The sequence below is a fragment of the Medicago sativa genome, chromosome 5 (assembly GCF_051527215.1).
Source record: "Medicago sativa cultivar Bolivia chromosome 5, Bolivia_mono, whole genome shotgun sequence".
NCBI lineage: Eukaryota > Viridiplantae > Streptophyta > Magnoliopsida > Fabales > Fabaceae > Medicago > Medicago sativa.
Genome location: NC_140753.1, coordinates 75,773,995 through 75,890,610, shown reverse-complemented (window position 1 = coordinate 75,890,610; position 116,616 = coordinate 75,773,995). Strand labels below are relative to the sequence as shown.

At 32.8% G+C, this 116,616-nt stretch overlaps 8 protein-coding genes, 6 long non-coding RNA genes and 2 pseudogenes across 28 annotated transcripts; 10 read left to right on the top strand and 6 right to left on the bottom strand.

The window, feature by feature from the left end:
• Window positions 1–5,726: 5,726 nt before the first annotated feature.
• Window positions 5,727–12,794, top strand: LOC146925084 (fimbrin-1-like). Of its 5 annotated transcripts, none has more exons than XM_085710059.1 (16): window positions 5,727–5,866; window positions 6,118–6,427; window positions 6,539–6,709; window positions 7,511–7,749; window positions 7,846–8,017; window positions 8,121–8,159; window positions 8,333–8,401; window positions 8,517–8,633; window positions 9,648–9,859; window positions 9,966–10,121; window positions 10,272–10,471; window positions 10,645–10,802; window positions 10,911–11,007; window positions 11,381–11,472; window positions 11,583–11,760; window positions 12,336–12,794. In XM_085710059.1, the coding sequence occupies exons 2-16, from the start codon at window positions 6,341–6,343 to the stop codon at window positions 12,377–12,379; spliced, it is 2,031 nt and encodes a 676-aa protein (XP_085566185.1). In that variant the 5' UTR covers window positions 5,727–5,866; window positions 6,118–6,340; the 3' UTR covers window positions 12,380–12,794. The 5 variants fall into 5 exon arrangements, with proteins under 5 accessions (XP_085566185.1, XP_085566186.1, XP_085566183.1 ...); XM_085710060.1 differs by having other exon boundaries at window positions 5,727–6,007; XM_085710057.1 differs by lacking the exon at window positions 12,336–12,794 and having other exon boundaries at window positions 11,583–12,236.
• Window positions 12,795–16,492: 3,698 nt separating this feature from the next.
• LOC146925083 (uncharacterized) lies at window positions 16,493–24,143 on the top strand. 2 transcript variants are annotated; one of them, XM_085710055.1, is made up of 11 exons: window positions 16,493–16,595; window positions 16,749–17,219; window positions 17,631–17,727; window positions 18,682–18,735; window positions 18,867–18,966; window positions 19,581–19,677; window positions 19,777–19,875; window positions 20,853–21,088; window positions 21,180–21,266; window positions 21,353–23,209; window positions 23,389–24,143. In XM_085710055.1, the coding sequence occupies exons 6-11, from the start codon at window positions 19,597–19,599 to the stop codon at window positions 24,035–24,037; spliced, it is 3,009 nt and encodes a 1,002-aa protein (XP_085566181.1). In that variant the 5' UTR covers window positions 16,493–16,595; window positions 16,749–17,219; window positions 17,631–17,727; window positions 18,682–18,735; window positions 18,867–18,966; window positions 19,581–19,596; the 3' UTR covers window positions 24,038–24,143. The 2 variants fall into 2 exon arrangements, with proteins under 2 accessions (XP_085566181.1, XP_085566180.1); XM_085710054.1 differs by having other exon boundaries at window positions 18,867–18,979.
• A 1,653-nt stretch (window positions 24,144–25,796) lies between these two features.
• On the top strand, window positions 25,797–27,676 carry LOC146925082 (putative long-chain-alcohol O-fatty-acyltransferase 5 pseudogene; annotated as a pseudogene). The gene has a single exon (XR_015010356.1). The product of XR_015010356.1 is annotated as a putative long-chain-alcohol O-fatty-acyltransferase 5 pseudogene (transcript).
• A 310-nt stretch (window positions 27,677–27,986) lies between these two features.
• On the bottom strand, window positions 27,987–40,066 carry LOC146925079 (V-type proton ATPase subunit e2-like). 2 transcript variants are annotated; one of them, XR_015010357.1, is made up of 5 exons: window positions 39,967–40,066; window positions 31,024–31,194; window positions 30,160–30,207; window positions 28,362–28,690; window positions 27,987–28,100 (listed from the first exon to the last, which is right to left on the bottom strand). XR_015010357.1 is itself a non-coding variant. In XM_085710052.1 (4 exons), the coding sequence occupies exons 2-4, from the start codon at window positions 31,119–31,121 to the stop codon at window positions 28,624–28,626; spliced, it is 213 nt and encodes a 70-aa protein (XP_085566178.1). In that variant the 5' UTR covers window positions 31,122–31,194; window positions 39,967–40,066; the 3' UTR covers window positions 28,356–28,623. The 2 variants fall into 2 exon arrangements, 1 of the variants encoding a protein (XP_085566178.1); XM_085710052.1 differs by lacking the exon at window positions 27,987–28,100 and having other exon boundaries at window positions 28,356–28,690.
• Window positions 31,193–34,999, top strand: LOC146925081 (uncharacterized). 2 transcript variants are annotated; one of them, XR_015010360.1, is made up of 6 exons: window positions 31,193–31,856; window positions 31,941–31,999; window positions 32,474–32,567; window positions 32,655–32,746; window positions 33,431–33,459; window positions 33,571–34,999. It is a non-coding gene; the product is annotated as an uncharacterized LOC146925081 (long non-coding RNA). The 2 variants fall into 2 exon arrangements; XR_015010359.1 differs by having other exon boundaries at window positions 31,247–31,856; window positions 31,941–32,567; window positions 33,571–33,702.
• On the top strand, window positions 35,065–39,309 carry LOC146925080 (uncharacterized). The gene is made up of 8 exons (XR_015010358.1): window positions 35,065–35,295; window positions 35,380–35,438; window positions 35,913–36,006; window positions 36,094–36,185; window positions 36,870–36,898; window positions 37,010–37,071; window positions 38,660–38,714; window positions 38,877–39,309. It is a non-coding gene; the product is annotated as an uncharacterized LOC146925080 (long non-coding RNA).
• A 4,347-nt stretch (window positions 40,067–44,413) lies between the features above and the next one.
• LOC146925078 (HVA22-like protein c) lies at window positions 44,414–50,109 on the top strand. 5 transcript variants are annotated; one of them, XM_085710051.1, is made up of 11 exons: window positions 44,414–44,490; window positions 44,601–45,300; window positions 46,121–46,361; window positions 46,504–46,575; window positions 46,677–46,763; window positions 47,013–47,181; window positions 47,255–48,291; window positions 48,698–48,785; window positions 48,906–49,070; window positions 49,427–49,525; window positions 49,862–50,109. In XM_085710051.1, exons 3-6 carry the CDS (start codon window positions 46,149–46,151, stop codon window positions 47,088–47,090), a joined length of 450 nt encoding a protein of 149 aa, XP_085566177.1. In that variant the 5' UTR covers window positions 44,414–44,490; window positions 44,601–45,300; window positions 46,121–46,148; the 3' UTR covers window positions 47,091–47,181; window positions 47,255–48,291; window positions 48,698–48,785; window positions 48,906–49,070; window positions 49,427–49,525; window positions 49,862–50,109. The 5 variants fall into 5 exon arrangements, with proteins under 5 accessions (XP_085566177.1, XP_085566175.1, XP_085566176.1 ...); XM_085710048.1 differs by lacking the exons at window positions 44,414–44,490; window positions 44,601–45,300 and adding an exon at window positions 45,511–45,700 and having other exon boundaries at window positions 47,255–48,008; window positions 48,082–48,291; XM_085710049.1 differs by lacking the exons at window positions 44,414–44,490; window positions 44,601–45,300 and adding an exon at window positions 45,510–45,700 and having other exon boundaries at window positions 47,273–48,291.
• Window positions 50,110–58,324: 8,215 nt separating this feature from the next.
• LOC146925077 (cell division protein FtsZ homolog 1, chloroplastic-like) lies at window positions 58,325–62,744 on the top strand. The gene is made up of 6 exons (XM_085710046.1): window positions 58,325–58,695; window positions 59,622–59,721; window positions 59,834–60,063; window positions 60,184–60,351; window positions 61,583–61,816; window positions 62,274–62,744. The coding sequence occupies exons 1-6, from the start codon at window positions 58,444–58,446 to the stop codon at window positions 62,544–62,546; spliced, it is 1,257 nt and encodes a 418-aa protein (XP_085566172.1). The 5' UTR covers window positions 58,325–58,443; the 3' UTR covers window positions 62,547–62,744.
• A 645-nt stretch (window positions 62,745–63,389) lies between these two features.
• Window positions 63,390–66,292, bottom strand: LOC146925076 (uncharacterized). 2 transcript variants are annotated; one of them, XR_015010355.1, is made up of 3 exons: window positions 66,182–66,292; window positions 65,916–66,061; window positions 63,390–63,668 (listed from the first exon to the last, which is right to left on the bottom strand). It is a non-coding gene; the product is annotated as an uncharacterized LOC146925076 (long non-coding RNA). The 2 variants fall into 2 exon arrangements; XR_015010354.1 differs by having other exon boundaries at window positions 65,916–66,292.
• A 1,810-nt stretch (window positions 66,293–68,102) lies between these two features.
• On the bottom strand, window positions 68,103–71,417 carry LOC146925075 (uncharacterized). Its single transcript, XR_015010353.1, has 2 exons — window positions 71,031–71,417; window positions 68,103–68,278 (listed from the first exon to the last, which is right to left on the bottom strand). It is a non-coding gene; the product is annotated as an uncharacterized LOC146925075 (long non-coding RNA).
• A 1,678-nt stretch (window positions 71,418–73,095) lies between these two features.
• On the bottom strand, window positions 73,096–75,488 carry LOC146925074 (uncharacterized). Its single transcript, XR_015010352.1, has 2 exons — window positions 75,267–75,488; window positions 73,096–73,426 (listed from the first exon to the last, which is right to left on the bottom strand). It is a non-coding gene; the product is annotated as an uncharacterized LOC146925074 (long non-coding RNA).
• A 6,068-nt stretch (window positions 75,489–81,556) lies between these two features.
• LOC146925073 (uncharacterized) lies at window positions 81,557–84,359 on the bottom strand. The gene is made up of 2 exons (XR_015010351.1): window positions 84,123–84,359; window positions 81,557–81,756 (listed from the first exon to the last, which is right to left on the bottom strand). It is a non-coding gene; the product is annotated as an uncharacterized LOC146925073 (long non-coding RNA).
• Window positions 84,360–90,067: 5,708 nt separating this feature from the next.
• Window positions 90,068–92,823, bottom strand: LOC146925072 (uncharacterized). The gene is made up of 3 exons (XM_085711928.1): window positions 91,623–92,823; window positions 91,040–91,521; window positions 90,068–90,884 (listed from the first exon to the last, which is right to left on the bottom strand). Exons 2-3 carry the CDS (start codon window positions 91,237–91,239, stop codon window positions 90,068–90,070), a joined length of 1,017 nt encoding a protein of 338 aa, XP_085568054.1. The 5' UTR covers window positions 91,240–91,521; window positions 91,623–92,823.
• Window positions 92,824–94,938: 2,115 nt separating this feature from the next.
• LOC146925071 (serine/threonine-protein phosphatase PP-X isozyme 2) lies at window positions 94,939–102,234 on the top strand. The gene is made up of 8 exons (XM_085710044.1): window positions 94,939–95,191; window positions 96,823–96,975; window positions 99,508–99,570; window positions 99,687–99,772; window positions 100,720–100,795; window positions 100,883–101,151; window positions 101,236–101,314; window positions 101,662–102,234. The coding sequence occupies exons 1-8, from the start codon at window positions 95,051–95,053 to the stop codon at window positions 101,710–101,712; spliced, it is 918 nt and encodes a 305-aa protein (XP_085566170.1). The 5' UTR covers window positions 94,939–95,050; the 3' UTR covers window positions 101,713–102,234.
• A 1,198-nt stretch (window positions 102,235–103,432) lies between these two features.
• LOC146925070 (putative BPI/LBP family protein At1g04970) lies at window positions 103,433–108,075 on the top strand. Its single transcript, XM_085710043.1, has 6 exons — window positions 103,433–104,036; window positions 104,761–104,900; window positions 105,046–105,397; window positions 106,713–106,961; window positions 107,126–107,251; window positions 107,528–108,075. Exons 1-6 carry the CDS (start codon window positions 103,635–103,637, stop codon window positions 107,729–107,731), a joined length of 1,473 nt encoding a protein of 490 aa, XP_085566169.1. The 5' UTR covers window positions 103,433–103,634; the 3' UTR covers window positions 107,732–108,075.
• Window positions 108,076–110,393: 2,318 nt separating this feature from the next.
• Window positions 110,394–112,552, top strand: LOC146925069 (putative pectinesterase 10; annotated as a pseudogene). The gene is made up of 5 exons (XR_015010350.1): window positions 110,394–110,635; window positions 110,718–110,886; window positions 110,969–111,157; window positions 111,586–111,837; window positions 112,208–112,552. The product of XR_015010350.1 is annotated as a putative pectinesterase 10 (transcript).
• The last annotated feature ends 4,064 nt before the right edge of the window (window positions 112,553–116,616 follow it).

Below are 116,616 nucleotides of genomic sequence, written 5' to 3'. Positions count from 1 at the left end.
TTGAACCACAATGTACAATATTTCTTCTAACTTTTCAATATCTGGGATGTTAACTTACTCCTGTCCAAAAATATTAAGGAGTAAATTAGCAACCTACATCCACTTACTTTTTATAAAATACAACTTTTTTTTTTGTTACAAAACTCTTTATATTACCTTTTTCACTTCCAATTATACCATCTTAAACAAATTTGCCAATAATGCTATATTGTTGGTGTTATTTAAAAATATAAGAATTTATATTATATATTTGCTATATTTTTGAGGTCTTTGAAAAATATAAGTATATTTTATTACAATATGAATGTGCAAATTATATATACTTATAAGTTTAATAAAAATCAAAATAATTTTAATCAAAACCAAAATTTTATAAAACTATTGTTTGTAATTTATATGCTTATGATACGTTCTTGCGAGTTTTTGTTGATTCCATTCTTCCAACTAGAATTGTTGAAAATGGGCCGGGCTAATGGGCCGGCCCATTATCCCATATTTTGGGTTGGGCCTAAAAAACTAGCCCAAAAATGTACTTGGGTTTTTTTGGCCCATTAGCCCAAATTCATTTGACTTTGGTTAAAAAACATTATTTTTTTTTAAAATGATCAACTAATTTAAAATTTATTAATAAAAAAATATTAAATAAATAAACTTAATAAATATGAATGAATTTAGCTTAAAGTTTTAAAATTTTAAAGTTTATAAATTATTAATTTGATTTAATTGAAGGAATAATCTAGAGTTTAACTATAATTCAACGTTAATGTAAAAATTATTTACATTCTTATGTCCATCCAATCATATTTTAGCAAAAAAATAGTGGTGAGTAACTAATACATAATTTTTTTTATTAAATTTAAAAAATAAAACATAAACGGGCCGGGCTGGCCCACGGCCCACATGGGACGGGCTATAGAATTTGCGGTCCAATTATAAATGGACTGGGCCGGGCCGGGCTGACCCATTTATATAGTTGGGCCTCTCAGACCAGGGCGAGCTGGGCCGGGGCAACCCATTTATCACCTCTACTTTCAACAACCTACATTGTAACAAATTCCAACTTCAAAACCTAAAACATTTGAAGGCTTAACTAGGTACAACGGAATCCAAGACCAGTTGTTTGTGTTTTTGCGGGTTAACGTTTCTATATTTGTCAACAAGGATGGAAATCACATATTCGATTGTTCAATAATACATCATATAGTTTTTGTGATAGTTAATTTTGTTGTATCAACTGCTTATATGAATATATAATTTTATACTTTATAAATGTGTCCATTGTTATAGTTTTGAAGTAAATATGATATAAATGCATATATTTTTAGAATTAATGACACTAATTACATTTTTATGCAACAACTGTAGTATGATGATGTTCATTTATACTAAGAAATGAAGTTGTCCACTCAATTAATATTAAGTGTCAATATATAATTATGGTGGACATGCAGGTGTATATGGATAGTTACTAGTTACAAGGGTGGACAGAGAAATGTTGTCCACCAAAAACCACCTGGTCCAACAGACCCGTTGAAATGCGGGTCGGTTCAAACTAATCAAACAGGTTCAGCGGTTTGACTAACTTGATTTTAGATGACTTGATACTATCGGTATTAGACTTAAGATTTTCACCCAACGACATCTATAATTGACCGTACAATTATGTAAGATATATATATATATATATATATATATATATATATATATATATATATATATATATAACATAGCCACTTGTTCAATCCTATCCCACCTTATGTTACTTTTTCTTTGACTATTTCTTTAGTTTTAGGACTTTTAACAGATAACTACTCCATCCGTCCTTATATCTAAGCATCCATTTGATTTTATTTTTGTCCCTAAGTGTAAACCCCTTTTCAAATTACTAGATCCATTTATTATTTTTTCCTAAACATACCCCTAATTAATACTACTATCTTGTCTTGAAATATGAAAAGTTAAATTTAATACACATACAAACAAAGGACAATTTCATAATATTAACACACAAAACAGACACATTAATTACACTGACAATTTTTTTTAAGAAATGCGAAAAAGGCAATGAGTGCCTACATTTAGGGACGGAGAGAGTACATGATAACTAAATGTTTTCGTGAACTTAACTCAGTTGATAAAACAATGCATAATATATACAAAGTCTGGAGTTTAAGCCCTAAACACCACAAAAAAACATGACAACTACATGTTTTTTTTTTTTACTCTTTCTTTCCTCTCTACACCTCACCACTATCAATTCAAATGTCTCTCTTCTTATTCCAGTTTACTTTTTTGTTTTCTCTCCTCATCTTCGTAAGGTAGAATGCATGCTATGTTAATTTATGCTTCGAGTGCAATCATTAGAGCAACTCCATCCGCCTCTTTACACACAACCTCCAAAAATTCATTCTTCATCTCTTCTCTTTCTCCTGTCGCTGAATAATGAAAAATTTGAACTTTTGGGCATAAATTTTTTTTCTGATCTTGAAGCGACCAAACCAATCCGGTCAAACCATCACGTGAATAACCCGTCATCCGATCTAACCGTCTAAGTAAATGGGCATGATTGGATTCCATTTCATCATCCGCAGTTATCACTTGGATTGGGATTTTCGAACATATACCGACCCACTCCGACCGTTGTTTAGGTTTACTAGCTACTCACTCCGGTCACATTTATAAGCAAATATTGCTTTTTCAATGAAACTAAAAAAATCAATATTTGTTTATAAATGTGACTAAAGGAAGTACATCACTTGACAAACAACCCTCTTCAAACCCAGACACTAGATTGCGTTATCTGTTTAATATGAAAATCGCAAAGTTGGTATTCATTTTATTCGATGCTATTCACGTATTATATTAGTCTACTTTAACAGCTACCATCAAAGTTTTGATGTGCTTTGAATATTTTGGCTTCATGGTTGTTCAATTTGTGTTTTGTCGTTGGTTCAGTCCATTTCATTTTCTCGACCCTCTTTTTCTTTTTTACTTTTGCTATTTATAAGAACCTGTAAAGCTGTAATTGTTGGCCTTGACTAAACCGTTTATGAAGATGACAATTCAATTTTAGAAGATGATCGAGATAGTGTCGGATAATTTTGTATTAAGCATTATTTCTGTGTTTCCTTGCTAGCACAAGATTTTTATTGGCATCCTGGATGTGTCGGATATTTGCTACTTCCTCCGTTTTAAAATGAGTGTCGCTTTAACAAAAAAAATTTGTTTCAAAATGAGTGTCGCTTTCAGTTTCCAATGCAATAATAACTTTTTCTTTTCAATTGTACCCTCCAATTAATACTCTGCACACGACTTTCAAAGTATTATTTTTAAAACTAACCAATAGTTAATAAGGATAATTTGGTAAAATAATCATTCTCTTTCTCTTAATCATTGCATTTCTTAATATGTGTGTAAACACCTAAAACGACACTCATTTTGAAACGGAGGGAGTAGTATTCAAGCATGCATTTTCTCGCATTTGCTACTCTCATAGTATTAAGATTGTGCGTAGATATTCCTAAAAAAAAAGATTGTGTGCAGATATGTACAAATGTTCTCATTTTTATGTACAAATGTAATAGTGTTTTTTTAATGTGTAACCAATGAAGGATTTAATTAAACCCTCATGTTAAAAGCAACCTTCTTTTAGTACAATCAATAAGACTGTTTTAATGTCCTCGTGACCTTAGCTCAGTTGGTATGGACAAATGTATAAAAATATGCAAGGTTCGGGGTTCAAACCTCAGCCACCACAAAAAAAAGGCCGTTTTAATAATAAAAAAAAATTTACTATTGAAATCAACTCTACCAATTATTGAAATCAACTCTACCAATTATTTTTAGGGTTAATTATGTTTTTGGTCCCTACAAAATTGCGACCTTGTAAGTTTAGTCCTTACTTAATTTTAATAGCATTTTTAATCCCTACAAAAAAATTTTGCACTCAATCTTAGTCCTTATTCAATCCAAATTTGTTTAATTTATGCTTAAACTCTTAAGTTTTTCCACAATTTTTTACAGGCGTGTTAAGAACGTTATTAAAAGGTCCTCCGAAAAAAATATCGCAAAAATTTGATTTCTACGTCCATATTTTTGTTACTTATATCTTAAACTTTTGTCGTTTTAAAAAATTCATATTTAATTTATTTCATGTTAAAAAATTATAGATTTTAGTAAATGAACCTGTCATAGTGTTCTAAACTTGTATAAAAAGAATCGTTAAAAAATTTAAGAGTTTAAGGATAATTAAACAAAATTTATTTTAGCAGGGACTAAAATTATAAGTAAATTTTTTTTTGTAGGGATTAAAAAAGCTATTAAAATTAAGTAAGGACTAAACTTAGAATGTCGCAATTTTATAGGGACCAAAAACATATTTAACCCTTATTTTTACACAAACTCAAATGTGACATTTAATCTGAAACGGAAAAAGTATTAACCTTGTTGAATAAAATATGGAACACATGATTTGATGAGATATAAATAATGAGTCATGCTAATTATTACCCTAACGAGATTAGCTAGATTGGATACATAACTCAAGTAGGCATGGCAATGGGGCGGGGTGGGGACGGGTTTTACATTCCTCATCCCCATACCCGATTCTCATATACTTACCCGCTATCCTACCCATACCCAACGGGGATGAGAAATTGAACCCCATCCCCGTCCCCTACGGGTTCGGGTATCCCCGCCCCATCCCCGCATTGAATAATATTTTTTTAATAAAAAATATAATTTTTTTTGCAACCCTAGTGAAATATTGTAATGCATTATCCAACAATATGTTCACTTTAACATTTTTTAGACCGGTTGATTTAGTTGCTCCTTTAAATATCAATGGTAGCTTTTATAACACGACAATTATCAAACAAAATAACATGGCATATCAACATAAAATAGTTTTCTGCATTTGGGACGGGTTTGGGTATGGGTTCGGGGTGGGTACCTATATACCCGTTACCCGTCCCATACCCGTGTTTTGAAATCGGGGAAAACCCAAACCCATACCCAAACTCAGTCAAAACGGGGAAAACCCGTCAAATTGAATTTGGTTCGGGCGGGTAACCACGGGTATGGGTTTTGTTGCCATGCCTAAACTCAAGTCCTAATTTTTATTAGGGTTAATTAAGTAAATAATCCATATATATATATATATTCATAATTTCATTTTTAATTTCTACAAAATAAAATCACACTTTTTAGTGTTTATAAATGTTTCATTAGCAATTTTAGTCACCGTAAAAAATTTCCATCAACATTTTTTATCCTTTAAAATGCTAAACAAAAATGTGATCGAGACTGAAAAAGTGTATTTCAAAGGATATTTTTATACTTTTCAACACAATCAACATTTCTTTCTTTTCTATTCCTCTTTGGTTCCAAATCAAATCTGAGGCCTAGCTGTTGCAAGGTCCAGGATGTATTTTTGTGAGATGACAATCATTCAATTCAAGTCACAACTCAACATTTCAACCTTTTATAACACAAATCAAACGTAATAAGATTAGAGAAATCTTATAAAATAAAATAAAAAGATAATAAGAGAAATAAAAGTCGGTTGTAGAAGAAAAGAACAAAATTGTTATACACCAAAGAGAATGACGTGTGTGAACCATAAAGCTAGCTAAGTTATTCAACATGTCACGCGCGCAACGACAACAACAACAACGTGGGAAACAACAAAAAAACAAGAAATCTCTATGCTTCTTCTCTTCTCTCTCACGTTGCCACCCCATCAAGAAATCTCTCTCTCTCTCTCTCTCTCTCTCTCTCTCTCTCTCTCTCCATGTTCCTTCATTCAATGTACTTACCACAAACGGTTGAGTCTTAAACAACTCTTTTCTGATTTTTAAGTATCTCGGTATGTTCTCATTTATTACTACTTTAATTCACTCGTGTCTTAGTTCTTACACCAAGATTTCAAATGCATCACACCCTTTTCTTATCAATGAATTTTTGTTCATTTTTGGATCATGATGGTCTTTTGATATAATAATAACATGTAACAAACTCTATGTTTCTTTTTTTTTTTTTTTTGTTAAATATGAAATTTTGTTATTTACATATTCTTTGTTCTATTTTTAGCTTATGTTTTTGTTTGTGCTTTGTCAGGATAACGTTGGACAGATTGATCACTTACACGACCTAAAACCACTTCTAGATTTGGTCCTTTATGTTTCTGGCATTAGTTTGTTGAGTACTTCACATTACCACATTGTTGTTATTCCTTTTTCTGCAAATACTTTTAAGATTTTTCCTTTTGAAGAGATACTTTTGATACCTGCATTTGGATCTCTTTCTCTCTATCTTTTTAATGCATTGGTGATTTACCAAGATGTCAAAATTTGAGGGTGTTATTGTATCTGATCAATTGCTTCAAAGCCAGTTTACACAGGTTGAACTTCGCAGCCTTAAATCAAAAGTAAGTTCTTTTCTTCTTTCCTTATACGAAGGACAATTTTGGTCCAATTTCATATATTTTATCGTATGTGTTTTTTTTTTACCTATGTTGCTTTTCTTTGTGGTGGTGTAGTTTATCTCTTTCAAAAATCAGAATGGTAAAGTTACATATGGAGATTTACCATCTTTAATGATGAAGCTAAAGGCATTCATAGATATGTACAGTGAAGATGAGATTAGGGGGATCTTGAATGAATCACGCAATGATTTTACAACTAATGTTGATTTTGAAGCTTTCTTAATGGTAAGTAAGTTTTATGGTTTTCATTTTTATTTTTCAATATTATTAATAGAAACGTGCTTTGTTAAAACAAAAAACCCGCCTCTAACTTAAACAGATATGCAAGCATACACAAGAACATAAACGATTGATCTTAGTTCGGTTAATTGTGTCTATGTCTTCGATAGCAGAGCCGTAGTTTTTGTATCATGTAATACTTAGGGTTCTAGAGTACGAATGTAATGCTATGTTTAAATACTACATTCGAGCGTCTGGTCACTTGTCAACAAAGTAGGATGTGGGAACCTTGAAACTGTTAAATCATCTCTTTTTTAATTGTAGAATTCTCTCGGTGGTGTAGAGCGAGACTTTCAAATGATTAGGAATTTCGGCAGCTTTTATATAGAAGGTGAGACTTTGAAATGATTAGTGAACGGTGGCAAAAATATTAGAGAAAAGATGGTTTTAGTATGGCTTTCTAACATTGTGACAATTTGGAAATACATAAATACAATGTTTTTCACCTGAAAAGAGTTTAATTGAGAGAAGGTAATGGACGAGACGGAAGTTTTATTTTGGACAATTCTTAGAGCCAAGTCAAAAGGTTTTAATTTTACACTTAGTCAATGGCTTTTGAATCCACTTGGTTGTTTGAGTGTAGTACGTGGAAACTCGGATTTGGAATGTAGTTTAATTCATTATCATTACTCCCATTGAAAAGAATGGTATGTAGCATTGTAATGGTTTGTGTTATGTAGCATTAAACGTAATGCTTGTTACTTAATGTGTGTAACCTTTTAATTTATTATTACATTTTTCATGCAGGTATATTTGAATTTGCGAAACCAAGCTACAACGAAACAAGGAGGACTGAAGCACTCCTCATCATTCCTTAACGAAAGCATAACCACCCTTCTTCACACGATTAGCGGATCAGAAAAGGGCTTCTATGTTGCTCACATAAACAGCTACCTTGGTGATGACCCATTCTTGAGTCAGTATCTTCCTTTGGATCCAGCTACAAATGATCTATTTGATCTTTCAAAAGATGGCATTCTTCTGTGGTATATAAACAGGGTCTGCTGATTTTCGCATTTTACTTCTGTCTGTACTAGCCTTTAATATAATACCGGGTTTGATTTATGTCTTGTTTATTGCAGTAAGCTTATCAATGTTGCTGTGCCTGGGACTATAGACGAGCGAGCCATCAATACAAAACGAAATCTTTCTCTTTGGGAGAGAAATGAGAACCATACTCTATGCCTCAATTCGGCTAAGGCTATTGGATGCACAGTTGTTAACATTGGCGCACAAGACTTGGTTGACGGAAGAGTACGTTTTTTTGCAAATCTGAGCTCCCTATAATATTTTGTCGACATTTACTCGAGCTTCGTACAGTCTTTGTGACATTATTGTTTGGTTGTTTATGTTGCAGCCTCATCTTGTTTTAGGGTTGATTTCCCAAATCATAAAGGTAAACACTTAAACTTTATATATCATTTGCATTTTTTCCTTTAGTTTAGTTATTTGAATTTTCTTGGATGATGACATTATTTATTTTATTAATGGGCTAATAGATCTTTTGAATTTAGAAATGATTAATTACTCATTGTTTCTCTTTTTCTTCCACTCTACTGGTAATTTCAGATCCAACTTCTGGCAGATCTTAGCCTTAAGAAGACACCTCAGCTTGTGGAATTGGTTGATGATAACCAGGTAATGAGATACGCAATTTTTTTTTCTTTTTTAACGTTTAGTCTATTTTAATTAAATCAATTTTGATGTTTTATTTTTACAATAACTGATTAATCTTACTTTTTATTCGTCTCAGGATATCGAAGAGCTTCTTAATTTGTCTCCTGACAAAGTTCTACTAAGATGGATGAATTTTCATCTCCAAAGGGGAGGTTACCAGAAAACAGTCAAGAATTTTTCTTCTGATTTGAAGGTATAAATATGAGAATTTCTTTAACAACATTTTATGATTAGGATTGTTCTATGGCTAATTCTAACTTGCACAAGTCATGTAAATTGTGTGTGTTGTACAACTTTTGTTCACCGTTGGTTAAGTTGTCTCACCATATTCGATGCTACACCCTCCACATGGAATTATTTCCTTCCATACCAAAATCACTTCCCAACCCCTTCCGAACACTCGGTATGTTCCGAATCACGATCGGCCATCATCCTGCGACAGTGGCAACGGTTGGTTGTTTGCAGCACGCAAGGTGAAGCTGCACATGAAGTCTCTCATTCCGGCTACTGTTTCCCTTTGTTTCTTTTTCCTCATTTGCATCATGATCTGTTTTGTTATATAACCGAATATTTTCATTAGTAAAAAGCAGGATATATAAAAAGGGGTGGAAAACTCGGAAGGGTGATGATGAAACCAATATAATTGCAGAAGTTATTGGCAGGGTTCTTTATTTGACTTACACCATCTAGTATATTTTGAGGACCGCAAATAAAGGTAGATTTTTATTAGGTTGGAAAATGAATCATGTGAAAAAGAAGGGCTGGACGCGAGCCTGCGAGAGCAGCAATTAGCCGAATTCAACTGGAGTAAGAAAGAGTCATTTTTTGGTGGAGAGGCGGAGGGTAGTGAATGGCTTGATTGAAAGACAGAAGGGAAATGATTCCATACGGTGGGTGTACCATCAAATGTGGTGCCACTATCTAATCCTATGGTGAATAAATGTTGTGTATCATGCACAACCTGCATAACTTTTTCATGTTAGAACTTAGAAGTAGCCATGTTTTATACTCTTTTAACTATCTTATAATTTTTTGGTTTTGTTAGTAATTATTCGTGTTTGCTATCGCAACTAGATAGATGTCATTCTAAGAAGCGAGTTTTTTTTTAATTTGTTGAATTTATGAGCAGTTTGCCTCTATAGTTTGAAATTGAACCTAGATATTATCAATCAACGTCTTTATTGATTATGGCGATATATATTTACAGGATGCAGAGGCTTATGCATATCTTCTGAATGTCCTTGCTCCTGAACATTGCAGTCCAGCCACCTTGGATACTAAAGATGCCAATGAAAGAGCAAATCTTGTGCTTGAGCATGCAGAAAGAATGGGCTGCAAAAGGTACTTGAGCACAAGGGACATTACCGAGGGAACCTCAAATCTTAATCTTGCATTTGTCGCTCAATTATTTCATCACAGGTATGAAATCGATTGTGTAACCAATTTTATTACTCGTGCATATTTCTGGATCTGTTTTATTTTTGTAAGTTCTTAAGTTATTTAATTAGGGCCTTAAGCAATGCAGGAGTGGCCTATCGACAGATACTAAAAAGATGTCATATGCTGAGATGATAACAGAAGATGTGCAAACATGTAGAGAAGAGAGATGCTTTAGAATGTGGATCAATAGTCTTGGAATTTCTACTCGTGTAAATAATCTATTTGAGGATGTCAGAAATGGGTATGTATCCCGTTCCTTCTCTTAAAATACATCATCAATATATGAAGCTATCTTCATGTATATTTTCAACTTGGAATTTTCCTGCTACAGATGGATGCAAGTTAAATTAGTTCTTAATGTGTTTGATTTCTTTTACTTTTTTTCGTGTAGATGGATACTCTTAGAAGTTCTAGACAAGATTTTTCCTGAATCGGTTAACTGGAAACAGGCAACAAGACCTCCAATTAGAATGCCATTTAGAAAAGTAGAGAACTGCAATCAAGTCATAAGAGTCGGTAAACAACTGAAATTTTCACTAGTCAATGTAGCTGGCAATGATATTGTGCAAGGAAATAAGAAGCTCATTCTTGGTAATCCATTCTTCATGTTATAGCTTCAACACAAATGTTATGTACTTAATTTGCTGCTATTTATGTATCTTAGATTTTTTGCCAAAACCAAAAAATCAGCTAGTATTGCATTGTGTGTGTCGTGGAGACGAACTTGGTTGTCATAATCTAAGAAGATTTGTTCTATTTTTCAGCTTTATTGTGGCAGTTGATGAGATTCACAATGCTTCAACTGTTGAGAAATTTGAGATCTCATTCCCAAGGAAAGGAGATAAGTGATGCTGATATTCTTAAATGGGCAAACAGAAAAGTGAATAGCATTGGAAGAACATCTCACATTCAGAGCTTTAAGGTTTTTTGAAGAAAAAAAATGGTTTATTTCCCCATTAAATGCACGATAACAGTAGACTAAAACAATGATTTATTAGTGACACTATTTTGGATGCAATTTTGTGTACAGGATAAGAGCTTGTCAAGTGGACTCTTCTTCCTGGAGCTTCTCAGTGCAGTAGAGCCAAGGGTTGTCAATTGGAACCTAGTTACCAAGGGTCAAAGTGGTATGTTTCCATACAAATGCAATAGTTGCCGTTGAGTTTGGCTAATTTTTAGCTATAATAGATAACCATGCTCTTTCTTATACTTTTCTATTTTTGTCATTGAATAAACCGACAATAACTATCACTCTTTTTCCAATTTAGTCGCTAAACTATAGATATATAATTAGCAGCGATAAACTACTTTTAATTCATCAATTTAGTCTCCGAACTATCACTTCCTCTCCTATTTTTAAAGGAACTAAGAGACTAATTTGATGGATTAATAATAGTTTATGGGCTACTTATAATATTGCATTAGTTCATGCGCTAAATCGAAGGTTTACTCTTTATCAGTTTCTTGAATTGACTTAATTTGTTGTTGTTGAAATTATAGATGATGAGAAGAAGTTGAATGCCACTTACATAATCAGTGTCGCACGAAAGCTTGGTTGTTCCATATATTTGTTACCTGAGGATATTATGGAGGTATACTTTCCACCATCAGTGAGATTCATTCGTATTTCATACACAACTTTATACACAATCTAGCATAACATTATCGATGTTTCGTTGATTTTTTGTTGAACTTATGACAGGTTAATCAGAAGATGATTCTGACTCTTGCAGCCAGTATAATGTATTGGAGTCTCCAACAACAGACTGAAGACAACGATTCATTTCCTTCACCTGCTAGCACTCTCACTACCAACACACCCGAAGCTTCCCCTGCCCCTTCCGTTTGTGGTGAAGATGAAAGTTATTCATCCCTTAATGGTGATTTTTCCAACTTGAGTGTTGATGATACCACTTCTGATACAACAGTCTCTTCACAACTTGAATTTGATGGCGTTGCCGTCGGTGATGAGTTATTTTGAGTTCATTTTGCAAGACGTTCACCACATGCATGAGATAATGTTTTTGTTAGAGCCAGAATGAATATATAGCTTGAGAAAAACCTCCAGCTATACATGCCAAAGATGTCACATATGTAATGTATAAACATATAGAATAGATAGAATAGATGTGAATAGTATGTACAAAAATTTATTGTTCTTTGTAGAGGAATGTGCAAAATGAGAGGCAAAAGATTAAGGGAAAGAAATGAGAGAGATCAATAAGGGATTTTAAAGTTTAGACAACAACTCCCATATTGTTGTATTTTTCTTTTTCATGTTGGTTCCAGTTCCACTACTGAATTTGTATTATGTCATTATTAACCAATAATAAGTGATAAGCCATAATTTGTCATAGTTTATGTTGTGTTTAGTTGTTAATTTCAATAAGAATTTGTGTGTTTAAGTTTACTTTTAGAACTATTTTACTTCAAAGTCTTTTGTTTTGTTTTCTAGGTAAAAATAATGAAGAACAAGTTGAGGATCAAAAGCATGGATGAAAAGTCAAGAAAAAAAAGAGAAAAATCAAGTTTTGGAGCACCTGGGTGTTGGCACGGTCGTGCCACATTTACACTAGGTCGTGCATGGGCAGACCGTGCCTGAAAAGTGCAAACATACACGCAAGGCTGTGCGCCCTAATAGCACGGTCGTGCACCCCTTCAGCTGTTTGGAAAATTGCATTTTGAAACATGGCACGACCGTGCGCCCATTTGGGACGGTCGCGTGCGTTATGCAGTCAGTTTTTATCATTGAAAACTCTTGGAATTGGCCCATTAAAGCCTTGTAATTCGTGGTTAATGTTTGGTCTGTGGTTTCAGGCTATAAATAAGGCTTATATGAGACGGACAAACCATCTTGGATCATTGTGAACTTGTTCTACTTTTGCAATCAAAATTTTGTTCTAAGTTCTTGTTATATTTGTTCTTTATATTCTTGCAATTTATAATTCTGCAATTTACCATTGAGCTATTTACTTTTATGCATTATTATTCAATGTTTTTTAATCATTACTTTTTGCCTACAATGAACATGAGTGAGAAAGGATTGGGATTTGGTGCTGTAACTTTTCCCGCAGTTGCCCGCAGTTTTAATGTCAACCGTTGGATGAAGTTGTGCCACAAGACTTCCCAATGTTGTAATCTAATCCAATGGCTTAAATGAAAAACAGCGTGTAACTGCGTTATTTTTTACAGCAGCAAATCCTGGCCCGTAAACCTTCTATGTCTTGGGATTGTTGGATGAATCTAATGACTAAATCCTATTCAATCCAAGTCTAGAACTTTGTTTTATTTAAGTTTATTTTCTAATCTAATCTCATCTTTTTTAAATCATATTTCAAATATCAATCGATGGATCGAAAGATGAAGATTAATATTGGAACAAATGAGAATAGACAAGGTGAGCTAAAACATGAGAATAGTTTTGTAAACTTTGACACCATAAACTTTCGTACTTAAAGAATTTCAATAACAATCAACCATGAAAATAATTTTTTAAGAATACTAGTATGAGAGTTTTATTCTAAGTTATTTTTTTTTGAGGGATTATTCTAAGGTATTTAAAAAAAAAGTTTGATTAATATTATAATATTCGCAGGAATATCTATAATAGGATGGTTAATAGGTAGTTATATATGTCATTGTGAGCTTAACTCAGTTGGTATGAACAATGCATAATATATGCAAGGTGCGGGGTTCAAACCCCGGCCACCACCAAGAAAATAAATAGGTAGTTATATATAAATTTATTCTGCTTTTAGGAATATCTTAATGAGAACTTCATTCCTACTCATTATAAGCTTGTTTCACAAAAATAGCTAAGTTTAGTAACATTTTTTTACAACGAGCTTATAGTTTATTTTAGGAGCTTATAAATTATTTTCCAGACGCTATTTCAAGTAGCGTTTGAGTTTATAACTTATAACTCATCATCTTTTGTTTCATTTTTACCTTTATTATTTTAAATCAACCCATGTTTAACCTTTATAATTTATTATACTTAAAAAAAAAAATTTGAATGCTATCGGACGGCACATTGCGGTGCAATAACGGTAGTGACACATACGTGACATATAATTTTCATAGGTATTAGGTATACATAAGATTACTTTTTTTTTTCCTATTATTTTAACACTTTTGTTTTTATCATTTTTAATTCTGTTGGTAGATTATTTTTTTACTTTGTCTATAAAATAAAATTTTATAATTTATTCATTCATAAAGTATAGAAACTGAACGAAATATATTGATTAAAACAATATATTTTAACAAAAAACTATATTGATTAAAATAATAAATTTAAATGACTAAATATTATGATATTTATGACCATATATCCTTTTTATATAAAGCTATTCATCGTTTTTTTTCCTATTCATTCAGGGACAATCATCCATTGTTTCCTTAAAAGAAAAAAAAAATCATCCATTGTTATTAATACATGTGCTCCATGCTCCATATTTTGGTTTATAATAATGCATATAAGTTGTCTTAGAAAAAGTTGTCTTCCAAAAATAATATTACATATAAGCTTTCTGTTTTGTCAAAATAAAAATAAAAATAAGCTTTCTTGAAAAAAAATACATATAAGCTATAGATACCCTTCAATAAAAAATAATACATTTAGATACCCTTAAAAAAATAATACATATAAAAAACAATACAATCCCTATAATAAAAAAGAAGATGATAATAATACATTCCATTGTCGCGTTTAATTTTATAATATATAAAAGATATATTAAATGCCTCAAAAAAAGATATATTAAATTAATAAATTTAAATGAGTACATTTTAATTACTTAAAAACTAATCTTGTTAAAAAAAATTACTTAAAAACTACTTGATATAAGTTTTATTATGAATTAAGAATACCCTTTTGTGTCATTTCACATTTATCAGTTAATTGAATCGTTCATTTTACCAAACACTTCAGTTAACTTATCAGTTATAAGTAATCAACCATCAGTTATAAGCTATCAACTATCAACGATCAGCTATAAGCTATCAACTATCTTCTCCGTTATCCACCATTTTTACCAAACAAAGAATAAACACTCCCTACATACTATGAAAACTTGGAGAATAATTCAATCATTATTAATTTAAAAAAAAACATTCATTTTTAATTATGAAGTCTTTAAGTAATTATTAATTCATGACATTTTAATCGTATTAAATCTCTAATAATTCATCCATTATTAATTTCTTTTTGAAGGGTATTCATTCATTATTAACTTTTAAGTAATTATTAATTCTGAACATTTTCATCGTATAGACGGTTCTTACATTTTAGTGAGAAAAACTTTACATTCTCTTTAAGTTTTCTTTCACTCATTCAGGAGGGATGATTTTAGAGCATTTTTTTTTATCTGGAATCATCCACTTGCATTTTTTTCTTTCTTTTAATATAAATAAGTGATTTTCACATATATCAAGTTTTTTCTTGTGCTTTTTCGTGATTTTGTCGTCCAAGTGTGGCGTTATTTGATTTCGTGTCTTGTTACAATGTTTGATTCAATCAATGATTTGGACGTCAACGTTGCATATCTGAAAGCTTGAGTATTCTAGTTATTTAGATTTTATCATATTATTTGTAGGTATTTTGTCGTTGTATGTTATTAACTTAGGTATTATGAGTTTATTTGCAAATTCACTCTTTACGTTTTTAGCGATGTTGACCATTCTATCAATTTAAATTAATGAATATTATTTTGCTTTTATCAAAAAAAACAATGTTAGAAGGATGTATTATTTAAAAAATAGACGAAATTACATAATAAAAAAACGAAATGACAATAATTAAAAGAACAAGATTCAAACTCCAATCACAATATTCAACCAAATGTGTTCTACGAACAAAATTGATCAACGAAAAAATTGTGAAGGATAAATCCGACTCTCTACTCTTTAATTTACTTTTGAATAAAATCTTTTATTTAATTGTTTTTTTTAAGCAATCTTTTATTTAATTTTGATATCTTGTCTTGTGATGACGTGAATTTGCATAGTGATTAGTGAAAGAAAATAAATTAACCTAACTTTTAGCGGCAAAATATTCGGAGAACGTTTACAAGCCTGTTTGGTTTGGCTTCTGAGAAGCAATTCTAGCCCAAAATCAATTCTCTACAGTGCCAAAAGCAATTCTAGCCAAAAACAACGTGTTTGGTTCAGCTTTTCAGAATTGCTTTTGTCCTCCAAAAGCAATTCTCCATGAAGCTACAAATCCTAGCTTCTAGCTTTTCTAGAATCAATTCTCCTTGAACAACGTGTATAGGTTTGTATATTTTATTATTACAACACGTTATTTTACTTTATTGCCCTTTATCAATTCTCATTCTTTATCAATTCTCCTTTAGCTATGTCTATTTTAGTAATTATACATTCAAAAGCAATTCTACATAATTGCATCCAAACATAAATCATTTTGTTTAATCAATTCTACATAATTGTATCCAAACATAAATCAATTCTCTCAGAATCAATTCTGTCAGAATCAATTCTATCAGAATCAATTCTCTCAGAATCAATTATATTCAAAGCTGAACCAAACGGGCACTACATAGTCCACAGAAAAATTTCTATAAATTCACAACAACACAAAATTCATCACTCACCTTTTTCGCACTCTTTCTCCGATTTCGATTTCGATTTCAATCTCGATTTCGAAGATCCCATTCTCTCTCACAAACCGTAACCCTAATTATTTCAATTCAAGGTAACTTCACTTCTTCACTCTCTCAATTTCACTTTTCTTTTTTCAATTTTATTTCTCTACATTATTCTCCTGTTTCAGATTTTAGAAATTAGGGTTCTACTTATCTCTGATTTTAGTCATTAGGGTTTTAATTTTTTCTTACTATTTTTGTAGAGAACAACGCTTTATTGAGATGAAAAGGAAATCCACGACATTAAGGGATGAAACTGAAGCTGAAATGGAGTTTCAGTCTCTGTATGTAACGAATTATCATCTCGAAGACAACGATGGCGAACCTGTGTGTTTTTCTGTTTTACCGTTTAAATGGAGCGCTTCTAAGGTTTCCAAAGTTGATGATAGCGAAAAGGGGTTGAAGATATTTTTGCATGGATCTGCTGATAATGGGTTGCAGACGATTTTCATGGAGGTTATTGCATGGAAGTTTGATCTAACTGGTATGAAACCCGAGGTATCGTTGTTGTCGAAAGATAAAAGGTGGATCAAGCTTCAGAAACCGAGGAAAAGCTTTCAGAAAACTGTGAAAACTGCTTTGATTACGCTCTATTTTCTTCGCTGTGCTAAGAAAAATCCTCGATTATCTGTTGAGTCTTTTTGGAGCAACATATGCAAGGATAAGGATTTGAGGTATTTCTCTGGTTTTTGATTTTTTCTGATGCAAATGATTTAGTATTTGGGGCCGTTTGGAGTGGCTTATTTTTGAGCTTATGAAAAATAGCTTTTGCAAATATATAAGCTTTTATGTTAATTCATAAGTTCTCACTAACTAAAATTGTATCTTATTTGCATAAATTGTTTTGCATAAGCTCAAAAATAAGCCAATCCAAACAGGCACTCTCGTTGATAAAACTGTTTTTACACCGTCACTCCGTCAGTCAATCATCACCATTATGATTAGATAATTGAAAATGTTTGGATTTAACTATAACTGCTTTTAAAGTCAAACACATCAGCGGTTTTGATTTGTCGACAAGTGTATGAAAATTAATCTCTGAAAAGCATGTTTTATGATTTTTTTTTATTGAATGCTGTTTGTAGCTCTTATGGGTTTAAGCCTTCACAAAAGGATTTATTGGATCATATGTCTCTGATTGGTGAAGCAACTACAAGAGATATTGGCTTAGCTAATTCTAAGGTTTGTATTTTCTTTCTCAAAGATATTGTGATGTTGAACTTGGAGACTAAAATTTAATCATTCAAAATATGGTTTGCCTGAGATTCAAATTGTACTTGTGTTTAATTTTTTTATTATAGAAGTTAACTTCTGCTATAAGTTAATTAATTGCTATGAATTTGAAATTTTCATTTTCCTTAAGTGGTGTTCGTGTGCGGTTTGAAGCAAAGAAAATTTTGATTATCTGTTTTTGTAAACCATCTGTGTTTGTTTTTGGCTTATTGTCTTCTTGGTTTTCGAGGTACAAAATCAGCAATGATATGGTTCTACTTTATAATATTCTTTGATGAGTTGAAATATATGATTTTAGTTTCATAGGCAAACGAGCACTGCATATTTAAGTAGTTTTTTGAATTTTGAATGGGATGGTGTCTGGCAAGACTCGATAGTATGTCAAAAGCATTGGTTTACATTGTTATTTGAGTAGGAGAGGATGAATGCACGAAACTAAATAACTCGGCCTCATTTTTTATTCAATCTGAAGGAGGCTATATGATCCTTATTTATTCTTTGAGTTAGTCATAGATCTATGAGATTTCTAGCTTAAGAATATCAAGTTCAAGAATTGGATTCCTTGCAGGATTGAACTGCATAAGGTGTTTGATTTTTGATAGTGCTTTATTGTTAACAGTTTGAATATTGCAAAGTAGTGTTGGTTGGTTAAACTCTTTTTCCTTTAATATAATCTCTTTGCTCTCCTTGAATTAACGAATAGTTTGTATACTCTTAAATCTTCTTTCACTCAGTTATTTAGATTTGCACACATCTCATTTTTGTACAAGGGTTTAAATATCCTTTTAGTCATTCTTTTGCACAAGTTTTTTCTTGTTCTAATTAAAGATAATTAAAAAATTTAAGTTTTTTTGTTCTCCACATGTGTACTTCATTTTAATGAAAATATTATGATGTAAACAGCTTTTGCTCTCAGTTTTAGGGGACAAGTCCGGGTATCAGAAACCATCTGATGAGGTTTGTTGCATATTTAATTTAACTTTACTTAATTAAAATGATTTGTCTGATACATTTTCATGCTTTCATTCTTTTTATTCATGTATATGCATTATTTATAATATATTTAAGGTTATACGTCTTGATTTCAGGAATTTGATACTAACAATGATATCATAGAAGAATCTGATGAAGACTCAAAAGTAGAGGATGATTTGTTTGATTCTTTTTGTGCATTGTGCGACAATGGCGGTAATCTCATTATGTATGAATTCTTCTTCATATTGGCTCGTTTAATTTGATGTTTGTATCTGTGAATACAGAACTTTGTTATGAATAATAGGCGAAGAGATGCCGAATAATGATGCCTTTTAGTATGGTGTGCAATAATCTGGGTACCAAATGCTAATGCACTGGTAGTGCTATTTAATACTAATACAAGAAATATCTACTAATTTTTAAATAAAAAACAAATCAAGAAATTTTTAAAAAATCAGGAAATAATTCTTAAAATTACTTCTAATATATTCTACTAAATCATGTATGCCCCATGTAACCAAAAAAAAATGTATGCCCCACATAAATTTAGTGGGACCCATATGAGTTTCAGACAATAAAAAGTGCGTTGAAAAGAGTGTGTTTCTAACATAATTCTTCCTAAAGATACAGATGAACTATATCAAAAGTCTGTTGCCACTAATTTGAATTGTCTATATGAATCATACAAAGCCAAATGCCCTACTTTGAATCATCTCTAAAGACAAACCATTTAAATTTATCTCCCGTAAAAAGTTTTTCCCATTTCCAATATATCCTAATTTTTCTTTTAATATTTCATAAAAAAAAAGTTAACAAATTTCTTGCAGGTGTGATGGAGCATGCATGAGGTCATTTCATGCTACTAAGGCGGATGGTAGGGAATCTTTATGTGATTCTCTTGGTTTTACCAAGAAGGAAGTTGATGTATGTTGATGTTCTTGTTTTATATCTATTTTACTTGGTTGTTTTCCACCTCAGATAATGATGTAGAAACTTTTCTTGCCTGTTGCAAAATAATTGCAGGATATTGAGACGTTTTATTGTAAGAATTGTGAATATCGTCAGCATCAATGCTTTGCATGTGGCGAGCTGGGTTCTTCTGATAAAGATAAGGATGCTGAGGTATTTCTTTAGAAAATAAAGTAGCTTTCTCTCATTGATTATTCATGTATATGTTTTTCATTGCTTAAAGATGTACCCCGTTATCCTAGTTAGTCTTTTTAAAACAATATTTCTTATTCCAAATTTTATATTAAGATGAAAGAGCTTTTAGCATATTTGCCTCTGCTTTCATGTGTAATTGAAGATTTTGGTTATGTTTGTGACATCTTTTGGTAAATTTAAACATCAATGAAATAAACCATCCAGTCCAGGGAGGATAGGTGATTCAAGCTGATTTTCTTTGACTTGCTAGGAGCGATACCCTCATCATCTAGCCAACCCACTTCCCATTCAACAAACTCAGGGGTGAATACATATATCCCAAATGAGAAGGGGAATCCCATATATCCCAAACATGCACGTCGAATCTTTAATTTGTTCTTTGTTCTTCTTGGCGTTGGTTGAGGCTTCAATGTTGCAAAACTAACACATAAGATTTCATGTAGCAGTTAGCACAAGGGGGATAGAAAATTGGGGGGAGGGAGAGGATACGAGTTGCCATGTAGGTTGTATTTGATTCTGCGATACCTCATTCGGTTAATTTGAATTATGATGATTTAAGCCTTATATAGAAGTATGAGGCAACCTGTTGTAAATGACACATGCCTAAATTTTTGACAAAGTTTTTATCAACTAGTTTACTTACTGTTCCTTGCCGACAGTTTTTGAATAGTTGAGGTTTCGAACCTCGTTAACCTGATTGTGCTTGAAAGAATACCTTGCACATTATGTAGCATATCCATCGTTTTCCTACAATGCACTCCTGTGATGTGTTGATTTTGATGCATAGTTCTCCTGTTTAATTGTCTTTTTTTTTTTTTTATCTGGTATTAATTTTAATTGATTGATTAAGATATTAATGGTTTTTGGAAACAAGAGTTTCTTTTAGAGCTTTGATATGCTTTATGGACCTAAAATTTTGAGAATCCCCCTTTCAGGTCTTTAAATGTGCTTCTGAAACCTGTGACCGTTTCTATCATCCACATTGCATTGCCCCATTAGTTAAGCATGTTTCCGAGGATCTTCAGAAAAATAATGCTGATGGGCAGACATTTTCTTGTCCAATTCATTTTTGCTGCGTCTGTGAAGGCTTGGAAAATAAGATGGACCCTGAGTTGCAATTTGCAGTTTGTAACCGTTGTCCAAAGTCATATCATCGCAAATGTTTGCCTGCGTAAGTTCTATCTTTTTCTTTGTTTCTGCTCTTCTATTTATGACTTAATTCATATTGTATAGGGGGTTGATTTTGAAGTTGATTTTGGCAGAGAGATTGCTTTTGATGACATTGATGATGTTGCAACAAGGGCTTGGGAAGGTCTTTTGCCAAACAATCGTATCCTTATATATTGCTTGTAAGTGTTATGTGGATTTTTTTTTTCCCTTCAAATTTGTCCTTGTTAATGCCCTGTGTAACTTCATTTATCATTATTTGTACTAGAAATCATGAGATCAGTGATGAGCTTGGGACTCCTGTAAGAGATCATATAAAATTCCCCGACACTAGATATAGTGTTCGGGACATCAATACTCCTAATAAGAAGATGAAGCCTACAACTACAGAGGGGGTTAAATTGAAGAGCAATGTTGACTTTGTTAAATCATCTGACAAGAGCACTGCAGAAGGATCTAAAGTGACTGGAAAACTGCCTTCTAGTAAAATTGGCAGCAAAAAGTCCTCTGGAGAGACCAGTGATAAGCTTGAGACTCCTGTAAGAGATCATATAAAATTCCCCGACACTAGAGCCACTGTTCCGGAAATCAATACTTCTAATAAGAGGATGAGTCCTACAACTACAGAGAGCGTTGTATTGAAGAACAATGTTGGCTCTGTTAAATCATCTGGCAAGAGCATTGCAGAAGGATCTAAAGTGACTGGAAAACTGCATTCTAGTAAAATTGGCAGTGATAAGCTTGAGACTCCTGTAAGAGATCATATAAAATTCCCCGACACTAGAGCCACTGTTCCTGAAATCAATACTTCTAATAAGAGGATGAGTCCTACAACTACAGAGAGCGTTGAATTGAAGAACAATGTTGGCTCTGTTAAATCATCTGGCAAGAGCATTGCAGAAGGATCTAAAGTGACTGGAAAACTGCCTTCTGGTAAAATTGGCAGCAAAAAGTCCTTTGAAGAGGCCAGTGATAAGCTTGAGACTCCTGTAAGAGATCATATAAAATTCCCCGACACTAGAGCCACTGTTCCGGAAATCAATACTTCTAATAAGAGGAAGAGGCCTACAACTACAGAGAGAGTTGAATTGAAGAACAATGTTGGCTCTGTTAAATCATCTGGCAAGAGCATTGCAGAAGGATCTAAAGTGACTGGAAAACTGCCTTCTGGCAAAATTGGCAGCAAAAAGTCCTTTGAAGAGGCCAGTGATAAGCTTGAGACTCCTGTAAGAGATCATATAAAATTCCCCGACACTAGAGCCACTGTTCCGGAAATCAATACTTCTAATAAGAGGATGAGGCCTACAACTACAGAGAGAGTTGAATTGAAGAACAATGTTGGCTTTGTTAAATCATCTGGCAAGAGCACTGCAGAAGGATCTAAAGTGACTGGAAAACTGCTTTCTAGTAAAATTGGCAGCAAAAAGTCCTTTGAAGAGGCCAGTGATAAGCTTGAGACTCCTGTAAGAGATCATATAAAATTCCCCGACACTAGAGCTACTGTTCCGGAAATCAATACTTCTAATAAGAGGATGATGCCTACATCTACAGAGAGAGTTGAATTGAAGAACAATGTTGGCTTTGTTAAATCATCTGGCAAGAGCACTGCACCTAGATCTAAAGTGACCGGAAAACTGCCTTCTAAAACTGATAGCAAAAAGTCTACTGAAAAGATCGTATCTGGTTCAGATATTTCAAGGACACCGGAATCAAAGGAAATGTCAAGTAAGTGTGTGACGGAATACAAGTCAACCTCAAAGAATTTGTCTGAAAAGGCGATTTCTTGTTCAGATATTTCAAGGAACCCGGAATCAAATCAAATAAGTTTGACTGAAGAAAACAAGAAGTCAAATTCAAATTTGTCTGGGAAGGTGATTTCTGGTTCACATATATCAAGTAAACCAAAATCAAATGAAAGATCTGAAACAGTTTTGACTAAAAACAAGCCAATGGCCAAGTGTGAGGTAAAAAAGCACCCAACTGGTCAGAAATTGTGTGCTTCTATGAATAAAGGTTCTGACCAAATAAAGCACGACAATCAGGTCGACGATGCAGATAATCGGACCCTGTCGATCATGCCTGTTAGAAGTGTATTGCCTCCACTGGATGCTGATTCAGAGAAAGGGTATATCTATCTAATCTGATTTCTGAATTACTTATTTTCTCACTGTTCACTATTTTGTTCTTTTGAGAACTTTCTTTAATATTTGTCACTACAATGCGGTTATCTTTGGTTCCTTTTTGAATTTTGAAATCTAAATTTGCCGTTAGCTTATGTACTTGGGATGTGTTCCTTGTGTGCAGTTTTGTGGATTTGTTTAAAGAAGCTAGATCCTCAATATTGTTGGAGGGTGTGATAAAAAAGCACAAGTTGGGAGATGTTGAGGATAAGGCCATTACAATGAGGAAGCTGGATGACTCAGTTGACTTGACTACTAAACAGAAGGTAGTAGCCCAGGAGCATGGTCACATGTACAGTGACAAGTTGGCTGCTAAAAATATTACGGAGAGTAAGCTGGATGACTCAGTTGACTTGACCACTAAACAAAAAGGCATAGCCCAGGAGCATGGTCACATGTACGGTGACAAGTTGGCTGCTGAAAATATTATGGATGGTGATTCTGGGGACAAGCTCATGCCGAATCATGATCTCTTAAAGTCAACTGATCTAGAACCTGTAAATGAAAGTAAGAAAAAAAGCTCACATGATGGTAACGCTGACCAGGAGACTCAAGACAAACAGGAATTTAAGACAAGCAAGTCTTCGAAGACATCTGCGAAGAAAAAACGAATTGATAAAAATGATAGAAAGGCAATTGAAAAGCATGGTCGCGATTCTTCTCATGTCAACAAGCATCCAGCTCGTTTTGCAGCTACTCGTAAATCAAAATTTGGAACTAGTCTCAATGTAAAATTTGCACCCATCCATTCAGGTGGTTGGCTCGAAGAGTAGTTTTTAAATTGTTTTAATTTATTAACGTAAGAGGGAATTGTAATGTACATTTAGATTTTGGAGTATGGTTCACCTAAATTAGTCAGATATCTTACTTTCTTTGCTATCTTTGACCTGTTCCTTTCAAGCTTTTTTGTTGTGAAAAAATTGGTGGTTTCTCCTTACTCTAGGAAAATTGCTGTTGACACATTTGATAGGGCTGAAAAACACCTGTAAATTACCCAAATACCCCTCGGCAGTTAACTGTCGAGACAGTTCAAAACCGGCTGCAGTTAACTACCGAGGAAAACCTCGGCAGTTAACTGCCGAAGAACTTCAAACTCAAACTGCTACCGGTTTCATTTTGTTGGCAATTTATTTTATATTTTTATTATTAGCTTTTATCATCAAACTCAAACTCCTCTCAAAATTAAATCTTCAAACTCAACCACGATTGTCCCTTCATGTTTCTCATCAGTAAAAAATTGAAATTGTTGCTCTTTCCCTAATTAATCAGAATGGAAAATAAATGGAATTTCTGCTTTTCATGTTTCTTTTATATCGTGAGTTAAGTTGTTGTGGCAAACAGATGACTAAAAATTGCTTTCCAATAAAATCTCAAAAGCCAAAATAGATCTCAGGCAACAACAGGAGAAACACAATCCTTTAATTCGGTGTACGCATATTATCAACCTCATATAAAACTCAACAAGATCTGGAAAACTTTGCAACAAAAATGGAACCTAACTAAAAAAAATGAAAATTAAGTCAACTCATCACCGGCCACAGGAGAGGAGTTGTGTACATATTGGAAAGAGAAGAAGTTGTCGGCATATTGGAAGATGAAGAACCATTCATGGTGGTTTGAAGAGAAACGAAAATTTGCAGTTAAAATCAATAAAAAAACATCATTGTTGTTGTGAAACTTATTCTGCCGGTGAACTGGTAAAAAACATAATTGTTGTTGTTGTGAAACTTATTCCGCGGCAATTAACTGTTGAGGTTTTCCTCGGTAGTTAACTACAGCCAGTTTTGAACTGTCTCGGCAGTTAACTGCCGAGGGGTATTTAAGTAATTTACATATGTTTTTCAGCCCTATCAAATGTGTCAACAGCAATTTTCTTACTCTAGAATTAGGTACTGACTTGCTTCTGCTAGGAATTTTTTTTTTTTTTTAACGTGTAGTATTTAAACATTGTCTGATATGATTGGATTTATTAGTTAATCAAATCAAAGTTACTCAAAGTTTTTTTTTTTAAAGGGGTATATCAAAGATTTTTTTAAATGCTCCATACAAACATTTCCACTACCAAAATTACCAAAGAAAATATAATTGATACACGGGACTCAAAATTACTCACCTATTATAGTATATTAATTTTGTCACCACATAATTAGTTAAAGTTAGTAACAAATGATACATGAAAAATAATTATAAATTTTTTTATAGCATTATTTACTATTATATTTGTTCTCACCGATACACACCTCATCACACAATGACACATGTTTCACCGTATGACACAACCACGTTATCCATGTTCAGCATGGGTATCTCAACTAGTTGACATTATAGTTAAAACAACTTCCAATCAGTAAGATCATCCGGTGAATAATTTTAAGATCATACTAAGAAATGTGGAAGATAAAGGAAAGTGGATATCCACACAAATATACATTCATAACATGTAATTGATTGTTATTTAACCAAAATCATAACAACTAATTATTAACATTTATCCATACAAAAAATATACAGGGTCCATGGAGGTGTGTTTCCCCCTCATTTTACACTTCACAATAAAGTTGTACAATTTGTCAAAAACAAAATAAGTCTCAATTATTACAACTACTATTATTTAATCAACACGTCCTCTAAAATTAAAAAAACAACACGTGAGGTGCGTGGAATGCATGTTCTCAACAAAACAAGTTCAAGCTAGATTAACAGAAATGGTCAAAAATACACATTGGACTATTTGTGAAGAATCCATTTCCATTGAAATCATCATAAGCTAAGCTAGAAGGAATAGATCATGATAAATCCAAAGTGCAATGAACTTGAAGTAGAAATCAAGAACTTAATCAAGGTATGGCTCAAAGTCCTAGCTTCGCTATCTTACTGTTATTTCATATCCTCAAACATACCAAAAGGCATATTAAGGTTTCTGTCCTTGTCTCCAATTTTTTACCTTTTCACCATCCTACCATTTCAACTCTCTTTTGTTCTCCCAATAGGTATCACTTCCTTCTTAATTACTTGGCTCACAAACTTCAAACTTCTCCTTTTCACCTTTGATTTGGGTCCTCTCTCTTCCAACCCAAAAATCTCTCTTCCTCTCTTTCTCACCTTTGCTTGTCTCCCAATTAGAATCACACAAAAACAAAAACACCCATCAAAATTCAATATTTTGCTTCCAATCAAGGCTTTGCTTTTTGGTGTTTTCCTTATAGGCCTAAATGACCAAAAACAAAAGCAAAAGATGTACCCACCAATTATTATCATGGGCCTCTATTGTAGCCTCATATATTTATTATTAGATCTTTTTTTGGGATTTTTCAACATTTTGATTAATTTTGTATTTGGGATTGAGCTTGAATTACCATCTAATGAGCCTTATTTGTCATCTTCATTGGGTGATTTTTGGGGGAAAAGATGGAACCTCATGGTAACATACATTCTGCGACACACTGTATATATTCCCGTGAGAAAATTGATGTCCAAAACTATATTGGACCCTCAATGGACTCAATTGGTTGGAATTATTGCAACTTTCTTAGTGTCTGGATTAATGCATGAGCTTCTATTTTATCATGTCACACATGTTACACCCACGTGGGAAGTAACATGCTTCTTTGTGCTTCATGGGGTGTGTGTAGTTGTGGAGATTGGTGTGAAGAAGTGGTTGGATCATAAATGGAGAGTACATTGGGCCATATCTGGGCCCATTACGGTGGTGTTTGTGGTGTCCACTGCTGCATGGCTATTCTTTCCACCGTTGTTACGTGATGGTGCTGATCAGAGAACCATTGAGGAGTTCAAAATTTTTGTTGATTGTGTAGTGGAAAAGTTTTAGGTTGAACTTGTTTTGAAGTCTTTAGAGCAGGCAGGGTTTTATTTTTTGGATATCAGTTGTTGTCTCACTGGAGCAATTTAAGTCTGCAGAAGCTGTTGATATTTCAGAGGCATTTTCTGGTTCTGCTGTTGTTTCTCTGAGATGCTTCAGTCTCACCATCTTGTTCAGGAAGCATCCTCTGATAAGTTCTATTGCTGTTAAGTCACATGGTGGAAATTTCCCCAATTTCTGCCGTTTGGAGGATTCTTTTCCTACTGTATCCTGTTAATATGGTGGATTTAGGATGGTTACTGTGGTTGCTTTCATATATTGGTATTTAGAGTTGCAGCCCAATTTGGCTTTATGGGATCTCTGATTTGTCTTTTAAGAACAACCTGCACTTTGTGGACTTCATGTAGGTTTGGTTACCATAGCAGTAGTTTGGTTTTAGTTATTTTGTCTAATTAGTGGTCTTTACCACATGTGACTTTCTTGTCTCAGAAGAGTTCTTTATACCAGTCTTTCTTCTTTGTCAGTTCTTATCTCTCCTTCCTTAGAAGTGGTCTCTTTTAAGGCTTTGTGAGGAGAATTTTTGCTCTTTTTATTTTGGTTATTTTCTTGTTTAATAGGGTTTTGGCATAGTCCCCCAATTTTGTACTTGTTTTTCTTATATTCTTTTTGGCTTATATCAGAAAGGAAGAAAAAAAAATCCAATTTTTGAAGATAAGCAAAAAAAAGAAAGAGTTTTAGTTTTTCTTCCTAAGTTAAGCTTAGTAGTTTAAAAAGTTATCATGAAATTGTATCACACGATCGTGTTTCCTTCAAAAAACTGCATGAAGAGAAGAAAAAAACGCTGCAGCAGCAACGGGGGAGTTACCACTTACCATATGTTCTTGTGTCAAACATCATCATCATCAACAACAAAATGTTCCATGTGATACTAATGAGAAGAGCTTAGCTCAATCTTTTTTGTAGAATTATACAAATAAGAACAAGATTTACCAACTTATTTTCTTCTTATATACTCCCTCTGTCCCATATTACTTGACCTAGTTGACTCTGTCACGTATGACAATGCACAATTTTAAACTTAAATTTCTTTAATAATCTAGCAGAAAAAATTACGAAAATTTGATATTTTGAAAATATTAATCGAGACGAATCTAACAACATCTTATATGCTATATTTTGTTTTTATATATTAGTAGAAAAATAGAATCAAAGCATGGTACATGAATAGTGCAAATATTCTAAATAGGTCAAGTAATATGGGACGGAGGGAGTAGTACAAAAACCAAATAACCCCCTTTCATCAACTTATTTCCCTTAAACACATACTCCCACTATTTACCAACTTCTGAAATGAATGAAGCTTAAATACATCGATTATAACATAAGTAATGTAAGAAAATTCAAACGAAACGCCACTATCCAACAATAAATACATCTATCCATAGAAAAAATTGTATTCAGGAGAGCCAAGTCATATTCTCTCAAGCAGACAATCGGTGATTTGTACTCGTACTGAATTTCATTTGTTTACACAGAACTTTATTCGCCATCACTCAAGATGGGAACTATGAGTGGGTTCATCTGTGCCAGATATACAATCGCCCACCTGATAAAACAAATCAAACACCAAGGTAAGCTTAATGAGGGAGAAGAAAAGAGTAAGGTTATGCGCGACAAAACAGGACATGACTATTCACAAGCTAGAACTAGTACCGGGACAAAAGGAAATGTACCATCTCATACATAAAAAAATGAACAAAAGTTTATCGACACAAGGCAGACATATTTGGAAACTAAATCACTATGATGTTAAAATGAGTGTTATGGATATATAAGATTTTTTAAATATCCCCTCCACCCAGAGCAATGTGTTTGTATCATACCATCTAATGGCCAATTTTCTCCCTACCGTAATTAAACTGGACAAGATTATGGTATAAAAAAAAAATACCAAGTGCATGCTTGAAAAGTGACAAAATCCCGTTACATTGTGCTTTCACCAAGAGGCTACGAATTGAAAAAGTCTCAGCAGCATAATAATGTAATGTCTTTCCAAATGCTGTGATTCAACTAAGCAATGTCTTTGTATCATTCCATCTAAAGTCATTTTCTCCATCCCTTGAATCAAAGCATTTGGAAAGGGACTTGATTGTACTGGACTTAATGTCTGACAGCATATACTCTTTGGGACGAGGAAGAAAAAATCCACTCCACGTGTGTTTGTTCAATTTTATCACAAGTTCCTTACTAGAACTCAAATAAATAAGTACCTAAACTTTACAATTTTCTCATATAAAACAGTGCAGACGGCTAATAAAAATGATGGCAGGTTAGTTAATTTACAGATATTAATGTAAAGCACTTATTGATTCATAGGGCACTCACAGCTTGAAGATTTCCATTTATTAACACACACACTACAGTTAATTTACACATCAAGAACAAGATAAAGTTTCCTCCTCTAAAAAAAAACAAGATAAAGTTTCCCGACATATTCTTTTGTCTACTTGTGAACCGTGGTGGAAAAATTCCCTACTTGCTCAGGCATGACTATCTAAACAAATTCCATTTTCACTGTTTATTTGTGCCTATTCAATTACTTTTACTTAGTGCTGCTAAAAAGGATATGATATTTGACTTGTGCAGTAGTATCATGGTTTTGGTCAGTAAAAGAGCAAGTATTAGAACAAACAACTTCAAGGGAATCAATTCTGAAGTGAATAGATTAAGCTTGGGGAGTAAATAGCCATGAAGCGCTTACCCAGACAAGGACATCAAACACGACACTGATAAATGACACATAGACATTAGTAATGATAAAAATGGAAGTGAGTGAATGTAACCACATGTGTCAGACTGCCAATGTTGTAACTTGTACGAGTGTTACACACTCAGACACATCTTCGACCTGAAGTGTCAGTGCTACACATGTGAGGAGTTTTACTATACTACTTTTTCAAGTGACCAATACCTTGCCAAGGAAGTAAGCCTAGTTGTGAAACTTTTCAGTATTGCAATGTCTATTCAAACATTAGACAAACCAAACTAAGAATGTTAAATCAAACATGGACTTACATCATCCAGCAGCATAGTGTTGATGTAAGAACCAAAGTTAGGTGAAATCTGCAACAGAATAATAAGATATTAAAGAACAGAACTTAGAGATAGGAAGCTTCTCGTTAGAGTTAGAGGGAGAACGGAGACACAACAAGGTGACATTTTCATAAACAATTCATAACAAAATAAGGTACTAAACAACACAGCCAGCCCAGAAAGATGTCGATAAAATCTAAATGAAGTAAAGCAGACATTCATTAGCCTTTTAACAAACATGAAAAGTTGGCACCCAGAAACTTACTCTGCAAAAATTGAATAACATGATGCAACCAATTCACATTTTCCCACGATCTATCAGTTATGTCAGATAATGAATGCACTTATTTTGAATCTCTCAAAGATATTCTTAAATATAATGTGATCTATTGAATCATTTCCTTCCATGAAGTGTAACTAAAGTCTGTAAGCAAATTTTAGCATACTTATCATATAAGAGCTTATGAATAAGCTATTTCCATAACTCAAGATAAATTAAATTGTAATCATGTAACCTGTTTTCATTAGACATTCTCGAGAGCTTATGAAAATAAGCCGAAAACAGATTATGAACATGTTCTTATGCAAGTAGATAAGCTCAAATAAGTCAATCTAAACAGACCCCTTAGTTTTGGCAGTGGAAAAATGGAAATACATAAATTCAAACAAAAATGAAAATAAAACCATTATGAGATAATCCAATCTAAACATCCACATAAGATAGAATTGATATTATCTTAACATAAGAATCGAAATAAATAAAGAAAATAAGAAAGGTTAATGGATAAGATTAGTAGTAAAAAACAATACAATGAAGAAGTTTGGTTGAAGAATAAGCAAGCATACAGATTAGCAGAAGGTCCTTTGTTGAAGCAAATTCTTGTAGAAAGGCATGCGATGATTCCGATTAGTAGGAAGATTAGCGAGGTAACAACGAAACCCATTGAGATTTCGATCTGCTTTATTACACAAATTCGAACAAAGTGTTCATAATAATTCAGATTGTATTGTATGAATCTTAATAATATACAAACATGGAACAACAAATAGCAAAAAAATTTGCACCAATCCAATGTGTCACGTCCTCAAGCCACTACATGTCACATCATCATTAAAAAATAATTTTACTTTTGCCATTTTAAGCATTTACATAATACAAACAATAAAATATCATTATCACACATTTTCCCTCTTCAATTCAAAATTCAAATTTCAAAATTTTTCAAATCATTCTTTCCCTCCTACTTTTTCTCATATCCCAACAAACATTATTTTCTATATCCTTTATCTCTCATCCACTCTAAACTTCTTTCCTTTTTTTCCTCACTTTCTATCTCACCACACACTCAACATAACTTTCTCTTTCTTCCTCACACTCACTCGGTTTCTTTCACCCTCCCTCCATGAAACCCTTTTCTCTCTATCTTCTTTCTTCATTTCCGATCAACTCCGGCTGCATCACATAAAAATAAAACCACCATCATCTTTCTCTCCTCATCCTCTACAAAACCCACTATTTATTCCTTTATTCTTTGTAGCTTTAAGAAATCACTATCCCCCTTGATTTCAACTGTTTCGGATTCATATATCAATCACAAGCCAAATGCAACTCTGAATACGAAATCAATCGGAGTCAGAACATATTTGACTTTACAAAGAAGCACACGACAACGGCGGAGGTAAGAATTCCAATTCCATTTTCGGTTTTGTTTTTGCAGAGTATAGAACTATTCTCTTACAATCTCTCTGGTTTGTTTTTCCAGAACGATACCACAGGAAAAAAATGAGGCAACTCCAAATGAATGGATGGTCTATAACTCAGGTGATGTTTTTTAAATTTGTTTTATCGATTCTTTTCTTCTTTTTCTCAGTCTCAATACTTTTACTTTCGTGATGATAATATATACTCATTAATAACCTTAATCACTATAAATTTGAAATGCAACTTTTTTATTGTAGGCTATAAATTGTGAATTGATGAAATTGTTATAATTAGTATTTTGTTGATTTTATCAAATTTTGATGAAATACAAATTTTGTTGTTTTGGTCATTTGGTCTTAAATTGGTGTTGAATCTGTCTTATTTTAGTGTTTAGATTAACAAAAAAATTTGCATATCATTTTATTTTATTTTATTTTCATTGTGAAATTGAGCACTCACATAGTGTTTAGGGTTATTTAAAAGTTACAATTTTGTTGGTTATAAAGTTTTCATATGTGTTTGAATCATTTCCTTCTCACGTAGTTATGAGATGTTTATCACTCTACTTCCTTTAATTTCTTGGTTTGTGTGCAGCACCTTCCATTGCTTTTTCAGAAATTCAAAAGGGATGAAGGTGAAAAATACATCCCTTCCTTTTTTTTGCATAAATTCAGGGTATCTATAAGAGGTAATGGGAAACATTGATTGATTTTAATGGGACATTGATTGATTTTAATGAGACATTTATAATTCCTTTTGTTGTTACCAAGTGCAGGTGAAGAACGATGATTTGAAAATGAAAGTTAAATTCAAAAATTGGAGAGAAGTTTGATAATGGTTCAAAGTATGTTGATGAGTGCTGAAGAGGTAAATTCTAAACACAAACAAATAGGCACAGGATCAAGATTAAATATGAACCCTGTTTGAAAACTTAAGTCTCTTTTTGAGGGTTACTTCTGTCTTTATTTATCTTGAATGTGTCTGAATTTGCATTTTGATTTTTCTTATCCTGTCCTACACAAAGAGTAACTCAACAATTAAGTCAATTAGCTTTCATGCTTAATACATACAAGACTTTGAGAAGTAATTTGCTAATTTTTGGTCAATTATTTATTAGACTAGATTTGTCAATTTCTTTTTTGATCAATGAAGTCAATTATATTTGAGACTAGATAATTCTTTCTTTGGTAAAGGATTAGTTTTCTCACCCTATTAGCATCTTTTGTGAAGTGCTAAGGACATAATCAACTTCTTATAAGCACTATGAGTTTTTGCTGCATGATTTGTTTTTTGAAAATTTGTGAGTTGTTAGTTTCATTTTGTTTTCTTTTATTTATGAGAATTTTTTATGAAGTTTTTCCTTTCATTCATTTTGTTTCAATTTTTATGTTTTACCATTATATTTTGTATCAATTTTTCAATTGAAGTATCAATTATCCAAAAGTTTATTTTCTCTGAAATTGTTTAATGTAGGTTTCGCTTTAAGTTATTTGGATTTCTAATTTTCTTATCAATGAACTAACACTTCATTTATATATATTTTTGTTACAGGTTCAATTCTTTTCAGTTGTGATGGAAAGGTAATATATTTTGTATTCTTTTCAGTTTTGATGCAACTTATTTGAAGTTTAATTAAATGGTTTTATGATGTGGAGGTTTTTTACTCATAACAAGTGCTGCCTTTGTTGCAGGATCAATTTATTAGAAAACTACTAGCTTATGCATGTGAGGTTCAGTAATATACAAATTTCAGGTTAGGTTCCTTTGTCTTTTGGTTCATTTCTTTGCATTTTTTTTCATTGTAGTTGATCAAAGGTGTGCAATTTTTTGGCATTAGATTTTTGTGATTTGCCTTGCTGGTTTTATGCTTAATCCATGATGCTATATCAAAGATTTTGTAGAAGGCCATTTTCTAAATTTTCTTCGCATTGGTAACCTTTTTGTCTATTTTTTTTACTTGAAATAAGAATTTATTTACTCTCTTATATGATTGATTCATCTCTATTGATTCATCTCTATTAATAATGGCAACTATCGTTTATGTAGTTGATGCTGAAATTTAGTGCATCAATTTATCAATAAAATTTAAGGTTGTTTAAGGCACACAATTTTCAAGTTGAATCATTGATGATTGCTAACATGACGATGACATAATTGTATCTACTTTTTGTTTCTTTAATTAAATGAAGTATATAAGAAATGTTCAGTTAACCGTAAATTAGAAATGAAAAGAATTTTATCTTTAGAGGAATATAATTAAAATCTACATTAGATTGAAGTACTGCTTGATGTTTGGTGATGTGAATTAGTTACTTGATGGTCACACTGACTTTAACTTTTTAGTAATTATCTTATTATAATTTTGGATTTTCTTTGATGTGCTTTAAAACGAGTATGTCTGCAATGCCCTTGGTTATTAATTAATAGTGATGAACAAGACATGTCAATTGATAATCATGAGTGATTGAGTATATCCACATGTTGAATAATTTTATTTGTCTCTCTTTACTATAGGGTCTAATATGATACTGTGCGGCAAGCTTAAGATAAAATGAGACTTTACTATTTTTCATTTGGGCTTTTCTTTTTTGCAAGAGAGGACTTCATTTGATAAGCTTCTTTTTCAGTTTAACAATAATCCTATTTTCTAACCATATTTGTGGATCTGATCTATTTTCATTTAGTATAGTCAGCTAAATGATATAATTTTTGCCGGACTATGATTATATTCATTTGCAACTATCAATAATTAGATTATCTGCATTAACACTAATCACAACTTAATAGTGTTCATACTATTAGTCAGTAGTGTGTCAACATATGGAGATACATGTTTTTTTTTTTACTTTTGATTGGAAGTATTGACACATTACGATACTATTTATTAGATAGTTTAAAAAGTATTGACACTTAACATTTCTAAGAACGGCCCTTATTATCATTAATAGTTAGTTAGTTTTTTGACCCACTCATTACATATTCTGGAAGTATGGTGTAATGTCAAAGTAGTTTTCTTTGTTGATAGTCACTATTTATTTTCTTAATCTGACATGATCTGCTGTTTTTAGTTTAAGTTGTTGGTCTCAGTCCCTATTTGTTAGAGTTATGGTATCCAATTCAGTAAATGATATTAGGATTATAAAAATTCAAGCCACCATAAAAATAAAACCACCATTTTGATCAACTCCGGCTGCATCACATAAAAATAAAACCACCATCATCTTTCTCTCCTCATCCTCTACAAAACCCACTATTTATTCCTTTATTCTTTGTAGCTTTAAGAAATCACTATCCCCCTTGATTTCAACTGTTTCGGATTCATATATCAATCACAAGCCAAATGCAACTCTGAATACGAAATCAATCGGAGTCAGAACATATTTGACTTTACAAAGAAGCACACGACAACGGCGGAGGTAAGAATTCCAATTCCATTTTCGGTTTTGTTTTTGCAGAGTATAGAACTATTCTCTTACAATCTCTCTGGTTTGTTTTTCCAGAACGATACCACAGGAAAAAAATGAGGCAACTCCAAATGAATGGATGGTCTATAACTCAGGTGATGTTTTTTAAATTTGTTTTATCGATTCTTTTCTTCTTTTTCTCAGTCTCAATACTTTTACTTTCGTGATGATAATATATACTCATTAATAACCTTAATCACTATAAATTTGAAATGCAACTTTTTTATTGTAGGCTATAAATTGTGAATTGATGAAATTGTTATAATTAGTATTTTGTTGATTTTATCAAATTTTGATGAAATACAAATTTTGTTGTTTTGGTCATTTGGTCTTAAATTGGTGTTGAATCTGTCTTATTTTAGTGTTTAGATTAACAAAAAAATTTGCATATCATTTTATTTTATTTTATTTTCATTGTGAAATTGAGCACTCACATAGTGTTTAGGGTTATTTAAAAGTTACAATTTTGTTGGTTATAAAGTTTTCATATGTGTTTGAATCATTTCCTTCTCACGTAGTTATGAGATGTTTATCACTCTACTTCCTTTAATTTCTTGGTTTGTGTGCAGCACCTTCCATTGCTTTTTCAGAAATTCAAAAGGGATGAAGGTGAAAAATACATCCCTTCCTTTTTTTTGCATAAATTCAGGGTATCTATAAGAGGTAATGGGAAACATTGATTGATTTTAATGGGACATTGATTGATTTTAATGAGACATTTATAATTCCTTTTGTTGTTACCAAGTGCAGGTGAAGAACGATGATTTGAAAATGAAAGTTAAATTCAAAAATTGGAGAGAAGTTTGATAATGGTTCAAAGTATGTTGATGAGTGCTGAAGAGGTAAATTCTAAACACAAACAAATAGGCACAGGATCAAGATTAAATATGAACCCTGTTTGAAAACTTAAGTCTCTTTTTGAGGGTTACTTCTGTCTTTATTTATCTTGAATGTGTCTGAATTTGCATTTTGATTTTTCTTATCCTGTCCTACACAAAGAGTAACTCAACAATTAAGTCAATTAGCTTTCATGCTTAATACATACAAGACTTTGAGAAGTAATTTGCTAATTTTTGGTCAATTATTTATTAGACTAGATTTGTCAATTTCTTTTTTGATCAATGAAGTCAATTATATTTGAGACTAGATAATTCTTTCTTTGGTAAAGGATTAGTTTTCTCACCCTATTAGCATCTTTTGTGAAGTGCTAAGGACATAATCAACTTCTTATAAGCACTATGAGTTTTTGCTGCATGATTTGTTTTTTGAAAATTTGTGAGTTGTTAGTTTCATTTTGTTTTCTTTTATTTATGAGAATTTTTTATGAAGTTTTTCCTTTCATTCATTTTGTTTCAATTTTTATGTTTTACCATTATATTTTGTATCAATTTTTCAATTGAAGTATCAATTATCCAAAAGTTTATTTTCTCTGAAATTGTTTAATGTAGGTTTCGCTTTAAGTTATTTGGATTTCTAATTTTCTTATCAATGAACTAACACTTCATTTATATATATTTTTGTTACAGGTTCAATTCTTTTCAGTTGTGATGGAAAGGTAATATATTTTGTATTCTTTTCAGTTTTGATGCAACTTATTTGAAGTTTAATTAAATGGTTTTATGATGTGGAGGTTTTTTACTCATAACAAGTGCTGCCTTTGTTGCAGGATCAATTTATTAGAAAACTACTAGCTTATGCATGTGAGGTTCAGTAATATACAAATTTCAGGTTAGGTTCCTTTGTCTTTTGGTTCATTTCTTTGCATTTTTTTTCATTGTAGTTGATCAAAGGTGTGCAATTTTTTGGCATTAGATTTTTGTGATTTGCCTTGCTGGTTTTATGCTTAATCCATGATGCTATATCAAAGATTTTGTAGAAGGCCATTTTCTAAATTTTCTTCGCATTGGTAACCTTTTTGTCTATTTTTTTTACTTGAAATAAGAATTTATTTACTCTCTTATATGATTGATTCATCTCTATTGATTCATCTCTATTAATAATGGCAACTATCGTTTATGTAGTTGATGCTGAAATTTAGTGCATCAATTTATCAATAAAATTTAAGGTTGTTTAAGGCACACAATTTTCAAGTTGAATCATTGATGATTGCTAACATGACGATGACATAATTGTATCTACTTTTTGTTTCTTTAATTAAATGAAGTATATAAGAAATGTTCAGTTAACCGTAAATTAGAAATGAAAAGAATTTTATCTTTAGAGGAATATAATTAAAATCTACATTAGATTGAAGTACTGCTTGATGTTTGGTGATGTGAATTAGTTACTTGATGGTCACACTGACTTTAACTTTTTAGTAATTATCTTATTATAATTTTGGATTTTCTTTGATGTGCTTTAAAACGAGTATGTCTGCAATGCCCTTGGTTATTAATTAATAGTGATGAACAAGACATGTCAATTGATAATCATGAGTGATTGAGTATATCCACATGTTGAATAATTTTATTTGTCTCTCTTTACTATAGGGTCTAATATGATACTGTGCGGCAAGCTTAAGATAAAATGAGACTTTACTATTTTTCATTTGGGCTTTTCTTTTTTGCAAGAGAGGACTTCATTTGATAAGCTTCTTTTTCAGTTTAACAATAATCCTATTTTCTAACCATATTTGTGGATCTGATCTATTTTCATTTAGTATAGTCAGCTAAATGATATAATTTTTGCCGGACTATGATTATATTCATTTGCAACTATCAATAATTAGATTATCTGCATTAACACTAATCACAACTTAATAGTGTTCATACTATTAGTCAGTAGTGTGTCAACATATGGAGATACATGTTTTTTTTTTTACTTTTGATTGGAAGTATTGACACATTACGATACTATTTATTAGATAGTTTAAAAAGTATTGACACTTAACATTTCTAAGAACGGCCCTTATTATCATTAATAGTTAGTTAGTTTTTTGACCCACTCATTACATATTCTGGAAGTATGGTGTAATGTCAAAGTAGTTTTCTTTGTTGATAGTCACTATTTATTTTCTTAATCTGACATGATCTGCTGTTTTTAGTTTAAGTTGTTGGTCTCAGTCCCTATTTGTTAGAGTTATGGTATCCAATTCAGTAAATGATGTCATCTTCTCTCTTAATATGATTCTTCGAAGGACATTCGTTTTGTATTGTTGATTGTTGAAGATCATCTTTTGTATCTCTTTTATTAGAAACTAGCAGATATACCACTAAAGAAATTGTCCATGAAGGATTTTAGTGTTGCCTTCAAGTTACCTTATGGCCGAAATTGACATTGCCTTTTATTGTCTGATTCTTCTTTTCCATTTTTGCAGATTTTGAAGCTTTGTCTAAGAGATAAATATTTTTATTCAATATATAGACCATAAGGTAACTTTGTTTTATACTCGAGGTAAATACCATGACATAATAACATTGGAGATAATTAGTGGGAAAGGGGTTTTACAACCCATAACACTCTCTCAACCTTTTTGGACATTTAAGTATAATTGTTATATAGTTTTACCTATTTGAATTGTTTCACGGCTTTAGGATTGGAGACTCTGGATTGAAAACATACCATTGCAACTACTAGATACACATTTATTCGAGACGTGCCTTTCTTCTCAAGTCATACGGTGCATACATGTGGGGTTATTTGTGTGGAGGCTCCGCGATTTATACTGGTAAAGGGTTCAACTGAAGCTACCTCTTTATCCTCAAATCAAATGTCACTTGCAAATTTTGAGGCAAAATAACTGTGAAAATCAAACCAATAAAATGTGTACCTGATATAGCTATCAAATTTAATACTTATAAGTAATTTAAAAGAAAGTAAACCTCTGAATATCGTTTTAGCTTCCATATCAACATCTATATATAAAGACCAAATGTTCGTTTCTCATGAACCTATGTATACGCTTTAACTAGAGCCTTTCCTTTGGATATTAATAGTTCATATCTCTTGCAAGTATCATTATTATAATCGAATTTTGCAGGACTCATTTTTGAACGCATCTCATATTTCCTTTCTTACTTTGTCGGTTTATATTTTGAGGCAATGTCAACTACCTTTCCTCTGTAATTTTTGTATTTTTCTTCTATTTCTGCTTTGTAATGATTATTTGAACATGAACTTTCCTAATGCACGGTTTCTTTTCAATTTCATGACTGAAAGATGCAAATCAACACGGTATCTAAATAGCCGGATTTTGTGTTATAAAACTCACCATCGTTTTAATAAGTTGTAAAATCAAACAGTTTGTGCAATATCACTTGCAATGTTATCATCTATCATTCATTAGGAACCACACCCATTTAAGTCCACTTGCAATATCTCATAGTTTAATTTATAAGGATTATGTTTTTTGGATTAATTGTTCTTCAAAGTATTGACTACTTTTTTGTGGCTTTATAACATAAGTAGTCATTAATTATTATTGGTCAGTGATATTTAATTACTTTGTATTAAATTGAACTATATGTCAAACGATGACGTCTTTAATTTTATGATGACAACATAATCCCATTTGTCTAATAACTAAATTATATGTTTGTATTTTAGTGGTACGTTCATAGTAATAAGTTGCTAACTCCACAAAAAAGAAGTTTGCCCGTGCGTTGCACGGGTGGAAATACTAGTGAATGAACGAACGTGTAGGTACAGCTACAGTTACATTACACGTGGAAGGTCCAACGTGCTGTGTTTCTTTTTATCTGGACATCCAATTTTTTTTATTTATTTAAGGATAAAAATTCAATGCATCTACTAAACTAAATATAAAAATCATTGTCTGTTTTTTTTACCATTTTACCCTTGTGGGGGTATTTTGGTAAATTAGTAATTCATGCTTTTTCCCTATATACTAGTTACAAACCCGTGCTTCGCACGGGGGTTCAGTAACGTATTTGACAAAATATTATATTGGAAGGATAGATTGTGAAATGACAGATAATTATAAACCATAATACAATATTTAGAGTACTCTTACATTACGGATTACAAAATTAAATCTTTAAAATGGTTTGATCACAAGTAACAAATGAAAACATATTTTGTCAGCTGTAGAAACACTTTTCCAGTAATAATTGATATCTATCTATAAACCAATGAAAACCCTATTACCAAAGCTGCCTGATTTATATCATTTTGACTTTCAGCTTCAACATATATAAATCATTTCACATGATCTACAGCAAAGACAGATATTAACTGCAATTTAGTATCTAGTTCTTTCAGGCGAACAAACTTCTGCATCAGATAGATAGCTGAAAGCCTCTCTACCTAATTTATATCATTTTGTGTTTTTAGCTTCAACGTATATAAATCTTTTCACATTATCTACAGCAAAGGCTAGGGATGTCAATGGATACCCATGGGTACGGATAATATGATACCCATCCCCGCCCCGTTGGATAAGTATGATACCCGTGCCCGCCCCGTATCCTCGTGGGTACTCACTATACGGGTACCCGTGGGTATTGAGGTATCCATGGGTACCCATGGAGTTTTGAATTTATTTATTTTTTGGTACAAATAATAACTTTTTTTAATTACCAAAAAACTTCAACTTTTAAACATCCATACATAATCCACTCAAAATTTCATAAATCATACATAATTCATAGAAAATTCATGATTCTTATATAATCTATATGTTTTATGATGTGAATGAAGTGGAAACGATGAACTTAATAAGATGAATTAAAAAAATTTAAAATAAAAATAGGTTATTATTGAGGATTTTTAGGTGGGGGGTAAAATTTTCTTCAATAAGGTACCAACTTTAAGTAATAAGATATGATATATAAAGATATATTAGTAATTTACTTAATTTATTATCGGGTATGGGTACCCATAGGTATGGATACAATCCAATCCGTGTCTGTGTCCAGATAATAATGGGTAGTCAAATACCCGTTTATTATACCCGTGGATACCAGTTTAGCTACCCGCTCCATACCCGTGACGGATTTTACCCACGGGTACCCGTGGGCATGGGTATTTTTGCCACCCCTAGCAAAGGCAGATATTAAATGCAATTTAGTACCACGTATATAAATCCTTTCACATGATCTACAACAAAGGTAGATAGTAACTGTAATTTAGTATCCATTCCTTTCAGGTGAACAAACTTCTGAATCAGACAGATAGTTGAATGCCTCTCTACTTGATTTATATCATTTTGCCTTTCAGTTTCAACGTATATAAATCATTTCACATGATCTACAGCAAAGGCAGATATTAACTGCAATTTAGTATCGAGTCCTTTCATGTGAATTATACGCACTTTTAAAAACTTGTTTTAAAGGAGAGATGTTCAAATTACGGAATATTACCATTCTTAGTAAATTTGAGAATGAAGTTCGCATAATCCAAATATTTGTGATGCATGGTTTAAGGCATGGGGTTCAGTAACGTATTTTGTAAAAAAATTGTTCCGAAGGAAAAATGAACAAATTAATGAATATTGCACAAAAATTAAGAAACTTTATCAAAATATTTATGAAAGCTTTATCAAGAGCAGGAAAACATCATAAATTACATAATAGTTAAAATTATAAAAGTGAGCGCTACTGTCATAGAGTTACCAAAAAGGGATTAACACCAATATTTATATGACACAAAATGAACGAAAGAAACACATTAAACTCTTTAGCGTCTTGTGTAGGAACTTGTTATTAATATTTTGACCGTTAAAAAATAAAAAATCTCTTTGACGTCAAAAAAGTAATATCAACAGAGCAATATTCAGTCTCTTCACATATGCTTAGTAATATTCAGTCTGGAAGATTACATTGAAAGGATAGATGGTAAAATGACGGATAATTGTGAATCATTGTAATATGTCAAAATATAAACCTTAAAAACCATGAACCATCAACTTAGTTTTAAATAGTTAAAAATAAAAAAATTGTAAAATAGTTAAAAGTTTTTAAAAATATAAAAATTGGAAAATATTTAAAAAAATTGGTGAGGTAGCACTTAACCAAGCAACACTAAAAAAATTATATGCATTAGCGTAACAAAAAAACAGACAGACGGACATAAAATATTACTCTAAACGTTAATGTGTGTATATATTCGCGAGGTTGAAGAAAGGAGATAAAAATATTTGGGATCATTAAATGACAGCGTGAATAAAAATATTTGTGACATTGTGATGATTAAACGATATTGAAATTAAATATATAAGTGATAAAAAGATAATAAAATTCCTTTGAAAAAAAGTAATAAAATTAAATGGAATCTCCTTAAAAAATTAATGGAACGGTTAAAAAAAAATAAAGTTAAATGGAAGAAAAAAACATATTGAAATATAATATTGAAAAATAAAGAAAAAGTTTCCGGCGTGAGTTGAAAAGAGGTGCTTGTGAAATAAATTGTCGAGAAGTAGTTTTTTAAAGTAACATTCAACAGCTTTTGGTCAAAGCTCATTCCATTCAATTTTATGCGTTCAAAAAAAGTACTTTTTTTAGTAAGTACTTAATTGATATTGTATTCGGCCTAACTTCTCCTTAAAAATGTAGAGAAGTTTGAAAAAAAGTCGGGTCAAACGATACCTTAATCTCCCACAACGGCAATGTAGAAGCAATTGAATTTGGGAGGAAAAATTGAAAAAATAGTTAAAAATATAAAAATTGGAAAATAATTAAATGTTATTAAAAAAAACCCTCCAATAATTGAATTACCAAAATGCCCCTCATAGGGGCAAATTGGTAAATTCAATGGACATTTCCTTTCTTATATATAAGAAAATAATTAAAAAAAATTGGTTAGGGGCAAAAATGAAAATTCATAGGTCAAACCTTAAAAAAAAACCTCCAATAATTGAATTACCAAAATGCCCCTCATAGGGGCAAATTGGTAAATTCAATGGACATTTCCTTTCTTATATATATAAGTAGATATGGAGTGGTATGAAAAAAAATCAGTTCAAAACTTCTCTCTCTATCCCATCGTTTCTCTCCTTATCCCATGGTTTCTCTCCTTTTTCTCTGCAACTCTCTCCGATGACCACCCATCGGAACGGCGACAACAACCGGCAACCGCCATCTCTCATTGACCAGAAAATCAATCTCAGTCTCAATCTCTCCCGAGAATCCATTCTTCTCCGTCACGACTGCGGAACACGGCGGCGCCGGTGAGGATGATTAAGAGAGAGACGGCCAGATGACGAAGGTAATTTCCAATCTAAAGCCATGCATGTCGTTTTTGTTTTCGTCCTTCGGTCGGCCGAAAAAATTGTCCCGTTTTGGCTAACAATCGTGTTGTTCTTGAGATGTCTTCTATGGATCCTCTATCTTCTTCTTCCGCTTCTTCTTCTGCCTTTCCAGATCAACAACCTCCTAATCTCAGGTATATTCACGCTCCTTGAATCTTTCTGGATGATGATCTCAGTTATTTTGTTTCGGTTTTATAGTTGTTTTTCCTGGATTTTTTTTAATCGATGGTTATTTTAAAATTTTATGCTGTTGATTAGATACATTGATAAGAAAATTTGTGTTTTTTAGGGTTTTATTTTGATTTTGAGGTGGTTTTTGCACGTGGGTCGTTTTTGTTTGTGTTTTAGAATTGAATTGAATGGAGTGGTTCTAGGGTTTTGAAAGTGGTTTTGTTGAATTGAATTTGATTGTGGATTTGGGTTTTTTTTTTGTCGGTTTCTGGAATTTTTTCTAAAGGTTGAGTCTTTTGGGGAATTGAAATTGAAAGAAGGTACACTGTTGGATACAAGACTGAAATTTGAGTCCAAGTTTTCTCCTAAATGGCTTGTGTGAAATTGGGTTCCAAAGCTGACTTTGTAATCTCAAGGGTTATTAATAATTAAAAAAAATGTGTAGAATTTCATACCTTGGTTTACTTTCATTTGTATGTATTCACCATAGTCTTCAATCTAAAGTAGATGAAAATTTATCCATTAACTTCGCAAGTATTGGCAGATAATGATGCATTTGAAAAGAAGTAGAGCTAACTATACTAACTACTAACTCTGCAGACACAGCCACAGACAAGATAATGATGCATTTGAAAAGAAGTAGAAAGATTCATTTTTTGTTAATGAAAATGTTTTTTTTTTTTTTGTAGGAGCTGTACAAGATTGATGCTTATACACAGACAAGAGTGGATCCTCAAATAATTGTTGATAAATTCAAAGAACATCATATGGTATTAAATTCGTTGTTATGAATCTCTATCACTACTGATTTTGAATTGTGATTTGATTCTGACTGTTCTCTTTGCTACTTGGTTGAAAATTTTACATTTCTATTGTGCAGCCTCAACAGTGAAAGTTGAACTGCAGCAGACTTCCACTGAGATATTGGAAAAAAGATATTTCTGTTCTTTCCGAGGAGAAAGAGCAGGCTCAAGTATCTAGAGTTGCTGCAGAGACAGAGTTAGAGCGAATTAGAGATGCAGCAGACAGGCAGACAAGAAAACTATCAGAGGCCAGCAGTACCATAAAGGATTTAGAATTTGAACTATCTCAGGTTGAAAGTAAGGTAAATTTATTGACCCAAAAAAATAATGCTGATCAAGTTGTCAAGACTGAATTGGAAGCTGGATTGAAGAAGCTTCAAGATGAAGCAGCAAATAATGCTAGCAAGTTGGTAGGTTCCTCTGAAACTATAAAATCACTGGAAGATGCATTGTTGAAGGCGCAAGATGATATTTCTACCCTGGAAGATGCAAATAAAATTGCCAAACAGGAGATATCTTCGCTCAGTTTTTAAGTTAAATTCATACATGGATGAGTTAGCTGGAAAGAATGGCAGCTTAGAGAACAAATCTCTAGAGCTCATTGGATTCCTTAATGATCTTCAAGTGCTTATGAAAGACGATACTCTATTTCTTAGGATAAAACAATGCTTTGAGAGAAAATGTGAGACCCTGAAGAATGTGGATCTCATTGTGAGCAAAGTAAGAAACCATATTTCCCTGTCCGCTAAGGATTCTAGAGGGCACCTTGAGATGGAGGTAACATTCTTATTATCCTTTTTTAGCTGTTGTTATTTTCTCAAGTTGTGTATTTGATACTGTTTTGATTTAATCTACATATATTTGCCATCTAAATCTTTCGAACACTATGATATGTGTCCACAGCCCTCACTTTACTTCTGTTTTATTTATTCTAAAATGTATTCTTCATTCACTCACCACTGATATGCTTTTATGGATACATTGAGTGAAAAGAAAAACACCTTGAAAACACCTAATACAACATAGTAGTTTGTGACTACCCTTTTTTGGACAGGTGTGCTTCCATACAAGCAATAGAGACCGACTCTTGTGCAAAAACTAAGGAATTGATCTCATATTGGATACTTCTTTCCTTAATTTACCTCTTTGAATATGCTTTTATGAACCTTCTTCTATGGTAGTTTTTTTGTCTTCCCTCAAATATGGAAAGAACCTTGGTATTACCACGGACACCGTGAATTTGGTGAAATCACGGACACTGGTTTTGTTGAATCTTGATAATTTAGCTTTTGCCAAAATTACAATGACGTAACTAGATTCTCCCAAATTCATCGGCAATTCAAATATGTATTAAGAAATTAAGAATGACCAAGTTCATTTTTTTCACCAAGAATGAGTACCTGATTTGAACTTGAGATTAATCAATGCACTTTTAATGTGCCAAATTTTTAATTGAGATTATTAGGGCATGAAATTCCTTCTGGGATGTCTTTTTCCCCATAAGAAAAGAAATGTTGCAAATTGCACCTTTTTTGTGTTATTTTAAAACCAATATTAAGGTAGTTTTTAACTACTTCATTACCATGTCTGACATCAGGTTTCAGCTCTGGCCGTACATTAAGCTAATGACCATCTTATGGCTCATCATACCGGATTTTGGACGAACTTCTTATGTTTATAACTACCTTATTCGCTCCATGAAACCACAAATAGTCACATGGAGGTTAAATAGCTACTGGAGAGATTGTTTTGCTGAGAAAGATAACTTTTTACTGCATGCAGAGAGATATATGAAAGAGAATGGAACTGAAACCTTACAGAAACTCATTGCTAGCAAGGTAATTACAGCTAAAAATGTGAAAATACTATAACCTAAGAAGAATTATATAGGGAAGCATGTATGTGTTTATGATAACTCTATATCTGCATTGGCAATTGAAAATTTTAGCTAATTCTGTTTTTTTTTTTTTAATATTGAAGAACACAATGTGTATGCCTGCTGTAAAAGCGACAAAGGAAACCATAGGTACTAATAGTAAAGAAATATTTAAGGTAAAGTTTTTGGTGTTAAGTTCTTGTATGAGTGGATTCTACCTGTCTTAGTCTCATGGTGACATTTAGAGTGCTTAATGAGGGAGCTTAATCCTGTGCAGAAAAATGGAGAAAGACTCCAAGTAAAATACAAAGACATCAAAGATTTGGAGGCTATTGAGAAAAAAGATTTTCCTGCAACCAAGCAAGTAAGGATTCATTCATATTCACTGCAAGTAGAAATCTCCGAAGGACAAATAATTTTTAGACTTGATTTCAGTCACAATGTCAGATGATTTTCTTGAAATATGTGTTTCTTTGTTGGCCAAGGTGAAAGAGTTGGACCTCTTTCATAAATTAAAATTTCTACCTGCATACATAGCAGAAATTCTTTGAGGAAATTTTATTTGAATAATTGCAATCTTTTTCGAGAAATTAGAAGGATTCATCACGTGTAGGAGCATTCCCTCATAAGGCTGCACATCCTTGAAAGATTTAGACCTCACACTTCTTGCTGCATACACCAGAGATTTTAACTTCTTCAGATTCAGTGGAATCTGTAAGGATTCTTAATGACACAAATGCTCCAAGCCTAAGTGAAGAGGCTATGCAAGCTTTGCAAATAGTGTAAGACTTCATCTTCATTGATGCTTCAGTTCTATTGCAACCTGCTTAGGTTACCTCTCTAATTTTTCTGCAGATGATGATTACATATCAGGAGAAATGTGAACACTGATACAAGAGCCTTGATGGAGTTCAAAACTGGAGTAAGGAATAAAATGAATCAGGTATGATAATTGATTCTGAATTGCTGCAAGCCGATTAATCACCATATGATCAGCTTCCGACGTACATAGCATAATAAAGTATTTGTAAGCTTTCTTTCAACAATTTACTTTATTTATCTGCAAAGCTAAATCCAAAATACTTGCACAACGACTTTTATGTTTCATAATAATTATTTGACAATAAAAATGAGTTTTGTGAGTGTAAATAAGAATATTTGACTTTATAATTTGAAGTACTTGATCCAATTGTTGTTTTATTACTTTATAATTTGAAGTACTTGATCTGATTATTGTTTCTTGCTTCATTGTCAAAAATTCAGATGGTTAGCTGTTTGATTACATTGCTAAATATGCAATATTGTTTGTGTGGTTTTCTTTCCTTTGATATGATTGATTTCTCATCGAGTTCGCAGACGACAATTACCGAAAATGAGCCAAAACAATTGATGTTGAAGTCATCATCATCTGAAGCAAAGGAAGTGTTGCAGAATAATAATTAGATGAATCAAAAGTCTTCATATATAGGTGTGAGAAAAAGACCTAGGGGAAAATATGCAGCAGAGATCAGAGACACAACAAGAAGATGAAGAAGGGTTTGGCTTGGAACATTTGATAGTGTTGAGGATGCTGCTTTGGCTTACGATCAAGCTGCATTTTCAATGAGAGGTAATAATGTTGTGCTCAATTTTTCTGTTCAGAGGGTCAAAGGATCTTTGCAAGAGATTCAATATGATTGCAGAGGGGTTTTCACATGAACTTGCACTCAAGGAGAGACACTGTGAACAAAGAAAGATGTTATCCAAAGGTGTAAATAATAAAGCAGGGAAACAAGATCAATCAGAGGGATTAAGTGTCTTGGTGTTAGAAGACTTGGGAGTTGAATATCTTGAGCAACTTCCAACAATATCTGATAATCAAAGTACAAGCAGCAGCAACTTACGATCAAGTTGTATGTAATTTTTATTACTTCTTTTTAATTGATGCAGTAATTCTTTTTACTTGAACTAATATTATTACTTATGAAGAACTATCCAATGTAATTTTGGATCAATTGGTTGTGATTACTTTATGATAAAAACTTATATTTCAGAAAATTTGGTCGATTACAATAAATACTAACTATGTTCTGCTTTAGGAGCCATCGTCGAGAAATCATGTGAGTTAAAATTTGGTTGATTCACTCCTCTCTTTGGTGTGATTTAAAATTTACTTTGAAACAAAATCTTATCATAGATTGTCTTTCATTATATATGGTATTCTTCAAAGGTTTATTTAATTTTGGTTGGGGAAGATCTTTTCTATGTTGTCCTTACCTTCTGCAGTGCAACTAATTTCCTCATTTCTACATTTTACAGGTGAAACAATAATTTTGATACTCTTTGGATTATGTACAGCTCATAGAGGATACTTTTGGTGGTTCTAACTTCTCTAAATATATAATAGGTAATAATGCTTAAGTTGTCTGCTATATTGTTGAGTTGATAAGTTTTACTCTAAACTTTTATACAGTTGAGCTTATTTTGAGGTTTTAGTGTTTCTAACTTCTCTAAATATATTCTTTAGGATGTTAGTGCTGTTTTAGAGCTATATAAGGCTTCACAAGACATTATACATCCTGATGAATCAATTTTGGTTAAACAAAGTTCTTGGACAAGACATTTTTTGGAGCAAGATTCTTCCCCTTACCAATTATACGCTGATAAACTTCAGATTTATGTTGATAACGAGGTAGTTTATTGTCTCAATCTTTCATAATAATAACATATATACAATCAGTAGGTGTAAATCGCGGCCATGGCATGTGGTTTTTTTTTTCAACAGCCATAGACAATTTGTAAAGGGATGTCCGCCATAGCGCCACTATATGGCCATAGGCGTCAATGACATGTTTATATTGCGGATTTTAGCATCAGTGTAGACAATATTACAATCTATCCTGAATACTGCAATGTTCTTGCACATTATAATAGGTCAGTGGAGCATTGCAATGCAAACGAAACAAGGACTTTGAAAACATCATACAAGTGTGCCATTATTTTCATTCCTCTTTTGTGGTCAATTTTTTTAATGTTTTTATGAAACAGATGTTGCAATCTTGCAAGCAAAGAAATTCTGAAGTTAGCAGTAGGAGATTTCAATCTCTGCCAATCAATACACAATCAAGAATTGAAACAACTTGAAAGGTAAATAGTTTTCTTTTTATTCTTTTTAAAATTCACAAACTACATATGTCTTGGTGGAAAATAATAAAGAAAAATTACTATCGTCTTTGTAATGCAAACCATAACCAAAATTACCGAACAACTTTAGCTTTATTTTTAAAGTTCTTTTATTAGTTTCAATTTTAAAATAGCTTTTAGTTCCAAAATAAAGCTGGTAATACAAAGCCTATATTTTTTGTAGAAAGTTACTCCAAAAATGTGTCATCAATATAATGTCATGGACTTTGGCTAAAAATTCTGCAAAAGAACCATGTATTTTACCAAGCTAGATATATAACTGTTTTCTATCAAATGCAGGTGGATTGTTGAAAATAGACTAGACAAATTAAAATTTGCAAGGCACGGGTTGTTAATTTACAAAATGTAAAATGATGTATTACCAGGTTAGCTCAAGGAACGGGTTGTTAAAATACCTCAAAATGTAAAATGATGTATGTATTTGATGTAACCAAAATGAGATATTTCTATTATCTCATAAATATGTAAGCATCTAATATATCTTTATTTTAATTTCCAACAGAAATATCTCTTTTGTTCATTCATAATTCAATTTTGCTCATTTAAATCACGATATGTAATCAATGTTTTTGCTAGGCTAGAGAACCTCACAGTTTTTTTTTTTTTTGCGGCATCTAATATTTAATCGTAATTTTCACATTATTGGTTCCCTTATTGATTCCAATTAATTTCATCTTAATTATTATGATGTTTTCCTTGTCTCATGAACAAAATATATGCTCTTTTCATGAATCAAAACTTGGTAAGGCTTTCATAAATATTTTGATAAAGATTTCTAATGTAAACAACGAAAGGTAGTGGTTACTTTTGAAATTGAAGACGATGGGATCGTTTCGGAAATTTAACTTTCTAATCCATCGAACACAACTACTTTAGAATCTATCTTGTATAACTTCTGTTTTGGTTTCATTTAAGATAGACCTGTCTAGGATTTAATATGCTATAAATCATGGCTTTTTATATTTATAAGCATGTAATATCTATGTTCGCAATCAGTTCACTTTTAAGCGTTAACAAATGTGATTGCCAACAAAATTATCCCAAAACAAAAGCAATCCATCCCGTGCGAAGCACGGGTTGACAACTAGTTTCATTAAAAACTCAAATGGGAAATACAAATAATTGAGATTAGCCGTAAATTTTATCGCCTTTGCTAAAGAGCAAGTTACATCATTTACTAACCGTCTAACAAATCTAACATCATAGGGTGAGTTATCTAATCATAAAATGTACTTCATATTTGTTGGACCGTTCAATGCGTTTCGATAGTTTTTCTACAAAAAGAGCCAAATGTTGAAAGCTAATTAGAAACTTTTAGAAAAAAGAAATGTAAGTTTAATCCTCAAAAATTAGCAAATGCAATAAATCTAGAACTAAATTAAACAACTTTAAAAGGAATAAATTGATTAATATCATACTTGCTAGGACCAACGATTTGATTAAATCAACGAAAAAATGTTGACAATGAAAACAATAAAAAAGAACTCACACATTCAATCATTTTAATGGGAGAGAGATAATCCTTTGTACAACGACTTAATGAAATCCATGTTGTTTGTCAATCAAAAGATCATGACAAATGCCCTATAAAAACCTTTTGGCTAAGCAAAATATAAAACAAGCATCAATATTAATTTATTGGAAGAAAATGTAAGTTCCTTTTACATTTGTTTGACAATATTAATTAATTTCACACACACACATATGTTTTATAATTTCTTAATTTATCTTATAAGTTGTGCATATGAATATTTATGTATTTTTTCCTCGCCTAATTACATTTTAAAATTTGTTCACCCTAAACTTAATTCCTAGCTCCGTTTCTACCCACAACTAACCAACGACTTTGGAAAATTCTACCCCATACCCCAACAATTATACCCATACCCTGCAAATTATTGAGAATTCCAATTTTACCCTTTTCAAAATCACCACAACTCACCTCTCACTCAACTTTTCCAGACTCAATCAAAACCCAGTTTGCTAATTCAAACAATAACAAACGGCTACCTTTGCTCAAAATAACATCACAAGAATTCTTTTTGCATAATTCTTTTTCCTGTCTTTCTCACCTTCTGGCTATCTTTCATTCTTTTTCAAAAACTTCTCCAGATTCCTCGCATCTCCACTTCTTATGTACATAATATCCCCGTATAGAATCATAAATCATCGAACATAAAAATTCCAAATCATGTTTTGAAGGTTCGTCTCAAAGTATCAAATTTTAGAATGGATCACCATCCTTCTCCTTTTATCATGAATCACCACACCAAGATCCCGAAATAACAATCCCTTTTTTTTTCTCCCAAAAGAAAAATAAGATCAAGTACACAGTCCTTGAATTATCGCCAACAGGATAACAATCAATTGAATTCTTATTGGTGAAAAATCCCAATCTCTTATCCCAGCCTCTAATTTTACCATGAATTTCCACTTTTATTTTAATTTTATTTTTTATTACAAATTTCTACTCTTATTTTTTGAACGATAAAGTTGTTGTTGTTTCATCTTAAGAAAATTATGATTTTATCGCCATCAATCTCCTAGAGTTGATAAAAAAAACCGAGTTAGTTGCCAATTTTTAGAAAATTTATTCAAGCATGATGGTGTATTGGTGTGTGAGTAAATTCTGGAAAATTTGAGAGGGTGAGTGGGTGAGAGTTTTGAAAAGGGTAAAATTGACATTTTTTATGATTTATAGAGGTAGAGTTATAATTGTTGGGGTATGGGGTAACATGTTCACGGCCTAAAAGAAGAATGAAAAACCAAGAATTATTTATCATCATCTTTTGTAATGGGGCAACACGATTGAAGGGTTAACCGTTAAGACTTATGATGATGTAGAGCCCTGTCACCAAGATTATGACTTTGATATATCCCATTTATGCGTAGTTATTATACTATATAATTGATTCATAGAAAACATAGTAATTTTGATTTATTTTGGATAGCAGTTATTTATTATTTATTTTTTTGTCAAGTTTTTTATTTTTAATTTTAAAGGAAGTTATTTTTAAATTTTGTTTAGTAAAAAATGGAAAATAAGCGAAACGACGTCGTTGGATTAGTGAATGACTACTACTAGAGGTAGAGAGAGATAAAACAAGAGGAGAAAAATGGTTTGAAGAGAAGGATCTAGAGAAGGCTAGAGGGAGGTCAAGCTTCAAGGATTGGAGCTAGGATTGGAGCTAAAGTGAAGCCTTAGTGTTGATTGTGAAGAATTAAGGTAAGGGGGTTAGAATTCAAGCATAATCAATTAGTTGTAGCTTCTACCCTAATTCTTACTTAAACGCTTAATTGAATAAGTGATTATGGTAGAATTAATTGTGAAATTCGTGTTTATGTTTTGATGCAATGTTTGGGTATGCAAATTGAATGTTAATTGAGTTTTTGATGATGAAACTACATGCTTAAGTTGTGGTTATATGTGTGCTTTGCATTTTTGCCCAAAAATGATGATATGATATGTTGTTGTTGATGAATTCATGATTGGTTGTTGTTGTTGATGATGAGAGATGATGTTGTTGATGATTAAAACCTTGGGTAATCATAATTGTTGAGTTTGTTATGAATTTGAATTGTTTTGAAGTTTTATGAAAAATGGGTCAAATGATGAATTTTGTAGGAAGAATGTTTTGGTGCAAATTTTATATGGATTTGAGTGTCTTTTCATGTTTAGAAATGTTTGGACAAACCTTGGGATCAAATTTGGGCATTGGGGAGTCAAAATTGGGGTTTTGGAGTGAAAATGGCTCTATTTCCCGAAACTACTGTCACAACTCGCCACCGCGCTCGCGAGACGAGTTGGACGCGAGCAAGGGGAGGCTCTCTGGAGCTTACTCGCCTCGCGAGTAAGGTTACTCGCGGTGGCGAGCTGCACAGGGCAGCACCCCCCTGTTTTGCGTTTTTGTGTCTTTTCTCCCGTTTCTGTTTTGAGCTGGCTTTTGGTATTAACATGAGAATTGTAGATAATATTTTTAGCTTTCTAGAGGCTTTGGTTTGACTTGAAAATGATTTTTTGGTTTTCAAGTTATGGGAAAATACTTTTGAAAAGTCTTATTGAAAAACCCGCATAACTAATCCTAAGTCGACCCAAACCTTATGGATTGTTTCATAACTTTAAACTTGGTTTCTATGAGTTCAATTTAAGTGTTTAATGGTTTTTAAATCATGATGAGATGGATCTAACTTGTTTTGGTTGGAAAATGGAAATTTCTTGAAAAATAATAAAATGAGACGAACTTTGGGATTTTCATGATTTAGTCGTATTTGGCTGGTGAAACGCCAAGGTATCCTCTACTGCACTCATAGGTGGCCTAGAGGTATACTTAGTTGAGGCATTGGGATTTGTTTACTTGGTTTTGGCTTAATTGCTCAATTATTTCTAATGTTGTGATTTTGAGAGACGAACCTTGTTGAAAATGATTATAAGTACAGTAGGGCATCCATTTACGTTTTACCGGCCAAATGCGACGAAATCATGAAAATCACAAAATTCGTCTCCTTTTATCACTTTTCACAAAAATTCTCATTTTCAAAGCAAATCAAGTTAAGACTTGATGAAATCAATCACAACCATTTTTATAAATCATATAGCCATTTTACAACCTTAATCGGATCTCTCACGATACACAATGAAATTCAACGATTTTTACGTAGTTTTCATCGGATTTGAAAGCCAGGGAGAAAGCACATACTTATTCTGCAAATCCACAAGTCAATCACAGTTATTTTTCAAGGTACTCGCCGGAGCCGCCGTTCCCGCCGCCGTATTCTGCTGTCACCGGCAACCGTATGAATTCTGATTGCACGTTTATGTGCTTGCTTCATCCATCACCTTTAACATATGAAAAAAACAAGACAAAACTTGCAAATCCAAAGTTTTTTTCCAACGTATTGTTCCATCATTCCAACGCATGCTTGGTTCTGAAATTTACAAATTATTTTCTCAACAATGCCAAAAATGCCCTTTGTTAATTGTGATTTAAAAATCAATTGTTTTTTTTTTATATGAATATATGTTAAAAAATTAGAATCCTAGGTGGTGACAAAACAATCAAATCTCAACCATTAAAATACTTCTAAATATATCTGATGGTTCACATTCATTTCCCAAACAAACAAAAAATATATATTCAAGTCTCCTACGGTAGGAGACCTAAAGTGGTCTCCCACCGTAGCCTTTGCCCTCAAAGTAGACGGTCACAAAGTATGCAGATTTGATTTTTTTATTTATTTGAAAATTTAAAATTTGAATTTGAAATCTCGATCATTTGAAAATTGATCCAACAGTCACAATGTGTTGACATTGAAGATAATGCGGCCGGAAGAAATCTTTTCTAAGCAAGAAATCCTTGAATTAGGCCTTGTTTGGATTGACTTATTTTGAGCTTATATGAGCTTATGTACTCCCATAAACCTTTTTCTGCGTTTGGGTAAATAAATAAAAATAGGTTATCATAATTTCATAAGCTGCTTATACCATATTTTAATAAGCCCAAATTTTAAGCTTAACAATCTGCTTATTACGGAGCTTATACATAACGTTACCTGCTTCGATTCTCAGGATCCACCGTTTTCCAAACTTATATTTTTATTATTATACTAGTTATCTTTTCCTGTGCATGAGTAGAGAAAGATAGCCATATACTTATCTTTTTAGAATATAACACGTAACTTATCTTTTTTTTAGTAACACATGTAACAATCATTATTAACAATGAAAATAACAAACGTAACTTGTCCCTTTTTTTCCAAAACAAACTGAATGCTAATCTCTATAAATATTGTCTTACACCTCTAATGTTTTTTTAACAAGCAAAAATGAATTATATTAACACTGACAACGTAATTGCTGCAGCACAAGGTGTACCAAAACAATCACGGAAAGAACAAAATTCTGTCAAGATTACAAAATAGTCAGTCGATGCCCATAAATAAAAGCGGGTTCGACCACCAATTATGAGTGCCAAAACTAAATACAACATTACTGGTTTTCAACCACCACAAAGAATATGATTTTACTTTATCTAACATATGTGGTATAGAGCTTTGTTTATTCCTAAATAACCCGTCATTCCGTTCATTTCACAATACCCAAACACACTAGAGCTATATCAGGTGGAAAAAAAATCGTCGCGATTTCAAACCACATGTGTAATGAATAAATTGCAAGAAAGTCTGAAATGACCTGAGAGTCCACCCCTAATGTTAATTTTGTCTTTTACGAATATTGATAATATTTTTTTATAGATGAATATTGATTATATTATATTATATATATATATATATATAATTATAATTAATATATTATAATATTGTTTTTTACATCTTGATTAATTTTGTCAAAAAAATCTTAAATCTTGATAATCGTGGTTTGATTCTTTGATTTTTTTTATGTTAAATTAAAAATATTTAAAAATTCTATAATTGCTTATGTAATACCACATCCAAACACTTCAATTTATAATTTATATAAGTACTATTTAGTGTACATATCCAAACATAAAAAGCTTATCGAGTATAAGAGCTTATGATGTAAGCTCTAATGTTATAAGCCATGATGCTATAAGCATCTATATAAGCTGTTTATTCAAACGGGGCCTTAGTAAGAATTTGCGGCGGTCTGAATTCCCCCGTAAATTTACGGCAGAAATATATGCATTTGCAGTAGGAAAAGGCCACACAAATACATTTCCAATTATTTTAATTTCGAAAAAACATTTGCAGCGCATTTTTCTCATTTGCGTCGGAAAAATGACCCACATAAATTTTGGACGTGAAAAGAAATAGAGGATTTAACATTTGTGGCGGGCTAAAGTCGTCGCAAAGATTATGTGGGAAAAATAAGAGAGTGGTATTTGCAGCGGAATAAATCCGCCGGAAATACAGGGAACAAAAAGACAAAATTTGACTATGCGGCGGAGGGAAGCGATCACCAATGCATCAACAACTACTTTTTTTACCCCTAGAGTTTGTGTCGGACAGAAGACCACCGCAAATGTTCAACAATCATTTTTTTATTTTGCCTTTATAAATAGCCACATTCTCATTCTTACACCAACTCTTATCCCTACCTCATTCTCTCAACAAATTTCTTACTTCAATAATTTTATATTTCAACATCAATTTTCTTCTCTAATATATGCGAAATCTAAAAAACGACCATGTAAAAATAAAAACACATATTATATCCCTGTAATATGATATTATTTCTATGTTTGACCCTGTAATATATACGAAGTCCATAAAAGTGACCTAAATGTTGAATTTTTTCATGACTTTTTGCAGACATGTTTATGACATTAAGATGCGACTTTTCAAAAAAAAAAATTGAATTTTCATCCTCTAAACCACTTTTCTTGACTTCACGTTTTTTTTAAAAGGCAAAAAAGAGCAACGATATATTAACAAAGCAAAACAGACAACTTCAGCACAAGGTGTACTGAAAGAAGCCCGTCAAAGAAGCAGAGTACAACAATAGTACAAGAGCAAACAAAAAATAGAACAAAAACAAGCTTAGGTAACTACAGTTTAACAATAAATATGATTTAGCCTCCATGATTGGTAAACAAAATCGAACAAAACATATTTCGACTTAAACCACCAATATGATTAAAACTTCACCCTTTCACATAGGATCTCCAAGTTTTCCTCCTTTTGCTGAAAAATACACCTGCTACGCTTTTTCCAAAAAGTCCAAGCAACAAAATTGTATAGAACCAAGCCCATTGGAAATAACATCAAATTCTGCCAAAAAAAATCACATGTTACCAATAGGTAATGAACATCTTCATTCTCACCGCAATGCGCCTCTTCATCAAATTATCCCTTGTCGGAACTCTATTAAGCATTAACCTCCACGCATAAATAGATACCTTAAGAGGAACCGCATTTAGCTAAACAAAATTGTAAGCATTTTGGTGATCATTGTTGTCACGTATATTAGAGGGTCAAAAATATGAAGAATGTCAAATTACATGAGTAGAATGTACTTTTGTTTTTGCAGTTTCATTTTTCAAAATGTATATATTACATGGTGAATTTGAACAATTAACCCTTAAAATATTGAATAAAAAAGTATTATTTTAAAAACCCAAATGAAATAATTAAATTAAAAAACTATTATGAGCACAAGATATTGTGCCCATAAAAAAAAACATAAATACAATACATCAAAAGACAAAAAAAAAAAAAACAAAAACCGAGTTAGTTGCCAATTTTTAGAAAATTTATTCAAGCATGATGGTGTATTGGTGTGTGAGTAAATTCTGGAAAATTTGAGAGGGTGAGTGGGTGAGAGTTTTGAAAAGGGTAAAATTGACATTTTTTATGATTTATAGAGGTAGAGTTATAATTGTTGGGGTATGGGGTAACATGTTCACGGCCTAAAAGAAGAATGAAAAACCAAGAATTATTTATCATCATCTTTTGTAATGGGGCAACACGATTGAAGGGTTAACCGTTAAGACTTATGATGATGTAGAGCCCTGTCACCAAGATTATGACTTTGATATATCCCATTTATGCGTAGTTATTATACTATATAATTGATTCATAGAAAACATAGTAATTTTGATTTATTTTGGATAGCAGTTATTTATTATTTATTTTTTTGTCAAGTTTTTTATTTTTAATTTTAAAGGAAGTTATTTTTAAATTTTGTTTAGTAAAAAATGGAAAATAAGCGAAACGACGTCGTTGGATTAGTGAATGACTACTACTGACCGTCACCTTCATCTTGTTTCAATCCAAAAGACACCAACTAAATTGAAAAAAGCTAAAAAATTTCAGCTTAAGCTATTAAGCTAAAACCCTAACAAAAAAGCCAAAAAAGAAAACCCATTTTCAAGATAACAAAAATGGTTACTACGCTTCTTCCTTCTTCTCTCACAAAACCAAACAAGCTTCTCTCACATTCTTCCCTCTTCCACAATTCATCACTATCCACTTCACCTTCAGTTTCTCTTTACCCCAAAACGCAACGTTACAGTCGTCGTTTTGGGACTGTTAAATGCTCTTTAGCTTATGTTGATAACGCTAAGATTAAGGTCGTTGGAATTGGGGGTGGTGGTAACAATGCCGTTAACCGCATGATTGGTAGTGGTTTACAGGTGGGGTTTTCATTCCCTTTATTTTTCTTCCATAAAGTTATCATTTTTACCTTTCCCTTCACTTATTTTAGAACCCAATTTATAGCATTGTTAATGGGTTATTTTCATTTTTTATCTATAAACTATGTAGCTGTAAATGTGATAACTTTGGTGCTATTCTATTTTTAATTATTGTTGTTGTTGTTGACTGTTTCATTCTAGTGGCACTTCATATAGCATAGTTTTATTCAGAAATTTGGACTGGCTATATTGTATGGAGCGGGGTATTGATTGAGCGGTGAAGAACCAACAACACGAGAATAAAATAAGCGTATCAGAGATGAAAATGTTGTGCTAGATATGTGCTGTGAGACTAGATGGGATATGATTAGAATTGACAACACTAGAGAGAGAGTTGGCGTATCACCTATAGTAAAAAAGATGGTGGAAACTGGCCTTAGGTGGTTTGAACATGTAGAGAGAAGGCCTATAGATTTTGTAGTAAGGATAGTAGATCGGATGGAGGATAGTCAATTCACTGGAGGCAGAGGATGACTTAGAAAAACTATAAGAGAAACTATTAAGAAAGATTTAGAGTTTAATGAGTTGGATCGAAATCCGGTTTATGGTAGAATATTATGGTGTAATTTGATCCATGTATTCGACCCCACTTAGTGTAGGATAAGGCTTGTTTGTTGTTGTATACTATTTGATAACCTTTCATTCTAGTGGTACTATTTATTAAGATAACATTTTTATTTTGTGTTTTCCTGCAATGCTATGCAACCATGTGAACAAAGTTAAAATTGCTGCGAACCATGATATATTGTAGAAGTTTTGATCAGATACAGCTAATGCGCTCACAATTGCTGGTGCAGATAGCTAGTTTCTTAAAACCTTGCTTGTGAATACTAATGTTGGTTTCTTCGGCTTATATTTGTAATCAGGGTGTAGACTTCTATGCAATCAATACGGATGCTCAAGCACTGTTGCATTCTGCTGCTGAAAACCCTATTAAAATTGGAGAGCTTCTGACTCGTGGATTAGGTCAACCACTCTCCTTGCTTGCACATGTTTTCACTCCTATAGCCTTCCTAGTTTTATTGAGAAATTGATTGATGGTTGGCCTTTTGATTCAAATTGCTTGATAGTGATGCAGGTACTGGCGGGAATCCACTTTTGGGCGAACAAGCTGCGGAGGAATCAAAAGAAGCTATTGCTGATGCCCTTAAAGGATCAGATTTGGTGTTCATAACAGCTGGGATGGGTGGGGGTACAGGGTCCGGTGCTGCCCCAGTTGTGGCTCAAATATCAAAAGAGGCGGGTTACTTGACCGTGGGCGTTGTTACATATCCTTTCAGTTTTGAAGGACGTAAAAGATCCTTGCAGGCAGGTGTCCCTACTCTCGTTGTTTGAGAATTGTTTGAGACCAGTCATTACTGAGTTATTTTCTAGTCTGTCTTAATACTATTATTCAATAAAATGGCATTCATTTGATATTTTGTTCAGGCACTTGAAGCCATTGAAAAGCTTCAAAGAAATGTTGATACACTTATTGTAATTCCAAATGATCGTCTGCTTGACATAGCTGACGAGCAGATGCCACTCCAGGATGCTTTTCGTCTTGCCGATGATGTTTTACGCCAAGGAGTTCAGGGAATTTCAGACATTATAACAGTGAGTTGATTTGCAAACAATGTATTCTATTCTTCTTTTTCATGGTCATTAGAGCATGATTTAAGTCCCTAGTTGGTCCCATTAGACTTGAAAAGATTCTTTTGAGTTGCCACTCTTCATAATTGGACTTGAACTTATGTCAAGGGTTTATCCGTGTAGTCCTTTTGTCTAAATCATGTGACCTGTTGTGTGCAAGGTTGTTAAAATTGCGAGTTAACTTGTGAAATTGTTCGATTCCTTGAGTTTACATAGCAATTTAAAGTTAATTCGCTTGCATACTCATAATCTAATAAAATTGAAATTCGCTTGTTAACTTGTGCTAGAATCGTATGTGTTCATAGGTTATGGGAAGCAAAGGTTTATGTTTTGAAACAGTGCACTAATTTTTCCCTGGTCAAATGAACTTCATGCTGCCGTTTTATACAGAGTCCTCCTCCCTATTAGTTACCAAATTTCCGATGCGGGACAATTTAACATTAGTGTAATTTTTCCCTCGCACAATGAAACTTACACAACTAGAGGGACTACTTACATTACTTACAAGCTTTCCTCTGTGGGAATTTAACATTAGCGCAATAGCTTAAACTAGAGGGACTACTCATATGCTGTCAATTTTTAATATGCGAATATTTGTATATTATTATTATTTTTTTAAAAATAGGACTATTTGTATATTACTATTGTTAGGTGTTGGGCTAGTTTCTTTTTAATTTTAGCCTGTACTTTTTTAATTTAGGATGACACTTTATTATGGTGATTCAGTGTATTTTTGCTTTAGAATCAAGTTAAGAGTAAGAATTTAAATGGTTGATGCATAATGCATTTACGGTATTATGTAAATATATATGTCATGTAGAATAATGATAGGAACCAATGTAGTCAGCACACGATTGAGGTGTGGTGGGACGTAAAAGATCCTACAAACCAGCACTCGATCCTGACTACAATGCTAGGAATACACTCTCAAACACACATCCCAACACACTCTTTTATTGGTTAAAATTCATATCGGTCCCACCAAATTATGCGGGTCCCACATAAATTTAGTGGAACTCATGAATTTTAACCAATAGAAAAAAGTGTGTTGGTATGTGTGTGTTAGAGTGGGATGCTAGAATTCCTCAACTCATGTATATATTATTTTAATGAGGTAAACTGGTCAATTTCACCTATGCAAAACGAGTTAACTTAAACTCTCGAGTTTGACAACCCTGGTTGTGTGTTCTTTCAGATACCTGGACTTGTGAATGTGGATTTTGCTGATGTAAAAGCTGTGATGAAGGACTCTGGTACTGCAATGCTCGGAGTAGGTGTTTCCTCCGGTAAAAACCGAGCAGAAGAAGCAGCAGAACAGGCTACTTTGGCTCCTTTAATTGGATCATCTATTCAATCAGCCACTGGTGTAGTGTATAATATTACTGGAGGAAAGGACATTACCCTGCAGGAAGTCAACAGGGTATCTCAGGTATATGAAAGTTTACTTGTTAAAGAAATTTTTTGTTATTACTTATTCCTTTTACACTTTGATTCTGTGAATTTGTTGTTATATTTTGTTTGAATACTCTTCGAATATTACTTGATTTAGTATTAATGACTTCAGGCAGAGTGCTGTAGCATTTTATTGTGTTGATGTTCATTTTAGTTAAACTGTAAAACTGTTAATTATCCTTCTATCTAATCAAAATTACGCAAGCCTCCAATAACTTTCTTGAAGAGAAAAGGGATATATCTATACCATCCCTAAAGGATCTATTTTTTTCCTCTCTTGAGTTTGTGCTTCATATTACTCTATTATTATACTTTATTTTCCATTTTTCTCTTGAAAGACTACATCCAGTTATCATCATTGGCTTTGTTTCTGCGTTTTCTGGCCTTTCTCTTTATTATACATGTCAAGTTCTCAATGCGTGTAATTTTTACAGGTTGTGACTAGTTTGGCTGATCCTTCTGCCAATATTATATTTGGAGCTGTTGTTGATGATCGTTACACCGGGGAGATTCACGTGACTATCATCGCCACTGGCTTTTCGCAGTCTTTTCAGAAGAAGCTGCTAACAGATCCAAGGGCTGCTAAGCTTCTTGACAAAGTGGCCGAGGGAAAAGAAAGCAAGACAGTGCCCGCTCCCCTCAAGTCCTCAAACCTATCTTCCAAAGTTGAATCTAGAGCACCGCCCCCACGAAAGCTCTTTTTTTAGTTGCATAGTTCATTTTTTTTTCCTTTTTAATTATCATTTTATTGCAGTCATTCAGCTGTTTGATGATGTTGAAGCTTATTTGATTTGTTGAGATGCCTTTCTTCATATGGTTTATGTAACCATGTGCTTAAGTGTATGTAGCTCACAAACAATTTTTGTTTATGAAATGGATATATATATGTTTGAGCTTATTTTTAAGTGAGGAAGTGAATATATTTATCATTTAATGAGTTGATACCACAATATAGCTATTGGAGTGAGGATGAATGGATATGTTCTCTTATTTGGTCGCTACCTTATATTACATGTTAATCAACCATAATGAAATTCCAACATATAGAATAGAATCATGTGTAGTCATCTTATGGATCTACTATTAAAGAGTTGTGTTGTTTGAAAGTGCAATTGATATGGATTTAGTTGTTAATGCAAAATTGAGTCTATGATTAGACATATAATCTATTGTTTAGTTGTAGCATGTTAACTAAATACAAAAATCGTGTTTCGTGAAAAGTTTTTCAATGAAAACACCATCCATCTATAAAGGAGAAATTAAACGAATTTTACTCGATAAAAGATGGTTTGAGATATAATTAAATGAATTATTTATAGTCCTCTATAACACTAACTAGAGTGGTTACCTCTATGACACTAACTACGGTGGTTAACTAATCACAACCATCTAACTATGGTAGTTAACCACCTAACTATTTTAACTACCTTAACTAACTTCACATACTTGCAACTATTTTAACAGCATCAAATAAAATGTCAAGTTACATTGCTCCAAAATTCTTTAGAAATTGAATTGCAAAACTCGACTAGATAACAATTTTTAAGAGATTAAAGAAAATAACGTGTTATATATATTTTTGGGAACAACAGACACAATCTTTAGAATTTCTCAACAAAAAAAAAAACAGAATCTTTAGAAAACTAATAATAACAATAATTCTTGTGATTTCAAAGTAACCAATATCATTGACCAATCCATTAATCCTATAAAAAAAGTCACTATTAAAGTCTAACTTATCTAAGCATCAACTAATAAATAACTCCCTAAGTTAGCAAATCTTTAAGAGACGTCTCCTTGTACTCTTTAAGTCATCATGAGATTCATCTCTACAAAACATTAAATAATTCAACATATAAAAGGGGTCAGAAAATAGTTCATAAGAAATAGATGAAAACATACAATTAAATCATGGCATAATACATTTCAAGCACATATGAGTCATGTTTTTGTTTTTGATAAACAAAATATATTAAATAAACACTAAGCCAAGCGTGAAAGGAATAGATCAAAGTATACACCGATATAAGCAAGACTGCCAATTGTCCTTGCTTGACAGAAATTGAAACAACACACCACTAAACAAGCAAAAACCAGAAAATAGTTCATAAACCAATATAGTTCCAAAACCAAATCTTCTATGCCTCAACAAAAACTTCTCATTCTTGCACATTGAGGTCCCATGAATCATGCCGCTCCAATTCTAATAAGCATATTACTAACCTCCAATCACTTATTTCTACCAATCCTAAGCAAGACAGTATGACTTTACTAAGGCCTCAATTGCCATATTACACACAGCAAGTCACCATAGATAACGAAAGGCCAATTTAAAGGTAGTTTCAACATTATGCATGAGTAGAATCATATTGGCAACGGATAAGCTATGGTTTTGATTGGTTAAAATGCCATTTCCTGTCAAGAAACCACATCAGACCCCTGCTTATCAAACTCCACCATGATATAAAATAGAAGCAGCTGCCTCATATATGCATATTATACAAAATATATCATCTAGATAACACACATCTGCACGCCTACGCCAAACTAGCTTAATATCAATGGTTTGAAAAATTCTTTCACTGTAGAATGTTCTAGTTTCTCTGCATGTTCAGCAGACAATTCCCTATTCACTAAAGGGAAATGAAGTCATTTGGTGCTGTTGCTAGTTTATATATGTTTACGACATCAACATAGACAATTGTAATTCTGACCTCATCAAGCAAACACAACAGATGTTGGAAGCCAAATTCAAACTGAAAGTACTTGATGATCTCAAATATTTCCTTGACCTAAAGATAGCTAAGTCTAAGCAAGGTATTCACTTATGCCAACACAAATATACTATGAAATTGTTAACTCACACATTATTCCTTGCAGCCAAACCTAAACTTGCTATTGATCATCAGATTTGCCTTAATGATACAAATGGTGAAGAATTGTCGGAGCCATCTCTTTATCGGAAGACTCATTGGAAGGCTTATGTATCTCACAATTTCTTGACCAGATATAACCTTCGCGGTCAACCGGCTTAGCCAATTCACGGTTCATCCTAGTACCTCTCATTTATAAGCTGTCCTCCATCTGTTACAATACCTGAAAGGTACTCGCCGTCAAGGCATTCTTTTTCCAGCTACCCAATCTCTCAAAGTTACTGTCTATGTGAACGCGGATTGGGGCAGTTGCCAAGTTTCTCGATAATCCACAATCGGTTATTGCATGACTCCATGATAGGTTTGAAATCCAAGAAGCAAGCTACATCTGATGCTCTCTCTTACACAGAGGCTAAATACAAGGCCATTGCAATCCTCACATCTGAGTTATTGTGAGTTGTGACATATACAATTACTCAGAGCTTTTGATGCTATTGTTGATTCAAGCATTGTATTTTGTGATAGTCAAAGTGGCGTGAGGAAACTAAAACAAACATATTCCAATATAAAATGAACTCAAGCACCGCCTAAAATCCCTTTTCAGCATCTCATTTCCAAGTTGGGGATATTTAAATTATATACCTTCCAACTTGAGAGGGGGGATACTGAATATAACAAATTTGTTGTATTTATGTTATTACTGCTTTATAGTTAGTTAGTTTAATTTAGATTCACCTTGTTACATGAGATATACTTCAATACGAAGAAAACTCGATTTCAACTTTTATTCATGGCTCTCTCTATACATTGGGCTAAATTATAATTTAAAATAAGACACAAACTAACAAATCCTAAAAATACTCTAACAAATTATCAAATTTAAATATCTTTAGGGATTTAATTTTTATACATTGACGGTGTGAAACATTATTACATATGCATCTAATCAAATTTACACTATGATGCAAATATTTTACTTGTCCGTGCATAGAAATTAATCTCTATCTATAAAAACATTTTATTATAAATCTAAACCTAAACTTAAAAAACAATATCTAGGCATAATATTCTCAACACTTGTTTGCAACCAAGTGATTACATGAAATGGATCAATCATCATTTTGTCAATGTGTGTGTGATAAAATAGAATCAACAACTGATAGGAGTGACTAGATAGGGAAGGAGGAGGAAGAAAGTAGCTACCATGGATTATGTCTTCTTCTTCGTCGGCTAGCTTCAAACTGGAAGCACCTGGACCTGATTAACTGGCTCAGGTGCAACTGTCGCCGGTGAGGGTGAACTCCACCGTTGGTGGCACGTCCGGATTATCCAGCAGATGAGTTCAAAAACTGTGACAAAGAGAGCATATAACGTCAAAAGCACAAAGAAGTTGCGAAAGGAATCGAATGGGGGTGACATTGTTGGATTTCTGTTTGAAAAATGAATGAAGAATAAATGAATATACATACGTTTTTCTCATTCTTCTTCTTCTTTTCCATTTTAAGAAAGAAAAGAGTTTTGCCGAAAATAAAGCGAAGACGCTGGAGATGATTATGCCAGTACTGCACTGCCAGTCAGGAGAGTAGCCACCAAGTAGTTTCCTATGAATAAAATAAAATTAAATAAAAATATATATTTTTATCTCCATAAACATTACTCTCCATCCATCCGTCCCGGATTAACTGAGTCATTTACTAAAAAAAAGTGTCCCAAAATAACTGAGTCATTTCAATTTTCAATACTACTTTCATCATTCTCAATTCAATATATTCCACTTTTTCCCCTTTATAACTTTAATTAATACTCCCTCCATTCCTTTTCTTTTGATGTTTTAGCTCTTGGCACAAGTTTTAAGGAGTAATTAAAGTATATAAATATTTATGTGTTTTTGACTAAAATGTCCTTATTTATCATTAAATTCACATGTGATAAACCAAAGGTCACAGCTACTTTAATAGTTTATGGTGTTTTCCAACAAGGGTAAACTTGAGAAAACAATAATAAATTCACTAAAACATCAAAAATTTTGGAATATAATTGAAACTCTAAAACATCGAAAGAAAAAGAATGGAGGGAGTACTACTTTCATCATTCTCAATTCAATATATTTCACTTTCCCCTTTATTTATACATTTTTCTTAATAAGTGTGAAATGAGCCAAAGGCTCAATTAATTCAGGACGGAGGGAGTAATAATATTTTTTTAATCCTTATAAAATAACATTACATTTTTTAGTCCTTATAATATTTTCCTTTAACATTTACATAGACAAAAAATGCTGACAATTTTTTTTATAGAACTAAAAATACTAAAGAATTTTTTTAAAAAACTAAAAATATTAAAGAAATTTTTTACAGAACTAAAAAATACATTTTTATTTTATTGGAACTAAAAACAAATTTTAATATTTGTTTATCTCTAAATAACTCTTAATTTTTATCTATTACAACTTATACGCATTTTATAGATACACATAAAATCAAAGGACATCGTATTTGATATTAAAATTTTGATGTCAAAATTCAATTTCTTTAATTAAGAAATGAACCATATTGCCATTTATTTTTATCTTTTACAATTTACATACATTATATAAATACACATAAAAATCAAAAGACATTGTATTTGATATATTATATAAATACACATAAAAATCAAAAGACATTGTATTTGATATAAAAAACATGCATATCAAAATAGCATTTCTTTAATTAAGTTCACCACGTTGCGCTTCGAGATTCAAATTTTTTCCTGCTCATAGAGATTCAAATTTCTTCTTAATGTCTTGTTATCCTAAAGGAAATTAACAACAATATGTAATCTTCTTTGAAATTTAAGTCAAATTAGTACAACGTTTTCTTAATTTTAAAGCTAATATCTTTAGATTAAATCATTGATGATTTTGACAACTCTACCAACGTATTTGAGGAAGCAAGATGTTTGAGGTTTGAAAGTGCAATTGATATGATTTTTTAATGTCACGTTTGTATGGTGGATTTTGGAAAAAGGCTAGGGAAAAATAAATATTTCCACGCCTAGCATGTTAACTAAATACAAAAATTGCATCTCATGAAAAGTTTTTCAATGAAAAAATCATCTATAAAGGAGAAACTAATCGGATTTTACTGTAAAAGTTTTGATTCTTAGTTACTCTCCAACTTGTTGTCTTTTTCCAAATTATTCTTATTTATTTGTCATTCCAAAAATTCAATGTTGTATTTATGGATCAAATAAGGATGTATCAAATTACATTGGTCCAAAAATCTTTAGAATTGTTTTAGAAAACTTGTCCAAATAACTACTTTTTAAGTGATTAAAGAAAATCCGTTTGTCCCTTAAAAAAAAAGTGATTAAAGAAAATAATGCGCTAGATTTTTGGGGACAACAGAATCAATCTTTAGAACTAGTAATATATACCGTGATGTTAAATAACCAATGTCATACATTAATCCTTTAATCCTCTAAAAAAGTCAATATAAAAGTTCAACTTATTTAAACACAAACTAATAAGTCTCTAGCTTAGCAAATCTCTATAGGAGGCTCCTCGTACTTTTCATGAAATTCATCTGCATAAACATAAAAAATTCAAGAAAAGAAAACACACACAAAAAAGGGGTCAGTTCTCAGCACATGTACATGTATGTGGCGTATATATAATATAAGCATATGAAAATATAGAATCAATTAAAGCATATTATAATTAAAGCACACATCTCATTTTTTTAATAAGCAAAGCATAGTAAATAAACACTAAACCAAGCACAAGATATCTTGTGCAAGGAATAGATCACAGTGCTTGACAGAAACAGAAACACTACACTTCTAAACAAGCAAAAATCAGAAAAGAGTTCATAAACCAATACAGTTCCAAAACCGAATCTTCTACGCCTCAACAAAAAATTCTCATTCTTGCACATTGAGGTCCCATGAATCACGCAGCTCCATTTCTGATAAGCATATTACTGACCTCCAATCACTTATTTCTACCAATCCTAAGCAAGACAATATGACATAAACATAACTAAGGTCTCAATTGCCTAAGCCACCACCATAGATAACGAAAGACCAATATGCCACCACAATATTGGAGTGAATCTGTCTTAACTGACACTTCCATTATAAACAAAACACCATCACTGATATTGCAACATAGATCCCCTTTTGAACTGTTGTCTGATAAGTCACCTAATTATAGTGCCCTTCGCATATTTGGTTGCTTATGTTATGCTTCCAATGTTCCATCCCTAAGGAACAAGTTCTTACCTTTGGCCTCTCAATGTGTGTTTTTGGGATATCTGACTATTTATGAGGGATACAAATTGCTAGACCTCACATCTCACAAATCCTTCATCTCTGGAGATGTCATATCCTACTACGTCAACAATCCTGTCAATGGTTTGAAAAATTCTCTTTCACAATATAAAGTTCTTGTTTCTCTGAATGTTCAGCACACAATTCCCTATTTACTAAAGGGAAAGGAAGTCATTTGGTGGTGTTGCTAGTATACGACATCAACATAGTCGGTCCTAATTGTGACCTCATCAAGCAAACACAACAGATGTTGGAAGCCAAATTCAATCTGGAAGTACTTGGTGATCTCAAATATTTCCTTTGCCTACAGATAGCTAAGTCTAACCAAAGTATTCATGCCAACACAAGTATACTATGAAATCGTTAACTCACACATGATTCCTCGCAGCGAAACCGAAACTTGTTCCTATTGATCATCAGATCCGGCTTAATAATACAAATGGTGAAGAAGTGTCAGAGCTATCTCTTTATCGAAGATTCATTGGAAGGCTTATGTATGTCACAATTTCTTGACCGGATATAACCTTCGCAGCCAACTGGCTTAGCCAATTCATGCCTCATCCTTGGACCTCTCATTTACAAGTTGTCCACCATCTGTTACAATACCTGAATCGTACTCCCGATCAAGGCATTCTTTTTCCCATAGTCACATAATTCTTGTAATCAAGGGAGAATTGCGAATTGGTACGTGAGTACCGAATTCGGGTACTTCGGCGTATTGGTACGCACAAACCAGCGAACCAAGCGTACCAAAGCATGGTTACCGCTGATTGGTTGAAAAAAAGGTTTAGACTACAAAGTAAATATAAAATGAATCACCATGAGTTGAGGACTGAGTGAGAAGAACATGAACAAAGAGTGGAGAGTGAGAAACTTGGTAGAAGAAATTAGGTAAAGAAAAATACTTTTTTTTTATAGCTCACTATATTTATTTAGGTATTATTACTACTACGAACCGGAGCGTACCGAAGCTGTATACCCCTATACGTACCGAATTCTTCTCCTGTCGCGTACCGCGAACCCGTACCCGTACCGTGTACCTGAACGAACCGCGAATTATGTGACTATGCTTTTTCCAGCTTAATAGTTACCGTCTATTTGGGCAACTGCCTAGTTTCTGGATAATCAACACTCAGTTATTGATTGAGTCCATGATACAGGGTCATTGCTGCCCTCACATCTGAGTTATTGTGACAGACAATTTTACTCAGAGCTTTAGATGTTATTGTTGATTCAAGCATTGTATTTTGTGATAGTCAAAGTGGCATCCTACTTGCAAATAACCCCACTTGCCAAGAACATTCCAAACATCGATTGTCATTTTATCTGGGAATATGTTTGTTTTAGTTTCCTCAAACTTGTTGACAATCACACCAGCTCCAAACATCAACTATCTGACCCATTGACAAAAGCTCTACCTAAAATCCAAGTTGGGGATATTGAATATAATACATTTGTTGCATTTATGTTATTACTGTTTTATAGTTAGTTTAATTTAGGTTCTCTTTGTCATACAAAAGGAACCTAGGGACATCTTGATTGTTTTTTTCTTTATTGTATTGTGACAATTATATGAGATTGAGATATACTTCAATACGAAGAAAACTCTGTTTGAACTTTTACTCTTGGCTATATCTCTTCATTAGGCTAAATTATAATTTAAAAACATATTTTTATCTTCAAAATAAGAAACAAACTAACAAATGTTAAAAATACTCTAAAAAAATTCAAATTTAAATCTTAATGATATCTTTAACGATTTAATTTATATACACCGACGGTGTGAAACTTTTTCACATATATATCTAATCAAATCCCACTGTAATGTCATCTTTTTAAGTTAGTTCCTAAAAATTAATTTATATCTTCAATGATATCTTATTTTAAATCTAAAAAACAATATTTAGGCATAATATTGATAAAATAGAATCAACAACATACATACGAAACAAACAAATACGAGTGAGTGACTAGATTGGGAATTAGGAGGAGGATGAAAGTAGCTACCTGGATTCTTCGTCTGCTTCAAACAGGAAGCATTTGGACCTCATTGACTGGCTGAGGTGCCACTGCTGCCGGTGAGGGTGAACGCCACCACTTGACAAAGATTTTGTAGAACAACCGGATTATGCTGTAGATGAGTTCTAATACCATGACAACGAAAACGCATAACATAAAAATCGTGAAGATGTTGCGAAAGATATGCCATGTTGACGACATTGTTGGATTTCTTTGGAAAATGAAGAAAACTTGGTGACTAAGTAGTTTCTTTGGTAAAAGACAAGAGAAGTAATGAATGAATATACATTTTTCTCCTTCTTGTTCTTGTTTTCCATTTGAAGAAAGAAAAGAGAAATGAAGAGTTTTTAGCCAAAAAAAGCAAAAACGCGGAAGATGATGATCAAGTACTATTGCATTGCCACTCGGTGGTTGTTGTAGAGTTAGAGTAGCTAGCAAGTAGTCTAGTCTCCCAAGAATAAGATAAAACAAACATCCATTCCAATTACTACTTTCACATTAATTTTTCTAAAATTATATTAAATAATGGTTAATAATATTATTTTCAAATTTTTTTCTATGAATAAGAGAAGTATTGAACATACATTAATTTTTCTACAAAAAAGTTTATTTTCCTAACAAAATTGATATGATCAATAATATTATTTTTAAATTTTTTAAATTTATTACTTAAATATACCTTGTAAAAACATTTACATTCACCTCTCTCTAAATATACTAACGAAGCTCAATCTCGAAATCTCAATGTTCAAGATGTATGTACAGCTGAATCAAACTATTTAGTTAGAGTTATTTTCTCAATACATGTACGATTGGTATGCGAACTAGCACACCTTGTTTAACCTACTCTTCATAAACTCATATTAAACGGGATAAACTAGACCGTTTGTGAAAGATAATGAGTTGGGATGCGTTGACTAAAGTCCACTCTGTTTTGTCCGTGACTAAATGGGTTGTTCCCGTGACCATAAAAGTATGATGAAAAACTAAAATTGGTATTATGAAAATCCAACTTTTTTTGTTGTAACTTGTAAGTACCAAGTAAAAACATGTCATAAATCATATTTAAAAACAACTTCAATAATCTTCGTGAGCATAAGTCAATTGATAAAGACATCGTGTTATATCAGTAGAATTGGAGTTAAAATCCGATATTTCTCACTTATTCATTTCAAAAGATAAATTTTTAACCAATAAAATATTTGAAAAAGGAAAAAAAAAAAATTCTATAGCCCAAATATAATGGATAAAATTTTGTTACTATTTTTTGTCAAAAAACAAAATAGTTACCACGAGACAAAAAATGCTACCTAAAGTATTCAAACAAGGGAACAAAAGTTGTGTTATAGTTCCTTATTCAATTTCATAACGATCTATCCGTTTTAAATATCCAATACCTTACCCGATAAAATACGGGTTCCGCTTTGTATCCTTTTGTTTAAGATTCATGCAGCCCTTATATAAAAGCTTAAAAATTTCCACAAAAAAGGCTTTAAAATAGTTTTTTATGATACCAAAAGTTGTAAAATATACCTATCAGTTCGACAATAATATAGTTGTAACTAGTGTCACTTTCTATTTCCAATTGTTAAGATAAATGTACATTTAGACAGGGCATTTCCATTTTCACACGTATTTAAAATACACATGTGCATAATCGGCCGAGTTAATTTTCCACAAATGTCATTCAAAAAATAATCTACAAACAAAGAGGTTGTTTGTTAGCTCATAGATTTGAACCAAGAGTTAAAAAGAGTTGGATGACACGGGTTCAAACTCGGATGAAGGAGAAAAAAAAATTAATATATCAATTAATTTAAAAAAAATTCCACAAACAAAACAAGAGTTCATCAAGAAAAACACAAATTTATTTGTAATAGATATCTTTTACACTATTTTAAATTATAGCATCACACACACACGCGCGCGCGCGCGCGCACGCACACACACACACACACACATATATATATATATATATATATATATATATATATATATATATATATATATATATTCATTTTTCACTTGCAATAGATAAAAATACTCCTATAAATCGATACTACAAATAAGAAATATTTAATAAAAAATATTATGTGATGTCCTTGTGAGCTTAGCTCAGTTGGGTATGGACAATGGATAATATATGCAAAGGTCTCGGGTTCAAACCCCGACCACCACGAAAAAAAAAAAGTAGCCAATGTCATATACTAATCCTATAAATAAGAAATCAAACTAGAGTCCAAATTTTCTAAACATAAACTAGTAATATGGTCCTAGCTTAGCGAATCTCTACATTAAATCAATATGAAGTCTATCTTTTCTAAGCATAAACTAATAATAGAAAATCCGTACGAGATGGCTCCTTCACACTTCATGAGATTCAACTGCATACACATAAAAAGTTCAAAAAGAAAGATAAGACAGACATAAATGGGGTCAGAACATATTTCATTTATGAGGTATAAACAAACGAAAAATTAAAGCATAATATTATACAATTCAAGCACATATCTTATGTTATATGAATGATAGACCCTGCAGGCTGCAATGCAATAGCAAACACCATATACAACACCTATGAAGCCAAACCAAGAAATACAACTAAGGGATACTAAGCACTAAAAAGAAGATTGTCAACCAACACCAAGTATCTTTGTTAGGGATAAAATAACGCTTCTTATGATACTGATAAAATAAAATCACAATTTCACATCATTTGCTAGGCATTTGTAAGATTTTCTTTGTTAACAAAAAGTACAGGAAAATAAAGGTGAAATGGTGACAGTGTTGAAATAAGCAACTTAATTCAGTACTTGATAGTAAATTAACTTTTCATGTTCACTCTTTTTTTTCCTGATAATTAGAGAAATTTAATTAATAGAAGCGTTTGATGCAGCATCAACACAGTCATACTCTACCCACCTTCTATGAAGGTTGCAGAGGACCTACAATATCATGTGTTAGACAACCAGACAATCACAACATACAATTAGTCAATTACAATAGATCTCAAAATGTCAAAACTAAGCACACACGACCAGAAATCCAGAATACCAACTATTGGACCTAACTCCTAACAAGACTCAAGCTGATACTGAAACCAAAAATGAGACTACTATCATAAAGAAAAACAGGCTGGCACCCCAACTAAACAAAATACACACATAAGTATTCCACCACTTACACCAGACTCTTACGATAGTCCAAAAAGGAATCAGGAGAACTCTAATACACTAGCCATCACCTCCATCGTGAATTCACAGGAATAAGTACCTCACTCATGTATACTCCAAAAAACAACCAATCAATAACTGGACACCAATCAAATTTGCCTTCAAGGTACCAATAACCTTTGTTACTCCTTCAAAGTAGTAACACAAACATACTTAAAAACCACCAAATAATCCAAGCATAGAAGCTCTCGTTAAATATAATTCATACTACAATGAGCACTCTTCACCAGCACACCAATCACTTCAAGTATTTGCATTCAAACTGCTACAGAACTGTGTCAACACTACTGGCAAATCAGAGCATATACTCTACTGCAAGCACCTCAGAGAATAATATCACCATATTAACTTCCAGAGTCCCAATCCTCCAAGGTATATCAACTAGGAACAGCCCATTTACAAAATCAGCAACATGGCACAGGACACAGCAGTACTCCAGAGCAGAACACATTCCATGACATAAACTCACCATTAGATCCGCAATCATCAAATTTGTTTCAGTTTAGAGACAACAATCATTCTTCTATTTCCAGGCAAAACCATAAAAAAGCTATAAATGATCTATGACAGGCCAGATACAAAACAGTTTCGCACCTTTCACGCAGATAAATTCTGATCAACCAGAAGAACAGGTGAAGCTATCGACACTTTAGCAATTCTACGCCACTAGGAAAGACTCGTAAACTAAAAATGTCTTTACGAGATATCATAAGTTATTTTATAAGTGTATTCTAAAAATTCATTTGGTTATTTTACAAGGGCCACAGTGCATGGTGCCATTGCAATTTTGCCTAAAAGAGGCATTCATTCCTCATCTATTTCTGAAAACTGACAAACAAAATATAATAATTCTAGGCAAGTTTTTTTGCAATTTACAATTCAACAATTTCCTAATTAAAATAAGGTCATAATTTCTCAAATCACACATCAAAGTCAAAAGCAATAAAAAAAAAAAAATTAAGAAAAAGGAGGATGAAAGTAGGTACCGTACCTTCAAACAGGAAGCATTTCCATCTCCACCTGATTGACTGGTGGAGGTATCACTTCCGCTAAATGACACCATTCCTTACAAATGAAGAAAATGAGTAAAAAAATTAGAGTCACAGGAATAGTGAAAATATACAATAGTATTCTAACGTCAAACATTCTTCGGATGGATTTCTATCTATTAAGTTAAATTGTGAGTTTCACAAAAGAGAAGGAACGAATTTAATATTACATTTTTATTTTTCTTATTTTCCATTTTCATCGGTTTCAATTAAGAGGAAGAGTTACCAAAAAAAAAAATTGAGAGGAAGATGAGAGAGTTTTTGCCGGAAAAAGGAAATTAGTTAGGGTTATTAAGAAAAACACAATCATGTGTTAGATCACATTTATTAATTTGTCTATTTTTTTATTGGAATAATTTCTCTAAAACTATTAAATAATACTCCCTCCGGTCCTATTTATAAGAGAAATTTGGGTCAACAAAAGTTGATGTATCTAGTTAAAAATTCAGTCCAAATACATTAGCTTTTTTTTTTGAAGAAAAGTCCAAATACATTAGCTTTTATTGACCTAACTTTCTCTTATAAATAGAACCGGAGGGAGTATATATCTTTCATTTATACTATGATAATTATTAGATTTGACGGCTTTAGCCTCCGGAATCTTGTAATTTGTGTGAGTTTCTATAGTATTTTTTTTGGTAGAAAGTTTCAATAGTGTTTCCACAGTTGAAACAAATTTTTTTTTTGTATTATCATTTAAATTTTTAATTAAAAAAATCAACTAAATCTCATTTCACTACGATCGAAACTAAATTTTTTTACTCATCCACTTGGTCTTCCATCATTCATGCTAAAAATGCTTTAAAAGAAGGTTACTCTTGGCGTGCGGGTTCAGGTAGTTCTTCTTTTTGGTTTTGTCCGTGGAGCTCTTTGGGATACATAGGTTCGATGGTTCCATATATTGATATCCATGATTTACACTTAACTGTTAATGATGTTCTCTCTTCAAGTGGTCCACATTCTCAGGTTTTGTACTCTCATCTTCCCCTCGGAGGCTTCGAATTTTATCAACAACATGAACATCAAGTTCAACCCCTCTTTAGAAGATGCTTTTATTTGGGCATCAAGTAAAAATGGTGTCTACACTACCAAAAGTGGCTATACCTGGCTGCTTTCCCATACCGTTACGAATGTTCAACCCTCTGTCAGTTGGTCTTGGATTTGGAAATTAAAACTTCGAGAAAAGCTTAAATTTCTTTTTTGGTTGGCATGCCATAATTCTATTCCCACTCTCTTTTTGCTCAACAACAGGAATATGGCCTCTTCGACTCTTTGCTCTCGTTGTGGTCTTGAAGATGAGACTTTTCTTCATTGTGTCCGTGACTGCAATTTCTCAAAATCTATTTGGCACCATGTGGGTTTTCATGATGAGAATTCCTTTTTAGTTATGGAGGTGAGTCACTGGTTAAAGGAGGGTTCCTCAGGTCATCAATCTTTCATTTTTGCAGCCACTGTTTGGTGGGCTTGGCGTCATCGAAATCTCATGTGTCTCAACAACGAGACTTGGGCTATCAGTCGCCTCTCCTACAACATTCACAGTATGGTAGATTCTTTCAATCTTTGTTTCAAAAATAATTCTCAAATAGATCAGGTTGAAAGATTCATTAGATGGAATAATGATAATTATTCTTGTGACATTCTTAATGTCGATGGTAGTTGCATGGGTACAACCATACGAGCTGGTTTTGGTGGAATTATCCGAAATAGTGCAGGTTACTATTTATCTGGTTTTTCTGGCTGCATCAATACTTCTTTTGACATCCTGTATGCGGAGCTTTTCGCTATCTACCAGGGTCTTATTTTGGCAAAAAGCTTGAATATAATTGTGCTTGTTTGCTATACCGACTCCTTGCTTTGTATCAACCTCCTCAAGGGGCCACCAATGAGATACCATGTTTATGCTGTCTTGATCCAAGATATTAAGGATATAATTGGGCAAAGTAATGTCATTGTTTGTCATACTTTTAGGGAGGGAAATCAATGTGCTGACTTCTATGCTAAACTTGGAGCTAATTCGGATACTGAACTGCTCTACCATGCCTCTCCTCCGGATGATCTTTTGCATCTTATAAGGATGGACGCAGTTGGAACCCTCTACTCTAGAGAGTAGTTCCTTATTTTATTTTTCTTGTCTTTTCCTTCTCTCTTTTTTTTTTTTTGTTGCTGTTCCCTTTTGTATTTGCCTTGTGACAAAAAAAAAACAATTTTATTTTATTAAGCTTAATTAATACGGAAAATTGTAATATATATATATATATATATATATATATATATATATATATATATATATATATATGGATTTTGCTAGAAGACACCTTTGTGAATGTGTCTTTTAGCAAGTTATTCTATGAGCATTTGTTAAAAGACACCAACTAATTTTTATGAAGGTGTCTTTTAGCAAAGTTATAACTGAAAAGTGGAAATCACACCTTGATGTGTGGGTTGCTAAAAGACACCTTCATGGGTGGCTTCTAGCAAAACCCTATATATATAGACCAATAAGTCTCGGTTATCTATACCCTTCGTAAAAGGAACTAATGTGCGGATTTCATGGCTAAACTGAGTGTTTCCTCTCATGTCGAGCTTCTTCGTCAAGACTCCCCTCGACATATCTTCTCTCTTTGTTGCGGAATGATGCAGCTGGAACCTTATTTTTGAGAGATTTGCTCTCTTTTTTTTTCCTGCAGTTGTTGTCTTGTTTTTCTTGTTTTTTCTTAATATTGTAACAAAAAAAAATATAGACAAATAAGATATTGAGTAAATTGCACTCCCCTCCCTTCTAAGATGCTTGAATTACACTCCCCTCCCCTCTTATTGTTAAAATATACACTTCCCTCCCCTCTTATTCAAAACATATTAGAAAACTTTTCACTCCCCTCCCCTAAGAGAAGCTTGAATTACATTCCCCTCCCCTCTTATGTTAAAATTTACACTTTACCCCCTCAATATTTTTTTTTATTTCTAATAATCTAGCAAAAATAACAATAAGATAACACACTTATAAAAAAAATAGTATTACGGGTCTATTTTAATATAATAAAAAATTGAATACATATTTTTTGCTATTTTTTATTCACAATTTCATTAACATGTAGTTTTAAACTCTGTATTAAAATATGAAACGACCCAAAATAAAATTAAAATATGTGAAATTTTTTAAAGACAATAAAACATGGTTATTGAAAAGTTAATTTTATACTCTAAATTATAAAATCAATAGCAAAATATTTAAATTTAATTATCATTGACATTTAAATTATAAAGAAATAAATTGTTTTTTTCTTAAATGGTGGTTCAAAATTAATATATATCATAAAAATATTTATTTATGTTAAAATAAATTAAAGTGTAGTTCATATTTAATTATTAAGGGAGAGAGTTGTAATTCAAGCATCTTATAAGAGAGGGGAGCGTATAGTTTAACATAAGAAGGGAGGGGTGTGTAATTCAAGCATCTTTGAGGGGAGGGGAGTGTAATTTACTCTAAGATATTTAACTCTAAAAATTAAGTTGCGGGCCGTTTTATTCTCATTTTGGCCAACACTATGAACGATGCTGAAGAATTCTTCTGTGTGACATCTTATATAAGGATGACCATTGTACATTATTCAATAATGAAATCACAAGTATTATTCAGTTAAAATGAAGAATTCTTGATCAAGGTTCAATATGTCATCATACTTTCCGGCACCAACCTCTCTTATTTGTTCCTTCAAGTCTGTCTGCTCTTTTCTATATAATGTCTTGGCATTTATGTATATCAATAAACTAGAGTGTAAAATATTACTATTATATCCGAAATAATAACTTTTTTTCTGATCAAGAATCTTTTCCTAAGTGTTATGTTTTCAACATAGACTCTAAATAAACATGTCATTAAGGCCATGTAAATAAGAGAAAACACATAATCCTTGCGTATACATGCTGATTTTCTAATTCCTAGATGGGTGAGATGTTTCTGGCTCTTGTGAAAAGAAAAAACCGTAATTCTAGTATGGCGAGGTAAAAGAGAAAATAAAGGTTTTTCCCATTTTGGTATAAAATGTAAGGGAGATTAGACAACATAAAGCTATGTTGATGGAAACTGCTGGTTTTACTGTGAAGGAAGAATAGGATCTTACATTAGTTCACTTTGCTTGTTCACCGCAGGCCTTAGATGATAATAGCTTCACTCCCAAGCAACACAATTGCTTGCATATAATTCAGCACAATATTTCTTTTTTTTTTTAACAACTTAAGCACAATATTTATTACCATAGAATAGAACAGCACCTTACACTCCAGCCAGTAGTTTTCAGCATTCACTTGCAAATTACAATACAAGTACATCTTTCAAATACAGCTATTGTCACTCCTCCTTCATACTTGGGCTTGTATTTATGTGAAGGGTTTATCTATTGTATTCTTTTGTCGAGATCATAATATTAACTGTTGTGTGTTCTTCCAGATACCTGGACTCGTAAATGTGGATTTTGTGGATGTAAAAGCTGTGAAGAAAGACTATTACTGCAATGCTTGGAGTAGGTGTTTGCTCCGGTAAAAACTGAGCAGAAGAAGCAGCAGAAAAGGCTACTTTGGCTCCTTTAATTGGATCATCTATTCAGTAGTGTATAACATTACTGGAGGGAAGAACATTATCCTGCAGGAAGTCAACAAGGTGTCTCAGGTATATGAAAATTTTATCAGCACTTGTTAAAGAAACCTATAGACCTATAGACCTATTAATTTCAGTTTCAGGTTCTACTTGTCATATAAAAGAAACCTATAGACCTCTTGATTTTTTTTTATTGTATTGTGAAAATAATGAGATATTATATTTATCACTAAAATAAGAAACAAACAACGAAGTGATTGGACTCAAGTGGTTAATGAGCTCCACCAAAAGACGAATCGTTCAAAAGAACCAAATTTGATTCCTGCGTGGAACAATTATTGGTCAGACTTTACTTACATCGTGGCTAACCGGAGAGTTAACACAAAATTAAATAAGAAACAAACTAACAAATCCTAAAAATACTCTGACAAATATTCAAATTTAAATCTTAATGATACCTTTAAGGATTTAATTTATATACACCGACCGTGTGAAACGTTTTTACACATACATCTAATCAAATCACATTATGATGCCACCTTTTTGGGTTGGTTCCTAAAAATGATTTTATCGGATGCAAAAATTTTACACCATCAATTCATAGAAATTAATCTCTATCTTTAATGATATCTTATTTTAAATCTAAACCTAAACCTAAAAAACAATATCTAGGCATAATATTCTCTAACACTTGTTTGCAACCAAGTGATTACATGAAATGTATCAATCATCATTTTCTCTCTGTGTTCTCAATTCATAGTATTAATAGAATAGAATGAACAACATACGAAACAACCTACCTGGATGATGTCTTCAAACCGGAACCATCTCGACCTCATTACCCATCTCAGGTGCCACGGTCGCTGGTGAGGGTGAACGCCACCACTTGATGAAGATTTCGTAGCACATCCGGATTGTCAAGTAGATGAGTTCTAAAACCAAGGCAGTGATAACGGATAACACAAAAACCTGGAAGATTGTGCGAAAGTTATCCGACCAGGACGACATTGTTGGATTTCTGTTTGGAAAATGAATGAAGAAAACTTGGTGACAAAGTAGTTTGTTTGTTTGTTTATAAAATAGAGTGAGTTTGATAAAAGAAAAGAGAAGTAAATGAATATACATTTTTCAATCTTGGTTTTGAACTAGTTAGCCCCATCAATATTGATTTTAACTTTCCCAACTGCGGATTTATGTTGCAATTAGACGCCAATTTCCAATCTTGCCAATTTGTAGGAGCTCTTATTACTAGTAAACTTTTCTACATACTCGGTGGTTTTATTCTCCCAAATCATGGAATTTCTTTGCTGCCATAAAACGATTATAAAATTGATCACATCTCCTATGCACACTGAAAACAATTTGTTGTACCAAATGTGCCATATGCATGGCATTTTGTACGTCAACAAGTTTTGGTATTAATTTGAGAAATAAAAAAATACTAGGTGCCAAGAACTTTCAGGAGTAGAGCCACATCACGCACAAAAAGGATCCCATTGAATACTTTTTTCTTGTGTTCCCCATCATGACATAAAAAGAGAGATATTTTAAAACTAATTTACAATTTTATCTTTATGATCTGACCAAATAACAATTTTTTCTCTTCGTGATTAAAGGAAATAATACTTTAAATATATATTTTGAGAACAGCAAATTAAATCTTTGGAACAAATAATAATAATATATCATGTGATGTTCAAAGTAACCAATGTTGTACATCAAATCCTATACAAAAATCAATATTACAATCAAACTTTTCTAAGCATAAACTAATAGGATAAAGTCCTAGCTTAACGAATCTCTAAGAGATGGCTCCTCGCAATCTTCATGAGATTCAACTGCATACACATAAAAAGTTCAAAAAAATAGAAGACATGCACAAAATGGGTCAGTATACATCCATGCGGCATATATACAATAGAGGAAGTAGATGAAAACATAGAATCAAGTTAAGCATAGCATAATACAATATAGGCACACATCTCATGATTCTGCATACAAAACCTATGAAGTAAAACCAGAAATACAACTAAGAAATACTAAGCACTAAAAGGTATTGTCACCAGAGCAGCTAAATGGAATTATAATCCATTATGACTCACTTCTTGTTGGTGCCATCTCATGAAGATGTTTTTAGCTTATTTAACTAAAAAATGCAATTGGCAATAAGAAAAACAAGTATTCTGTCAGATGAAAATAGTAGCAATAGTTTACATCAAACATGATTGATAAGGACTACATTGTGTAGCATTCGAGAAATGTTGCTATAATTTTACAGTCACAGTCAATCGACAATTCTCAGGGCCAACTCTGTATGCTAGAGAGGACGACACTGTAATAGTAAGGATCACTAACCATGTTAAACAAAATGAGCGTGAGAGAGTTGGGTTCTCCTCCTGCAACACAGCCTGCCAAATATGAAAGACCATTGAGGTCAAATATGCAAATCTATCTCGGACTCATTTGATGTCCCTAAAAAATCTACTGTAGAGATGTCATAAGGGCTCTCAAAATGTCACACTCAACATTGCTCTTTCTATCAAAGATCGAGACATTACAACTCTCAATCAAACCGTCCCACTGCCAACTGTGACTTTCCAGGACATTACAAAATATTGGTTCCAGTCACCATGTTGCTACAGATTTGAGCAATTTAAGTCTTAACTTTGACTATGAAGGTCTTGTTAGGATTATAGAATAACGGGACAAAGGATCATAAGAAACTAACTTAAAGCAAAAATAACCTAACTAAACAATTAGCTAACTAACTAACTACACTAATTACTTTAACAACTCATAACTACAGACTACTCTAATTTTTCTTTATTCTATATCCTAACAGGTCTGGACTCTGTTACCATTGAAGAATGAAGACGGCTCAGGTTTAGTCAGAACACACACTGGTTCCACTCACCTCTGTACACCATATACTTATCTCGCTCTTAATAATGCTTTGTGTACCCAAAGCAAGCCATAACTTAATCTCAAATTTTGGCAGCAAAATATTGTGTGTTGAATTTCACCCATTTTCTTTTCTGAGAATGATCTAAGAACGGGGGGCAATGTTGATGCACGGTCCAAGTAATGGCGACCTCTATACCATTCAACCCTTAAATTCCTACTTTCCAATCGGTTTCCAAGCCTCACAAACCAACTGTTAAGATAAAAGTTACAATTACATAGAGCATTTCCATAAAAGTTACAATTACATTACATAGAGCATTTCATCACAATCCTTATATTTTTTCCAATTGTTAAGATAAATGTGCATTTACATAGAGCATTTCCATTTTCACACATATTTAAAATACACAAGTTCATAATCGGTCGAGTCAATTTTCTACAAACGCCATTCAAAACAAAAATCTACAAACAAAGGGGTTGTTTGTTTGCTAAATTGATTTGAACTAAATGTTAAAAAGAGTTGAAAGTCTATGATTCAAACTTGGGTGAAGAAAAAAATCCACAAACAAAATAAGAGTTCATCAAGCAAAAATACAAATTTATTTGTAACAAATATTTTTGAATAATTCTAGGCAAGTTATTTTACTATTTATAATTCAAACATTTCCTAATTAAAATAAGATCACAATTTCTCAAATCACACATCAAAGTCAAAACCAGATTATGCAGCTAATAAAAATCAGGAAGGACAACCAGCACCAAGTATCTTTGTCAAGTATCTTTCTCAATATCACTACTAGAAAAAGAAAAATTAACAACGAAAATTAGTGACAGAAAACATGAAATCCCTCGCTAATCTTTTAAACCTATGACCTAGTGATACAAACACGAACACCAAAAAAACGCACATGTTGACACAAGTAAAATAATGTGAGAAAATAAATGAAATTGATGACATCACACTCAATATCACTCTTTCTATCAAATATCGGGACATTGTAACTCTTAATGTCACCACTAGAAAAAGCAAAATTAGCGATGAATATTTGTGATTGAAAAAATTAAATCTCTTACTAATCTACTTATTTCACTCCTAAGCGAGCCATGACTTAAACTTTTAAACGTATGACCTAGGACACAACATGTGCACCAAAAAACGACACACACGCATCGACACAAGTAATAATTTGAGAAGGATGATGATCTATAAAGTACGGACACTTCTTGGATTAAGCGTGTCCGGTGTTTGACACCAACACGACACTTATAATTACATTGAATTCTAAAAATTATTAGGTACCTGAATGGTGTCATGTTCTTCCCTCAGCTGGCTTCAGACCGGAGGCATCTCTACCTCGTTGACTGGCGGAGGGGGCACTTCCGCTAAATGACACAATTCCATGTAAATCAAGACGATCATTGAAAAAACCAGAGACACGGGAATAGTGTAAATAAACATTAGTATTATTTTAAAGTCAAACATTATTCGGAATTCGGTTCCCTGCTGATTGAAGTGCAAACCTTTGGTTACCGAGTAGATTACACTAATTAGTCCCTGTAAAAAATAATTTGAGGGATAATTTCTCTAAAATTATTAAGTAATGGTTATATTAAAATCAATATTCTCTCCTTATATAATTATAAACCTGCATTAGGAGAAAAAAAATATATTCTGAGGGATAATTTGTCTAAAATTATTAAGTAATGATTAATAATAATAAAATCGATATTCCCCCTTCAAAAAAAATAAAATAAAATAGATTTTATTTTTTATTTTAAAAAAAAAAATCAATATTCTCTCCTTATCTAATTATAAACCTCGATCGGGAAAAGAGAAAAAAATATATTCTGAAAAATACGCTCTCAATTTCTTATATGTATTTATTAAACATAACCTTTCCATCAAAAAAAAATTACATATTTTACTTTGAAATATGACAAGTCAAAATTGAATGTACATAAAATAATTGCAATATTTCAATATAAAATGGACACACTGTTCTCAAACACTCCACTTTGTGTGTGTAAGTTTCTAATGACTTTGTCATTTCGTCTATCTTCGGCATAGATTTTGTCATCGATTGAAAGAAGTGTTGTCACGGTGTAGGGATTTGGTCCTTCAATTATCGCTATCAGGTATTTGAACATGGTTAAACTTTATATCTTTCTTTTTTATGTTTTTCTTTGAACTTTTTGCTTATTCGATTTATTGTCTGTAACTCATGGCATGAACCACATCATTTACCCCAATAATTGAGATGGCAATCACCGTTGTTGAGCAAAGTGAGGCCAATACCATGTTTTATTGATTATAGCAGACACACAGGTACGGAAAGTACTAGAGTTGAAATTGAGAAGAGTTTTTTCTTGTTATTTAAATGAATGTATATTGAAATCAAGTGGTTTAAGTAGTTTGCACATGAATTTTGTTGAAGATTTTATTTTCTTTCAAGGAGTAGAAGGTTGAGATTGTTGATGCTGATATTAAAATAATCCTTTTTTTGGTTACATTAAAATAATCCTTTAATACTTACTATTTCGTAAAGTTTCATTTTTTTTTTTCAAAGATTTCATATACTTTCATAACTTTATCCTCCTTCCATCCTAAATCATAAAAACAATTATTTTTTTGTCTTAAAATTATAAGGAAAAAAACGACAATACATGCAAGGTCGTTACACCCACTGACGCACTCTTTGAACACACACCGTAACCTTGATTTAGTGGAATGTTTCTTCAAAATTTGTCGAGTTTTCAATGAATGTATTTTGTATGCACTTCTGGAGTGCTTGTATACATGATGAGGCATGGCAATTTAGGATTGCGTTCTTTAGTTGGTGTGTAGTATTATGTCGGCAAGTGAAGATGAAGCTTGGGACTCTTACAAGCTCTCAACTGGCTCGTATAAATGGATTTTGATTAGGTAATTATAGAGATAGATTGCAAGCAGGTAGTAGATGATACTCCAAAGTTTGTTATTTCGGAGTACAAGTCTATTGTCTCAAATTGTAGGATAATATTATCTTTGAAAAACAACTACCAAATTGCGGTATAAATTGTACTTTAATTGTAGGATAATAATCTATCAAAACTTTTATTCTAGACATATGGCTTAGGTTTTGGTAATCACATCGAAATCAAGAATTTAATGCTATTGGATCGTTTAATAGGTTGAGAAATCATCCATTAAACGATATAATTGAAATCATGACGTTATTTAGATATAAATAATGTTGTTGAGTGATTGTGATAATATCGGATAAATGCTAGAATCCATTTATGTGATCAAGAGAATACGTATGTAACGCTTGGTTAACGAACTCTAACCCTAAGCGTTATATGCCCTATCCCGTCTCTATTTATTTTAATGTAAATTATGTAGATTAGTTTTTAAACAAACAAACTTTTAAACCATAACTTGAGATGATAATTGATGTTGAACAGCTTGTGATATACGCTAGTCCCAGTGTTGACGATACTAATATACTTACATGTGAATAGAAATACAATGTACAAAAATCTTACATCAAAATGGCGTCGTTGCCGGGGACTGGCGCGATAATATCATAAGCATCGGAACCATTTTATCATTTTAAGCAATTTTGCACAAAATTCTTTCTTGTGCATATATATATATATATATATATATCATTTTTTTTATCCTTTGTGTTGCTAACCACTTGGTATAGTCTTTGAACTTTGTTTATGGGAGGTATAATTCCTGAAGATCAACTGCTATTTGACTCTGAAATTGAAAGAACGGCTCGTAAGAACAATAGCAAAAAGAGAAGAGAAAAGAGCCTAGCCAGTCTAAGGCAACAAGAAGGAATTTCTGGTTCTATTCCATCTTCATCTCCAGCATCATCTCCGACACGTGAAGAAGACAGGTTCATGGTAGACCCACCTCCACTACCACCATCTCCACCTGAGGGTAATGAAACTCACAGTGTGTTACCGCGCTTGACTAGTCCAAGAAGACTTGCTCATCTTGGAAAGCAAAAGACAAAGCAAGCTGAGATGAAATCCGACATCCTCCAGATTTTGCATGCTAACCCCTTTTTAGGTTTAGATCATGAGGACCCATTTCAACATCTCATAACATTCTATCAGCTAGCTGATACACTTGGAGAAACTGAGGAGGAGGAAGATCCCATATTGATGAGATTGTTCCCTCACTAGTTGATTGGTAAAACAAAAGAATGGTACTTGGATCATTCACCACAAGTGATGACAGACCTTAGAGACAAATTTCAAAGAAATGTTTTACCGAGCTAATAGACACATGGAAGCTAAAACCATAATTGCCATGTTCGCTCAAGGCTCCAATGAAACACATTGTGAAACATGGGAGCGTTACAAGTCTTTGTTAAGGAAGTGTCTGAAGCATGGTTTTGATGATATGACTCAAATTCACATCTTCCGCAACGAACTTCAACCACAATCCAAACTTCTGTTAGATGCAACTGCAGGTGGTTCTTTAATGGCAAAGGTTGAAAGGCTTTGCATCAATACTTCATTGTTTTCGTTGTCCATTTGTCGCTCTTTTTTTCTTTTTTCTTTCTTGCTCTCTTCGCTTGGTGCAGTAGATTTGGATCCTGTTTGCATTCTTAAAATTAAATGCTCCTTGTACATATATCAAATCAATTTGCTTTTAAGTTAAACTAATGAAAGAATCGTGTTATTGTTGGAATAAGGTAAAATTACGATAACTATATAAAAAATAATTAGATTTTAATAAAAGTTTGGCTTGTTGATATAAATAAATTCAACTTTTTTAAAAACAAAAAATTTTAAAAAATCAATATGAAATTCCATGGGTTTTGTTGACGAGTATTTATGGTCTACTCTTTAAGCATTTTAAATTAAAAAGTATCATTTCAAAAATTAAATACTACAACTTTTTATTTTTTAAAAACGCATATTTTAATAAAAACTTACCATTTAAATTTTTTAAAGAGTACTCTAAAGACATCCGTTATCATTTCAAAATTTATATTTATAAATTTCATGATATATGTCTTTTAGACACGCGTTAGGAAGATCTACAAAATGTCTTTCTTAATATTTCTAAAGTGTAAGGTGTCCAAAAATAAATGGATTAATTGGTTTGTTTTTACAATATTTTCTCATAAAATCCAAACTCTTGAAGAACGAGTTGGTTTGATTTAATTGGGGTGATATTCTTAAAATTGAAGTTTCTCATGAATAAATTTTTATTCAAATATTATAAATTTTTAGACTATTAAAATAAGTAAACAATTTTTTTTTTAAAAAAACACAAACTACAATTTTTGGTGTTAACCTTTCAATTTATTGAGAAGTGTCCTTTAATAATTCAAAGTTAGGTTGAGAGGTAAATAAATCAACGATTTGTTATAATGTGAGCTCGTTAACCACTTGATTTATACGCAAACTATGATGAAAAACATAAAATAACACAACATATATTTTTTCAAGATAAAAAACTAATTTATTGTGAAAAATGGTTTGATTCAAGTTTAGGAGGGATCAATTTTGAATGATGTGAATTAGATACACAAACTAATAAAGGAATTGAATAAGAAGAAAAATCAAATCGATTGAATTGGTTTGCTTTGGATCTTCCAATTCATTACATCATTGGTTTTGGATTGACACACTCTTCTTTTAAGAGGAAGGGAGGTTTTGGTTGACACTTACCCTCTAAATATTTTCAAGGCTTAATTAAACGTTTAGTCCCACAACTTAATTGTTGTTTTCATTTTGGTCCCATAAGTATAAAATTTTCCCGTTTAGTCCCTCATATACACCTCCGTCGCGACTACTGGTCCATTCTGTCAAATTTTGTGTTCTGCCGTTAGTGAGTGCACACGTGGACAATCCCACGTGGCACATATATAAGTGTTTTTTTATTTCAGAACCCAGAATTAGGGTTTTTCCCCCTTCTCTCCTTCGTCCTCTTTCTTCATCCTCATCTCCTCCTTCAAAACGAAATCCATTCCAAATCTAACACACAAATTGTAATCAAACACAAACCTAAACACAAATTCTAGTCTGAATCGCATCCTTTTATCAATTTTCGAAATCGAATTAAAAAACTATCAAATTCGAATTTGAATTTTTTCCTCTTTCATGATGTCAAAACCTAACACAAATTCATGGCAAATGGGTCATTCTGCTGGGTCTGTTGCTTCGAATCTAAGGAGAAGAACAATTACAGAGTGTAGGTGTGGAGAGGAAAGTGTTATTCGCACTGTTATGGATAGTGCAAACCCAAATTGTGGAAGAAAATTTTGGGGGTGCAGAAATTACAAGAATCAATTTGACAAAGGCTGCAGTTTTTTTAAGCTAATTGATGAAGATTATAATGAAGACAGTGATAAGAATGAGTTGGAAAAGAAGCTTGCAAAGGTGGAGAAAAAAAAAAGAAGCGGAAGAATGAGTTGCAAAATACAAGATTTTGGCTAAAAATATCTTTGATTTTCGGTTTAACATGTTTTGGGGTATGCCTTGTGTTAGGGACAATGTTGATCTGCAAAATGAGTGGAACATGGAGCTTGATGTATTTGAAATAGTAGTATGTTATGATTGTAATAGAACAAGGTGTGTGTAATGTGACTGAAGTAAATAGGTATTTTAATTGTCTGTGTAATGTGATGTCTGTGTAATGTGATTTTTGTGTAATGTGATGTCTGTGTAATGTCATGTGATGAGAATGTATCTTGTTGATTATTAATGAAAAACTGTTATTCCGAAATTATAATTGATGAATGTTTCTTGCTTTATTGGTAACCTGTTAAGTTGCTTGATGTTAGCAAATCAAAGAATTGCAAGAGAAATTAACCATAAAAATACTTCATTAGATAAGGTAACCATTACACCTAAATAAGGATTCAAGCATGCACTTAGGCATTACATCACAGGTAACCATTACACCTAAATAAGGATTCAAGCATGCACCTAGGCATTACATCACAGGTTACCATTACATCAAAAAAGGAGATGTATGCACCTAGGCATTACATTACAGGTTACCATTACATCAAAAAAGGAGGTATGCACCTAGGCATTACATCACAGGTTACCATTACATCAAAAAAGGAGATGTATGCACCTAGGCATTACATCACACCAAAACAGCAATTCATGTTAGTATTACACAACAAGCAAAATATTAAAAGCAAGATAATGTTAAATGCACTTAGGCATTACATTTCATCAAAATTACATCAAAATAAGGTCATATTAGACTCTTTCAATTTGCAATCACTGCTGGGTTGAAGCTGCACCATCCCTTCTTGCAGAAACTTTCTTCTTCTTTCCCTTAGATGTGTCTGGTTGTGTTGATGATGGTTGGTCTTTTTGCTTCCTCTTTCTGGTTTTTGTGTTTTGAGAAGTTGTTGCAGATGTGCCTTGAGTGTTTCTCTGAGCAGAAGTGCCTTGGCCTTGAGTGTTTCTCAGAGCAGAAGTGCCTTGGCTATTCCTTTGAGCACCTTGACTATTTCTCTGAGCAGTTGCAGACTGAGTAGTTGCAGGCTGAGTAGTTGCAGTAGTTGCACTTGTTGCTTGAGCAGTTTGAGCAGTTGCAGTTTGAGCACTTGCAGGCTGAGTAGTTGCAGTAGTTGCACTTGGTGGTGGTGGAAGCTTACAAGTGGCCTTATTATGGCCACTTTGCTTGCATCTGCTGCACTTAAGACCCCACCTAGCTCTCCTCATTCCATACTCATCTTTCATTAACTCTCCTTCCTCTTTGTTCCTTTTCTTTTTTGGCCTACCCGGTTGCTTCCTTATTGGTGGTGGCTGAAGATCATTGTACTCTGTCCTCTCCCACAAACTTTGACCATTGGCTGGATATATGACAGGAGCATAATATGCTACATACTGGTCCTTTTTGAAGATGTTTGGGACATATTCATTGATGTCCATATCTTGGTTCTTCATGCAGGCAATGGCATGACAGCAAGGCAAACCTGTCAAGTACCATTTCCTACAATCACATGATCTTATTTGCAGATTAACAAAAAACTTTTCAGTTGATCCAGCAACAATGTGTCTCACTTCATAATCAAACTCAGTTGAACGCCTAACCAACCAATATACAACTCATAATTACAATGACATCACAGAAATACATAACAGAAATACAAATTTGACATGAAAAATTATAAACATAACAGAAATACATCACAGGACAGAAATACATAACATAATGAACTATATAAACCATAGAAAACTTACCTAACCAACCAATTATTGGTGTATGCAGATTCCCTAATAAGCCTTTTATTGATGTTGGGAAGAACTCCATCCTCATATCTTGCAATTTTCTGCCTATTTGCTTCCCACCTTTCCATCACATACACCTTTATGTCTTCACATATTGTTACCACTGGTTTTCCTCTTGGAATCACAATTGTTGAATTAAACGCCTCAGACATGTTATTTACTAAGGTATCACATTGTGGCCCATTAGTGAATTAGGACTTACTCCAATGCTTAGCAGGGATCAATTTCAGATATTCAAATGCAGGCTCACTGATTTTTTTAATCTCTTGCATAGCATCATCAAAGGCATTTGAGTATGTTGCCTTAGCAGCTCTCCACATTAACTCCTTCAATTTTTTACCAGGATACCTCTTCCTAAAGTTGTTATACAAATGTCTGACACAAAATCTCTGATCCACATCAGGCAATAATTCTTCAAGAGCTGGCAGCAGTCCCTACAAGGCAAAAATGCATTGAAGTTAAACTCAATTGAATACTAAAAGAATAAAAACATTACATGATAAACTTAATAAATTGATTGAAGTTAAGTAATTACCTTTTGTTGATCACTTATAAAAGTGTATGTCTTACACAATCTGACCCCACCAAGATCCCTTACAAGAAGGTCCAAAAACCATGCCCGAGACTCTTTTGTTTCTCCTTCAACCACAGAAAAGGCTATTGGCATCATTTGATCATCTAGGTCTCTTCCAATTGCAGATAACAGTTGACCTCCATAGTAACCCTTTAGGAAACATCCATCCAATCCAATAATTCGCCTACACTGGAAGAAGCTATCTTTGCAAGCTTTCAAACAAATGTACATCCTCTGAAAGTGTGGACACATAACAACTCCAAGTGTCTCCAATGCTTCTTCACTTCCTACAAATGGTTGAGTGCTAACTCTGACAGTTGAGTGGGGATTAGACCTTAACAACTCATGACAATAGTCATAAATTCTGGTATACTGTTCCCTGAATGACCCATTCACCATATCAATTGCAATCCCTCTTGCTCTGTATGCCTTGCTTGGTCCAACATTGATTCCCCACTTAGTTTGTGCTCTGTCCATTATAGATTTCAACTGCAGACTTGGATTCTCTTTAACCCTGTTATGTAGCTTAGGCCCTAACCACTTAGCATTCATAAGCCTAATCTTATACTCCCTACTACAGTTATGTTTAGTTACCTTCCTCAGTTGCCAAGTTTCTTCATCTGGGATTTTTGCACAATAAGCCTCCCACTCACAGCTTCCCTTGTTTCCCTTACAGATCACCCTAACCCTCCTTTTATCATTCTTCAAGAACTTTAATGCTCATCCAGAATGAACAGCATATGTTCTGCAGGCATCCTTGAACTGTTCTTTAGACAGAAAAAAGGTTCCTACTTCCCATTTGTAATCATGCATGTTGTCAGGTTGCTTGAAGGTTGGGTTCTTTTTCTTAGGCAACTCATCCTCATCTTCACTGTCACAGCCACTATCTAGCACATCACTTTCATATTCCTTATTGTCACTTAATCCTCTATCCTTGCCTGTTCTACTAGACTGACCATTGTCACCATTGTTAAGCAGCTCTTGTAAAAGTTCATCATCAAACACAGCTTCAGCATCAACTTGTTTTTTCTTTGTTGGTCTTCCTCTCTTCCTCTTTGGCTTACTACCAGCTGCACCCCCTTTTCCACTTGACCCAGCCTTGTCTTTTTCTTTACTCTGCCCTGCTTCAGTTGGTGGTTCAGTTTCTGTTGTTGCAGTCCCTACAAGGCAAAAACCAGTAAAAATGCATTGAAGTTAAACTCAATTGAAATTGAATACTAAAAGAATAAAAAACATTACATAATAAACTTAATAAATTGATTGAAGTTAAGCAATTACCTTCAGTTGGTGGTTCAGTTTCTGTTGTAGCATCAAGATTAACCACAGCCCCACCTACAAACACATCTTCACCAAGATTAACCCCATCTTCAAACTGATGATGAGAAGATGCACCTACTTCATAACCAAAATTGTCTTCTTCACCTATCTCTTCCTCTGAATCACCAAAGAGTACATCAAGTGCACTATCCTCCTTCTCAGCAGCTTCACAGTCTGACCCATAAACATCTATTAACTCATCAAGCCCTGTCCTTAATTCACCCTCTAGTCCAGCAGATCCAGCAAGCCCATTCACTCCACCACTTGGCCCATTATGATCTTCTTCAAAGCTAACATGAGTGGGACCCACATCAATTACTTCATTATCCTCACAGGCCCCCACAACATTTGTTTCCTCCCTCTCAGTGGTCCCCACTTCATTAACCTCAGTGTCCACATCAGCAAATCCACTTCCCATATCTGGTCCCACCTTGTCCACCTCAACTTCTTCCACCTCAGTAACATCATCTTCCACCTCAACAGCCACTTTTGCCTCATCAACAGCCACCTCTTCCACATGTGCACCCCCTCTTCCACATCAGCTGCACCATGAGGATCCACATGCCCTAAAGGGTACTCAATCAAAGGGTTTAAGTTGGGGGCATGTTCAGGTGCACATAGACTATGTTCTACATATAAATGAACCCTTCCATGCATTTCAGCTATTGCTTTCATCCTTCTACAACCCTGGTCATCCCTCAAACGAACCAACTCATCCACCAGTTAAGGTTCATAGTACCAAAGAGCATTAACCATGGGGTAACCTAAACGTTTTACGGTTGATAACACTGAGAAGTATGCCCAGTAGTCTTCTTCACACTCCAAAACAGTCTCAATGCCATTATATGCAGCATGGTTGAACTCAACAAAACCACCCCCGTGGTGTAGTATAAGCACAAACCTCTCATCCTCAGCCTACAGTAAACAATGGTGTGTTGTGTTTAAATAACATAAACAATGAAGAAGATGCATAAAACAACATTTTCAAACCAGTTTTGGCTATTTTATGATTTACAAAAACTGATACAACGAAGAAGATAACGAAAAGGGTTCTACATCCTTAAAAAAATTGATTTTTACTTTGTTTTTCACAAATCAAACTAACCCTAGTCCAGAATACCAGAAAACGAAATAACCCTAAACCAGAAAACCTTAAAACCAGACACCCAAAACCAGATTTCGAAATGTTGAAGAAACCCTAATTTCAAAATGTTGAACAAATCTTACCTCAACCCAAGCATCAATATCGAAATCGTTGTCCTCAGCCATTGGCGTGTCCTTCGAGCTCGAATTGGTCGTCTTCTTCCTCAGATTGCTCAGATTTGCACTAGGGTTTTGAATTTTTTTCTTCTTTCGTTCTTCTCTCTACCTATCTTTTCCTCTTTCTAAAACTGGATGCTTCTCTCTCTACACTACACAAAACACTTATATATGTGCCACGTGGGATTGTCCACGTGTGCACTCACTAACGGCAGAACACAAAATTTGACAGAATGGACCAGTAGTCGCGACGGAGGTGTACATGAGGGACTAAATGGGAAAATTTTATACTTATGGGACCAAAATGAAAACAACAATTAAGTTGTGGGACTAAACATTTAATTAAGCCTATTTTCAAACAAATTACACCCTTTGACAATTATTATAAAAAAAAAAAACCATTTTTTTCAAATACGTTGAATAAATGATGTATTTAGTTTATAATACAGGTCAAATACATCATAATGGATTAAAAAACAGTTTTTTTTGTTAAATAAAAAGAAAACAATTATTTAAAAAGTTATAAAAAATTATAAAAGAGTTATTTATTAAATTTTTTTGACGCAATTAAAAATATTAATTAATAATAATATGGTTCCTTCAAAAATAATATGGTATTTTGACTAACATATTAGTGGTTAGAAATTGATGTGAGGAGAGGAGCTTCCCTTGTTGGTCCGACACACAAAAACCAAGAAGTATAATTGAATGATTTGAAAATAAATAAAGAGGAACTGCGAAAAGAAAAGCAAATTGAAGAAGAAGAAGCGGAGACACTCTCTACAGAGTAGTAGCAGTAGAGTGTGAGAGAGATGTCAGACCTAGACAGGCAGATAGAGCAACTGAAGAGATGCGAACCATTGAAGGAATCTGAAGTCAAATCTCTCTGTCTCAAAGCCATCGAAATCCTTGTTGAAGAAAGTAATGTTCAAAGGGTCGATGCCCCTGTCACCGTAAGCTACTTTACTATCCACTCCTCCTTTTTTTGCTTCTTATACCTTCATTTTCCATTTTTACTTTCTGGGTCATGATCGATTCACTTACTGGGTTTTCACTGTTTTCACTTGTTACCATTTTTTTTTATTGCTCAAATTCAATCAAAATAGGGTAGTGGAGTTTCATAATTTTTCTTTTCAGTTTTTTTGATTTAATATGTTGGGTTTTAAGAATAAGAACTAGTTTCACTTGGAATTTCAATTTATCTAGGGCGCACTGCAATAAGTAATAACACTTGTTGTAATGAAATTGATTTTATTTTTAGGGTCACTTTTTCGAGATTTGGTAGGTTTTGGGTCTGTTTGGAATGGATTGACGTATTTGAGCTTATATGCTGGCATAAGTTTTGTGAGACTGTCTGACAAGAACTTATGAAAACGGCTTATGAGCATTTCATAAGCTGTTTTCAGGTTTTTTTTTTTTTTTTTCATAAGTTCTTCTAGATAGGCTATGAAAATAGCTAATAGTTTATGCAAAAACCATATAACTTAATTTAGAGCCCATTTGGATTGGCTTATTTTTTAGCTTATGCAAATAAATAAGCTTTTATGCATTATTCATAAGCTTATCAAGGTTGTTTATGAAAAAGCAGCTTATGAAGATTCAATTTTCGTTAGTGTGAACTTATGAATTAGAAATAGGTTATACATAAGCGATTATCTTGATAAGTGCTTATGATATAAGCTACAAATTAAGTTGTTTAGCCAAACAGGGCTTTTGTGTTTTTTACTGTCATTTTTATTAATTCACCAAGTTTATTATTACTTTGATTTTTTTTATTTTTAAATATTGATTGGATTCACGTATTGGGTTATTACTTATTACGAAAGAATTTGCTCGGTATTGGAGTCGTACTTTCCATTTAGATTTTTTTTTTACTATTATATGTTAGGTTAAGAACTACTTTTGCTTGTTTTTTTTTTTTACTATAATATGTTAGGATATAAGAACTACTTTTGCTTGGTGTATCATTTTATATATTTTAGGGCACATCACACTATAATAATTATGCTTATGCAATAAAATAGATGTTAGGGTCACTTTATCAAAGGGGTCTGTTAGGTTATGTGATTCTGAAAATAAGCAATTTCATGGTGATGGGAGAAGAAGTGATTATTGTGATGTTTTTTGTTTTGATTAATTAGTTGCTTTGATTACGCGTTTGTGACTGAGAAGAGTGGGTTTCCCTGTTTTTGCTTTCAGGTTTAGTCTCAGTTTTTTTGTTTTTTTATTTAAAAGAGAAAGGGATAAGGGGCTAAGAATTGAACCTTAACATGGGCCAGCGATAAAACACATAAAGTGGGGATGGGACCGAAAAAAATTCAGTTAAAAGGGGCCAAGAATTATGGGGCTTACGGGGATCAAATAAATGGGGCTTTGCAATTTGGGGCTTTTTTGACAGCTCTACATGCGAAGTGACAGTGTAGTTGGGAATGGGGATACATGCGAAGTGTTGTTTCAAGTTAATAGTATCATATGGGGATACATGCGATGATGCGAAGTCAGTGTGGTTGGGAATGGGATTTTATGATCTGCTTGTGATTTTTTATGTTACTGGAACTGATAACTTTGTTTTTATTATGTGTAGATATGTGGGGATATTCACGGACAGTTTTATGACATGAAGGAGCTTTTTAAAGTTGGTGGTGATTGCCCTAAAACAAATTATTTGTTCCTTGGGGATTTTGTTGATAGAGGATTTTACTCTGTCGAAACGTTTCTGCTTTTGCTCGCTCTCAAGGTGATAATCTTTTATTCTTCTCGGGAAAGATTTTTGTGGCGGTAACATTTGAAGTTAGATGCATGTTGAGCAGTTACTTTAGAGAATATTCTAGTTTCTTTTGTGTGGTCTTGTATGATTTGGGTCTGCGTTTGGCTCAATGGTTATTTATCTTATTATAGAAATACGATCTTATGGTTTCCAGGTTGCTAGAAGCATGTTCAGTTATTGTAGTTTTTGTGTGCGTTTGGTTTTGTATGTTTTTGGATTTTGGATCTTTTGGCTGCCTTACAACAATTACAAGAAATTGTTAATTTATCATAGGATAGAAATTTGTTCTTATGATTTCTAGGTTGTGGGATTGGTGATAGGATAGTGTAATTTACAAGAAATTGTTAATTTATCATAGGATAGAAATTTGTTCTTATGATTTCTAGGTTGTGGGATTGGTGATAGGATAGTGTAATTTATTTGAGTGAACTCAATGCTTTTTTTTGGTGAACACAATTTGCTATTATTGGAATAAAATTCCACGTCTTTATGTGGGATGGCATCAGTGGCGAAACTTGAAAATCTGTTGGAGGAGGCTTATTGATGGTCTATTAGTAATCCAGTATTGTGGTTTTATTGGTGAAAATGAGAGTGAGATGCATTCAAATTTTGTTCTTTTGGCTGGTTGTTGGTGCACTTGGATGGAATGTTATGCATATGTTGGCCTTTTTCACTCGGTAGTTATTTTTACCCACAGAAGACAGCATTTTACTTGCAACTTTGCACCCACTTTGTAGGTTTCTGTTCTGCTGTTCATGTATTTTTTATAGAGCTGTCAACAAAGCCCGAAATACAAAAGCCCCAACAATTAAGCCCTACTAAAGCCCCAAACTTTCTGGCCCCCTATTCCATAAGTTAATTTTTGGCCCCAGCCCAATATGTCATGATTTTTTGTTGGGCCTAGTTGAGGGGGCTTAGGGGCCCTTGTTTGAAGGAAGAAACCTTCTTGTTACTCCTTCTCACTACTGCTCAACAGTAGAGACGCGTTCCACTTCCCCGTAAAACCGCCGTATTCTCCGTTCGACCTCCATAACCGCCGTAAACCTCATAGGTATGAAGGATTCCGACCAGGTAAACGCCACACACACCACCTTCAGTAAAGGCCTTACAAGACAATACAATCACGTTTCTAAATAGATCCTCCGGAATCGTAACTTTCCGGCGGTCTGCATCCACCGTAGATTCAGTAGCAGAAGCTTCATCGACGGTGTCAGAGGAAGGTGTGAGATTTCGTTGGTTTTTATATGACACGGCGTCAAAGTTTTTGAGATTCCGGCGGCGGTGTGAGATTCTGTTGGCTTTGCGTCCATCGCGCGATCGTGAGTGTGTTCGGCACTGTTTGAGATTGAGTTTTTTTTTTGGTGAAAAAAAAATCTGAAACTTGTTTAATTGGTGTTAATGATTTTTTCTTTAAAAAAAAATATTTTTTGATGAAAAAAATCTGTAATCAATTAATTTTTATTTCCATAATATCAGAATTTTATTTCAATTATTTTACGCTAATAAAAAAAAATCTGAAAACAAGAATTTTTTAAGTATTGGGGCTTTGGGGCCAACCTTATATTTAGGGGGCTTATTACATTTGGGGCCTATGTGAAAAGGGTCTTGTTTTTCCTTGATGTTTTTCGGCCCTCTTTGATGTGTGGGCTGGGCTCAAAATTTCAAGCCCCATCAAATTGACAGCTCTAATTTTTTAGAGAGTCCTTTGTCTTTAATGAGGGGTGACTAGTGAGAGGATAGTCCAATAGTTTGACAGTGTTGTCAAATAGAGGCTCTATAGTGCTATTGCGCAGTAGAATTTGAACAGAACATTGTTGTTCCCTGATACGCAATTTAGTACAAGGTGTTAACAAAATAGCTGCGCGATAGATTTGTAGTATAACAAAATTTCAACAAATCTCTATTTCGACCATCTGCAATTGAGAACACTGAAGTTGGAGGTGGAGGGAGATTAAGAAAAACTATAGGTCAAACCACAGACTGTATAGAGACGAGAACACTGAAGTTGGAGATGGAGGGAGATTAAGAAAAACTATAGGTCAAACCACAAACTACTTGGAGAGAAATGATATATTTCTGAACTTAATACATGAGAAAGTTGCGTTGTTGATTGGTCCATGTACCACGTGAGAAAATGCTTGATTGTTATTGTTGTTGCTTTATCTGTAATGCAAATGGACTGTTCACTTTTGGGCTTATGTTTTTCTCTATTTTATTTTCTTTATTTTTTAGGAAGAATGCCTGGAACTTCTTCTTTCTGCTTTGTTTATCTCTCAATAATTTATTTTTACCATAAATTTGATCAAGTTTTGAGTTAGCTGTCTTGTTAAATTTTTTTTTTATTTTTTTTTTATGATTTCATTAAACAAAAAACAATAGTTAAACGGGTTTTGTGACCACTAGGTTCTAAGAGTTGTTGGATGACTCATATTCCTTTTGAGTCATTATCTGTGCTTTCACTTCATTCATTAATTTTGTAACTAATTATTGACATACAATCAGGTGAGATATCCAGATCGGATAACGCTCATTAGGGGAAACCATGAAAGTCGTCAGATCACACAGGTTTGTCTATTAGCTGAAGTGGAATAATGAATGAAAGTGAAAGGGAAAAAGTCACTGGAGTTTTTCTCAACATTTTTTTACTTCGGAATACTTATTCAATATCCATCACTTGACAGGTATACGGTTTCTATGACGAGTGCCTTCGGAAATATGGTTCAGTAAATGTTTGGAGATATTGTACTGACATATTTGATTACTTAAGGTATGCTGCTATCTAGATATCTAGATTTTATTGGTACATGTGTTTTTGTGTAGAGGGTGAATCTTGGCACAACTGTATGATTGTTTCCTTGTAATCATGGGGTCAAATCCTAGAAACAGTCTTTCCTTTCGCGGAGTAAGGCTGTCTACATCTACCCTCCCAAGACCCCAACAACCATTCAGAGCCTTGTGCAGATTGAGATATTAGTATAAACATTAAATTGATTTAATCTTGCACATGGGAGCTAAGCTTCCCCTTCAAAAAAGTAATGCTTGATTTTCTATTAAATTTCTGAAATGGTTGAATTACAACAAACTGCATTTTTCATACCATACTGTTGCTGAGATCTCTCTTTTTTCCGTCTGTTTTGTGGGTACAGGGGCCACGTGTGATTTTCTTTGTTATTCTTTCGACTGTCAAATTCATGATTGAAGGGTGTCTACCATTGACACTGTTACTTGAAAAGTGTATGCATTATCCTTTCTATTTTAGAGGAACGGGGTTTAGGTGGATAGGAGCTAGCTAGGCCAAGACTCGAAGGATGCTGTATGTAGCCTGTCTTTGTGTATTTTAAGAGGAAAAGGGTTGAGGTGGGTGATTTCAAGAACCATTGGCCAAATATTTTGACAGCCTCATCAAATGATATATTGAAGAAAAATGCTAACACCGCACTCTTTTAGAGATTGGGCACCCATTTATCGAATGAGGCTGCATGGGAGTTCACATAGTAATAGAGAGAGTGTAGAAAAGATTGTCAAATATTGTGTATTGCCAGCATTTCTTGAGTATAGAAATAACCAAAAAGGAAAATAGGGTTTTAATGGAAACATTATATGTATGTAGTTGCTTAATAATAACTTAGTAAAATTAACTTCATTTACAAACTTATTTGTTTTAACTTGCATTTCTGCTATTGACTTTACTTTGTTGATAACTATAAACTGCAGCTTATCTGCTCTAATTGAAAACAAGATTTTCAGTGTTCATGGTGGTCTTTCTCCTGCTATTTCAACATTGGATCAGGTTCGAAATTCTACCCTAATTTATGTGTCTGAAGTTTTAGATCGTATATAGGCTACGTTATATGTGTTATTTATTATTCATATCCAGATACGAACTATTGATAGAAAGCAAGAGGTACCTCATGACGGTGCCATGTGTGACCTCCTATGGTCAGATCCTGAAGATATTGTGGATGGCTGGGGTTTGAGTCCCCGTGGTGCTGGTTTCTTGTTTGGTGGCAGTGTTGTTACTGGTTTTAACCACACCAATAACATTGACTATATATGCCGAGCTCATCAGTTGGTAATGGAAGGATATAAATGGATGTTCAATAATCAGATAGTTACTGTCTGGTCAGCTCCAAATTATTGCTACAGGTACATAGTCAATTCAAATGTCTGTTACTATTACTCTATTAGTGTTCTGGTGTATTTAATAAGAAATTTTCGTCTTTGTTACAGATGTGGTAATGTAGCTGCGATTCTGGAGTTAGACGGTAATCTTAATAAGCAGTTTCGTGTGTTTGATGCTGCCCCACAGGTTTGTTGGCAAAGTCACTTGATATTGATTATTATTGTTCTAAACTCTGTACATATATAAGCTATATGGATGATTGTTTCCTCAAAAAGAAGCAATACAAGCGTCAATTCCTTAATGTCAAATCCATTGATTCGTGTGATAAAGAATGTGCCGCTAATGCATCGCGGTTGCAATATTCTTATCCTACTGAATCTACGTATCAGGGACTTTTCATTTGAATGTACTATCTTTGCATGTTTGAGTAAATAATTAGTGGTTTATGTTCTTTGCTACATTAGGGTCTCCCCTCTCCCCACCAAGGAGGAAATTAATTAGCTGATATTGATTTTTAAATTTTATTGAAACAGGAATCAAGAGGTGCACCTGCCAAGAAACCAGCACCAGACTACTTCTTATAAACCAGATTTCTTTGTTTCTATATCTGAATACACGAATTGACAAACGGCGAGGAGATGTCTGTAACGGGAGGAATCAGCGAGGGATAATTGTCAGTTCTCGAGGCAGAAGAGTCTGGCATACATGCTTGTGCATCGTTATTATTGTAGGAGTGTTGTGATTTAGTTTGTGATTTGCAATATATGGTTCTTACCTTCGTTCATTCATAACATGTGATGGACAGAGGGTTTATTTAGAAGGAAAAATGACATTTGCATATATGAGAATTTGATTAGAAAGAATTGGATTTGATCAGGGAATATTAGGAGTCCATATAACCTGTGGAGAAAAACCCACTATTCAAGTTTTGATATTCTTGAATTACAAAAGTTTGTTATTCAATTTATGTAGCATGTGTGCAGATGTGTTATTGCTCTAGTTTTGCACTTTGTGGTTGGTATTGAAATCATGCATTTCCTGTATTCAGAGGTTCATTTGTCAACAGAAAGTAATACAAACACATGGAACTTTCTGATGTCTATCAAAATCACTTGGAATTTTCTGATTGTTAAAGAGCATTTCACTCGGTATTGTTGATTACTTGTGCCTCCAAGCACAGATGACTTTTTTTACATGCACTTGCACCCAATATAAAAAACAAACTGGTAGAAAATCTTTGATCTCCTTTTATGTTGGATGTTTGATGCAGACAAGCTTGCTGCTGCTGCTACAGAAGCATGAATGCAAGTCATAGGATTAATGACCTTATCCAGTAATCAACATATTATGTTGGGAATCTGGGTTACATCATTTTCTTTTTTCTTGTTTTTTGAAAGGAGGTTAGAGCATTTTCAAAACTATGTTCTTATGGCTAAAAATTGGTTTTACCATTGGAGTAAAGTTGGTGCAGAGTTTGGTATTAAGAACAAATAAATGCTTTTAAGAGTTTTTATTTTTTTTATTTTTGAGGGAACTCTTTAAGAGTTATGTTCTTAGCTTTAATTTATTTTATTTTAGAAGAATCAACAAAATTAAATTTAACTTGGGGTAACTTGACTTGAACTTATTTTGAATTTTCAAAGAGCTGCATAATTGAAGTTAATAATGGCAGGGGTATTAAATCAGATATGTCACAAGTGAACTCATCAACATAAATTGAATAACCAATTTTTTTTTTTTTTTTGGTCAGGTAGCCTAGTAGCTAGAATTCACCTTATAAGGTGAATAAATGGGGTGTCTGAGGTTCTAACCCTGACCCCTGCATATAATAATGCATTGTCCTATCAACTGAGCTATGCTCACAGGACGATGAATAACCAATTGTGGCTCAAAGATTTAATGAACTTCATTTAAAGACTAATTGCCCGGGACAATTTAAATTTAAATTTGACTAGAACAATCTTTAGCCAAATTCATAGTACAGGAACAATCCTTAACCAAGTTTTATTTAATTCTCGGCTAAATTTCGGATTACCAATAACCTTATAATGATGTTCTCAGGAGATGCTCTTGTTTAACTGTGCATTACGGTGCCAGATTCATAGTACAGGAGCAATCCTTCAGTTTGTATCCTTAGCCAAATTCATATACAAACTGAAGTGTAAAATAAATAACAAGTCTCGTGGGTCTCGAGCTCACGTACAACTATATGTTTTATATTAATAATTAATAATTGAGCACTACGGTGCCAACTTCAACTCAATTTAATATAACAATATATTTATTGAACAAACTTCCAAAATCAACCAACCATCCTCATAGTTCATAGTTCGTTGTTATCAGAAACCGAGTTAGATACATATCAAACATATAAAACAGTAACAAAATTTCATATTTCACTTACAAATATTAACATTAAAACTGTCTCAAGATTCAACAACACCTTATACTAGGTTTCATGTTGATGTTTTCTTGATCATAAATTCATCCTCACAAGGAAAAAACCATGTCACATAAATTTTTTGTTCTTTTTTTATTCTTATTATTCATCTCAACTAGTGTTTGTGTTCATGAAGAGGGTTTCATCTCTGTGATTATATCTGATAAGGGTCTTGACTTTGCCAAAGATATTCTTATAAACCAAACTATTGCATCTATAGTTCTTTCTCAGCTACCACAAATTGAGAAATCTGTTCAAGTACCTCTTGTTGGAAAAGCTAATGTGATTCTTTCTGAGATCACAATCAAGAATATTCAAGTTAGTTCTTCATATGTTGAAACTGGTGATACTGGTATTGATGTTGTTGTTTCGGGTGCTACTGCTAATTTGAGCTTGAATTGGAGGTATACTGTTAGTAGTTGGTTAATCCCAATTGGAATTTCAGATAGTGGAGCTGCCACTGTTAAGGTATTGTGTTAATCTTTAATATTGTTCACTATTATATACTACGCATTTTTCTTTCTAAAGTTGCATTTGATTTTATGGCTTATAATTTATCATTCCCTTGTGCTTTAATTCACTAGGTTTGACCTTGAACAGAATAATAGGAATAAATGTTTTCCATAAGTTGGTTATTTTGACAAAATTGGTTCTAAAATTGTATTTTGTACTTTCCTGCAACTTGAATAAGGGTATGTTTGGATTGACTTAATTGAGTTCATCTGTTGGTATAAACACTAGTGAAACTGTTTGGGAGAGCTTATAGAAACAACCTATGACATGTACATAAGCTATTTCTAACTTATGTCCATAAGCTCTCCAGAATAGGTTATGAAAACAGTTTAAGTTTATTTGATCTTTTATTATAGAAAATGCTTATACATAAGCACTTGTATGATAAGTGTTTATGCTACAAGCGCTTCATTAAATTGTTTATCCAAACAAGACTTTAGATTAGATCAACTTGTTAGGAGATAGGCAATTGAATACAATTGAAACTGCAGATATTGAAAATTTAGATGTGGCATCAAGATGAACAATAAAGCACATGTGTTTTTAGTATTTGATAGGAAAAAATCTGTTAGAATAATGTACGTTTAATGCATGTAGTTTTGTTTTCCCATTCCTTGATCATCCAATAATATCCCTCACTCGGTTGTGTGCTTGTGTTACGTTGTGCTGTGTTTGGAAGGTTGAAGATTTGCAAGTGGGGCTTACTGTAAATTTAAAGAACCAAGAAGGAACTCTTAAGCTGATTCTTTTAGATTATGGATGTGATGTTGGAGAATTATCTATAAAGATGAACGGTGGAGCAGCTTGGCTTTATCAAGTGTAAGCTATATTTCTTAGGCTCACACTGACTTACCTTTCAAAGGAACAAAACTTGTTCCGACCCCCTACACACACAAACACATAGACGGACCAATAGATAATGGTTGAAAATGTTATGTGAATAATTGTTTTATTTTTGCTGCAGTCTAGTTGATGCTTTTAAAGGAAATATAGGATCGGCAGTTGAAGATGCTGTTTCTAAGAAAATAAGAGAAGGGATACCAACACTTGACAATCTACTGCAAACTCTTCCGAAGACAATTTCAATAGATGAAACCGCTGCTCTAAATATTTCTTTCGTTGACAATCCTGTGCTGAGTAATTCTTCTATTGAACTTGAAATCAATGGTTTATTCACTGAGAAAAATGATGTTTTAGTACCTCAAGTTTACCACAGAAGATCTGACATTTCTGTTTCCAGTGGTGGTTTACCAAAGATGATAAATATATCATTACATGAAAATGTTTTCAAATCAGCGTCCGAAGTTTACTTCGCAGTAAGTTTCTGAATTCTGAAGTTTCCGAAGATTTGAATCCTTGAAAATGTTTTGCATGGTCTAGTTCAATAACATTTCTCATGAAACATTTTGCCTTTTTGTTTTTATTTTGTCTTGTTCTACCCTAACATTTCTCGTGAAACATTAATACATTATCTTGTTTCTCGTTAGGCTATGACATTATCTATAATCTGTAGAACAAATATTTTCTTTATTGTTCCACAGTTTGCATGTTTTCCCGCATCTTCTATATACTTTTAATGGAGTGAGTTCTTTAATAACCAAACTTGGGTCATGGAACCTTTGGCCGGACATGGAATTTTGGATAAAAGGATTATTTTGCTGAGATAAAATAGACCTCGATTTCTGCTGACATCAAATATAGGGTCGGGTGGTATTATTTCAATGGGAAGAGGATCAATGAAGAAGTGTATCAAATATAGGGTCGGGGAATGACAATGAAGAAGAGAATTATTTCAGTGGGAAGAGGATCAATTGAAGGAGTGTATTTCGTTGCTGGATAATGTTTCTCTGCATGATAATGTGGTGGTTGCATGGCAATGGAATAATTTAAAAGGCGATGTATTATGGGAAAGAGGCTTATAAAGGTATTGTGGGGCTGGTGGAGATGGCCGATCTGCTCTTAGTTCAATTATATGGAGCAAATTAATGCCTTTGAAGCTAATTCTATATTAGCAGTGTATTGACAAATGAAAGATTATCGCAAATACATCAGTTCGGTGGATTGGTGAATGGAAGAAGGGATTTGAGGCAAAGGTTTTTGATTATATGGTTTACTTCTGTGTGGTTTATTTGAAAATCAAGTTCTGGAGAAGATAAAAATCTTGGTGTTTAGGAGCAACTGAAGAAGCTGATTGATTAGGCGGAACTCATAGTATTGTTGGTAAACAATGTGCTGTTTTGTTTCAATATCAGCTGTGTAAAGGAGCCGAGTAAGGTACACTGCTCATTAATTAAAATTTTCTTGTGCATGGTATCGATCATACGTGGGTACTCAGACAAATGTTCTGGATAGCTGTGAGGTTTGTGTTCATGCTGGAAATTATTGTGGCTAATGAGTTGGCAGGGTAGCACATGTTGCTGGATTAATCATTGTGCTGGGATTACTTGTGCAAAAAAAAAAAAAGATATTGGACTGTTATGCCGCATATATTTTTAGAATTGAATCCTCTATTCCTTTATCGTAGAAACAACATTATTCATGCTGATTACAAGCTTTTGTGTTAGATTGGGTGTATTTGCATTATTATAGACTCAAATATAGTATTGATAGTTTATGTTGTTCTTGCCTCAGGCTGATGCTTTGCAATGGATACTTGATGAACTGCCTAATCAGGCCCTTTTGAACACTGCTGACTGGAAAATCCTCATTCCTCAATTATACAAGCAATATCCAAATGCTGACATGAATCTTAATGTCTCTGTATCTTCTCCACCGGTTATAAAAGTGTCGGATCAAGATGTAGGTGTTACCATTTCCATAGATTTAATCATTGATGTTTTGGAAGCTGGTGAAGTCATACCGGTTGCATGCATCTCTGTGGTATGCTTAAATAAAGTTAATATATACCTAAGTTCATAGTTTATCATTTTTGAAACTTACACTTTTAAAGTAACTATTCTCGTAATTTGCTACATTTCTACATTGCGATAACATGATCAATATCTTATATTAACATGTTTCATTAATGTTGCTTGTTGGTACAGGATATTAGTGCTTCGTGTGATGCGGAAATTGTACGAAACAGTCTTACTGGTCGGCTTAAATTGAAGAAGTTCTCCACATACTTAAAATGGAGCAAAATAGGGAAACTTCACATGAATGTAATTCAGGTAAATATCAGTAAATACTTTCACCTTTTCAACTCAAAGGTTTGTATTTTGGTATAAATTAGATGAAATTGAACTTTAGAACCAAACAATTCCTATATTTTGGGGGACTATTCTCGGATAGTTATGTTTTTATCTGTTTTTAAGATGTCATGTAGCACTATCTCATTGTGCACACACAAATCATTCTAATTTCAACTTTGAAATACATGAATATTGTTAATTAGTCGATGCTATTATCATATGAATCTGACTCTTTTACTTTGTAAACATTTGCAGTCATTATCATCAACTGCCCTCAAAACCGTCCTCATACCATACCTAAACTCGCAGTTAAAGAGGGGAATTCCATTGCCGATTCTGAATGGTTTTACCCTTGAGAATGGGCGAATCTTGTACACTCCCCCGTGGATAGCAGTGTGTAGTGATGTTACCTTCTTAGGAGACTACTATCTTAGACATCATCTAGCTTATGTATCATAAAACTACTGTCACAGTACACTTATGTTAAAAAAGGAATGAGCTATACTTGTAATTTGTAAATATGGCTGTGAAGAGTGAATGAGATACATGCATGGAAGTAGTGATCAGTCACCTTCTTGTATTGTATGTACTCCATCTTTGGACGTGAAACTTTTTGTAAATTATTCTATCTAAAGGGATTGCTTGTTGAAAAAAAAAGTCCAACAGTCAACCTCCTTATTTGATATATGACATTTATTTGTAAATTTATGCAAACAAAATTATTATTACAGAGGCACATAGATTAATATTTTAGTTTTCCCAAATATTGAGAAATACAATACTATTTTTTTTTTAACTAAAAATGTTTGTTTCTCTTTGTTACATGTTGGGCTTCAAGTGTGACTTTGTGAGTGGTTAAATCTCGCGTCGTCTATGAATAAGTAAAATGTAAAGAAAATTGCTCTTTTCTCATAATTAAGATTTGTTCACTCCCAACTGAACTTTTGAAAATACCCCTCACATGACTTAAGTCACGCAAGTGTTATACCCAGCGTGACTTAAGTCACGTTCACTACATTGGTACATCCCACGTGAGTACGTGAGTTAACTCATATATAGGTTATACTTCAGCTTACTGAACGTGAGTTAATTCATATAGGTTATACTTCAGCTTACCGAACGTGAGTTAACTCACGTGGGAATATTTTGGTCAGTTTGTATGGGAGTGAGCGTTTTTTTGTTGGGAGAAGAGCAATTTTCAAATGTAAAATATTAAATGTATAAGAGAGGGGATCCATTCCTTAAAAAAAAAAAAAAAAGATCCATATAACTTATGTCTTAATGTTTGGATGAATATATGATGATTAATATAAGAGTGGGTATTCATATAACTAATCTATGATTTATATTAATCACCATATATGCATCCAAGACATAAATGATTAAATCTCTTATAAATTATTGATTATTTGAATTCAACTCAATAAGTTGGTAGTAAACTCTTGTCAAAAAAAAAAACGTGGTAGTAACCTATAGAATAAGGGAAATGTTAACGAGTGTCCTTCGGGTACTCTTTAAGCGCTCTAAATAGTAAGTTTTTAATGAAAAATTGTGTATTAAATGCATTGGAAATTGTAATAGTTGACTTTTTAAAGAAATAATTACTAAATTTAGGATGCTTAAAGAGTGCCCCGGGAGCACTCGTTAACAAGACCCATTGAATAAATATCATTGACTTTTTTAAGATGAGTGTCATTGATTACAAGTGTGGGATATTTTACGCACATATTTTTACCTTCATTAGACTCTTTATGTTTAGAGTAATGATATTTTGACATCCATTTGATGACAACTTTGTTGACAACCTTGTTTTTCTCACTTTTTATTGGTCAAAAACAATGGAGAGAGAAAAAGGAAGAGAGAGAATAACAACATCATGTGAGCATGAGAGAGAAAGTTGTCCAAAAGTTGTCAAAAAGCGGTTGTCAAAATATCATTTCTCTTATGTTTATCTCTCTCCATATTTGTGTGGAGAGGTTCCAACTCATGATTGATGCTCACATTGAAATAAAAGATATATCCTAGAAACTCAAAACCAAACAAAGGGATTTTTCAAATACTCCCTCCGTCCCTTAATGTAGGCACCCATTGCCTTTTTCACATTTCTTAAGAAAAGTTGTCAGTGTAATTAATATGTCTGTTTTGTGTGTTAATATTACGAAATTGTCCTTTGTTTGTATGTGTATTAAATTTGACTTTTCATATTTCAAGACAAGATAGTAATATTAATTAGGGATATGTTTAGGGAAAAAAATAATAAATGAATCTAGCAATTTGAAAAGGGGTTTACATTTAGGGACAAAAATAAAATCAAATTGGTGCTTAGATATATGGACGGAGGGAGTATATTTTTATGATAATAAATGAGGTGTAGTTGAATTTGATCAAATTTTAAGGATAAATTCAAGTCAAACAAAATTATATGTTTGTTTGACAAAAACTTACTTTTTGATTTAAAATTGATTCTCATTCCTCAACTATGCATGTACTTTCTCTGGTCACTGATATAAGTAAAACTTCACATTTTAAATATATCCTAGAAACTCAAAACCAAACAAAGGAGTTTTTCAAATATATTTTTGTGATAATAAATGAGGTGTAGTTGAATTTGAATCTGATAAATTTTAAGGATAAATTCAAGTCAAACCAAATTATATGTTTTTTTTTTTTACCAAAAACTTACCTTTTGATTTAAAATTGATCCTCATTCCTCAACTATGCATGTATTTCCTCTGGTCACTGTTATAAGCAAAATCTCACATTTTAGATATTATAGATTAGATACATTAATTATTCATTGTATCTAAAAGTAGAGTATTGCTTATAAAAGTGACTAGAGAGAGTATTATGCATAAAATGATAGAAAGATATCGAATAAGAAAAATTAAATGTGAAAAATTAAGGTTCTTTGTCATGTGCAAGGCCTGGCACATGTGAGAAAAATTAGTTGATCAACATTTAAGTATCGGTCAAAAAAATATTATTTAAGTATAATTAATAGGATTTGATATTTGACCAAAAAAAATTAAATTAAATTTGTTACTTTTTGATAACCATCAAAAGAAAAGAGAATGAAGAAGTGCTCAATTTTTTGAAGTGTATTTATATACTTGAAGGCAAGATACATTTTTCATAAAATATGAAGAAGTTACTTCCACCAACAATGATGTTCCATTTAGTATTGTATATGAGTTATTTTTATTTTGGTGCAGCTATAGATTGTGGTGGGAATCAAGTTGCAAATACCATCATTGTTGACCAACAAGGAAAAGGAGCATTCCAAACAATTCAAGCTGCCATTGATTCTATAAAGAGTCAAAATAATCAATGGATTATGATTAATATATATCCTGGCATATACAAGTAAGTTTATATTTTTTTTATATAAGACACATACAAGTAATTTGAAATTTATTTTATGTTTTCACAATCTAAAATTGTGCAGGGAAAAAGTTCTTATACCTGTTGGAAAGTCGTGCATTATTTTAAAAGGATCAGGTAGTAATAACACAATTATTACTTACGACGATTCATATCATAAAGTTGGCACATCCATGAGTGCTACATTTCATTCATCCCCACCTAATGTAATTTTGAATGGCATTACATTCAAGGTAAATGCAATAAAGGGATTTAACAACATACAGTATTTATAACTCTTCCATCGTTCTATAAGATATTTTTGTATAATTGTAGAACACGTATGGATATGATGGACCAGCAGTAGCAGCTTCGATATATGGTGATAAGTCTGCGATTTTTGAATGTAGTTTCATTGGTTATCAAGATACTTTGCTATCATCAAAGGGACGTCAATACTTTAAAAATTGTTATATTCAAGGTGAAGATGACTTCATTTTTGGGGAAGGTCAATCTTATTTTGAGGTAAGACTTTTTTTTCTACCAACATTATCTTAAGGAATGCAGCCCCAAAATGACTAGACTAATATGCGGTTTATTAGAAGATATGTAAAGTTTGAACCAAATTTTTCAATCACCACAGATCAAACTCAAATACCTACTGATCATGAGATTGTTTATTTAGATTAAAAATACTAACCACTTGTGCAAACCCTAGTAGTTATGTAAATTTTCAATTATTTTTTATTGCTCATAATATATTTTTCCAAAAAACATCAGGATGAAAAATTATGATTATCGGTGACACCAATGGTTATTTTACAACAGTGTCGAATGAAATTCGTACTATCTCATTTAAGGTCATAAAGTCAGACTCTCATCACTGAGCTAACATATGTTGTTCTTAATCTATTTTAAGTATTTATTTTTCTATGTATTTTCACTTGGTGTAGAATTGTGTAATGAATGCCACTCAAGCAGAATCTAGACCTTCAGGTTTTGTAACATCACAACGTAGGGAATCACCAAATGATCCAAATGGTTTTGTTTTTAGAGGAGGGTACGTTGTTGGAAATGGTACGTTGAGTCTTGGAAGACCTTGGGGCCCTTACTCAAGAGTTATATTTTGGGGGACATATTTTACGTCAGTGGTAACTCCTCACTCCTCAGGGATGGGATGCCCCAGGTTTAAATGAAGGCCAAGAGTAAGTTTTTTTGTTGCATAAGAGAAAATCCAAGTTTAAGCTTAAATGAATAATTTTGAAAAAAATTATAATAAAAATCAATGGTATGCGTAGCCTTTTGCATGATTTTGGAAATTAAGAATATATGATATGATATGATAGATCATATGTAAGGTATCACTTTTACTCTATATTACTCCAAAGTGATACCATGTATTCTCTTTGAACCACTTCAAGAAGCCATTATCTTTCGTGACATATCAATTTGGGTTTTAGGTTTGATCAAGTGTTAAATAAAACAAAAGTGTATCTTTAGGAGTTTTATTTGTTAATACTACTATCATATGCAATATTTGATATTTTTCTAAATTTGTAAACAAAAATTGTGCAGGCAAAACATCACATATGCAGAAGTTAATTGTACAGGACCTGGGGCCAACATTGAGAAGCGTGTCAAGTGGGAAAAAAAAACCAGATAGCTTAAACTTGAATGAATATACTTTGTCATCTTTCATAAATAATGATGGATGGCTTGCCAACATACCATCTATTTTATTGTAGTTTACTTTTCTTGTCTTTGGTTAGATATTTATGATTCAGTTGTCTTGTTTATTTATGAACAAATGATCAATAGCTAAATATCCAATAAAAACGTGTGCATTGTTTTTGCACAAAATATAAGCTAATGTCATGTAAATGGGGTTTATAAATCTTGTATGTTATGGCATACACTCATTCACCTGCCTAGAGGTTATGATTATGATAATGATTATGGATAAAGATGTCAAAAATGCTATATTTTGTGATAATAACTTTCGATTATAACAAAGCATACCTCTACATGGTAAAGATTTAATAAAAACTATTAACCTCGATGAAAAACAACAAAAATTAAGTTATTATGTTAGATAATGTGGATGATTTTCTTTAATCACGTCATGCATACCATTTATTTATTATATATTGATATCCATTTTTATTTAGTTACTTTTGGTTATGAATTCTCTCTCTTTAATTATGTCCATTTTCTTGACTTGTAAAGCATACGTGATTGTTCAAGTTTATATAACTTTTGCTCTCTCCTTGTGTCCAATAAAAAGTTAATATGATGGAGACTACCGGAAGGTGTAGGCCTCTTCCTTGATCATACTGGAGGAGATCTTGGTTGTTTTTATGGGAAGCAATTCAAGTTTTCAACAAGTAAAATGTGATTAGTTAGAGTTGAAGTCAACGAAAGCTAGTGTTAATCCTTTTTTTGAACAAGTAATATGTTTTGCTCTCTCTCCCCCTCCCAAACTCTACCCATCACAGCTTTTATTCTTCCTGACCTACTAAAGAAAGGTTATTTAGAGTTAATTTTGACCCGAAACCACTCCTCCAAGTTGTTTTTCTTTCTCTTTTAGTTAAATAAGTGATTTTCACATATTTTTTTTTTTAGTTTTCTTTGGTTTGTGTTTTGTGATTTTGTCGTCTAACACGACTTTGTTTATTTTGATTTCCTGTCTTTGTGTGGTGTGTTTTTAATTTTCTGTCTTAATGCATTGTTTATTTGATTCAGTTTAAAAGATTAGTTTTGATCAAGTACAGATTCAATCAATGACTTTTGCGTCAACGTTGCAGATCCGAAAATATGGGCATTTTGGTAGCTTGAACATTATCATATTTGTAGGCATGCATACTCTGCCGTTTTATGCTATTTACACGGATGTTGCGAGTTTGTTCGCAAATTCACCCTTTTTGTTTTTAGTGACTTTGAATTGTATTGTATCGATGTATTCTATCAATTTGAATGAATAGATATCATTTATTTTTGTCAAAAATAAAAGTAGAGAAAATTAGACATTTCATCCATGCATGTGTGTATTCATTCTCCATCTCTCCTCTCTTTCATGTGAAACAACAAGAACAACAACGGAGGGTAAAATCCTTATGTCATCAAACCTTGCATCTAAGACCTCCACCAAGCCCATACATGAAGAATTTTTCTCAGCCGTGAAATTCTAGCGCACTTGTTTTAATATGTTCTGTAAGATGTTTCAACGTTTATAATGTTTCGTTCAATGTTCCAACATCACGAAATAAACATAAATAAAAACAAGAAAATAAACAACAAGAAAGTAAAGAACACAGTGAGTTTGCTGACCCAGTTCATTTATAATCTGGTCGTATATTTTTTAGCCATGCCTGACCCATTTTAGTTTTTTTTTTATTATTCATTCTTTTTATGTATTTTTTATATATTAGTTACTCGCAACTATCTTTTTGTTAAAATATGATTGGATGATCATTGAGTATTAATTAAACTCTAGATTGTTCATTTTATTGAATCAAATTAATAATTTATAAACTTTAGAATTTGAAAACTTTTAGCTAAATTCATTCATTTTTATTAAGTTTACTTATTTAAATAACTTTTTATTAATAAATTTTAAATTAGTTGATAATTTTTTCAAAAATATAGTGTTTTTAACAAAAAATCAAACAAAAATATTGAGAATGGGCCGGTCCGAAGCCCGATGGGCCAAATGGGTTTAGGCAAAAAAAAGAGTGCATTTTGGGCTAACTTTTTTAGGCCCGGCCCAACCCAAAATATGGGCTAATGGACCGGGCATTAACCCGGCCCATTTTTTGTGGATTTAATATGTCTACATTTGAAGAGTATGGATGTAACACTCGGCATGGATCAAGTATTTGGTAATTCATTCTATATTAGGTGGATGGACTACGTTAAGGACTGTGATTTTGAGTTAAAAATACCATCTAGGTAAAGCAAACATGTGTTGATCAAAATAATGATGCATAAATGTCGTCTATATGAGATGAGGGGTTTCAATACCTTAACTTGAATGTTACTTGTTAAAAAATGGAAAAAAGATATATGATTATGAGACAATCCCCAGTGGTGAAGTCTTCACCATTTAAGACCCGTTACCTAATAGGTACTGTTATTAGAGAATTTTTTTGGGGTTTTCTAAGACCCAAGATCTCACTTAAGACCTCCATTCTTAAGTGGACTCCACGCTACTTTTTATTAAAAAAAATTAGCGTATTGTTGAAGAGTTAGTGGTGGTACCGATTTAGACCTTTTGTCATAGGGTATTCATTGAAGTGACTAAATGTTTATTAAGTATTGTTATTAAAAAAATTATAAAAGAATGATGTTTACATGTGGAACCCGTTTAAGAACTCTAAATTAAGGGTCTGTATTGTAGATGCTTCGATGACATCTATCTAGCTGTCGATGTGAGAGTTAGTTTGAAGGCCAGAGTCCCAATTATATATGAGGAGGGATCCATTGACTCTAGGAGTAACTCTTTAGACTTACTCCTAATCTTGACCGTTGATTTTAATTTTAATTAATGACTATGATTAATTACTGATGATGTCTAGTGTAAGATTATTATACTCCTTCTTCCTTCATAACAATTGGGCATTGAGATGATTTTTTTTTTTTTTTAAGAAAGGGCATTGAGAAGATTTGAAGGCTTACATACCATCAAATTATCAATGATACCTTTTATCATAAAAGTATCGATCCATACCTACAAACCTATCAAAACCTTCAATATCAGAAATTTAACATTAGATTAACATGTAATAATTTTTAGGTTAACAATCCATTGCAATTGAAGGCAAGCCTCTAGGGTTTCATTGAGATAATCGAAAACAATAAGATAAATTTTAATATGCACGGAAGGCATCAAATCAAATATATATAAACATATCACCAAAATTAGATGTGCTAAATTCAAATTGAGATTGAAAGCACACATAATTTTGTACGTGTGGATTGATGATTCTCCAAGGTTCCTATGTGTCAATAGCTGCTGCGCAAGCCTTTATGCTTTGTTCAACGTCTTTCTTTTTGAGATAATAATGAATAAAGTTCTCACCGGCATACACCGTTTAACTGGAGATTTCCTTTATATTGATGTTGGTCTCATAAAGGAGGAAGAAGAAGTAATAAAATCTTATCAAAGGGATTGATAGTAATCAATCACAACCATTAATTAATATTAAAATCAATAGTTAAAATTTGGAGTAACTCATTACACTTACTCTTGGAGTCAATTGATCTCTCCTCCCTCCCTCTCTCTCTCTCTATATATATATATATGAGACAAGTTATTTCACCATTCTTTTGCTGAAATAATTTATATTTAAGGGCATAGTTGTCTATCACATTAATATATGCGTGTGTCAAATGGGCTGGTCCGTCCCAGTCCGACCTGGCCCGAGAGGCTCGAATGCGTAAATGGGTCAGCCCAGCCCAACCCATTTATAATTGGGGCGTATATTTTTGAGTCCGGCTCGACCCGACCCATTTTAGTTTTCTTTTTTTAATTTATTCATTTTTTTTATGTATTTTTTAAATATTCGTTACTCACAACTATTTTTTTGTTAAAATATGATTTGATGATCATTGAGTATTAATTAAACTTTAGATTGTTCATTTTATTGAATCAGATTAATAATTTATAAACTTTAGAATTTGAAAACTTTGAGCTAAATTCATTAATTTTTATTAAGTTCACTTATTCAAATATTTTTTATTAATAATTTTTTAATTAATTGATATTTTTTTTTAAAATATAGTGTTTTTTAACAAAAAAAATCAAACGGAAATATTGAGAATGGGCCGGCCCGAAGGCCGATGGGCCAAATGGGTTTAGGAAAAAAACACGAGTGTATTTTTGGCCCGGCCCAACCCAAAATATGGGCTAATGAGCAAGCCCATTAACCCGACCCATTTTGACAGCTCTACGCGTGTGACATAGCGAGAGAGGAAAAAAAATTTAC

Coding starts and splice junctions, on each gene's coding strand:
- LOC146925084 (XM_085710057.1), top strand. CDS start 6,341: ATGTCAAAATTTGAGGGTGTTATTGTATCTGATCAATTGCTTCAAAGC. Junction 8,018..8,120: donor AAGACTTGGTTGACGGAAGA/GTACGTTTTTTT, acceptor TTTATGTTGCAG/CCTCATCTTGTTTTAGGGTT. Junction 8,160..8,332: donor TGATTTCCCAAATCATAAAG/GTAAACACTTAA, acceptor TGGTAATTTCAG/ATCCAACTTCTGGCAGATCT.
- LOC146925083 (XM_085710054.1), top strand. CDS start 16,768: ATGAAAAGGAAATCCACGACATTAAGGGATGAAACTGAAGCTGAAATG. Junction 19,876..20,852: donor ATAAAGATAAGGATGCTGAG/GTATTTCTTTAG, acceptor TCCCCCTTTCAG/GTCTTTAAATGTGCTTCTGA. Junction 21,089..21,179: donor CATCGCAAATGTTTGCCTGC/GTAAGTTCTATC, acceptor TGATTTTGGCAG/AGAGATTGCTTTTGATGACA.
- LOC146925079 (XM_085710052.1), bottom strand. CDS start 31,121: ATGGGTTTCGTTGTTACCTCGCTAATCTTCCTACTAATCGGAATCATC. Junction 30,208..31,023: donor AAAGGACCTTCTGCTAATCT/GTATGCTTGCTT, acceptor ATTCTGTTGCAG/ATTTCACCTAACTTTGGTTC. Junction 28,691..30,159: donor ACACTATGCTGCTGGATGAT/GTAAGTCCATGT, acceptor TTGTTTTATCAG/GTGGGCGATTGTATATCTGG.
- LOC146925078 (XM_085710049.1), top strand. Junction 46,362..46,503: donor AGAAACTCATTGCTAGCAAG/GTAATTACAGCT, acceptor TTAATATTGAAG/AACACAATGTGTATGCCTGC. Junction 46,576..46,676: donor ATAGTAAAGAAATATTTAAG/GTAAAGTTTTTG, acceptor AATCCTGTGCAG/AAAAATGGAGAAAGACTCCA.
- LOC146925077 (XM_085710046.1), top strand. CDS start 58,444: ATGGTTACTACGCTTCTTCCTTCTTCTCTCACAAAACCAAACAAGCTT. Junction 59,722..59,833: donor GCTTCTGACTCGTGGATTAG/GTCAACCACTCT, acceptor ATAGTGATGCAG/GTACTGGCGGGAATCCACTT. Junction 60,352..61,582: donor GAATTTCAGACATTATAACA/GTGAGTTGATTT, acceptor GTGTTCTTTCAG/ATACCTGGACTTGTGAATGT.
- LOC146925072 (XM_085711928.1), bottom strand. CDS start 91,239: ATGTCTGAGGCGTTTAATTCAACAATTGTGATTCCAAGAGGAAAACCA. Junction 90,885..91,039: donor ACCAATAATTGGTTGGTTAG/GTAAGTTTTCTA, acceptor TTGGTTGGTTAG/GCGTTCAACTGAGTTTGATT.
- LOC146925071 (XM_085710044.1), top strand. CDS start 95,051: ATGTCAGACCTAGACAGGCAGATAGAGCAACTGAAGAGATGCGAACCA. Junction 101,152..101,235: donor GCTCCAAATTATTGCTACAG/GTACATAGTCAA, acceptor TCTTTGTTACAG/ATGTGGTAATGTAGCTGCGA. Junction 101,315..101,661: donor TGTTTGATGCTGCCCCACAG/GTTTGTTGGCAA, acceptor TTATTGAAACAG/GAATCAAGAGGTGCACCTGC.
- LOC146925070 (XM_085710043.1), top strand. CDS start 103,635: ATGTCACATAAATTTTTTGTTCTTTTTTTATTCTTATTATTCATCTCA. Junction 104,901..105,045: donor GCAGCTTGGCTTTATCAAGT/GTAAGCTATATT, acceptor TTTTTGCTGCAG/TCTAGTTGATGCTTTTAAAG. Junction 106,962..107,125: donor CGGTTGCATGCATCTCTGTG/GTATGCTTAAAT, acceptor TTGTTGGTACAG/GATATTAGTGCTTCGTGTGA.